Source organism: Pseudophryne corroboree, chromosome 9, assembly GCF_028390025.1.
Source record: "Pseudophryne corroboree isolate aPseCor3 chromosome 9, aPseCor3.hap2, whole genome shotgun sequence".
NCBI lineage: Eukaryota > Metazoa > Chordata > Amphibia > Anura > Myobatrachidae > Pseudophryne > Pseudophryne corroboree.
The window spans coordinates 372,112,276-372,256,454 of NC_086452.1; positions in this window are offsets into that span (position 1 = coordinate 372,112,276).

Genomic DNA, 144,179 nt, shown 5'->3' on the forward strand with positions numbered 1-144,179 from the left:
CAGAGAGAGTTAGATTTGGGTGGGTTTTGATTCTGTACAGGGTAAATACTGGCTGCTTTATTTTTACACTGCAATTTAAATTTCAGTTTGAACACACCCCACCCTAATCTAACTCTCTCTGCACGTTATACCTGCCTTCCATGCAGTGCACATGGGGGGTCATTCTGAGTTCTGACCCGATCGCACGCTGCAGTTTATCGCAGCGGTGCGATTGGGTCAGAACTGCGCCTGCGCTGGCGCCGCAGGCGTGGCCGGACCGAACGGGGGGTGGGCCGCAGTGGCTGCGTGGAGTCACACGCAGTCGATGCGGGCCGTGGAGCGATGAGTAGCTCCCGGCCAGCACGCTAAATCTGTTCTTTTTTCGGGAGCTACTCTTGAAGTGCAAAGGCATCGCCACTGTGCGATGCCTTTGCACTTCTGCGGGGGGAGGGGGCATCACTGACATGCGGGGCGGGATAGCCCTGTGCTAGGAGTCCCCCCGCATGTCAGTGTGAATGATCGTAGCTGTGCTAAATTTAGCACAGCTACGATCATCTCGGAATGACACCCCTGGTTTTGCCCAACTGCTAACAAATTTGCTGCTGCGATCAACTCTGAATTAGGCCCACTGAGTGGCTCATTTATCAACAAGTGATAAAACTCATTGCGAATGATAAATGGTACTGCAGCCAATCAGCTCCCATCTGTCATTTTTCAAACACATGACATGAGTTGTTCACATGACAACTAGTAGCTGATGATCTGGAACACCATTTATCATATGCAAATTAGTTTTATCATTCACAACGAGTTTTATCACTTGTTGATAAATGAACCCCTTATTGTTTTGGCGGTAACATTCAGGTCATTTATATAATCAATACTTACGTTGATAATACATTTATGACCCATTATACAGTGATGTACCCTAAATTATGGGGATACTGTATCTGAAGTCACTAATGAGTTACATTACACTATTATAAGTAACAACCTAACAAAAATAGTGTGCATCATTTTCCTGAACAAATATTTTCTTTGCTTATAACTGATAATTCACATTTGTCAAGGGAGCTGATTTTTTTAAAATTGGTGGAAAAACAACACTGTCTTAGGGTCATATTTATTAATGCTATTCACGTCAATAAGAAATTAAGATTTGCCAGAATGTATTTTAAATACACTCGCAGGACAGAGGCTTCCTGTAGTGTGTAACTAGGGAAGGGATTGCACTGGACATCGATGCACTACTTCTTAGGGAGCTGTGTATACTGCTGCACATGCATGGTTGGCTGTCCACGCATGTGCTAGTGGTGAGCGCCAGGGAGAAGTCATCTTCAGTGAGTGTTAGCTACCAGGGCCGAGCTCCAGAATGTGATGGTAAATTCGCATTCTGGAGCAGTGCCCATACAAACCGGTTCCGGTATGAATGGTCGACCATGTTATGGTCGACAGTCATTAGGTCGACCACTATTGGTCGACATTGACATGGTCGACATGGACACATGGTCGACACATTAAAATGGTCGCCACATGAAAGGTCGACACATGAAAAGGTCAACATGCGTTTTTTTACTTTTTTGGGTGTCGTTTTTTGCGTAAAGTGACGGGGAACCCCAATTAGTGCAACGCGTCCCCTCGCATGGCTCGCTTCACTCGCCATGCTTCGGGCAAGGTGCCTCGCTCCGCTACCGCTGTGCTCGGCACAGATTACCGTTCCAATCGTAGTCCACGTGGATCGTAAAGTATGGAAAAGTTCCACAAAAGAAAAAACGTGAAAAAATCATGTTGACCTTTTAATGTGTCGACCTTTCATGTGTCGACCATTTTCATGTGTCGAACATGTGTCCATGTCGACCATGTCAATGTCAACCAATAGTGGTCGACCTAATGACTGTCGACCATAACATGGTCGGCCATCGAACAGATACCATACAAACCTAGGGGACTGCTTTTGCAAGCAAAAAAGGGAGACTGCAGTAGATATGTCAGTATCTGCTGTGGTACCCGGCTACATACAATACATTCAGAGGATACTTTTCATTTGTGGGTACCCCATGAAAATGGGTATTTTTGGGGGGAATATCCTGCAAATAATAAATAATATTAAAAAGTACATGAAAGTGTTTAACTTGTTTGCAACTATCTTCTACTTCCACCTAGTGGTAAAAATGTATAACTACATTCTTAATGTGCAAAAATGTAGTTTATATTTCTTAGAGTACTGCTGAAGGCCTAATAGCTATTTTGGAGGTGGTGTTAAAATATTTGTGTTTACTAGAATGTAAAGGTTTATTAAAATGAAACCCATTGGTGCTGAAGGGTAAACCCCATACGGTTGTTTTTTCCAAATCAATTACTCTGTAGGTACAGTAAATGTTCATACATGGATTCTTCTAAAGAAAGAAAAACAATAATATAAATAATAATTTTCAGTAGAAAGTGAACATACTGTTACATGAAAATTGAAAATTAGATACAGTACATAAATAAAAATAATAAGAGGTATATTTATCACCATCAGCATCTGATGATCCAGATGACAGGTGATAAACTCGACCAGACTTGCACAGTGATAATTGAGTACATCGTCGCTACTACCCTGCGTCGCAACCCCCCCCCCCTTTCCCTCTCCCCCGGATTTTATACTTGCCAGTCCAAGAGCCGGTGTTTGCTGCTTCAGGAGGCTGCCGGGCAATAGGTCCTTCTTCTGCGCTGACTCCCAGTGCTGTAAAGTGCGCTACCGCTTTGCAGCATCACTTTACTACACCAGGGTCACAGCGCAGCATATTGGGGAAACGGCATCCGGCAGCGCTCACCTCAGCAACGGACACTGGCTCCCTGGACTGATAAGTATTTTTATTTCTCTGACGTCCTAGTGGATGCTGGGAACTCCGAAAGGACTAGAGATGAGCGGGTTCGGTTCCTCGGAATCCGAACCCGCCCGAACTTCATGTTTTTTTACACGGGTCCGAGCGACTCGGATCTTCCCGCCTTGCTCGGTTAACCCGAGCGCGCCCGAACGTCATCATCCCGCTGTCGGATTCTCGCGAGGCTCGGATTCTATCGCGAGACTCGGATTCTATATAAGGAGCCGCGCGTCGCCGCCATTTTCACACGTGCATTGAGATTGATAGGGAGAGGACGTGGCTGGCGTCCTCTCCGTTTATAGAGAAGAGAGTGAGACTAGAGTAGAGAGAGACACAGTATTTACTTTAGTAATTTTGGGGAGCATTAGGAGGAGTACTACTACTTGCTGAAGTGATAGTGTGACTGTATATCTGACTTGTGGGGGAGACAGTGGGGAGCAGTTAGAGTCTGAGAGCAGGAGTACATATTTTAACGTACAGTGCACACTTTTGCTGCCAGAGTGCCACACTGCCATTGTGACCACACTGACCACCAGTATATATATTGTGATTGTCTGCTTAGGAGTACTACTTGCAAGTTGCTGATAGTGTGACCAGTGACCTGACCACCAGTTTAATTAATCACCACCAGTTTAATATATATATATATATATATATATATATATATAATTGTATATAATATATATATAATTGTATACCACCTACCCGTGTTTTTTTTTTTTTTCTTTCTTCTTGATACATACTACTATAGTAGCTTACTGTAGCAGTCTGCGGTGCTGCTGAGCTGACAGTGTCCAGCAGGTCCGTCATCAGTCATTACATAATAAATATATATACCTCTCCGGCTGCAGTACTAGTGATATTATATATATATATATTAATTTCATCTCATTATCATCCAGTCTATATTAGCAGCAGACACAGTACGGTAGTCCACGGCTGTAGCTACCTCTGTGTCGGCAGTCGCTGGTCCATCCATAATTGTATACCACCTACCCGTGTTTTTTTTTTTTCTTTCTTCTTGATACATACTACTATAGTAGCTTACTGTAGCAGTCTGCGGTGCTGCTGAGCTGACAGTGTCCAGCAGGTCCGTCATCAGTCATTACATAATAAATATATATACCTGTCCGGCTGCAGTACTAGTGATATTATATATATATATATATATATTAATTTCATCTCATTAGCATCCAGTCTATATTAGCAGCAGACACAGTACGGTAGTCCACGGCTGTAGCTACCTCTGTGTCGGCAGTCGCTGGTCCATCCATAAGTATACTAGTATCCATCCATCTCCATTGTTTACCTGAGGTGCCTTTTAGTTGTGCCTATTAAAATATGGAGAACAAAAATGTTGAGGTTCCAAAATTAGGGAAAGATCAAGATCCACTTCCACCTTGTGCTGAAGCTGCTGCCACTAGTCATGGCCGAGACGATGAAATGCCAGCAACGTCGTCTGCCAAGGCCGATGCCCAATGTCATAGTACAGAGCATGTAAAATCCAAAACACCAAATATCAGTAAAAAAAGGACTCCAAAATCTAAAATAAAATTGTCGGAGGAGAAGCGTAAACTTGCCAATATGCCATTTACCACACGGAGTGGCAAGGAACGGCTGAGGCCCTGGCCTATGTTCATGGCTAGTGGTTCAGCTTCACATGAGGATGGAAGCACTCAGCCTCTCGCTAGAAAAATGAAAAGACTCAAGCTGGCAAAAGCACCGCAAAGAACTGTGCGTTCTTCGAAATCCCAAATCCACAAGGAGAGTCCAATTGTGTCGGTTGCGATGCCTGACCTTCCCAACACTGGACATGAAGAGCATGCGCCTTCCACCATTTGCACGCCCCCTGCAAGTGCTGGAAGGAGCACCCGCAGTCCAGTTCCTGATAGTCAGATTGAAGATGTCAGTGTTGAAGTACACCAGGATGAGGAGGATATGGGTGTTGCTGGCGCTGGGGAGGAAATTGACAAGGAGGATTCTGATGGTGAGGTGGTTTGTTTAAATCAGGCACCCGGGGAGACACCTGTTGTCCGTGGGAGGAATAGGGCCGTTGACATGCCTGGTCAAAATACAAAAAAAATCAGCTCTTCGGTGTGGAAGTATTTCACCAGAAATGCGGACAACATTTGTCAAGCCGTGTGTTGCCTTTGTCAAGCTGTAATAAGTAGGGGTAAGGACGTTAACCACCTCGGAACATCCTCCCTTATACGTCACCTGCAGCGCATTCATAATAAGTCAGTGACAAGTTCAAAAACTTTGGGCGACAGCGGAAGCAGTCCACTGACCAGTAAATCCCTTCCTCTTGTAACCAAGCTCACGCAAACCACCCCACCAACTCCCTCTGTGTCAATTTCCTCCTTCCCCAGGAATGCCAATAGTCCTGCAGGCCATGTCACTGGCAATTCTGACGAGTCCTCTCCTGCCTGGGATTCCTCCGATGCATCCTGGCGTGTAATGCCTACTGCTGCTGGCGCTGCTGTTGTTGCTGCTGGGAGTCGATGGTCATCCCAGAGGGGAAGTCGTAAGCCCACTTTTACTACTTCCACCAAGCAATTGACTGTCCAACAGTCCTTTGCGAGGAAGATGAAATATCACAGCAGTCATCCTGTTGCAAAGCGGATAACTGAGGCCTTGACAACTATGTTGGTGTTAGACGTGCGTCCGGTATCCGCCATTAGTTCACAGGGAACTAGACAATTTCTTGAGGTAGTGTGCCCCCGTTACCAAATACCATCTAGGTTCCACTTCTCTAGGCAGGCGATACCGAGAATGTACACGGACGTCAGAAAAAGACTCACCAGTGTCCTAAAAAATGCAGTTGTACCCAATGTCCACTTAACCACGGACATGTGGACAAGTGGAGCAGGGCAGGGTCAGGACTATATGACTGTGACAGCCCACTGGGTAGATGTATGGACTCCCGCCGCAAGAACAGCAGCGGCGGCACCAGTAGCAGCATCTCGCAAACACCAACTCTTTCCTAGGCAGGCTACGCTTTGTATCACCGGTTTCCAGAATACGCACACAGCTGAAAACCTCTTACGGCAACTGAGGAAGATCATCGCGGAATGGCTTACGCCAATTGGACTCTCCTGTGGATTTGTGGCATCGGACAACGCCAGCAATATTGTGTGTGCATTAAATATGGGCAAATTCCAGCACGTCCCATGTTTTGCACATACCTTGAATTTGGTGGTGCAGAATTTTTAAAAAAACGACAGGGGCGTGCAAGAGATGCTGTCGGTGGCCAGAAGAATTGCGGGACACTTTCAGCGTACAGGCACCACGTACAGAAGACTGGAGCACCACCAAAAATGCCTGAACCTGCCCTGCCATCATCTGAAGCAAGAAGTGGTAACGAGGTGGAATTCAACCCTATATATGCTTCAGAGGTTGGAGGAGCAGCAAAAGGCCATTCAAGCCTATACAATTGAGCACGATATAGGAGGTGGAATGTACCTGTCTCAAGCGCAGTGGAGAATGATTTCAACGTTGTGCAAGGTTCTGCAACCTTTTGAACTTGCCACACGTGAAGTCAGTTCAGACACTGCCAGCCTGAGTCAGGTCATTCCCCTCATCAGGCTTTTGCAGAAGAAGCTGGAGGCATTGAAGGAGGAGCAAAAAGGGAGCGATTCCGCTAGGCATGTGGGACTTGTGGATGGAGCCCTTAATTCGCTTAACAAGGATTCACGGGTGGTCAATCTGTTGAAATCAGAGCACTACATTTTGGCCACCGTGCTCGATCCTAGATTTAAAACCTACCTTGGATCTCTCTTTCCGGCAGACACAAGTCTGCTGGGGTTCAAAGACCTGCTGGTGACAAAATTGTCAAGTCAAGCGGAACGCGACCTGTCAACATCTCCTCCTTCACATTCTCCCGCAACTGGGGGTGCGAGGAAAAGGCTCAGAATTCCGAGCCCACCCGCTGGCGGTGATGCAGGGCAGTCTGGAGCGACTGCTGATGCTGACATCTGGTCCGGACTGAAGGACCTGACAACGATTACGGACATGTCGTCTACTGTCACTGCATATGATTCTCTCCCCATTGAAAGAATGGTGGAGGATTATATGAGTAGGCACGTCAGACAGTCCGTACTTATACTGGCAGGAAAAAGAGGCAATTTGGAGTCCCTTGCACAAACTGGCTTTATTCTACCTAAGTTGCCCTCCCACAAGTGTGTACTCCGAAAGAGTGTTTAGTGCCGCCGCTTACCTTGTCAGCAATCGGCATACGAGGTTACTTCCAGAAAATGTGGAGAAGATGATGTTCATTAAAATGAATTATAATCAATTCCTCCGTGGAGACATTGACTAGCAGCAATTGCCTCCACAAAGTACACAGGGAGCTGAGATGGTGGATTCCAGTGGGGACGAATTGATAATCTGTGAGGAGCGGGATGTACACGGTGATATATCGGAGGATGATGATGAGGTGGACATCTTGCCTCTGTAGAGCCAGTTTGTGCAAGGAGAGATTAATTGCTTCTTTTTCGGTGGGGGTCCAAACCAACCTGTCATTTCAGTCACAGTCGTGTGGCAGACCCTGTCACTGAAATGATGGGTTGGTTAAAGTGTGCATGTCCTGTTTATACAACATAAGGGTGGGTGGGAGGGCCCAAGGACAATTCCATCTTGCACCTCTTTTTTCTTTCATTTTTATTTGCGTCATGTGCTGTTTGGGGAGTGTTTTTTGGAAGGGCCATCCTGCGTGACACTGCAGTGCCACTCCTAGATGGGCCAGGTGTTTGTGTCGGCCACTAGGGTCGCTTATCTTACTCACACAGCTACCTCATTGCGCCTCTTTTTTTCTTTGCGTCATGTGCTGTTTGGGGAGTGTTTTTTGGAAGGGCCATCCTGCGTGACACTGCAGTGCCACTCCTAGATGGGCCAGGTGTTTGTGTCGGCCACTAGGGTCGCTTAGCTTACTCACACAGCTACCTCATTGCGCCTCTTTTTTTCTTCTTTGCGTCATGTGCTGTTTGGGGAGTGTTTTTTGGAAGGGCCATCCTGCGTGACACTGCAGTGCCACTCCTAGATGGGCCAGGTGTTTGTGTCGGCCACTAGGGTCGCTTATCTTACTCACACAGCTAACTCATTGCGCCTCTTTTTTTCTTTGCGTCATGTGCTGTTTGGGGAGTGTTTTTTGGAAGGGCCATCCTGCGTGACACTGCAGTGCCACTCCTAGATGGGCCAGGTGTTTGTGTCGACCACTAGGGTCGCTTAGCTTAGTCATCCAGCGACCTCGGTGCAAATTTTAGGACTAAAAATAATATTGTGAGGTGTGAGGTATTCAGAATAGACTGAAAATTAGTGGAAATTATGGTTTTTGAGGTTAATAATACTTTGGGATCAAAATGACCCCCAAATTCTATGATTTAAGCTGTTTTTTAGTGTTTTTTGAAAAAAAACACCCGAATCCAAAACACACCCGAATCCTACAAAAAAAATTCGGTGAGGTTTTGCCAAAACGCGGTCGAACCCAAAACACGGCCGCGGAACCGAACCCAAAACCAAAACACAAAACCCGAAAAATTTCAAGTTCACATCTCTAGAAAGGACCATGGGGAATAGCGGGCTCCGAAGGAGGCTGGGCACTCTAGAAAGATTTATGACTACCTGGTGTGCACTGGCTCCTCCCACTATGACCCTCCTCCAAGCCTCAGTTAGATCTTGTGCCCGGCCGAGGTTGGATGCACACTAGGGGCTCTCCTGAGCCCTTAGAAAGAAAGTATAGATTTAGGTTTTTTATTTTCAGTGAGACCTGCTGGCAACAGGCTCACTGCAGCGAGGGACTAAGGGGAGAAGAAGCGAACTCGCCTGCTTGCAGCCGGATTGGGCTTCTTAGGCTACTGGACACCATTAGCTCCAGAGGGATCGACCGCAGGCCCAGTCCTTGGTGTTCGGTCCCGGAGCCGCGCCGCCGTCCCCCTTACAGAGCCAGAAGCAAGAAGAGGTCCGGAAAATCGGCGGCAGAAGACATCAGTCTTCACCAAGGTAGCGCACAGCACTGCAGCTGTGCGCCATTGCTCCTCATACACACTTCACACTCCGGTCACTGAGGGTGCAGGGCGCTTGGGGGGGGCGCCCTGAGCAGCAATAAAAACACCTTGGCTGGCAAAAATACCACAATATATAGCCCCAGAGGCTATATATGTGGTAAATACCCCTGCCAGAATCCAGAAAAAAGCGGGAGAATAGGCAGCGGAAAAGGGGCGGAGCTATCTCCCTCAGACACACTGGCGCCATTTTCTCTTCACAGTGCAGCTGGAAGAAAGCTCCCCAGGCTCTCCCCTGTAGTTTTCAGGCTCAAAGGGTTAAAAAGAGAGGGGGGGCACTAAATTTAGGCGCAATATTGTATATACCAGCAGCTATGGAGGAAAATTCACTCAGTTATAGTGTTAATCCCCACATTATATAGCGCTCTGGTGTGTGCTGGCATACTCTCTCTCTGTCTCCCCAAAGGGCTTTGTGGGGTCCTGTCCTCAGTCAGAGCATTCCCTGTGTGTGTGCGGTGTGTCGGTACAGCTGTGTCGACATGTTTGAGGAGGAGGCTTATATAGTGACGGAGCAGATGCCAATAAATGTGATGTCGCCCCCTGTGGGGCCGACACCAGAGTGGATGGTTAGGTGAAAGGTATTAACCGACAGTGTCAACTCCTTACATAAAAGGGTGGATGACGTAACAGCTGTGGGACAGCCGGCTTCTTAGCCCGCGCCTGCCCAGGCGTCTCAAAGGCCATCAGGGGCTCAAAAACGCCCGCTCATTCAGATGGCAGACACAGATGTCGACACGGAGTCTGACTCAAGTGTCGACAAGGTTGAGACATATACACAATCCACTAGGAACATCCGTGACTTGATCCCGGCAATAAAAAATGTGTTACACATTTCTGACATTAACCTCTAAAAATGGGTTTTTATGTTTGGGGAGAAAAAGCAGGCAGTGTTTTGTTCCCCCATCAGATGAATGAATGAAGTGTGTGAAAAGCGTGGGTTCCCCCTGATAAGAAACTGGTAATTTCTAAAAAGTTACTGATGGCGTACCTTTTCCCGCCAGAGGATAAGTTACGCTGGGAGATATCCCCTAGGGTGGATAAGGCGCTCACACGGTTGTCAAAATTGGTGGCACTGCCGTTTTAGGAACGGCCACTTTGAAGGTACCTGTTGATAAAAAGCAGGAGGCTATACTGAAGTCTGTATTTACACACTCAGGTACTAGACTGAAACCTGCAGAGCGTGCTGCTGCAGCGTGGTCGGTGACCCTGTCAAACATACTAGATTGCTAACATGAGAACATATTAAAGACGTCGTCTTATATATGAGGGATGCACAGAGGGATATTTTGCCGGCTGGCATCCAAAATGAATGTAATGTCCATTCTGTCAGGAGGGTATTAGAGACCTGTCACTGGACAGGTGATGCTGACTTTAAAAGGCGCATAGAGATTCTGCCTTATAAGGGTGAGGAATTATTTGGGGATGGTCTCTGGGACCTCGTATCCGCAGCAACAGCTGGGAAGAAATATTTTTACCTCAGTTTTCCTCACAGACTAAGTAAGCACTGTATTATCAGGTACAGTCCTTTCGGCTTCAGAAAAGCAAGCGGGTCAAAGGCGCTTCCTTTCTGTACAGAGACAAGGGAAGAGGGAAAAAGCTGCACCAGTCAGCCAGTTCCCAGAATCATAATTCTTCTCTCGCTTCCTCTGAGTCCACAGCATGACGCGGGGGCTCCACAGGTGTAGCCAGGTACGGTGGGGGGCCGTCTCAAAAATTTCAGCGATCAGTGGGCTCGCTCACAGGTGGATCCCTGTTTCATTCAAGTAGTATTTCAGGGGTACAAGCTGGAATTCGAGATGTCTTCCCCCCCGCCGTTTCCTCAAATATGCCTTGCCGACAACTCCCTCAGGCAGGGAGGCTGTGCTAGAGGCAATTAATAAGCTGTATTCCCAGCAGGTAATACTTAAGGTGCCCCTACTTCAACAAGGACGGGGTTACTATTCCACACGGTTTGGGGTACCGAAACCGCATGGTTCGGTGTGACCCTTTTTTATATTTAAAATCCTTGAACACATACATAAAAAAAATTCAAGTTCAAGATGGAATCGCTCAGGGCGGTTATTGCAAGCCTGGACGAGGGGGATTACATGGTATCCCGGGACATCAAGGATGCTTACCTGCATGTCCCCATTTACTATCCTCGCCAGGAGTACCTCAGATTTGTGGTACAGGATTACCATTACCAAGTCCAGACTCTGCCGTTTGGACTGTACATGGCACCGAGGGTGTTACCAAGGTAATGGCCGGAATGATGATACTCCTTCGAAAAAGGGGAGTTTTTAATGATCCCGTACTTGGACAATCTCCTTATAAGGGCGAGGTCCAAGGAGCAGTTGCTAGTCGGGGTAGCACTATTTTGGAAAGTGCTACAACAACACGGTTGGATTCTAAACAGTCCAAAGACACAGCTGTTTCCTACGACACGTCTACTGTTCCTGGGGATGGTTCTGGACACAGACCAGAAATAAGTGTTTCTCCCGGAGGAGAAAGCCAAGGAGCTGTCATCTCTAGTCAGAGACCTCCTGAAGCCAAAACAGTTATCGGTGCATCATTGCACGTGAGTCCTGGGAAAAATGATAGCTTCCTACGAAGCAATCCCATTCAGCAGGTTCCATGCAAGAACTTTCATGGGGACCTGTTAGACAAGTGGTCCGGATCACATCTTCAGATGCATCGGCTGATAACCCTGTCTCCAAGGACCAGGGTATCTCTACTGTAGTGGCTGCAGAGTGCCCATCTTCAAGAGGGACGCAGGTTCGACATACAGGACTAGGTCCTAGTGACCATGGATGCCAGCCTTTGAGGCTGGGGGGCAGTCACACAGGGAAGAAGCTTCCAGGGACTTTGGTCAAGTCAGGTGACTTCCCTACATAAATATTCTGGAACTGAGGGCCATTTACAATGCCCTGAGTCAGGCAAGGCCTCTGCTTCAAAACCGGCCGGTCCTGATCCAATCAGACAACATCACGGCAGTCGCCCATGTAAACCAACAGGGCGGCACAAGAAGCAGGATGGCGATGGCAGAAGCCACAAGGATTCTCCGATGGGCGGAAAATCATGTGTTAGCACTGTCAGCAGTGTTCATTCCCGGAGTGGACAACTGGGAAGCAGATCTTCTCAGCAGACACGACTTCCACCCGAGAGAGTGGGGACTTCATCCAGAAGTCTTCCAAAGGATTGTACACCATTGGGAAAGGCCACAGGTGGACATGAAGGCGTCCCGCCTCAACAAAAAGCTATAAAAGATATTGCGCCAGGTCAAGGGACCTTCAGGCGATAGCTGTGGACGCTCTGGTAACACCGTGGGTGTACCAGTCGGGTTATGTGTTCCCCCCTCTGCCTCTCATACCAAAGGTACTGAGAATAATAAGAAGGCGAGGAGTAAGAACGATACTCGTGGTTCCGGATTGGCCAAGAAGAGCCTGGTACCCAGAACTTCAAGAAATTATATCAGAGGACCCATGGCCTCTGCCGCTCAGACAGGACCTGCTGCAGCAGGGGCCCTGTCTGTTCCAAGACTTACTGCGGCTACGTTTGATGGCATGGCGGTTGAACGCCGGATCCTAAAGGAAAAGGGCATTCCGGAGGAAGTCATTCCTACGCTGATTCAAGCCAGGAAAGATGCAACTGCAAAACATTATCACCGCATATGGCGGAAATATGTTGCTTGGTGTGAGGCCACAAAAGGCCCCAACAGAGGAATTTCAACTTGGTCGTTTTCTGCATTTCCTACAAGCAGGAGTGTCTATGGGCCTAAAATTAGGCTCCATTAAGATACAGATCTCGGCTCTGTCGATTTTCTTCCAGAAAGAATTAGCTTCAGTACCTGAAGTTCAGACATTGTAAAAGGAGTGCTGCATATTCAGCCCCCGGTTGTGCCTCCAGTGGCACCTTCGGATCTCAACGTGGTGTTGAGTTTCTTAAAATCACATTGGTTTGAACCACTAAAAACCGTGGATCTAAAATATCTCACGCGGAAAGTGGTCATGTTATTGGCCTTGGCTTCGGCCAGGCGTGTATCAGAATTGGCGGCTTTGTCATATAAAAGTCCTTATCTGATTTTCCATATGGATAGGGCAGAATTGAGGACTCGTCCCCAGTTTCTCCCTAAGGTGATATCAGTTTTTCACTTGAACCATCCTATTGTGGTGCCTGCGGCTACTAGGGACTTGGAGGATTCCAAGTTACTGGACGTAGTCAGGGCCTTGAAAAATTATGTTTCCAGGACGGCTAGAGTCAAGAAAATTGACTCGCTATTTATCCTGTATGCACCCAACAGGCTGGGTGCTCCTGCTTCTAAGCAGACTATCGCTCGCTGGATCTGTGACACGATTCAGCAGGCGCATTCTGCGGCTGGACTGCCGCATCCTAAATCAGTGAAAGCTTATTCCACAGGGAAGGTGGGCTCATCTTGGGCGGCTGCCCGAGGGGTCTCGGCTTTACAACTTTGCCGAGCTGTTACTTGGTCAGGGGCAAACACGTTTGCAAAATTCTACAAATTTGATACCCTGGCTGAGGAGGACCTTGAGTTCTCTCATTCGGTGCTGCAGAGTCATCCGCACTCTCCCGCCCGTTTGGGAGCTTTGGTATAATCCCCATGGTCCTTTCGGAGTTCCCAGCATCCACTAGGACGTCAGAGAAAATAAGATTTTACTCACCGGTAAATCTATTTCTCGTAGTCCGTAGTGGATGCTGGGCGCCCATCCCAAGTGCGGATTGTCTGCAATACTTGTAAATAGTTATTGCTAACTAAAGGGTTATTGTTGAGCTATCTGTTGAGAGGCTCAGTTGTTTTCATACTGTCAAACTGGATATAGTATCACGAGTTGTACGGTGTGATTGGTGTAGCTGGTATGAGTCTTACCCGGGATTCAAAATCCTTCCTTATTATGTCAGCTCGTCCGGGCACAGTGTCCTAACTGAGGCTTGGAGGAAGGTCATAGTGGGAGGAGCCAGTGCACACCAGGTAGTCATAAATCTTTCTAGAGTGCCCAGCCTCCTTCGGAGCCCGCTATTCCCCATGGTCCTTTCGGAGTTCCCAGCATCCACTACGGACTACGAGAAATAGATTTACCGGTGAGTAAAATCTTATTTTTTTTATTTTTTTTATACTGTGATCAGCTTGTGTGTCCATCAGACATACATAGCTGATCACTGGAGCCCGGTCCCCGCACAGATGGGCAAAGGATGCATATCGCAGCGCTGCCCTGTGATTTTGCCAACCTGAGCTGGCAAAATTATGGGGAATGCGATGTGGCTTACTAAAAAAATGACAAATAAAGGGTTTGGAACAGTTTTAGGCCCCTAGGACTGGTGACATTTGTGTTTCAGAAAGACTTCTTGCAGAATAAGGGAATTTACTTTCATGCAAAATGCTATTATTATTTCTATTTTATTTTTTATTCAGAGAACTGAAATAATGTTACAGAGGAAGTCCACGTGGACTAGTAACCCATTCCCAGGGACGTATCTACCTATTTGCCATGATGGCACTTGAATACCTCCGTTCTTGATTGCAGCGCGGTGCTGGATCCTAGCTCTAATTACAGCGGCTGCCGCTGCTGCATAGGGTTCACTACGGGTGGCCGGCGGTCGGGCTCCCGGCGACCAGCATCCCGGCGCCGGGAGCCCGACCGCCGGCTTACCGACAGCTTGGCGAGCGCAAATGAGCCCCTTGCGGGCTCGCTGCGCTCGCCACGCTACGGGCACGGTGGCGCGCTACGCGCGCCACACTATTTTATTCTCCCTCTATGGGGGTCGTGGACCCCCACGAGGGAAAATAATTGTCGGTATGCTGGCTGTCGGGCTCCCGGCGCCGGTATACTGAGCGCCGGGAGCCCGACCGCCGGCAAACAGAAGACCACCCGCTGCATATACTGTATATATAATAGTTATTTCACTTTTAGAGCCAGCACTTTTAGATAAATATATATGTATGAATATATATATATGCAAAAAAGGAAAAAATAGCGCCACTTGTGGTAAGTTAACCTTCACAATTATGTATAATATATGTCCAAAAATACACTCCCTTGGTACAAAGAGTATCAGCAGGCCCCTAAATAAAAACAGCAGTGGTAAGCTGCTGTAAAAAGTGTTATAGAAACCAAGAATATGGGCACAATCGACCAATGGTGTCTATAGTAAAGGAACGTAAAAAGATTTTTTATATAGAAAATAAAAGCATATTTATTTTACACGATTAAAAAACACTGATAAAATTTTAGTTTAAGAAAACATGCTTAAGCATAAGAATTCATAAAAAATGTGAACAAAAATATGGTTAAGAGAGAAGAAAAAATTGGCATTCCATGATCCTTCCCAGACCAACCTCCTGAACCTAAGATAAGCACTTTTTACACATTTACTGCAAACTGATGTGTACCTTGTACTTTTAGATTTTTTCTTCTCTCTTAACCATATTTTTGTTCACATTTTTTATGAATTCTTATGCTTAAGCCTTAAGCATGTTTTCTTAAACTAAAATGTTTTCAGTGTTTTTTAATCGTGTAAAATAAATATGCTTTTATTTTCTATATAAAAAATCTTTTTACGTTCCTTTACTATAGACACCATTGGTCGCTTGTGCCCATATTCTTGGTTCCTGAATATATATATATATATACACTGCTCAAAAAAATAAAGGGAACACTTAAACAACCCAATGTAAGTCCAAGTCAATCACACTTCTGTGAAATGAAACTGTCCACTTAGGAAGCAACACTGATTGACAATCAATTTCACATGCTGTTGTGCAAATGGAATAGACAACAGGTGGGAATTATAGGCAATTAGCAAGACACCCCCAATAAAGGAGTTGTTCTGCAGGTGGTGACCACAGACCACTTCTCAGCTCCTATGCTTTCTGGTTGATGTTTTGCTCACTTTTGAAAGCTGGCAGTGCTTTCACTCTAGTGGTAGCATGAGACGGAGTCTACAACCCACACAAGTGGCTCAGGTAGTGCAGCTCATCCAGGGTGGCACATCAATGCGAGGTGTGGCAAGAAGGTTTGCTGTGTCTGTCAGTGTAGTGTCCAGAGCATGGATGCGCTACCAGGAGACAGGCGGAGGAGGCAGTAGGAGGGCAACAACCCAGCAACAGGACCGCTACCTCCACCTTTGTGCAAGGAGGAACAGGAGGAGCACTGCCAGAGCCCTGCAAAATGACCTCCAGCAAGCCACAAATGTGCATGTGTCTACTCAAACAATCAGAAACAGACCCCATGAGGGTGGTATGAGGGCCCGACGTCCACAGGTGTGGGTTGTGCTTACAGCCCAACACAGTGCAGGACGTTTGGCATTTGCCAGAGAACACCAAGATTGGCAAATTCACCACTGGCGCCCTGTGCTCTTCACAGATGAAAGCAGGTTCTCACTGAGAACATGTGACAGACGTGACAGAGTCTGGAGACGCCAAGGAGTACGTTCTGCTGCCTACAACATCCTCCAGCAAGACCGGTTTGGCAGTAGGTCAGTAATGGTGTGGGGTGGCATTTCTTTGGGGGGCCGCACAGCCCTCCATGTGCTCGCCAGAGGTAGCCTGACTGCCATTAGGTACCGAGATGAGATCCTCAGACCCCTTGTGAGACCATATGCTGGTGCGGTTGGCCCTGGGTTCCTCCTAATGCAAGACAATGCTAGACCTCATGTGGCTGGAGTGTGTCAGCAGTTCCTGCAAGACGAAGGCATTGATGCTATGGACTGTCCCGCCCGTTCCCCAGACCTGAATCCAATTGAGCACATCTGGGACATCATGTCTCGCTCCATCCACCACAGACTGTCCAGGAGTTGGCGGTCTGGGAGGAGATCCCTCAGGAGACCATCCGCCACCTCATCAGGAGCATGCCCAGGCGTTGTAAGGAGGTCATACAGGCACGTGGAGGCCACACACACTACTGAGCCTCATTTTGACTTGTTTTAAGTGGTGTAGTATGGTATGCCGGCGGCCGGGCTTACCGGCGCCGGGTGCCCGACCGCCGGCATATCGACAGCGTGGCGAGCGCAAATGAGCCCCTTGCGGGCTCGCTGCGGGCACGGTGGCGCTCTACGCACGCCACGCTATTTTATTCTCCCTCCAGGGGGGTCGTGGACCCCCACGAGGGAGAAAAAGTGTCGGTATGCCGGCTGTTGGGATTCCGGCGCCAGTATACTGTGCGCCGGGATCCCGACAGTCGGCATACTGAAGACCACCCGTTTTAAGGACATTACATCAAAGTTGGATCAGCCTGTAGTGTGTTTTTCCACTTTCAGTTTGAGTGTGACTTCAAATCCAGACCTCCATGGGTTAATAAATGTTCCCTTTATTTTTTTGAGCAGTGTATATATATTTAGGACCGCTTGTACCTGTATGTCTCTGTAAGGATGGCACCACAGCAGTTGCAATGTACAAAAGGAGTGCCTACCATTCTATGTCTCTCTCTCTCTCTCTCTCTCTCTCTCTCTCTCTATATATATATATATATATATATATATGCGGCATTCAGAGATTCGAAAATAGTGAAATTTCCCAAGGGGGTGCTTTTATTAATTTATGTTTTGGGGATGGTCTCCCCTTCATGAGGACAGTAAAGGGAAACCATCCCCAAAACGTAGATTAATAAAACCTCCATGTTGGGATATTTTACTATTGTGGAGTACTGGGTTAGCATTTTTTGGAGATATATAGGGGTATATTTACTAACATTCGTAATTCTCCCGATTTGGTGGGAGAATAATCACGAATGACATCGAAAGTGTAAAACTGCAACTTTTTGAATTTGTTACGACGGATTTACTAAGCTGTCGTATTCGGGTTTTTCTTTTGTTCCGATGTCGATGTCATTCGTGGTTTTTTTTTAATTTTTACGGCAGTGATTAGCAAAACACTGCCGACTTTTTTACAATGAATCTCGGCCGGATCTGTGTGATCCGTGCTGGGGTTCATTTTTTTTTTTTTTTTAAATTAAACACTGTAAAATCCCCCCAAAAAATTGCGTGGGGTCCCCTCTCCTAAGCATAACCAGCCTCGGGCTCTTTGAGCCGATCCTGGTTGCAAAAATATGGGAAAAAAATTGACAGGGGTTCCCCCATATTTAAGCAACCAGCATAGGGCTCTGCGCCTGGTCCTGGTTCCAAAAATACGGGGGACAAAAAGAGTAGGGGTCCCCCGTATTTTTAAAACCAGCACCGGGCTCCACTAGCTGGACAGATAATGCCACAGCCGGGGGTCACTTTGATATAGTGCCCTGCGGCCGTGGCATCAAAAATCCAACTAGTCACCCCTGGCCGGGGTACCCTGGGGGAGTGGGGACCCCTTCAATCAAGGGGTCCCCCCCCCCAGCCAACCAAGGGCCAGGGGTGAAGCCCGAGGCTGTCCCCCCCCATCCAATGGGCTGCGGATGGGGGGGCTGATAGCCTTTTGTGATAATGAAAAGATATTGTTTTTAGTAGCAGTACTACAAGGCCCAGCAAGCCTCCCCCGCATGCTGGTACTTGGAGAACCACAAGTACCAGCATGCTGCGGAAAAACGGGCCCGCTGGTACCTGTAGTACTACTACTAAAAAAATACCCAAAAAAAGACAAGACACACACACCGTGAAAGTAAAGATTTATTACATACATGCACACAAACATACATACATACTTACCTTATGTTCACACGAGGGTCTGTCCTCTTCTCCATTAGAATCCAAGGGGTACCTGTTGAATAAATTCTACTCACCAGATCCCGGGTCCCAGGGTCCTCGGGGCAACCATTTGTAATCCAGGTACTTGCATAAAATAACAAAACGGAAAGCCGAGCCACGAACCGAAAGGGGCCCCATGTTTTCACATGGGACTCCTTTCCCCGAATGCCAGAAACTCACTCTGACTTCTGTCTAAGTGGGTTTCTTCAGCCAATCAGGGAGCGCTACGTTGTAGCACCCTCCTGATCGGCTGTGTGCTCCTGTACTGAGTGACAGGCGGCACACGGCAGTGTTACAATGTAGCGCCTATGCGCTCCATTGTAACCAATGGTGGGAACTTTCTGCTCAGCGGTGACGTCACTTTAGGTCAACCGCAGGGCAGAAAGTTCCCACCATTGGTTACAATGTAGCGCATAGGCGCTACATTGTAACACTGCCGTGTGCCGCCTGTCACTCAGTACAGGAGCACACAGCCGATCAGGAGGGTGCTACAACGTAGCGCTCCCTGATTGGCTGAAGAAACCCACTTAGACAGAAGTCAGAGTGGGTTTCTGGCATTCGGGGAAAGGAGTCCCATGTGAAAACATGGGGCCCCTTTCGGTTCGTGGCTCGGCTTTCCGTTTTGTTATTTTATGCAAGTACCTGGATTACAAATTGTTGCCCCGAGGACCCTGGGACCCGGGATCTGGTGAGTGTAATTTATTCAACAGGTACCCCTTGGATTCTACTGGAGAAGAGGACCGACCTGCGTGTGAACATAAGGTAAGTATGTATGTATGTTTGTGTGCATGTATGTAATAAATCTTTACTTTCAAGGTGTGTGTGTCTTGTGTTTATTTGGGTATTTTTTTAGTAATAGTACTACAGGTACCAGCGGGCCCGTTTTTCCGCAGCATGCTGGTACTTGTGGTTCTCCAAGTACCAGCATGTGGGGGAGGCTTGCTGGGCCTTGTAGTACTGCTACTAAAAACAATGGCCCTCATTCCGAGTTGATCGGTCGCAAGGCGAATTTAGCAGAGTTACACACGCTAAGCCGCCGCCTACTGGGAGTGAATCTTAGCTTCTTAAAATTGCGACCGATGTATTCGCAATATTGCGATTACTAACTACTTAGCAGTTTCAGAGTAGCTCCAGACTTACTCTGCCTGTGCGATCATTTCAGTGCTTGTCGTTCCTGGTTGACGTCACAAACACACCCAGCGTTCGCCCAGACACTCCCACCGTTTCCCCGGCCACTCCTGCGTTTTTTCCGGAAACGGTAGCGTTTTCAGCCACACGCCCCTGAAACGCCGTGTTTCCGCCCAGTAACACCCATTTCCTGTCAATCACATTACGATCGCCGGAGCGAAGAAAAAGCCGTGAGTAAAAATACTTTCTTCATAGTAAAGTTACTTGGCGCAGTCGCAGTGCGAACATTGCGCATGCGTACTAAGCGGATTTTCACTGCGATGCGATGAAAAATACCGAGCGAACAACTCGGAATGAGGGCCAATATCTTTTCATTATCACAAAAGGCTATCAGCCCCCCCATCCGCAGCCCATTGGATGGGGGGGGACAGCATCGGGCTTCACCCCTGGCCCTTGGGTGGCTGGGGGGGGGGGACCCCTTGATTGAAGGGGTCCCCACTCCCCCAGGGTACCCCGGCCAGGGGTGACTAGTTGGATTTTTGATGCCACGGCCGCAGGGCACTATATCAAAGTGACCCCCGGCTGTGGCATTGTCTGTCCAGCTAGTGGAGCCCGGTGCTGGTTTTAAAAATACGGGGGACCCCTACTCTTTTTGTCCCCCGTATTTTTGGAACCAGGACCAGGCGCAGAGCCCGATGCTGGTTGCTTAAATATGGGGGAACCCCTGTCAATTTTTTTCCCATATTTCTGCAACCAGGATCGGCTCAAAGAGCCCGAGGCTGGTTATGCTTAGGAGGGGGGACCCCACGCAATTTTTTTTGAAAAAATAATCACTTTCCCACCCCTTCCCACTGATATACATGCACGGATCTCATGGATCCCTGCATGCCTATACAATCACGGATTAAAAAAGCAGGTCTGTTTTTTTTTAGCACTTTTTTACGAGTTGTAATTTTTCACGGCAGTGTTTTTTTTTTTTTTGCTTTGCACTTCTTAGTAAATTACCGAGATTCATACTTAAACAGCCGCGTTTTGACCGATGGTGTATTCATTCGTATTTTTTTACAACTACTTCCAAAATATTACGAATGCCCTCATCACTGCCGTGATTATTGCTTAGTAAATTACCGAGATGACACTTTGATGAAAAAACGGCATCTCGGTCAAAATCGGGACCTTAGTAAATTTACCCCATAGAGTCTATCTATCTATCTATCTATCTATTTATATATATATTTATATATAGGTACTACTGTGTGGCATAATGTGTATAAGGAGTACTACTGTGTAGCATAACGTGAATAACGGACATTACTGTGCTGTGTAATGTTAGTAAGGCATGCTACTGTGTGGTGTAATTTGTATTTGGGTACTATTGAGTGGCCACGCCCCTTTTTTGGCACATGCGCCTTCGATATTTCAAATATTAGTGGGGTGGGTGTGTGGTGCCAGTCCTTTACTTTGCCAGGGGCGCTTGGACCTCTAGACACACCCCTGCCCATTCCCGCAATATGGATTGATGGGTGCTCCTGAAAAGCAGAAATAGTGATAGCTTTTGCAGTATGTGACTGAATGCCAAGTATAATGTCACGGCATGAACAGCCATGCTCAGTATATGAGGACACATCTTTACATCGGGATTTTCAATGGTGTAAGTTTGACCATGAGGATTCCGCACTGTAATTCAATGCAGGGATGCACCAAAAGTGCATGCTGGAGTGCTTACAGTCACCATTAATATTTCTAAAGTATGAACTTACACTCTGAATATTACACAAGCTGTATATTTTTTGTGAAAGCAACTTACTCCTATGGTAGGCTGTATTCAGGCCTACATGAGCCACATAATGACCAGGGCTAATAAATTATATAGGTATAAGCACTTATATAACAACATAAAAACACTACTAAACTTGCCTAAAGATTATAAACCCTCTTTAGTTCAGATGAAAATAAAAATAAAGTGTATATATATATATATATATATACATATACATACACTAGGTGTTTGTGACCGGAGAGACCCCCAGCCCACGTGAACAATGGGCGCTGCAGCACTGAAGGGGTTAACCCCTAGTGCCCGGCGCCATGTTGCGGACAATAGGCGCTTGGCGTCACTGTTATATGTACTTACGGCGCAGACTGTTTAAAAGTATGTTTAGTGATGTGTTTTGGCATGTCATATGTAGTGCTTTGTGCACAATTGCAGGAATGCATGTTTAACTGTATTTATATTTGAGATGTGGTCACCTGTATTTTAAAGGGACAAATGCACTTACTATAGATGTCTGAATAATCATCTCTTATCCTCTGGAAATAGGAAGTGGCATGCTAATGGCCATGTCCTAGCAGAGAGGTGTGAAGGACAATACCTTTTGATGTGTAAGTTCCTTAGAGAAATATGCTAATCACGTGGGATCTCCTTATCCCATAGATAAAGTCTATGGGTTTGGAACCTGTTTGTTTCATGTAGCTGATTTAATTGATATACGAATTCTGAATGGTAGATGCAGGAAGGAAGAATATTTGTTTGGTAAATCCAATACAAACCGTATTTAAAGCTATGTGTTAAATGTATCAATGGTGAAGTGTAACCTCCCAGGTGGTAGGAATTGGAGTTTAAATTATACAAAATTTTGTCTGTGTTTGGCAGGAAAAAGGAAATAGCTTTTTTGCACTTACTGACATACTTGTAAAATTTAATTTATTTATATTTTGTGCGATAACCTGATTGGTTGGAGAAGACAGGGAGGGCTTACCCCCCTGTGGTACTGTGTGGAACATTGACATAAAAAGGAGGCCTGCGTGCCTCCAGGTTGTAGTTGTACCATCTTTATTCTGCTGGAACATCTTGCTGTATGCTGTTGCCCCTAGCAATAGGGAAGAGTCTTTTTTAAGGCTATTATTGAGCAAATAAACATCTCATCTGCCTCAAGAAGATTGCTTCATCTTGTGACCTACAGGGTTATGCCAAACATAGCCCCGTCCTCCGGCACGTCCAGGGAAGCACCTAACGTCTCCAAGTTCTGCCTTCCGCCAGCTACCGGTAGAGGCCTAGCAAGTGGCTAGTGGGGATTCGTCAACACCACACAGGTGTGGTAAGGCAGTGCGTCGGCACATACAGGGCAGAGCCGTGGTTCCAAACGCCACGGCAGGTTAGGAGTTTGGTGGTGGCAGCACAAACCCGCCCACAACACAGTGGGTGGAGTCAGTAACAGGCGGTTACTGACGGTAAGCGGGAATCCCCTATGTGGTCAGGCCTTGTGTGACCTGACCCTCCATTCTGTGCGCAGGAGACGGGACGCGAAAGCGGCGAGTGCTTTCATACGGGACCGTCCTGTCACAGTGTTCTATTATCATTCACGCAACGCAAGCCATGAATCGGTGATGACGTCGTTATGTCAACCCCCTTTTCATTCCGTTAGGGGAGATTTATTAAAATTCTAATTATGTAGCTTTCCTATTTCCAATCTGAAGATGCTAAATTTCAGCTTCTTAACATATTGGGAAGTGAGAGAATTAGTGATAAGTCAATCAGCGACTGAGTGAATGACTGAGTGAGGTGCTTTCACATTTATATATATATATATATATATATATATATAAAACTATATTTTATATTTATATTTATATTGTATAGTATATTGACTGTGCAGTCCATGAAAATGTGGCAATTTACTGCAAATAAACTTTTTGCACATAATGAGCGGGATGTACGAAGGGGAAAATGTGATAAAACACCCATTTTCGTGGTTTTATCGCATTTTTGTATGTACTAACACCCGGCCGCCACGTTTTAGCCCATGAGGGTATCGCCATCTTTGGATGGCGATACCCTATAGAAGCCTATGGGCTTCTTATCGCCGGCCATCGCCTCCGCCGCTCCCTCACCGCTGACGCCAACCCCCCTCTCCCCTGGCATACCTTCCTCCAGGAAGCCTGGACCCAGAAGGTAAACTCCTCATCACCCTAGCAACGCAGCCGGAGGTCATTCTGGTATCAGGGAGGCGGAGGAGGCGCCGGGGGAAGCCTGCTGCTGCTTCACGGCGTGGGAGGAATGTGGTAATCCCAGTGAAGTGACAGAGACCCCCGGCACACCACCTCACAGGTATCGCGGGGGGGGGCTCCGTCATCGCAATGCGATGTTGATCGCATATGTTAGTACATCCCGCCCAATGTGTGAAAATGTGCGGATACTTGCCAATCTGTGCGTTTCTGTGTTTTGCCCTGTATTTTGCAGATGTACAAATACTGGATTCGCACGTTAATTCTTGTCTGCAAAACCAGTGAAAAGTGTAGGTGGAAATGGGGAAATCTGCCTGTACCCCTAAAAAAGTGTAGCTAATTTAGGATACAATAAAAGAAGTATATTAGTAGTCATAGTAAAAGTATTTGGGGTACTTACATATTGTCAAATGGCTGATACAGTATATGCATTTTTCAAAAAAATTATATAAAGAAATTGTTTTTGTGCAAAATAAATGCTCTACTTGTAATAGGGGTACATAAAAATGGAAATAAGCATATATTTTGGTCATTCTAAACCACCTTAAAAAAAAACTTGTCCCACTCGTAAAGCACCCAAATGTTGCAGTCCCATACCTTGTACCTCAATTTCTATAATTTTACACTATTTCATCTCAAAAATGACATGTCATTATTGGACAAATAAAAAGAATTTTAAACTTCTAAGTGCCCAATTAGTAGAAATTAGTGGGTTTGGTTCTTCGAGAATCGAACCCCCCCGAACTTCGCGTCCCGAGCCCGGATCCGAGCCCAGCTCGGGACTTCCCGCCAGACTCAGAAACCAGAACGCTGCAAAACGTCATCATTACGCTGTTGGATTCTCGCGGGTTTTGGATTCCATATAAGGAGCCGCGCGTCGCAACATTTTCACTCCAGTTCTGAGGGATAGTGTAGCGAGAGTACGTGTCTCTCTCCTCAATGTCTGTCTGTGCGGGAAAGTGGTGTGGCTACCTGCTCTGTCTTATGTGTCATTCCAGTCATGTCTTGTGCTGCATCAATCCAGTCACAGTGGTGGTGTCCTCTGCTGCCACATGGCTAGTGCTGCTGTATAAGTCCAGTTCAGTGGTGCTGTGTTGTGCTGCATCAGTACAGTGGTGGTGTCTTGGGCTGCATCAGTCCAGTCACAGTGGTGATGTCCTCTGCTGCCATATGTCCAGTGCTGCTGTATAAGTCCAGTTCAGTGGTGCTGTGTTGTGCTGCATCAGTACAGTGGTGGTGTGTTGTGCTGCATCAGTCCAGTCACAGTGGTGATGTCCTCTGCTGCCATATGTCCAGGGCTGCTGTATAAGTCCAGTCCATTGCAGTGGTGCTGTGTTGTCCTGCATCAGTCTAGTGGTGGTGTCCCTGTGCTGCCATAAGTCCAGTGGTGCTGCTGTATAAGTCCAGGGCTAATGCCGTATAAGTCCAGTTGTATCGCCGTAAAAGTCCAGTCCAGTGGTGCACGAGTAGAAGTCCAGTGGTACTGCCGTATAAGTCCAGTGGTATTGCCGTATAAGTCCAGTGGTACTTTTGTATAAGTCCAGTCCAGTGGTACTGCCATATAAGTCCAATGGTACTGCCGAATAAGTACAGTCCAGTGGTACTGCCATATAAGTCCAGTGGTACTGCAATATCAGTCCAGTCCAGTGGTACTGCTGTATAAATCCAGTGGTACTGCCATATAAGTCCAGTGGTACTGCTGTATAAGTCCAGTGGTACTGCTGTATAAGTCCAGTGATACTGCCGTATAAGTCCAGTGGTACTGCCGTATAAGTCCAGTGGTACTCCCGTATGTGCTGTGTTGTCCTGTTGTCAGTCTAGTGGTGGTGTCCCTGTGCTGCCATAAGTCCAGTGGTACTGCTGTATAAGTCCAGGGCTACTGCCGTATAAGTCCAGTGGTACTGCCGTATAAGTCCAGTACAGTGGTACTGCCATATAAGTCCAGTGGTACTGCCGAATAAGTACAGTCCAGTGGTACTGCCGTATAAGTCAAGTGGTACTGCAATATCAGTCCAGTCCAGTGGTACTGCCGTATAAGTCCAGTGGTACTGCTGTATAAGTCCAGTGGTACTGATGTATGTCCATTGGTACTGCGGTATAAGTCCAGTGGTACTACAGTATGTCCAGTGGTACTGCGGTATAAGTCCAGTCAAGTGGTACTGCCGTATAAGTCCAGTGGTACTGCCGTATAAGTCCAATGGTACTGCTGTATAAGTCCAGTCCAGTGCTATTGCCATTATAGTCCAGTGGTACTGCCGAATAAGTACAGTCCAGTGGTACTGCAATATAAGTCCAGTCCAGTGGTACGGCCGTATAAGTCCAGTGGTACTGCCGTATGAGTACAGTGGTACTCCTGTATAAGTCCAGTGGTACTGTCATATAAGTCCAGTGGTACTGCTGTATAAGTCCATTGGTACTGCTGTGTAAGTCCAGTAATACTGCCGTATAAGTCCAGTGGTACTGCCGTATAAGTCAAGCCCAGTGGTACTGCCGTATAAGTCAAGCCCAGTGGTACTGCCGTATAAGTCAAGTCCAGTGGTACTGGCATATAAGTCCAGTGATACTGTCATATAACTCCAGTGATACTGCCGTATAACTCCAGTGGTACTGCCATATATGTCCAGTGGTACTGCCGTATAAGTCCAGTGATACTGCCATATAAGTCCAGTGGTACTTCCGTATAAGTCAAGTGTAGTGGTACTGCCATTTTAGTCCAGTGATACTGCCATATAAATCCAGTGGTACTGCCGTATAAATCCAGTGGTACTACCGTATAAGTCCATTGGTACTGCCGTATAAGTCAAGTCCAGTGATACTGCCATATAAGTCCAGTGATACTGCCATATAAGACCAGTGGTACTGCCGTATAAGTCCAATGGTACTGCCATATAAGTCAAGTTCAGTGGTACTGCCATATAAGTCCAGTGGTTCTGTCCTTTGTTGTATATTATTTACTCCAAATAAAGGGGTAATTAATATTTTATCCAAATATTTTTTACAGCGTTTGCCCTGTGTGGTGTAGGGGTATGATCTCCTGTGCCGCATATTCTGTTATATAATTCCAGTGATACTGCCGTGTAATTCCAGTGGTACTGGTGTATAAGTTCAGTGATACTGCCATATAAATCCAGTCCAGTAGTACTGCCAAATAAGTCCAGTGATACTGCCGTATAATTCCAGTGATACTGCCGTATAATTCCAGTGGTACTGGCATATAACTCCAGTGACACTGCCGTGTAAATCCAGTCCAGTGGTACTGGTGTATAACTCCAGTGATACTGTCGTATAAATCCAGTCCAGTGGTACTGCCATTTAAGTCCAGTGACACTGCCGTATAATTCCAGTGGTACTGCTGTATAAATCCAGTCCAGTGGTGCTGCCATATAAATTCAGTGGTGCTGTCCTGTGCTGTATATTATTTACTCCAAATAAAGGGGTTATTAATATTTAATCCAAATAATGTTCACAAGGTTTGCCCTGTGTGGATTAGAGGTACGCTCTGCTGTACCGCATATTGGTGGTCATTCCGACCCGTTCGCTCGCTGCGTTTTCACGCAGCAGAGCGAACGGGTTCCTGCTGCGCATGCGCCGGCACCTTTGTGCGCCTGCGCATGCGGAACTGCCGATGGCTGTGGCAGGACAGCGATCGCCTCTGCCTGATTGACAGGCAGAGTCAATCGATGGGCGGGAGGGGGCAAAATGGTGGCGTTTGGCCGCTGTTTCGTAGGCACAGTCCGGCCAATGCAGGCGTGGCTGGACCAAACGGGGGGCGGGCCGCAGCAGCTGCGTGATGTCATACACAACCGCTGCGGGCCAGGGAGTGAGGAGTAGCTCCCAGCCAGCTCGTTAAAGCTGCGCTGGCCGGGAATTACTCCTGAAGTGCAAAGGCATCGCCGCTGTGCGATGCCTTTGCACTTCTGCGTGGGGGGCTGGACTGACATGCGGGGCGGACTAGCCCCATTCTGGGCGTCCCCCCGCATGTCAGGAAAGTTGATCGTAGCTGTGCCAAATTTTGCACAGCTGCGATCAACTCGGAATGACCCCCATTGTTATATAACTCCAGAAAAATAATGGAGAACAAAAAGTTGGAGGATAAAATAGTGAAAGATCAAGAACCACTTCCTCCTAGTGCTGAAGCTGCTGCCCCTAGTCATGACATAGATGATAAAATGCCATCAACATAGTCTGCAAAGGCCGATGCCCAATGTGATAGTAGAGGGCATGTAAAATCCAAAAAGCCAAAGTTCAGTAAAATGACCAAAAAAAACCCAAAAACTGAAATGGTCTGAGGAGAAACGTAAACTTGCCAATATGTCATTTACGACACAGAGTGGCAAGGAATGGTTAAGGCCCTGGCCTATGTTCATGACTAGTGGTTCAGCTTCATGTGACGATGGAAGCCCTCATCCTCCAGCAAGAAAAATGAGAAGAGTAAAGCTGGCAAAAGTACAGCAAAGAACTGTGCGTTCTAAGATTGTATCACTAATCCCCAATGAGAGTCCAAGTGTGTCAGCGGTTGCGATGCCTGACCTTCCCAACACTGGATGGGAAGAGGTGGCTCCTTCCCCTATTTGCACGCCCTCTGCAAGTGCTGGAAGGAGCACCCACAGTCCAGTTTCTGATATTCAAATTGAAGATGTCACTGTTGAAGTACATCAGGATGAGGATATGGGTGTTGCTGGCGCTGAGAAGCAAGTTGTCGAGGAGGATTGTGGTGGTTTGTTTAAATCAGGCACCGTGGGAGACACCTGTTGTCCATTGGATGAATAAGCCCATTGTGATTCCTGGGCAAAATACCAAAAAAGCCACCTCTTCGGTGTGGAATTATTTCTCCACAAATCCGGACAACAGGTGTCAAGCTGTGTGTTTCCTTTGTCAATCTGTATTAAGTAGGGGTAAGGACATTAACCACCTAGGAACATCCTCCCTTATACGTCACCTGCAGCGCATTCATCAGAAGTCGTTGTCAAGTCGTGAAACTTTGGGTAACAGCATAAGCAGTCCACTGATACCTAAATCCCTACTTCCTCTTGTACCCAAGCGCCTGCAAGCCACAACACCAGCTCCCTCAATGTCAATTTCCTCCTTAGTCAGGAACGTCAGTAGTCCTGCAGGCCATGTCACTGGCATGACTGACGCGTCCTTTCCTAACCAGGATTCCTCCAAAGGATCATTGAGTGGTACTGCTGCTGATGCCGCTGTTGTTGCTGCTGGGAGTTGATCGTCATCCCAGAGGGGAAGTCAGAAGGCCACTTATACTAATTCAACTAAGCAATTGACTGTCCAACAGTCCTTTGCGAGGAAGATGAAATGTGACAACAGTCATCCTGTTGCAAAGCGGATAACTGAGACCTTGACAGCTATGTTGGTGTTAGACTTGCAACCGGTAACGGCCATTGGTGCAGTGGGATTTAGACAATTGATGGAGGTAGTGTGTACCCGGTACCAAATCCAATCTAGCAGAGGCGTAACTAGAAATTTTTCTCCCCCAAGCCAAAAAATCCTTTGGCGCCCCCCCCCCCCCATACCCCCCGTAATTGGCACTAGCAAAGGTAGAAAAATGCGCGCGCCGCAGGCGCGCGCCGGCACAAAAGGGTGTGTGGCTTTGTCGAAATGGGCGTGGCTTTGCGTGGAGGGCGTGGCAATGCAGGAAAAGACTACCATATACCCCAGTTTTGCAACCTGCACGCCCAGACGTTGGCCACCACAGGAAAGAAAAATAATCCTGATTCATGCCCCTTACATTATTTGTCATTTTTCCTCCTTATAGTAATGCCCAGTATACATTATTCCACATGCTGCAATGGCCCTTAGACATTATTCCACACACAATAATGCACATGACACAATATGCACACACTGTAATGCCCCAGACACATTATGCCACACACCGTAATGCCTGTGACACATTATGACAGGAATCGCAATGCCCGTTATACATTATGCTACACACTGCAATGCCCCTGATACATTATAGCACATACAATGTCTGTGACACAGTATGACACACACCACAATGATCCTGAGACATTATACCACATACCACAATGCCCGTGATATAGTATACAACACACCGTAATGCCTGATACATTATGACACACACCGCAATGTCCGTGATACATTATGCCACACACCATAATGCCCATTACACATTAAGTTCTACAGTAAGGCTTCTAATTACTTTTAAATTACCTGCTCGTTGCCAGGGGTTTCATGCTCTTGGTTCCATGCACGGTGCCAGGTGTTTTCATGCTCAGGGTGTCATGCTCATTGCCAGGGGTTTCATGCACTGGGTGTCATGCTCGTTGCTAGGGGGTAGTGCTTGTTGCTAGGGCCATGCTCCCAGTGCCACATATGCCCCCAGTGCCAGATATTCCCCCACAGTGCCAGGTATATTCCCCCACAGTGCCAGGTACATGCCCCCAGTGCCACATATACCCCCCCCCCCCAGTGCCACATATGCCCCCTCAGTGCCTGCTCCCCCCAGTGCCAAATATTCCCCCACAGTGCCACATATGCCCCCTCAGTGCCTGCTCCCCCCAGTGCCAAATATTCCCCCACAGTGCCAGGTATATGCCCCCAGTGCCAGATATTCCCCCACAGTGCCAGGTATATGCCTCCAGTGCCAGATCTTCCCCCCACAGTGCCAGGTATATGCCCCCAGTGCCAGATCTGCCCCCACAGTTCCAGGTATATGCCCCCAGTGCCAGATCTGCCCCCACAGTGCCAGGTATATGCCCCCAGTGCCAGATCTTCCCCCCACAGTGCCAGGTATATGCCCCCTGTGCCAGATCTGCCCCCACAGTGCCAGGTATATGCCCCCAGTGCCAGATCTTTCCCCCCCACAGTGCCAGGTATATGCCCCCAGTGCCAGATCTTCCCCCCACAGTGCCAGGTATATGCCCCCAGTGCCAGATCTGCCCCCACAGTGCCAGGTATATGCCCCCAGTGCCAGATCTGCCCCCACAGTGCCAGGTATATGCCCCCAGTGCCAGATCTGCCCCCACAGTGCCAGGTATATGCCCCCAGTGCCAGATCTGCCCCCACAGTGCCAGGCAGGGGTGTATCTACCTATTGGCCAGGATGGCACTCGCCAGGGGCGCCAGGCAAGGAGGGGGCGCCGCCTGGCTGTGCCACCCACGGCCAAAGGATAGAAGACAGTACTGTCAGACTGTACCTGGTGAGAGTCTGTTACGGCTGGAGCGGCGCTGGTGTCCAGCAGCACCGCTCTTGTAATCAGACTCAAAATAAACTACAGCTCCCAGCAACCCTTGTTGCTGGGAACTCCTGGCAGTAAGGGCTGCTGGGAACTGTAGTTTATTGTGAGTCTGATTACAAGTGCGGAGCTTACCGGCAGTAATAGACTCTCACCAGGTACACAGCAATTGTTATATAGCACAGTGCTACAGATCTATTTGTTGTTGAAGATAATAAAATAGTGTCAGTGTTTGGGAGAAGGGATTGTAGTACCTGGAAGACTACACAATTATCATGCATGTTAGATGTAAGTAAGTAGTAAGTAAGCGAAAACTTTAACTTGTTGAGTGTAATAAAGAAAATACATATCTTACCTATTTCAAGGCCAGGTTCAAGGAAATGTATATCAGTTAATTGTATAATTGATAATTTTATCTTGGAAGTGATGGCACCCTGATGTTTTTTCTAACAGTAAGCACTTCTACCATCCAACTAATGGTGTTTGGTTAATGGCTGGGTCCATTTGAGGCTCATCTAATTAGCATTTCATTCGGGATGCAGTCGTAAAGCTGACGCCATCATCCCGAAACTGCTCGGAATGCTGATGCTGGCATCCCAACATAGATTGCGATGCAGAATGCCAAAATCCGGATCGAGTTGGTGTCAAAGTCTCCACTGGCAAGCCACGTGGGAGGGTTAGGGTTAGGCTGCAGGGAGGGAGATTAGGAAGGGTGGGATAGGGTTAGGCACCACTGAGGAGGCTTTTTTTGGGGGGGCGGGTTAAGGTCAGGCTGTGGGAAAGAAAGGTGGGTTAGGGTTAGGGGGAGAGATGGTGTATACGTGAATACGAGACACTACTGTGCAGTGTAATGTGAACGAGGGACACTACTGTGTGGCATAATTTGAATTGGAAGTACTATTGTGTCCACGCCCTTCCCCCATAAGATCATGCCCCATTTCCAATACTCACACCTTATTCCGAATGTGTGTAGGGGGGGGGGGGGGGGGGGGGGGCGCCAGCCCCTTACTTTGCCAGGGGTGCTCAGACCCCTAGATACACCCCTGGTGCCAGGTATATGCCCCCAGTGCCAGATCTGCCCCCACAGTGCCAGGTATATGCCCCCAGTGCCAGATCTGCCCCCCACAGTGCCAGGTATATGCCCCAAGTGCCTGCTCCCCCGGCCGCCCCCCCATGTGTTGGAGGGACACGGAGCGCATCGCGCGTCTCTCCTGTGTCCCTCCTGGCTCTCCCCCGCTGGTCTAATAAAGGAAGTGCCGGTTCGTGAGCCAATAAGAGCTCACGAACGGCACTTCCTTAGACCGGCCGGGGGAGAGCCAGGGAGGGACACAGGAGAGACGCGCGATGTGCGTTCCGTGTCCCTCCAACACAGCAGGGAGGGAGAGGAGACCGCAGATTGACATGCGGACGCTCGTCCGCATGTCAGTCTGTTCTAAATCAGTGGCGCCCCCGCAGCCCCTCGCCCCCAAGCCACCGCGAGGACTGCGGGGGCAGTAGTTACGCCACTGCAATCTAGGTTCCACTTCACTAGGAAAGCGATTGAAAGGCTGTACAGGGACATTAAGAAAAGTGTCCTCAGTGTCCTGAAAAATGTGTCCACTTAACCACAGACATGTGGACAAGTGGAGCAGGGCAAACTAAGGACTACATGACTGTGACAGTCCACTGGTATTGCCTCCCGCAACAACAACAGCATCGGCACCAGTAGCAGCATCTCGCAAATGCCAACTTGTTCCTAGGCAGGCTACGCTATGTATCACAACTTTCCATAAGAGGCACACAGCTGACAACCTCTTACGAAAACTGGTGGACATCATCGCACCCCAATTAGACTCTCCTGGGGATTTGTGATATCGGACAACGCCACCAATATTGTGCGTGCATTGCATCTGGGTAAATTCCAGCATGTCCCATGTTTTGCACATACAATTAATTTGATGGTGCAGAACTTTTTGAAAAATGACAGGGGCATGCAGGAAATGCTGTCGGTGGCCCGAAAAATTGCGGGCCACTTTCGGCATTCAGCCACCGCGTGCCGAAGGCTGGAGCACCAGCAAACACTCCCGAACACTCCTGAACCTGCCCTGCCATCACCTGAAGCAAGAGGTGGTAACAAAGTGGAATTCAACACTCTATATGCATTAGAGGATGGAGGCAAAAGGCCATTCAAGCCTATACATCCACCTACGATATAGGCAAAGGAGGGGGAATGCACCTGACTCAAGTGCAGTGGACAATGATTTCCGTCTATTGCAACGTTCTTCAACCCTTCGAACTTGCCACACGTGAAGTCAGTTCAGACACTGCCAGCTTGAGTCAGGTCATTCCCCTCATCAGGCTTTTGCAGAAGCAGCTGGAGAAATTGAAGGAGGAGCTAAGACGGAGCGATTCCGCTAAGTATGTGGGATTTGTGGATGGAGCCCTTCATTCTCTTTGCCAGGATACAAGGATGGTCAATCTGTTGAAATTAGAGCACTACATTTTGGCCACTGTGCTCGATCCTAGGTTTAAAGCCTATGTTGTATCTCTCTTTCCGGCAGACACAAGTCTGCAGATGTTCAAAGACCTGCTGGTGAGACAATTGTCAACTCAAGCAGTACGTGACCCGTCAACAGCTCCTCCTTAATTTTCTCCAGCAACTGGGGCTGGGAGTAAAAGGATAAATTTTCCGAGCCCACCCGCAGGCGGCGATGCAGGGCAGTCGGGAGTAAGTGCTGACATCTGGTTTGGACTGAAGGAGCTGCCAACAGTTACTGACATGTCTACTGTCACTGCATATAATGCTGTCACCATTGAAAGAATGGTGGAGAATTATATGGGTGACAGCATCCAAGTTGGCATGTCAGACAGTCTATATGTACTGTATACTAGCAGGAAATAGAGGCAATTTGGATGCCCTTGCACAAACTGCCTTTATTTTACCTAAGTTGCCCCCCCCACCCCCCAGTGTGTATTCTGAAAGAGTGTTTAGTGCAGCCGGTAACCTTGTCAGCAATCGGCGTAGGAGGTTACTTCCACAAAATGTGGAGAATATGATGTTCATCAAAATGAATTATAAATTCCTCCAGAAAGAGCTTTACCAGCAATTGCCTCCAGAAATTACACAGGGACCTGTGATGGTGGATTCCAGTGGGAACAAATTAATACTCTGTGAGGAGGAGAATGTACAAACTGAAAGGGGTGAGGATTAAGATGACATGGGGGGGAGATAAATTGCTCTTTTTTTGTGGGGGCCCAAACAAACCAATCAGTTTAGCCACAGTCGTGTGGCAGACCCTGTCGCTGAAATGATTGGTTTGTTAACGTGTGTACTGTATGTCCCGTTTATACAACATAAGGGTGGGTGGGAGGGCCCAAGGACAATTCTATCTTGCACCTCTTTTTTTCTCTGCATTATGTGCTCTTTGGGGCCTAGTTTTTAAAACTGCCATCCTGTCTGCCACTGCAGTGCCACTCCTAGATAGGCCAGGTGTTTGTGCAGCCCACTTGGGTCGCTTAGCTTAGTCATCCAGCGACCTCATTGCACCTCTTTTTCTTCTTTGCATGATATGCTATTTGTGGCCAAGTTTTTAAAACTGCCATCCTGTCTGACATTGCAGTGCTACTCCTAGATGGGCCAGGTGTTTGTGCCGCCTACTTGGTTCGCTTAGCTTAGACATCCAGCTACCTCATTGCACCTCTTTTTCTTCTTTGCATTATGTGCTCTTTGGGGCCTAGTTTTTAAAACTGCCATCCTGTCTTCCACTGCAGTGCCACTTTTAGATGGGCCAGTTGTTTGTGCACCCCACTTGTGTCACTTAGCTTAGTCATCCAGCGACCTCGGTGCAACCTTTTGGCCTAAAAGCAATATTGTAGGTGTGAGGGGTTCCGAATAGACTGGAAATGAGTGGAAATGAATATAATTGAGGTTAATAATACCGTTGGATCAAAATTGCCCCCAAATTCTGTGATTTTAGCTGTTTTTGTATTTATTTGAAAAATCATCCAGATCCAAAACAAAAACCAAAACTCGAAAGGGTGGTTTTGGCAAAACCAATCCAGATCCAAAACACGAGCGGGGATCCAGATCCAAAACAAAAACACAAAACACGAAAAGTGCCCACCGCACATCTCTACATTAGTCATTAAGGGGGTGTCCCAGGGGTTCTGATCCAATATTTTTACCTTAAAATTTTCCACAACTTTTTACCAGCTCAGAAGGTGGTGAAAAGAAATTTAGTTATCGCCAGAAATTTTTCACGGATAATTGAATTGCGGCTTTCCGCAAGTCTCTATAAAAGTCCCATTTTTTTTGCGAAAATGGGATTTCTCAGAAAATGAATCCCCCAATTTTGTATATTTATTGTTTATATTGTGTTATACTACAGATGTAGCCACGCACATCCATCCCATGATGTGTATGCATTGCGACATGGGTGGTGCGACTAGTGTGCGCGCATCTATGATGCAGGCATGCATATGTATGCGCATGCTATAGACATGTATGGAGCAAATGCCGGCTGCAACTAGTCGCAGCCTGGCGAATGCTGTACTATGCCGCTATGAGTATGACAGTGCATATCCATTGTGGCAAAGATGATTGTGGCTACATCTGTATGTTCTGTATTTGGTATTCATGTAAATGTTAGAAGTTGCAGACTAAAATAAATGGTATCCTTCATTGTTTGAATCAATCTTGTGGTAAATTATGTAATATATATTTTTTTATGTATTTTTGGTGAAAATTATGTAGCAAGGAAATGCATGAATTGATTCCTCATTGCTCATGTTCCAGTGCGAGGAGGGGGTGACACGCAGAGTTTGCACATGGGTCCCCTATGGTATCCGGGCTCTGGGTCGGCAATTAAAAGGTTGACCACTAATGGCCGACATGCATTAGGTTGACCACTAATGGCCGACATGCATTAGGTTGACCACTAATGGCCGACATGCATTAGGTTGACCACTAATGGTGACATGCATTAGGTCGACATAGACAAAAGGTCAACATGGTGAATAGGTCGACATGTAAAAGGTTGACAGTGCTTATTGTCGACATGTACAAAAGGCCAACAGGTTCAAATGGTCGATGCACATATGGTCAACATCGTTTTTTGGGGGGTTTAGCATTTTAATCAACTTTTTCATACTTTACCCTCCACGCCGACTATGATTGGGAATAGTAACCTGTGCCAAGCACAGCGGTAGCGGAGCGAGGGGATGCTGTGCACTATTGGGCTTCCATGCGCTTTGACGGCAAAAACTACACCAAAAAAGGTAAAAAATATTGTGTCAACCTTTTTAAGCTTTTGTCATGTCGACTTTCTGTCAAGTAGACCTATTGACCAATGCATGTCGACCATTAGTGGTCGTCCTAATGATTGTAGACCTTTTTTGTGTAGATCTGCTGATTCATATACCCATCCCCTACTGTTAGAAGATGCCTCTGAGAGTTGGGTAGCGCACAAAACATAAAATTACTGTCTATCACTGTATGGTGTGAGATCTCTGGTGCTGTATTACTTGTCCTGTATACTGGTATGCACAATGAGAATCAGCACAGAGCAGCCTCAATGCTCTAACATTTCAATTAGTATTCCTCCCAGACAGTAAAAGAATCATTGTTGTGTACTACAGTAAGGGGTATATTCAATTGGTGTCGAAAACTGGCGTCTGTCGAAAAGATGTCGGTTTTCGACTTTTTAATGTCGAATCGTGATTCGACCTATTCAGTCCCAGCAGTTTTTATTCAACAAGTTGTGGAATTCGACTTGTCGAATAGTACGTGAATCTGCGGTATAGCTGCTGATTTGCGTACTTTTGAGTGAAACGGGGACAAATTCGACAGGATTTGGCCCCGTTTCTGACCATCTCAGTCCAACATAAAAAAATGTCGGACTGAGATGTGGGACCCAGAGGAGGAGAGGGGGGAGAGCCGCGGGCTGACAGGGGAGATCAGCGCTACAGCACAGCGCTGCAGCAGGATGTCTCACAGCCGCGCCGCTCACGGCAGCGTCCACCCAGCTACAGCAAGTGAGGTCACGCTTGCTGGAGCTGGGTGGACACCGCCGTGAGGTCTGGCGGCTGTGTGACATCCTCCTGCAGCGCTACTGTAGCGCTGCTCTCCTCCGTCTGCCCGCGGCTGTCCCCGCCGGTCTCCCCGCGGCTCTCCCCATCTCCTCCTCTGGGTCTCTCATCTCAATTCGACTTTTTAAAAGTCGAATTGAGATGAGATTGAATAGGGGTTGTTGGATCCATTCCGACAAATGCATGTCGGAATGGATCCGACCCTAATTGAGTATATCCCTAAGTATGAAGCCCGACCCAGTGGCGTAACTACTGCCCCCGCAGTCCTCGCGGTGGCTTGGGGGCGAGGGGCTGCGGGGGCGCCACTGATTTAGAACAGATTGACATGCGGACGAGCGTCCGCATGTCAATCTGCGATCTCCTCTCCCTCCTTGCTGCGGTGCCTGCTCCCCCGGCTCTCCCCCCCCCCTATGTGTTGGAGGGACACGAGCGCATCGCGCGTCTCTCCTGTGTCCCTCCTGGCTCTCCCCCAGCTGTCTAATAAAGGAAGTGCCGTTCGTGAGCCAATCAGAGCTCACGAACGGCACTTGCTTCCTGGACACTGGACACGGAGACCTGAGAAAGAGGTTTATGGTTTAGGTGGAGACTTGGCCAATGACAGAAATGTAGATATATCATCATTAATTAAATATCTTTTACAGCATGACAGCCATGTGTGACGTAAGGAATAACCACAGTTATTCTTTGGAGCCATCCTAATAATCTCGTACCTGCTCTGCAATTATTATTACATTTTATAAGTCGCAGCGCAATGATACTATTGGTTACTAATGGCAATGTAGACACCCACTGTGTTGCTACACTTATAACCAAGTCAGATGTAAAGTATACTACCTGTAGTCTCTGATCTGCATATAGCCATTTGGTGTTGCGATGTGATGAATCAGGATCAACCAATCAGCAGGCACGTGTGGGCGTTCTACAAATAGCGGAAGTCCAGCCTTACACATCCATCTTCCTTCAAGAGTGCTAGCCCCTTAACCAAGGGTTATTTGTAGAGAAGTTTTGGGCCAGCTCAAAAAGTACTTCTCAGTAGCATGTAAATGCGCTGCCTGTGGCGCACCTAAACCCTTTGCCACAGTGTACCAGCATCCCCCTTACTAGTACCACCAATATACCACCTCCTGTAGAAACAATCTGATATCAATGAAATAAACATTTTTATATAAAAGTTGACTATTGTTTTAAAAACAAAACATATCAGTGTCTCTGTATTAGGAGGGGAATTACAGAAGCTGGAACTTGTAGTTCCACAAGAGTTGGAGAACAGGTGATGAGATAAATAGATTACTTTTTTGTCCCATACACATCTGGTCTTCATAATCCCTGACAGCTGCAGGACACCCACTCACTACCCGGCACTGGGGGCATATACCTGGCACTGGGGGGGCATATACCCGGCACTGGGGGCATATACCTGGCACTGGGGGGGGAAGCAGGCACTGGGGGGGAATATCTGGCACTGGGGGCATATACCTGGCACTGGGGGCATATAACTGGCACTGGGGGGGCATATACCTGGCACTGGGGGGGGCATATACCTGGCACTGGGGGGGAATATCTGGCACTGGGAAAATATCTGGCACTGGGGGGGCATATACCTGGCACTGGGGGCATATACCTGGCACTGGGGGGGCATATACCTGGCACTGGGGGAATATACCTGGCACTGGGGGGGGCATATACCCGGCACTGGGGGCATATACCCGTGACTGGGGGGGCATATACCTGGCACTGGGGGGGGAAGCAGGCACTGGGAGGGAATATCTGGCACTGGGGGCATATGCCTGGCACTGTGGGGGAATATCTGGCACTGGGGGCATATACCTGGCTCTGGGGGGGGGGGATATCTGGCACTGGGGGGTCATATACCTGGCACTGGGGGCATATACCTGGCACTGGAGGGGGGGATATCTGGCACTGGGGGCATATACCTGGCACTGGGGGGGAATATCTGGCACTGGGGGGGAAGCAGGCACTGTGGGGGAATATCTGGCACTGGGGGGGGGGCATATAGCTGGCACTGTGGGGGAATATCTGGCACTGGGTGCATATACCTGGCACTGTGGGGGAATATCTGGCACTGGGTGCATATACCTGGCACTGTGGGGGAATATCTGGCACTGGGAGCATATGTGGCACTGGGAGCACGGCCCTAGCAACAAGCACTACCCCCTAGCAACGAGCAGGACACCCAGTGCATGAAACCCCTGGCAACGAGCATGACACCCTGAGCATGAAAACCCCTGGCACCGTGCATGGAACCAAGAGCATGAAACCCCTGGCAACGAGGAGGTAATTTAAAAGTAATTAGAAGCCTTACTGTAGGACTTAATGTGTAATGGGCATTACGGTGTGTGGCATAATGTATCACGGACATTGCGGTGTGTGTCATAATGTATCAGGCATTACGGTGTGTTGTATACTATATCACGGGCATTGTGGTATGTGGTATAATGTCTCAGGATCATTGTGGTGTGTGTCATACTGTGTCACAGACATTGTATGTGCTATAATGTATCAGGGGCATTGCAGTGTGTAGCATAATGTATAACTGGCATTGCGATTCCTGTCATAATGTGTCACAGGCATTACAGTGTGTGGCATAATGTGTCGGGGGCATTACGGTGTGTGGCATAATGTGTCGGGGGCATTACGGTGTGTGGCATAATGTGTAGGGGGCATTACGGTGTGTGCATATTGTGTCATGTGCATTATTGTCAGTGATCGCAAAAACGCGCCATGGCGCGTATTTTACCCAGAAACAGCTGCCCGGGACTCACATTTAGAAGATGAGCGGGTCCCACAGGACGCGCTCATCTGAATATGTGTTTGCATGTGTTAAGCCTGTCAGCGGAATGCAGGAGGTGACTGGCTGTTTCCTCGGCCAATCACCTCCTGTAGTCTCCATCCAATCACAGCCTGCAGCATCTCCCGCTTTGAATCCTGCTCCCCGCCAGCACATGAATCTGTGCTGCAGGGCTGACAGACTGGCCCCGCTCATCCGGCTCCACTGCCGCTCTGCCGCCAGCACCCTCCTCTGCGACTGGGAGTACAGCTCCGGATCTGCCCGCCGCCACCCCCCTACCCGGGACCCGCTCAACGCCCCACCGAGACCCGACAACTACCTTCCAGCAGGAGCCGTCCGGGCTGCGCAGCTCCCGCTGTAGGTAAGCAGTAGACAGTGCTGCATCGCCCCGCTTCACCTGGAGTAGCTGGTGCAGATGCGGGATGTCCGGGGGCTGCAAGCTCCTTGTGTGCAATGTGAGGCCGCTCAGAGTGTCAGGGCCTCACTGACACCATTTTTCTGACAGCACAGTGCAGTGAGTGCACTGGCACAAGTAGCCAGCCGGCGCCGCAGCATGAAGGAGCTATCTGTGAAATCGCAAGCAGAGGCTGGCAAGAAGGAGCTCCTCCGATCGCTTCCCCTGACGGGCTGGCCACTGGTACATATTAGAGATGAGCGGGTTCGGTTTCTTTGAATCCGAACCCGCACGAACTTCATTTTTTTTTTCACGGGTCCGAGCGACTCGGATCTTCCCGCCTTGCTCGGTTAACCCGAGCGCGCCCGAACGTCATCATGACGCTGTCGGATTCTCGCGAGACTCGGATTCTATATAAGGAGCCGCGCGTCGCCGCCATTTTCACACGTGCATTGAGATTGATAGGGAGAGGACGTGGCTGGCGTCCTCTCCATTTAGATTAGATTTAGAAGAGAGAGAGAGAGAGAGATTGCTGTGATACTGTAGATTAGAAGAGAGTGCAGACAGAGTTTAGTGACTGACGACCACAGTGACCAGTGACCACCAGAGACAGTGCAGTTGTTTGTTTTATTTAATATATCCGTTCTCTGCCTGAAAAAAACGATACACAGTCACACAGTGACTCAGTCTGTGTGCACTGCTCAGCCCAGTGTGCTGCACATCAATGTATTGTATATAAAGCTTATAATTGTGGGGGAGACTGGGGAGCACTGCAGGTTGTTATAGCAGGAGCCAGGAGTACATGATAAATAATATTATATTAAAATTAAACAGTGCACACTTTTGCTGCAGGAGTGCCACTGCCAGTGTGACTAGTGGTGACCAGTGCCTGACCACCAGTATATTAGTAGTATTGTATACTATCTCTTTATCAACCAGTCTATATTAGCAGCAGACACAGTACAGTGCGGTAGTTCACGGCTGTGGCTACCTCTGTGTCGGCACTCGGCAGGCAGTCCGTCCATCCATAATTGTATTATAATATATACCACCTAACCGTGGTTTTTTTTTCATTCTTTATACCGTCGTCATACTAGTTGTTACGAGTATACTACTATCTCTTTATCAACCAGTGTACAGTGCGGTAGTTCACGGCTGTGGCTACCTCTGTGTCGGCACTCGGCAGGCAGTCCGTCCAACCATAATTGTATTATATACCACCTAACCGTGGTTTTTTTTTCATTCTTTATACCGTCGTCATACTAGTTGTTACGAGTATACTACTATCTCTTTATCAACCAGTGTACAGTGCGGTAGTTCACGGCTGTGGCTACCTCTGTGTCGGCACTCGGCAGGCAGTCCGTCCAACCATAATTGTATTATATACCACCTAACCGTGGTTTTTTTTTCATTCTTTATACCGTCGTCATACTAGTTGTTACGAGTATACTACTATCTCTTTATCAACCAGTGTACAGTGCGGTAGTTCACGGCTGTGGCTACCTCTGTGTCGGCACTCGGCAGGCAGTCCGTCCAACCATAATTGTATTATAATATATACCACCTAACCGTGGTTTTTTTTTCATTCTTTATACCGTCGTCATACTAGTTGTTACGAGTATACTACTATCTCTTTATCAACCAGTGTACAGTGCGGTAGTTCACGGCTGTGGCTACCTCTGTGTCGGCACTCGGCAGGCAGTCCGTCCAACCATAATTGTATTATATACCACCTAACCGTGGTTTTTTTTTCATTCTTTATACCGTCGTCATACTAGTTGTTACGAGTATACTACTATCTCTTTATCAACCAGTGTACAGTGCGGTAGTTCAGGGCTGTGGCTACCTCTGTGTCGGCACTCGGCAGGCAGTCCGTCCATCCATAATTGTATTATAATATATACCACCTAACCGTGGTTTTTTTTTCATTCTTTATACCGTCGTCATACTAGTTGTTACGAGTATACTACTATCTCTTTATCAACCAGTGTACAGTGCGGTAGTTCACGGCTGTGGCTACCTCTGTGTCGGCACTCGGCAGGCAGTCCGTCCAACCATAATTGTATTATATACCACCTAACCGTGGTTTTTTTTTCATTCTTTATACCGTCGTCATACTAGTTGTTACGAGTATACTACTATCTCTTTATCAACCAGTTTGTGCAAGGAGAGATTAATTGCTTCTTTTTTGGGGGGGGTCCAAACCAACCCGTCATATCAGTCACAGTCGTGTGGCAGACCCTGTCACTGAAATGATGGGTTGGTTAAAGTGTGCATGTCCTGTTTTGTTTATACAACATAAGGGTGGGTGGGAGGGCCCAAGGACAATTCCATCTTGCACCTCTTTTTTCTTTTCTTTTTCTTTGCATCATGTGCTGATTGGGGAGGGTTTTTTGGAAGGGACATCCTGCGTGACACTGCAGTGCCACTCCTAGATGGGCCCGGTGTTTGTGTCGGCCACTAGGGTCGCTAATCTTACTCACACAGTCAGCTACCTCATTGCGCCTCTTTTTTTCTTTGCGTCATGTGCTGTTTGGGGAGGGTTTTTTGGAAGGGACATCCTGCGTGACACTGCAGTGCCACTCCTAGATGGGCCCGGTGTTTGTGTCGGCCACTAGGGTCGCTAATCTTACTCACACAGTCAGCTACCTCATTGCGCCTCTTTTTTTCTTTGCATCATGTGCTGTTTGGGGAGGGTTTTTTGGAAGGGCAATCCTGCGTGACACTGCAGTGCCACTCCTAGATGGGCCCGGTGTTTGTGTCGGCCACTAGGGTCGCTAATCTTACTCACACAGCTACCTCATTGCGCCTCTTTTTTTCTTTGCGTCATGTGCTGTTTGGGGAGTGTTTTTTGGAAGGGCCATCCTGCGTGACACTGCAGTGCCACTCCTAGATGGGCCCGGTATTTGTGTCGGCCACTAGGGTCGCTAATCTTACTCACACAGCTACCTCATTGCGCCTCTTTTTTTCTTTGCGTCATGTGCTGTTTGGGGAGGGTTTTTTGGAAGGGACATCCTGCGTGACACTGCAGTGCCACTCCTAGATGGGCCCGGTGTTTGTGTCGGCCACTAGGGTCGCTTATCTTACTCACACAGCGACCTCGGTGCAAATTTTAGGACTAAAAATGATATTGTGAGGTGTGAGGTATTCAGAATAGACTGAAAATGAGTGTAAATTATGGTTTTTGAGGTTAATAATACTTTGGGATCAAAATGACCCCCAAATTCTATGATTTAAGCTGTTTTTTAGTGTTTTTGGAAAAAAACACCCGAATCCAAAACACACCCGAATCCGACAAAAATAATTCGGTGAGGTTTTGCCAAAACGCGTTCGAACCCAAAACACGGCCGCGGAACCGAACCCAAAACCAAAACACAAAACCCGAAAAATTTCAGGCGCTCATCTCTAGTACATATACCAGTATATCAGTACAACTGTGCAGTGACACTGACTTTCCCATTGCACCTGGGGCTCCACTACTTTGACACAGTTGGAACTGATTATCGGTATATTTAGCAGTGGCCAGCCCGTCAGGGGAAGCGATTGGACGAGCTCCTTCTTGCCAGAGAACAGCCTCTGCTTGCGATTTCACATAGAGCTCCTCCAGGCTGCGGCTACTACAGGCGCAGGCTGGCTACTTGTGCCAGTGCACTCACTGCACTGTGCTGTCAGAAAAAATGGTGAGTGTCAGTGAGTTGCTGCTGGGGGCGGAACCACTTGTGTCAAACGGCCCCTTCGTGCAACTGGAGGTGATAAGTGAGTGGTTACTGCAATGTGCCTCAGTGCTCTACCAGGCGCATTGTGTATAATAACGTGTTCTACCTGGCGCAATGTGTATAATAACGTGTTCTACCTGGCGTAATGTGTATAATAACGTGTTCTACCTGACGCAATGTGTATGATAACTTGCTCTACCTAGCGGCAATGTGTATGATAACTTGCTCTACCTAGCGGCAATGTGTATGATAACATGCTCTACCTGATGCAATGTGTATGATAACTTGCTCTACCTAGCGGCAATGTGTATGATAACATGCTCTACCTGGCGCAATGTGTATGATAACGTGCTCTACCTGGCGCAGTGTGTATAACGTGTTCTACCTGGCGCACTGTGTATGATAACGTGCTCTACCTAGCGGCAATGTGTATGATAACGTGCTCTACCTGGTGCAAAGTGTATGACGTGCTGTACCTGGTGCAAAGTGTATGACGTGCTGTACCTGGTGCAAAGTGTATGACGTGCTGTACCTGGAGCAAAGTGTATGACGTGATCTACCTGGATCAGTGTGCATAGGAGGTTCTACCTGGTGCAATGTGTATAAGCGCCACTACTGTGTGGTGTAATGTGAATTGACACTATTATGTGGCCACGCCCCTTCCCTATGAAGCCACGCCCCTAAAATTTTGCGGCGCACCTACGGCGCGCACTACCTGTTCTTTGTGGTCTAAGTGGTCTAACACCAATTCACTTTCTGCCTAAGGGCACCAAAATGTCTAGTTACAGCTCTGGTGCAGGGTGTCCTGCATGCTACACAGCCCAGCAGCATTGTCACCCCATCCCCCCCATCTTGCAACACTTTTGTAGTGTCCAAACAAGATTAAAATTAATAAGAACCTTCATTCCGATGGGACCCAGAAAAAGACCGGTAGGACCCCAATTTTTAAAAGTGAAGGGTCCCTGGGACCCACTTTTTTTTTGGCTCAGCGCGATCACTGATTGTGTGTGGAATAATGTCTAAGGGCCATTGCAGTATGTGGAATAATGTATACTGGGCATTACTATAAGGAGGAAAAATGACAAATAATGTAAGGGGCATGAATCAGGATTATTTTTCTTTCCTGTGGTGGCCAACGTCTGGGCGTGCAGGTTGCAAAACTGGGGTATAAGGTAGTCTTTTCCTGCAATGCCACGCCCTCCACGTAAAGCCACGCCCATTTCGACAAAGCCACACACCCTTTTTGCCAGCACGTGCCGCAGGCAATTACGGGGTGTATGGGGGGGGGGGGGCGCCGAAGGATTTTTTGGCTTGGGGGAGAAAAATTTCTAGTTACGCCACTGGCCCGACCTCCCTTGTTTTTGTTATTGTTGTGTTCAATAGGAAGCAGAGAGAATTAGACAGATCGCAAAGCACTCATGCATGCTAACAGCAAACCATTACCGTGTCTAAAAGTTAATCAACGGGGGGAGATGTATCAAAGCTTGGTGAGAGATAAAGTAGAGAGAGATAAAGTACCAGACAATCAGCTTGCAACTGCCATATTACCAGCTGTTTTGAAAAATGTCAGCTTGGAGCTGATTGGTTGGTACTTTATCCTCTCCATTTAGCTCTCTCCAAGGTTTGATACATTTCCCTCTCGGTCCCTTCAGCTGTATGACATCTGGTGTATTTTTACTGGTGCAGAAGTAGTTGTCATTGTCAATAGAAAACAATTAAAGTAGACATGTCAATAGGGAAAGCATGGAAATAACTGTTTAGACAGACCAAGACGTTTCCAGTATAATAGATTTTGACTTATTTGTCCTTAAGGCGACGGACGGCTTGGAGTGGATCTAAGGACAATGGCTCACCAGAATTATACGTCAGTAACAATAACTCTTCCAGTTGCCTACCTGTGTCATTCATAAACCATCTGAGCCATTGTCTTCCCTGTCCTCTTTTGACTCGTCTGATTTTTTATTTATTATCACGTTATGAAAAAATATTTTCGTTTCAGCTTGAACAGAGCTGCCTCTACCACTCTGTGTAACCAGTGTAACATAGAAAGGCCTGTTGTTATTATTAGCTTTTCTTATAAGGCACTGCAAAATGTCCACAGTTCTGTGCAAGTCTGTAAACATAAAAACATTGCAGAATGATCAGTGGCGCCAAGAAGGGGGGGTACTAATTACCTGGGCCTGGTTCAAATTGGGGGTCCCAGGTCCCATCCTCCCCTTCCTTATCTGGCAGCTCTCCTCCTCAGCCCAGCACACAGGCTAGGGAGGCACTTAAAATAATGTTCTAAAGGTGCATGGCCATGCTTCCTGTGATTAGGCCACACCCCCTAAAAAGTACCTGGGCCCAGCCAGGCTCTCTACTGCCCAGAGAATAGTAGAGCATTAAGGGGTCTATTTACTAAGCCTTGGATGGCGATAAAGTGTACGGAGATAAAGTACCAGCCAATCAGCTCCTAACTACCATGTCACAGGCTGGGTTTGAAAAATGACAGTTAGGAGCTGACTGGCTGGTACTTTATCTCTGTATACTTTATTTGCATCCAAGGCTTAGTAAATAGACCCCTAAATATAATACAAAACAGCTATCCATAACATAATAGCATTAGTACACAAACACAGCAAAATAGAGATTTGCCCGGACCCGTATTTTGGTTTTGGTTCCACTTCATCATCGTGTTTTGGTTTTGGTAAAACCATCCTCAGTGTTTTGGTTCTGGTAAAACCATCCTCAGTGTTTTGGTTCAGATTCAGTTTTCAGTTTGGTTAAAATCAATAAAAGAAAATCAATAATTATTAGAGATGAGCAGGTTCGGTTCCCTGACAACCAAACCCTACCGGACTTCACTACCCGAGCCCGGATCCAAGTCAGGCACGGGTTTTTCCGCCTGACTCAGAAACCAGAACGAGGCAAATTGTCATCATCCCGCTGTCAGATTCTCGCAGTGTTTGGAATCCATATAAGGAGCTGCGCGTCGCCATAATTTTCACTCCGGTATTAGAGAGTGTAGCAAGAGGACGCGTCTCCGTCCTCAGTGTTCTGCATCAGTACAGTGGTAGTGTCTCGTGCTGCATCAGTCCAGTCCAGTGGTGCTGTGTTGTGCTGCATCAGTCCAGTGGTGGTGTCTCGTGCTGCATCAGTCCAGTCAGAGTGGTGGTGTCCTCTGCTGCCATATGTCCAGTGCTTCTGTATAAGTCAAGTCCAGTGGTGCTGTGTTGTGCTGCATCAGTTCAGTGGTGGTGTATTGTGCTGCATCAGTCCAGTCACAGTGGTGGTGTCCTCTGCTGCTATATGTCCAGTGCTGCTCTATAAGTCCAGTCCATTTCAGTGGTGCTGTGTTGTCCTGCATCAGTTCAGTGGTGGTGTCCCTGTGTTGCTGTATATGTCCAGTGATACTGCCGTATATATGTCCAGTGATATTGCCGTATATGTCCAGCGGTACTGCCGTATAAATCCAGTGATCCTGCCGTATATGTCTATTGGTACTGCCATATAAATCCAGTGATACTGCCGTGTACTGTATGTCCAGCGGTACTGCCATATAAATCCAGTGATACTGCTGTATATGTCCAGTGGTACTGCCATATAAATCCAGTGGTACTGGCGTATAAATCCAGTGATTCTGCCGTATAATTCCAGTGATTCTGCCATATAATTCCAGTGGTACTGCCGTTTAATTCCAGTGATACTGCCGTTTAATTCCAGTGACACTGCCGTATAATTCTAGTGACGCTGCCGTATAAATCCAGTCCAGTGGTACTGCTGTATAATTCCAGTGGTACTGCTGTATAATTCCAGTGATACTGCCGTATAAGACCAGTGATACTGCCGTATAAACACAGTCCTGTGGTACTGCCTTATTAGTCCAGTGGTACAGCCGTATAATTAAAGTGATACTGCCGTATAAGTCCAGTGATACTGCTATATAATTCCAGTGATACTGTCGTATAATTCCAGTGGTAATGAATGACGTATAAATCCAGTGGTACTGCCGTATAAATACAGTCCAGTGGTACTGCCGTATAATTCCAGTGCTACTGCCGTATAATTCCAGTGATACTGCCGTATAATTCCAGTGGTACTGGCTTATAAATCCAGTGATACTGCCATATTAATCCAGTCCAGTGGTACTGCCGTATAAATCCAGTCAAGTGGTACTGCCGTATAATTTCAGTGATATTGCCATATAATTCCAGTGATACTGCCGTATAATTCCAGTGATACTGCCGTATAATTCCAGTGGTTCTGGCGTATAAGTCCAGTGATGCTGCAGCATAAATCCAGTACAGTGGTATTGGAGTATAAATCAGTGGTACTGCTGTATAATTCTAGTGATACTGCCGTATAATTGCAGTGATACTGCCATATATCGGACAATGCCACCAATATTGTGCGTGTTTACATCTGGGCAAATTCCAGCACGTCCCATGTTTTGCACATACAATTTATTTGGTGGTGCAGAATTTTTTGAAAAATTACAGGGGCACGCAGGAGATGCTGTCGGTGGCCCAAAAAATTGTGGGCCACTTTCGACATTCAGCCACCGCGAGCCGAAGACAGGAGCACCAGCAAACACTCGTACCTGCCCTGCCCTGCCATCACCCGAAGCAAGAGGTGGTAATGAGGTGGAATTCAACACTCTATATGCTTCAGAGGATGGAGGAGCAGCAAAAGGCCATTCAAACCTATACATCCACCTATGATATAGGCAAATCAGGGGGAATGCACCTGACTCAAGTGCAGTGGAGAATGATTTCCGTCTTGTGCAAGGCTCTCCAACCCTTCAAACTTGCGACACGTGAAGTAAGTTCAGATGCTGCCAGCTTGACTCAGGTCATTCCCCTCATCAGGCTTTTGCAGAATCAGCTGGAGAAATTGAAGGAAGAGCTAAGACAGAGCGATTCCGCTAAGTATGTGGGACTTGTGTGATGGATCCCTTCATTCGCTTTGCCAGGATTCAAGGGTGGTCAATCTGTTGAAATCAGAGCACTACATTTTGGCCACTGTGCTCGATCCTAGGTTTAAAGCCTATATTGTTTCTCTCTTTCTGGCAGACACAAGTCTGCAAAGGTTCAAAGCCTGCTGGTGAGAAAATAGTCAACTCAAGGGGAACGTGACCCATCAACAGCTCCTCCTTCACATTCTCCCGCAACTGGGGCTACAAGGAAAAGGATAAGATTTCCTAGCCCACCCGTTGGTGGTGATGCAGGGCAGTCAGGAGCGAATACTGACATCTGGTGCAGACTGAAGGACCTGCCAACGATTAATGACATGTCTACTGTCACTGCATATGATTCTGTCACCATTGAAAGAATGGTGGAGGATTATATGAGTGACAGCATCCAAGTAGGCATGTCAGACAGTCCGTATGTACTGTATACTGGCAGGAAAAAGAGGCAATTTGGAGGCCCTTGCACAAACTGACTTTATTTTACCTAAGTTTCCTCCCCTCCAGTGTGTAGTCCGAAAGCGTGTTTAGTGCAGCCGGTAACCTTGTCAGCGATCGGCATAGGAGGTTACTTCCACAAAATGTGGAGAAGATGATGTTCATCAAAACTAATTATAAATTCCTCCGGGAAGACCTTTACCAGCAATTGCCTCCAGAAAGTACACAGGGACCTGTGATGGTGGATTCCAGTGGAGACGATTTAATACTCTGTGAGGAGGAGGATGTACACACTGAAAGGGGTGAGGAATCGGAGGATGAGGTCGACATCTTGCCTCTGTTGAGCCATTTTGTGCAAGGAGAGATTGATTGCTTCTTTTTTGGTGGGAGCCCAAAGAAACCCGTCATTTGGCAGACCTTGTCGCTGAAATTATTGGTTTGTTAAAGAATGCATGTCCTGTTTATACAACATAAGGGTGGGAGGGACAAGGATAATTCCATCTTGCACCTCTTTTCCTTCTTTGCATCTTGTGCTGTATGGGGACTGTCTGACACTGCCATACAACTCCAGGGATACTGCCGTATAAGTCCGGTCCAGTGGTGCTGTCTTGTGCTGCATCAGTCCAGTGGTGGTGTCTTGTGCTGCCATATGTCCAGTGGTGGTGTCCTGTGCTGTATATTATTTACTCCAAATAAAAGGCCTATATGCATTAGTTATATTAATATCCAAATAATTTTGACAGGGTTTGCCCTGTGTGGTGTAGGGGTACACTCGCCTGTGCTGCATATTATTATAATAGCTCCAAATAAAAGGGTTATTATTATCCAAATTAATTTTACAGGCTTTGCCGTGTGTGTGTGTGTGTGCGTGTGTGTGTGTGTGTGTGTGTGTGTGTGTGTGTGTGTGTGTGTGTGTGTGGTTTAGGGGTATGCTCTCCTGTGCCACCAATATTGTGCATGTATTACATCTGGGCAAATTCCAGCACGTCCCACGTTGTTTGTTCCGCACACTTGTGTCGCTTAGCTTAGTCATACAGTTACCTCATTGCACCTCTTTTTCTTCTTTGCATGATGTGCTGTTTGGGGCCTAGTTTGTTTAAGTGCCATCCTGTCTGCCATTGCAGTGCCACTCCTAGATGGGCCAGGTGTTTGTGCTGCACAGTTGTGTCGCTTAGCTTAGCCATCCAGCTACCTAATTGCACCTCTTTTTCTTCTTTGCATCATGTGCTGTTTGGGGCCTAGTTTTTTTAAGTGCCATCCTGTCTGCCGATGCAGTGCCACTCCTAGATGGGCCAGGTGTTTGTGCCGCACAGTTGTGTCGCTTAGCTTAGCCATCCAGCAACCTAATTGCACCTCTTTTTCTTCTTTGCATCATGTGCTGTTTGGGGCCTAGTTTTTAAATCTGCCATCCTGTCTGCCACTGCAGTGCTACTCCTAGATGGGCCAGTTGTTTGTGCTGCACACTTGTGTTGCTTATCTTAGTCATCCAGCCACCACGGTGCAACCTTTTGGCCTAAAAACTATTTTGTGAGTTATGAGGTAGAAATGAGTGGAAATTAATGTTATTGAGGTTAATAATACTGTAGGATCAAATTTGCTCCCAAATTCTGTGATTGTAGCTGTTTTTATGTTTTTCTCAAAAATCATCCAGATCCAAAACCAAAACCAAAACCTGAAAGTGTGGTTGTGGAAAACTACCCCAGATCCAAAACATGAGCATGGAACCAGAACCAAAACCAAAACACAAAACACGAAAAGTGCCCGCCGCACATCTCTAATAATTATTAGGGGTGTGCACTTGGCCATTTTTCGGGGAAGGGGGGGGGGGGGTTCCGGCTTTGGATCTGGATCTCCTTCATGTTTTGGATCTGGATTGGTTTTGCTAAGAACCACCCTTTCGGGTTTTGGCTTTGGATCTGTATTTTTTTAGAGAAAATCATAAAACAGCTAAAATAACAGAATTTGGTGGTGTTTTTGTTCCTACGGTATTATTAACCTCAATAACATTAATTTCCACTCATTTCCAGTCTATTCTGGACACCACACAGCTCACAATATTGTTTTTAGGCCAAAAATTGCACCAAGGTCGCTAGATGACTAAGCTAAGCGACAGCAGTAGGCGGCACAAACACGTGGCACATCTAGCAGTGACACTGCAGTGGCAGACAGCATGGCAGTTTTATAAACTATGCCCAAAAATGCTCAAAATACAAAGAAAAGAGGTGAAAGATGGAATTTTCCTTGGACCCTCCCACCCACCCTTATGTTGTATATATTAAACAGGATATGCACAGTTTAACAAACCAATAATTTCAGTGACAGGGACTGTCACTTGTGGCTGAAATGGTTAGTTTGTTTGGACCCCCACAAAACAAGCTGGCAATGGGCAGTGCACAAACTGGCATTAGTACTTTAAATAGGCATGATGTCGTCATCAGCATCTGATTCGTCGCCCCTATCAGTGTATAAATCCTCTTCTTCACAGACTTTAAATTCATCCCTGCTGGACTCCACCAACACAGGTCCCTCTGTACATTTTGGAGGTAACTGCTGGTAAAGGTCTTCCTGGTGGAATTTGAAATTCACTTTCAGGAACATAATTTTTTCCACATTTTGGGGAAGTAACCTCCTACGCTGATCACTGACAAGGTTCCCGGCTGTGCTAAGAACTCTTTCTGAGTACACACTAGAGGATGGGCAACTTGAGTAAAACAAAGCCAGTTTGTGCAAGGGCCTCTAAATTGCCTCTTTTTCCTGCAAGTATTGAAACGGACTATTTCCAATTTGGATGCTATCACTGAAAAAGTCAGCATCCATTCTTTGAATGGTGACAGCATACATATGTTTCATGTGGTACAGCAACAGTGTCGCACAAATGAGTCAGAAATATATTTTTTGCTCAGAATCACAAACATAGGATATATCATATATAGAGTAGCAGTAGTGTATGGCAGCCGCAGTACTAGGAGTCACTGAGTGACTCACCAATAGAAATATATTTTTTGCTCTGGATCACACACAGAGGATATATCATATATAGCAGTGTGTGCGGCAGCTGCAGTACTAGTATTCATGGAGTGACGCACCACTAGAAATATATTTTTTGCTTTGGATCACACACAGATATATAGCAGTAGTGTACAGCAGCAGCAGTACTAGTAGTCAGAATGATGCACCAATATAACTATATTTTTTGCTTTGGATCACACACAGATATATTGAAGTAGTATACACGGCAGTACTGGTAGTCATCACTGAGTGACGCACCAATAGAAATATACCTGGATTTTTTTGCTCTGGATCACACACAGAGGATATATAGCAGTAGTGTATGGCAGCCACAGTACTAGTAGTCAGAGTGACACACCAATAGAAATATATTTTTTGCTTTGGATCACACACAGGGGATATATAGCAGTAGTGTATGGCAGTACACAGCCCCTTATAGACAGAGAACAACACCTGGACCTATACACAGCCACAGTATGCTATATGCAGTGTATTACTATGCAGAGCCCTAACACAATGACAGCACACCTACACAAGCAGCACCCCAGGTTAACTCAATTATCCTGCAAGCCCTCTGCTCTTTCCTGCCCCCCTTTGCTCTTTCTTGACTCCTTCCCTAACTACACCACAGAAGGAACATGTTCTTACTGTGCACACTCCAAGTCTGGAGTGAAGATGGAGCCGATCACTGGGACTATATATAGAATCCAAAACCCGCGAGATACGACAGCAGGATGTTGACATTTTGCCTCACTTTCAGATCCAAGTTAGGTGCGCAAAACCGAGCCTGACTCGGATCCGGGCTCAGATCTCCAAGTTCTCAGGGAACCGAACCCGCTCATCACTAATAATTATATATGAGAAACAATAAAATCATGTAATTTGAACCTGTTTACATGCAATCCAAATCTTGAGCTTGTTTTTTAAATCCGGGTTCTGAACTGACAACAGACCCGAGTTGGTACTTGTGTTCTTATTTCAGGAATCCAAACCCGCACATCTCTACTGCAGAATAGGTGAATGCAGGAGTATAAGATGACAAATGACATGCATGACAATTATAAATAGGCATATTCATACTTATAGTACCTTCTCTCAAAAAGGTTGCAGGAGACTCCTGATTTATCGGGTAGTCTCCTACACCCCCGGAAGAGTGGCTGGATCTCTGGCATCCAGCCTGCTTCCTAGGGAAGTGGACCAGATATCAAGATAATACAGCAAAACTTATGTCTGTATAGAGCGGGCATGGCTAAAAGTTGCTAATCAAGTCATTTTACCTCCACCCCTTGTCAATGGACCCACGATTCATGGTATTTTGACGTGATGGGGCCTAATGATGTGAAGATCCCGACCCCGAATTGATGGCTTTAAAAGGGTTGCTAGAGTTGCTAGATAAAAGGGTTGCTAGATAGCAATAATTCACAAATTCATTCCCATAGGCAGCAAACGCAGGAGTACCAAACTCAAACCGATGTGGCTTAATAAGAAGGTCAAGGAAGAATTGGATAATAAGAAGCGTGCTTTCAAAGCATTTAAATCTAATGGAACGGAAGAGTCATTTCAGTACTACAAGGAATGCAATAAAAGATCCAAAAAGCAATAAGAGCAGCTAAAATTGAAAACGAAAAGCAAATCGCTAAAGAGAGCAAAACCAATCCTAAAAAGTTGTTTAAATACATAAACAGTAAAAGGTTAAAAAAGGAGAACGTAGGTCCAATAAAAGATGCATTTGGCGTATTGATAAATGATGACGAAACAAAAGCGGAAACACTGAACACATTTTTTTCATCGGTGTTCACCAGAGAAGAACTGACGGTGAGAGTAGTGCATAACGATACTGACAGCAATGATTCGTGGCTAGATACTTAAGAGAAGAAATAGTCCGGGAGAGACTAAGCAAAATTAAGATTAATAAATCACCTGGCCTAGATGGACTTCACCCGAGGTTTCTTATGGAGCTTAGGTCACAACTAGCAAGACCCCTATATTTGATTTTCAATAGTTCAATTAGATCAGGTATGGTACCAATGGACTGGCGTATAGCTGAGGTAGTGCCATTATTTAAAAAGGTATCTGAAAATCATTCGGGTAACTTCAGACCAGTTAGTTTGACATCTATAGTGGGGAGATTATTGGAGGGAATTTTAAGGGATAGCATACAGGAGAATCTGCATGCCACTAAGTTTATTAGCAAGAACCAGCATGGGTTTGTGAGGGACAGATCATGTCAAACTAACTTAGCTTCTATGAGGAAGTGAGCAACAATCTTGACCACGGAAAAGCAGTGGATGTGGTATACTTAGATTTTGCAAAAACCTTCGATACAGTGCCTCACAGGAAACTGATCATCAAATTAAAGGAGCTTGGCCTAGGAAAAACTATTTGTACATGGATAAGTAATTGGCTGGATAACAGGGTACAGCGAGTAGTGGTCAATGCATGTCCTCCAGCTGGGCACCAGTAGTCAGCAGAATACCATAAGGGTCCGTACTCGGGCCACTACTGTTCAACATATTTATCAATGACCTTGAAATAGGCCTGGAAAGCACAGTGTCAATCTTTGCAATTGATACTAAACTGTGTAAGGTAATTAATTCGGAAATAGATGTGGAGTTTCTACAGAATGACTTATCTAAACTTGAAATCTGGGCGTATAAATGGAAAATGAGATTCAATATAGAAAAATGCAAAGTTATGCACTTCGGGACTAAAAACAAACTTGCAACCTACATATTAAATGGGGAAAATCTAGGGGTATCAGTATTAGAAAAAGATTTGGGGGTACTCATTGATAATAGGCTTTATAACCGTATACAATGTCAAAGTGCAGAAAAGAAGGCATGTAAGGTGCTAGCGTGCATAAAATGGGGAATTGAGACAAGGGACCAGAGTGTAATCCTGCCGCTGTACAAATTATTGGTACGTCCGCCCCTGGAATATTGTGTTCAGTTTTGGGCACCACGTTATAAAAAAGATATCTGTGAACTCGAAAGGGTTCAAAGGCGAGCTACTAAATTGATTAAAGGGATAGAGGGACTGGAGTATGAGGAAAGGCTCACTAGGTTGAATTTGTATACATTAGAAAAGAGGCACCTAAGAGGAGACATTATTAATATCTTCAAATATATGAAGGGAAATTACAAAGAGTTATCATGGGAATTGTTTATTAAAAGAACTCTGTATAAGACACAAGGTCACTCGCTGAGGCTAGAGGAGAGAAAATTCCATAGGCAACATAGGAAAGGGTTCTTCATTGTTAGGGCATTAAGGATCTGGAATTCCCTGCCAGAGAAGGTGGTAATGGCGGACTCTATATATGCATTTAAAAAAGGATTGGATAAATTTCTGACTGAAAAAGATATCCAAGGTTATAACACTTAAAATATTGACATCGTTAATCTGGGCTGAACATGATTTACAGTTGATAACTAAACATAAAACATTATTTCAATTGGGACATTATAATGATCTCGGCTTAAGACAGATTACAGGTTGAATTCGATGGGCATTTCGCCTCTTTTCAACCTCATTAACTATGTTACTATGTACTATGTTACCATGTTCTCTCTGGGCTTCTTCCTGAGAGGTGTCGCTTAAGGTAGTTAAGTATAAAATTAATGAACGTGACTTCAACTTGCAATATTTTCTTAGAGATCTGCTCATCTGCTGTATACTCTGACATAGTGCTGCAATCTACATGGCGCAATCACTGATGAGAGTGGTGACTGCACCTGTGCCTTCTTCTCTCTTAAACCACTCCTGGCTCATACTCCTGCACAGTTATTTATTTATTTATTTATTATTACCAGTTAGTTATATAGCGCACACATATTCCGCAGCACTTTACAGAGAATATTTGTCCATTCACATCAGTCCTTGCCCCAGTGGAGCTTACAATCTATGGCCCTCATTCCGAGTTGATCGGTCGCAAGGCGAATTTAGCAGAGTTACACACGCTAAGCCTACGCCTACTGGGAGTGTATCTTAGCATCTTAAAATTGCGACCGATGTATTCGCAATATTGCGATCACAAACTACTTAGCAGTTTTAGAGTAGCTCCACACTTACTCTGCCAGTGCGATCAGTTCAGTGCTTGTCGTTCCTGGTTTGACGTCACAAACACACCCAGCGTTCGCCCAACCACTCCCCCGTTTCTCCGGCCACTCCTGCGTTTTTTCCGGAAACGGTAGCGTTTTCAGCCACACGCCCATAAAACGCCGTGTTTCCGCCCAGTAACACCCATTTCCTGTCAATCACATTACGATCGCCGGAGCGAGGAAAAAGCCGTGAGTAAAAATACTATCTTCATAGCAAAGATACTTGGCGCAGTCGCAGTGCGAATATTGAGCATGCGCACTATGCGGAATTTCACTGCGATGCGATGAAAAATACCGAGCGAACGACTCGGAATGAGGGCCTATATTCCCTACCACATGTACACACATTCACACTAGGGTTATTTTGTTGGTATCCAGTTAGCCTACCAGTATATTTTTGGATTGTGGAAGGAAACTGAAGTACTCGGAGGAAACCCACTCAGTTGCTAAAGATTGTGAGAGAAGTCTGTAGAGTGGACTGTCATGCAGCTTTGAACCTGGCCATAAGAGCATGGTTTAGGGTTAGACATAGACATTTCCCTTTTTTATACAGACAAAATTATGTCTATATACTTAGATTTCTATTGCTGAATTTTGAGTTCAAGAACTTTATATCTATTGTAAATACATAAGACACAGAGCGGAAATCTAATTAGCTGGGGGGACTTTTCAGTAGCTGCAAGGAATAGTCCGTGTTAAACCGCAACCTCTGGGGTTTACATTTTACATGGAATCAATCGGTTTGTGAATATTACGGAGCAGAACAGAACTTATATTGGAAAAAAGTTGTTGCTGCTACATTGTAACATTTCATATGCAGATTCAGTGACAACTGAGTCTCTGAGTCTGTACACAAAGTGCTACTATGTAGCAGCCGCAGGTTTTTTCCAATACAATTTCTGTTTTGCTCCATATACAGACTCAGTCATGCACAATATACAATATGCCATATACAGGTATCAAATTAATCAGCACAGTCTCCTTTTGCAACCTAGTCACATTGCATTGAACCTAAGGGGGTCATTCTGACCTGATCGCACGCTGCCATTTTTTGCAGCGCAGCGATCAGGATAGAACTGCGTATGCGTGTGCACCGCAATGCACAGGCGCGTCATAGGGGGCACAAAACGGATCGTTGCTGCGCGATGGATTTAACCAAGAATACATTTGCACAGCTGATCGCAAGGAGATTGACAGGAAGAAGGCGTTTGTGGGTGGCAACTGACCGTTTTCTGGGAGTGTTTGGAAAAACGCAGGCGTGTCCAAGCGTTTGCAGGGTGGGTGTCTGATGTCATTTCCGGACACGAACAGGCTGAGTAAGTTCTGGGCAGCTCAAAAACTGCACAAAACATTTTGTACCGCTCGGCTGCACATGCATTTGCAAACTTGCAAAGCTAAAATACACTCCCCTATAGGCGGCGACTGTCTGATCGCAGCACTGCAAAAAGTAGCTAGGGAGCAATCAACTCAGAATGACCCCATAAGATTCATTTTTGAGGAAAAAGATACACATTGTTGTTAGAGTTGCACAGGACCTGGCGGCTCACTCAGCCAGGCATCTTGTGCTGCATGGCGCATAGAGGGGGTCATTCCGACCTGATCGTAGCTGTGCTAGATTTATTACAGCTACGATCACTGACACAGACATGCAAGGGGACGCCCAGCACAGGGCTATTCTGCCCCGCATGTCAGGCCCGGCCCCATTGCACAAGTACAAAAGCATCGCCCAGCAGCTATGCTTTTGTACTTGTAGAGTAACTCCTAGCCAGCGCAGCTCCTGCAGCTGGCCGGGAGTTACTTGTCGCTGCCAGGGTCACGGCGGCTGTGTGTGATGTCACGCAGCCGCTGCGGCCTGCCCCCCCCAGCACGGTCCAGCCATGCCTGCCTTGGCCAAACCGCACCCCCAGATAATGGTGGACAAATGCTGCCATGCTGCCGCCCCCTCTTGCCCAGCGAACGCCTCTGTCTGTCAATCAGGCAGAGGCGATCGCTAGGCAACGATGGCCGTCGGCCGTCTGGCATGCACCGGCACTGCAGTGCGCAGTTCTGACCCGATCGCACAGCTGCGAAAAACTGCAGCGTGCGATCGGGTCGGATTGACCCCCAGAGACTAGATGTATGAGGACACGTCTGTATCTAGTCTATGTACTAAGCCTTGGAAAGAGATAAAGTGGACAGAGATAAAGTAATAGGCCAATCAGCTCCTAACTGCCATGTTACAGGCTGTGTTTGAAAAATTACAGAAACTGGAAATCAAATTACAAAACACACACACACAAAAAAACGGTTACCAAATGTAACTGTCTAGGATTCAAACTTTTACTGGATTCTAAACAGTCTCATCAGAAGCCCAACTAGTAAACAAAAGTTTATGACTTTCTACACACAGTACAGTAACATTAAACATTTCACTTCTGTTGAGAGAATACATCCTTGAAAAGAAGTCACATGGGCACAATTTACAGTGTTAACTTTAATATAAATTTGGGAGAGAATCATTTCACCCCTACAATCGATGCCTCAACCTCAACAATCACAGTTACTAATGCCAGGATGTTGGAGAATTAGAGCTTTAGAAGGCTCTTTTCAAATGTCTGAAGGTCAACAAAGCTTCAGAAGACCATATTGCAGGATTAGCCCATTTCTTCGGTAATGCAGCAATGGGAGCGACTAAGCTAGAAAGATATGACGTATCATCTATAGTAATTAACGAAAACTACACATTTTGGAGTAGCTGGACATGTTAGGATGTTAGAGAATTAAAAAATGATCACCTGCACTGTCCGAAGTGTCCATCGCAAAACAGCATCAAGAGAAGGAAGTTGAAAATCACAGGTCTCCTGATGACATGTTTTTTTCAACAGTCGGGAGACATTACACAGCGTCACCTCTACTGTAGCTTTGGAACAGCTGCTCTCTCCCCAAGTGCTGTGGATTGGGATCAGGAGGCTCCAGGTTTCCAGAGGTCAGTGGATTGGCCCTGAAAAAGTTAAATAGTTTACAATTCTTGCCTGTGCTGGTGTTATTTAACTTCCTACTCTGATACCTGACTACTTGCTGTCTCAGTTCTGACTTTGGAATTTGCTGATTTCTCGTGCCACTAACATTGGCCTGTCTCTAGATTACTGGTTGTTTGTTGCCTGAGCTGACTCAACTTTGTTAAACTGTTACTGTCTGTCTGCTGCTAGGCCCTGAATTCTCAGCCACTTGTCCAGTCCACTGCCTGTCTTGTGCCCTTATAGATGTCCAATCTTGTATAATTTTTATAGTGTGCTGTCCATCTGACCTTGGCAATACCTTGTAATGTACTGAGTATTGGTAAGCTTGTCTAGCTAGGAAAAAGTAGCTGCAATACAGTAGGTGAAGACCTAATGAAGCAGTAATAGCATGGACATGCTATAGTGGGTGCAGAGGGTGCCATTGCTCTTGGGCCAAGAGGTTTAGAGAGTCCCAGACAAGTGCCTATAGTTGTCTACCAATTTCCCAGAAGTGCCTGCTAAGCCGTTATGTCCGGCCTGGTGTCTGGCTTGAATAGGGTGACATTACATTTTCAGTGAGTTGCGTGTGTAGTGGATGTTATAATGGGGGCTTTGTAATGTGGCATAATATAAACTGGGGGCACTACTATGTGGCATAATGGGGCTAATTTAGATGTGAATGTAGTTGCTATCACTGTTGCTACCTTGGAAACATCGGATCACTACAACACCATCACGCAAGCTGCCCGTTGTAGATCCTGGTAAGAGGCCAGGATGTCTCCATCCAACGAAAGAAATCCTGGCCTCTTCCATTTCCCTAAACGGCGGCAACAAGCCCCTATTTTCACAAATGAAGGCTGTCCCTAAGCGGCATCAGACTGTCGATCACTAACAGTCTGATGCCATCCTGCGCCCTGTGTAGCAGGATCCATTAGTGTGTGCACAGGACGGGTCCCTCACATGCGTAAAGTACCAAACATCAATTATTATTTTTTTCTAAAATGTAGCATTACATACTTAAGCATCAGAATCACTTCTTCACTGAGCATGCTACATAAGCATATTTAACCCTTTCAATACAGTATATTAGTCTCAGATATAGGAGCATATGTAACAGGGTCCGAGTTTGGCAGAGGTGCAGGATGCCGGCCGATCTCAGACTTTTTATAAAGCAGCAAGCATTTACAAAGTGAAAACTGTGCCTTGTAAATGATTGCTGTTTTTAAAAAAAACTCAGAGAATGGCCGGCATCCCGCACCTCCGCTAAACTCAGACCCTATTGCATATGCCACATAAGGCCAAATGTAATAGTGTCCAAGTTTGGTAAATGTGCGAGTTTAGCGCTAAACTTGCACATTTTCAAAACTCATCTCATAGAGTGTGAGTACATGCAAACTCGCACTACCACAACTCACACTGTTCAAACTCGCATCCAGATGTTTCCATTTTGAACATACAACTCTGCCAATGTAATAAGGTCCGAGGTTTTAAACTTGCACCTACTGTAAACATGATCAAAAGCTCTCCAAAAATAGAGATGGTTTACATAGGCGCGTTGTATGTGACTCTTTGGGAAAACAAATAAAAATACACAGTAAAAGCACATTTACAATAAATAAACATAAGTAAATATATACATTTGCAATCATTTAACTACTAAAAATAGTGTACCTACTTGTACTTCAAGTGTAAAAAAACCTATTAAACAAACCTATTTACATTAGTGTACCCCTTAGTTGTGTGCCCACGTCTACAATAAAATAACACATTAACAAAAATAAAATAACAAATAACAACTTAAACTACTTTATAAGAAAGACAGACACAAAAGCTTATTTTATAAAAGTTTACTGACGAAAAAGAAAAACAAGAACAAACAGAACAACAGAAAACAAAAAAGTTTCCGTGAAGCCTGTAGGTTTCACCCACTGCATATGGACACTTTGCCTTGGGGGAGTCACTGAAGAGTCTGGGCTGGTGGGTTGGGAGCTGCCCGTTGAGGTTGATGGGCCATCGCTCTGTGCACTTTGGACTGCCATCTCCCTCTGTAGGGCCATAAAGCCTGTGTTTGCTCCTGGATGGCCTGCTATTGCTCACGGGTGGCCTGCGGTTGCTCACGAGTGGCTTGGTTGAGCTCCTGCAAGCAAATGTTCATGTCACCACCACCAGGCCATCCAGGTGTTGGTCCCCTGTGCTACCGCTATTTTGTGGTTCAGCCTCCACAACTTCCATCCAATGGAGTCCAGCTGTTGTGTCTGCCTCTCCATAAATGTGAGCTGGTGCTCCCGGAAATCGAGGAGGGAAGATGCCAGCTCCTCAACACTTTGTATATCAGACAGTGGGGTGGGCTGTGGGTGTTTTGGCTTCTTTGACAGTGGAATGGGTGCTTCTGGCTCCACAGGAGTGAGGATGTGGGTGTGCTTATCCTTCTTCCCTGATGAATAGGCCAACAGCATTACTGGAGTCGGTGGGATCGGAAGTGACGGACTGGGGCCACTTTTCGGCCCTTGCATGTGCGTTCACGCATGACCACTGTGAGGAGGCATGGGATACTGCTTACGAGGGCGTATTGCGAGTCAGCGGTGCATGGACTCGTGGCGCGCCCACATATGTCTAAGATACAGGCACTTTGGGTGGCAGAAGGGGCAAACAGAGAGCTGCGCTGCGCGGGGCCTTCCTGGCTCTCTCTGTGACCAGACCGGCCCACCAGCCCATCAGCCCTTCTGGAATTTGCCAAAAGTGCCAGATGGGCAGTACGGCCGTGGCTGGTAGCGTGTGGAGCAGCAGCGGAAATATAATACAAGACCTGAAAAGGAAACAAAAATGCAATATACTTGCACTGCACTGCACAAAAAATACTGTTCTTACTAATTTAGGTCACCTAACAATGCACGTGTTAAAAGTATCCAGGCTTGCTGACAGGTGCATTCAGTAGGGACTTCATTAAATTAAGGAAAACACCACAATGTAAGCATATTATTATTTTATTTTTATTGGTGCCTTTATTTAAAAAAAAATACTACTTTACATATCAGTGTGTATTAAGGGGGTCATTCCGAGTTGATCGCTCGCTAGCTGTTTTTAGCAGCCATGCAAACGCTATGCCGCCTCCCACTGGGAGTGTATTTTAGCTTAGCAGAAGTGCGAACGAAAGAATCGCACAGTGGCTACAAAATAATTTTCAGAGTAGCTTCAGACCTACTCAGCACTTGCGATGACTTCAGACTAGTGATGTGCACCGGACATTTTTTTGGTTTTGTGATTTGGTTTTGGATTCGGTTCCGCGGCCGTGTTTTTGATTCGGATGCGTTTTGGCAAAACCTCCCTGAAATTTTTTTGGCGGATTCGGGTGTGTTTTAGATTCGGGTGTTTTTTTCAAAAACCCCTCAAAAACAGCTTAAATCATAGAATTTGGGGGTCATTTTGATACCATAGTATTATTAACCTCAATAACCATAATTTCCACTCATTTCTAGTCTACTCTGAACACCTCACACCTCACAATATTATTTTTAGTCCTAAAAATTGCACCGAGGTTGCTGGATGACTAAGCTAAGCGACCCAAGTGGCCGGCACAAACACCTGGCCCATCTAGGAGTGGAACTGCAGTGTCAGACAGGATGGCACTTAAAAAAAATTGGCCCCAAACATCACATGATGCAAAGATAAATTAAAGAAAAAAGAGGTGCAAGATGGAATTGTCTTTGGGCCCTCCCACCCACTCTTATGTTGTATAAACAGGACATGCACACTTTAACAAACCCATCATTTCAGCGACAGGGCCTGCCACACGACTGTGACTGAAATGACTGATTGGTTTGGGCCCCCACCAAAAAAGAAGCAATCAATCTCTCCTTGCACAAACTGGCTCTACAGAGGCAAGATGTCCACCTCCTCCTCATCGTCCTATTCCTCACCCCTTTCACTGTGTACATCCCCCTCCTCACAGATTATTAATTATTCCCCACTGGAATCCACCATCTCAGGTCCCTGTGTACTTTCTGGAGGCAATTGCTGGTAAATGTCTCCACGGAGGAATTGATTATAATTCATTTTGATGAACATCATCTTCTCAACATTTTCTGGAAGTAACCTCGTACGCCGATTGCTGACAAGGTGAGCGGTTGCACTAAACACTCTTTCGGAGTACACACTGGAGGGAGGGGGGGGCAACTTAGGTAAAATAAAGCCAGTTTGTGCAAGGGCCTCCAAATTGCCTCATTTTCCTGCCAGTACACGTACGGACTGTCTGACGTGCCTGCTTGGATGCGGTCACTCACATAATCCTCCACCATTCTTTCAATGGTGACAGAATCATATGCAGTGACAGTAGACGACATGTCAGTAATCATTGGCAGGTCCTTCAGTCCGGACCAGATGTCAGCACTCGCTCCAGACTGCCCTGCATCACCGCCAGCGGGTCGGCTCGGAATTCTTAGCCTTTTCCTCGCAGCCCCAGTTGTGGGAGAATGTGAAGGAGGAGCTGTTGACGGGTCACGTTCCGTTTGACTTGACCAGTGTTTCACTAGCAGGTCTTTGCACCTCTGCAGACTTGTGTCTGCCTAAAGAGAAATACAACGTAGGCTTTAAACCTAGGATCGAGCACGGTGGCCAAAATGTAGTGCTCTGATTTCAACAGATTGACCACCCGTGAATCCTGGTTAAGCGAATTAAGGGCTCCATCCACAAGTCCCACATACCTAGCGGAATCGCTCCGTTTTAGCTCCTCCTTCAATCTTTCCAGCTTCTTCTGCAAAAGCCTGATGAGGGGAATGACCTGACTCAGGCTGGCAGTGTCTGAACTGACTTCACGTATGGCAAGTTCAAAGGGTTGCAGAACCTTGCACAACGTTGAAATCATTCTCCACTGTGCTTGAGTCAGGTGCATTTACCCTCCTTTGCCTATATCGTAGGCAGATGTATAGGCTTGAATGGCCTTTTGCTGCTCTTCCATCCTCTGAAGCATATAGAGGCTTGAATTCCACCTCGTTACCACCTCTTGCTTCAGCTGATGGCGGGGCAGGTTCAGGAGTGTTTGCTGGTGCTCCAGTCTTCGGCACGCGGTGGCTGAATGCCGAAAGTGGCCCGCAATTCTTTGGGCCACGACAGCATCTCTTGCACGCCCCTGTCGTTTATTAAAAAATTCTGCACCACCAAATTCAATGTATGTGTAAAACATGGGACGTGCTGGAATTTGCCCACATGTAATGCACGCACAATATTGGTGGCGTTGTCCGATGTCACAAATCCCCAGGAGAGTCCAATTGGGGTAAGCCATTCATCGATGATGTTCCTCAGTTTCCGTAAGAGGTTGTCAGCTGTGTGCCTCTTATGGAAAGCGGTGATTCAAAGCGCAGCCTGCCTAGGAACGAGTTGGCATTTGTGAGATGCTGCTACTGGTACCGCCGCTGCTGTTCTTGCTGCGGGAGGCAATGCATCTACCCAGTGGGCTGTCACAGTCATAGAGTCCTGAGTCTGCCCTACTCCACTTGTCCACATGTCCGTGGTTAAGTGGACATTGGGTACAACTGCATTTTTTAGGACACTGGTGACTCTTTTTCTGAGGTCTGTGTACATTCTCGGTATCGCCTGCCTAGAGAAATGGAACCTAGATGGTATTTGGTACCGGGGACACAGTACCTCAATCGATTCTCTAATTCCCTGTGATTTTAACGGTGGATACCGGACACACGTTTAACACCACCGCAGCTGCCAAGACCTGAGTTATCCGCTTTGCAGCAGGATGATTGCTGTGATATTTAATCTTCCTCGCAAAGTACTGTTGGACAGTCAATTGCTAACTGGAAGTAGTACAAGTAGTCTTCCGACTTCCCCTCTGGGATGACGATCGACTCCCAGCAGCAACAACAGCAGCGCCAGCAGCAGTAGACGTTACACTCAAGGATGCATCGGAGGAATCCCAGGCAGGAGAGGACTCGTCAGACTTGCCAGTGACATGGCCTGCAGGACTATTGGCTTTCCTGTCTAAGGAGGAAATTGACACTGAGGGAGTTGGTGGTGTGGTTTTCAGGAGCTTGGTTACAAGAGGAAGGGATTTAGTTGTCAGTGGACTGCTTTCACTGTCACCCAAAGTTTTTGAACTTGTCAATGACTTCTGATAAATGCGCTCCAGGTGACGTATAAGGGAGAATGTTCCTAGGTGGTTAACGTCCTTATCCCTACTTATTACAGCTTGACAAAGGCAACACACAGCTTGACACCTGTTGTCCACATTTCTGTTAAAATAATTCCACACCGAAGAGGTGATTTTTTTTTGTAATTTGACCAGGCATGTCAATGGCCATATTCGTCCCACGGACAACAGGTGTCTCCCCGGGTGCCTGACTTAAACAAACCACCTCACCATCAGAATCCTCCTTGTCAATTTCCTCCTCAGCACCCAGCAACACCCATATCCTCATCCTGGTGTACTTCAACAGTGACATCTTCAATTTGAATATCAGGAACTGGACTGCGGGTGCTCCTTTCAGCACTTGCAGGGGGCGTGCAAATGGTGGAAGGCGCCACCTCTTCCCGTCCAGTGTTGGGAAGGTCAGGCATCGCAACCAACACAATTGGACTCTCCTTGGGGATTTGTGATTTAGAAGAACGTATAGTTCTTTGCTGTGCTTTCGCCAGCTTAAGTCTTTTCATTTTTCTAGCGGGAGGATGAGTGCTTCCATCCTCATGTGAAGCTGAACCACTAGCCATGAACATAGGACAGGGCCTCAGCCGTTCCTTGCCACTCCGTGTCGTAAATGGTATATTGGCAAGTTTACGCTTCTCATCAGACGCTTTTAATTTTGATTTTTGGGTCATTTTACTGAACTTTTGTTTTTTGGATTTTACATGCTCTCTACTATGACATTGGGCATCGGCCTTGGCAGACGACGTTGATGGCATTTCATCGTCTCGGCCATGACTAGTGGCAGCAGCTTCAGCATGAGGTGGAAGTGGATCTTGATCTTTCCCTATTTTACCTTCCACATTTTTGTTCTCCCTTTTTTAATGTGTGGACTTATATGCCAGTAATATATCAATAGCAATGGCCTACTGTACCGTACTGCTCTATATATATATATATATATATATATATATACTGGTGGTCAGCAAAATTCTGCTCTGCCCTCCTACTATATACTGCGAACAACTACAATGCAGCACAGATATGGATGGATAGTATACTTGACGACACAGAGGTAGAGCAATGGACTACTGTACCGTACTGCTATATATATACTGGTGGTCAGCAAAATTCTGCACTGTCCTCCTACTATATACTGCGCACAACTACAATGCAGCACAGATATGGATGGATAGTATACTTGACGACACAGAGGTAGAGCAATGGACTACTGTACCGTACTGCTATATATATACTGGTGGTCAGCAAAATTCTGCACTGTCCTCCTACTATATACTGCGCACAACTACAATGCAGCACAGATATGGTTGGATAGTATACTTGACGACACAGAGGTAGAGCAATGGACTACTGTACCGTACTGCTATATATATACTGGTGGTCAGCAAAATTCTGCACTGTCCTCCTACTATATACTGCGCACAACTACAATGCAGCACAGATATAGATGGATAGTATACTTGACGACACAAAGGTAGAGCAATGGATTACTGTACCATACTGCTATATATATACTGGTGGTCAGCAAAATTCTGCACTGTCCACCTACTATATACTGCACAAAACTACAATGCAGCACAGATATGGATGGATAGTATACTTGACGACACAGAGGTAGAGCAATGGACTACTATACCGTACTGCTATATATATATACTGGTGGTCAGCAAAATTCTGCACTGTTCTCCTACTATATACTGCGCACAACTACAATGCAGCACAGATATGGATGGATAGTATATTTGACAACACAGAGGTAGAGCAATGGACTACTGTACCATACTGCTATATATATACTGGTGGTCAGCAAAATTCTGCACTGTCCTCCTACTATATACTGCGCAAAACTACAATGCAGCACAGATATGGATGGATAGTATACTTGACGACACAGAGGTAGAGCAGTGGACTACTGTACCGTACTGCTATATATATACTGGTGGTCAGCAAAATTCTGCACTATCTTCCTACTATATACTGCGCACAACTACAATGCAGCACAGATATGGATGGATAGTATGCTTGACGACACAGAGGTAGAGCAATGGACTACTGTACCATACTACTATATATATACTGGTGGTTAGCAAAATTCTGCACTGTCCTCCTACTATATACTGCGCACATCTACAATGCAGCACAGATATGGATGGATAGTATACTTGATGACACAGAGGTAGAGCAATGGACTACTGTACCGTACTGCTATATATATACTGGTAGTCAGCAAAATTCTGCACTGTCCTCCTACTATATACTACAATGCAGCACAGATATGGAGCGTTTTCAGGCAGAGAACGTAGATATTTGCAGCACACTGAGCAGATATTTGCAGCACACTGAGCCAGATATTTGCAGCACACTGAACACAGTAACCGAGAGAACGCAGCCACGTCCTCTTGCTATCATCTCCAATGCTCGAGTGAAAATGGCGGCGATGCGCGGCTCTTTATATGCAATACGAATCTCGCGAGAATACGACAGCGGGATGACGACGTTCGGGCATGCTCGGGTTAACCGAGCAAGGCTGGAAGATCCGAGGCAGCCTCGGAACCGTGTAAAATAGGTGAAGTTCGGGGGGGTTCGGATCTCGAGGAACCGAACCCGCTCATCTCTACTTCAGACTGTTCAGTTCCTGTTTTGACGTCACGAACACACCCTACGTTCGCACAGCCACGCCTGCGTTTTTCCTGCCACGTCTGCGTTTTTCTGAACACTCCCTGAAAACGGTCAGTTGACACCCAGAAACGCCCACTTCATGTTAATCACTCTGTGGCCAGCAGTGCGACTGAAAAGCTTCGCTAGACCTTGTGTGAAACTACATCGGCCGTTGTGAAAGTACGTCGCGCGTGCGCATTGCGCCACATACGCATGTGCAGAAGTGCCTTTTTTTGCATCATCGCTGCACAGCGAACATTTTCTGCTAGCGATCAACTCGGAATGACCCCCTAAGTACGAGAATACAAAATAATCACTAATATGGTTGTCACATAATTGTATTATGTATGCCTTCCAGTTGCAGGCCTTAATATGTCCAGGGCCGAAACTAGTATTTCTGTCACCCATGGCAAGGCAGTAATTTGCCCCCCCCCCCCCCCTTTAATTCAAATTCAAATTACGCCATGCAGTAATAATGTCCTTTATGCTACACCAGACCCCATATACATGTTACACCACACAGTAGTAATGCACCTTATACACATAATCGCTGACATTTCAGCCCCAACCCATATACACAAAAACACACAGTAATGTCCCACATTAGTAGTAACCTTATAAACCGTGCCACACTTTTGGGGGTTAGTTAGTGTCTGGTAAGCTGACGTCCTACCAGAGACGGCCCTAACCAATATGATGTCCTAGGCAAGATTTTGGCTGGTGACCATAGCAAAGACACTAGTTCCACCTCTGACCCTGTACCCCTTTCCCAGCACCATCACCCCTTACCTATAGCAGTCCTCATTTTGGTGCTCCTACCCCCTATATTTTAAATAGAAACAGTGTGCACATTCGGTGCGCAGACCAAAATGGGTGTGTTCTTGCTGGGAAGGGGCATGGCCACAAAATAATACCCCCAGCTGAAATTACTCCACACAGCACTGCAACTTTATTCACATTATATAATGTAATAGTGTCTCTTATTCACGTTACATCACACACTAGTACCATGTTACTCCTCACAGTAGTGCCCCTTATTTACATTATACCACACCATATTGCTCTTTATTCACATTAGACCACACAGTAGTGCCCTTTTTTATACATTATGCCACAAAGTAGTACACCTTATACACATAATGCCACACATTAGTAATGTCTTTATACACATAAGACACATAATACCACACAGTAATGCCCATTACACATATGACACACTTTATTAATGCCCTTATACACATAATGTGCCTTACACATATGCCACACATTATTAATGCCCATATACGCAAAATGATACACATAATGCCCCTTACACATATTCCACACATTAGTAATACATTTCGAATGCAGATAGAGCCAGAGTCACACAGAATATAGGCATGCTGCATATAATTTTAATCAGCAGAAGCTGTTTGTGCCTTAAGCATATTGAATGACGTAACCCACCCCAATTATGGGGTATTTACCCTGCTTCCTTCTAATTTACGTTATAGATCTTTGTTGTGTAAGACCAGTCGGTTGAGGCACAGTTTTTTCCCTAGGGCAATTAATATGCTTAATGGTTTAGGGGGTAGATAGGAGCATAGTACCTGCTTATGTGTCTATCTGTGTTCCTACGGCTTTTATAAATATCTTAAAAATATTTTATGGTGTTTTACTGGTGTTGTACTTGTGAATTCTGTCTCACTCATTTGGAAATCTCATTGTTTGTTCATACGTGAATATTTAATGATAATAAATTCAATTCAATAGTTTGCCTATACCTAGGGCCGGCTCTAGGTCCTACTGATAGGATGCAGCAAGATAGCCACCCTGGCAGTACAGGGGAAGAACCTTTGCTCTGCAGGGAGAAAGTGCACACCCCTGTATAGTTCAGGTCAGACTGGAGATGCAGGACATGGTCAGCAGTAACTGACACAACAAATATCCCCCACATAAGAGGAAGCCCTGCTCACCCCGGGGATCCACGCTGACAGCTGGAGCTCCAGCGCTGCGCCACACGCCTCCCAGACGACACACAGCGTCGCTGAGGCAAACACATCAGGCAGTGCAGCACAGGCATAGGCACACACTGGTAGGCAGATAAGCTGCTCCCCCTGTCTCTCTTTGACAAATCCAGTCAGCTCTCCCAGATGTCTCCTGCTTTCAGCACGCAGGACTTCACAGCACTAAAGCAGCGGGGGAGGTGGTGGAGCAGACTGGCCTTGGGCACATAACAGTCCACATTGCAACTGAGGGTGTGATGCCGTGACCATCTCAGCGCCCCCTCAACTGCTGCGCCCGGGTCACGGGCCCCCTAAGCGCCCCCCCATAGTTGCAGCCATGATACAGTATGCACAATGCTAACAATATTAATGTTATATGACATTACACTTAGTTTATAGAAGCCTGCTGAATCATGGAAAAGTGTGTAATGTTGTTTGTTCGTGTGTTTTGTGTTGTGTTGTTTTTATGGCACTTACCAGCCTCCTGCATCTCCATTTCTTTGCACCACCTTTTAGGTGGAGTCATTTGATCCCATGCAGCAGCTGAGGATGAACTAGAATAGGAGGGCGTCTCCGTCCGAATGGGAGAGCATCTCTGTGCACTCCCGGCGGGGCTAGGTGGACAGATCGCCTAGTCATGCCGGGAGTGCACGTATGTGATGGAGCCGCCTCAGATGAGCGTGGATCCATCTGTAACACACATTACCAAATGATCCTTACTTACTTTGCTAGGGTGTCACACATTAGTAAAGATAACATTTACAGGATTTACAAGCACAAACTTTTAACCTCTTCAGGGATACTGCCGCAGATTTTTTAATGCATTTATGCACACTTGTAAATGCAATACTTTTTTACTTTTGAATCTCACAACATTGGTGATTTTATTAATTATTAAAATCTGTTTACAAAATTAAATGTTTAATATATAATTCGATTTGTCAAACATATTAATTTATCCCTAAACAGGTTAAAAAAGATTTGGCATTGATTTTGGCTGGTACAAAAAGGTGTCAATTTGTTTGTTTACTCAACCGGATGACTTGGGGAAGCTGCATGGTTCGTGTCCACATCGCCTTCTTCCTGTTCGCAGGGGTCTTGTGTGTCCAGGAAGAAGGTGACCTAGCAGTTGTGGGCCTCATATGATAAATGAACATTGCGCCCTGTCCTTGTCTTGCAAGGTGCAGGTGAAGCTGGCCACTCTTCCTCTCCCTCCTCTAAATCTTACTGGCTGGCTTCACTGCTCTCCTCAGTCTCACCATGGGTGAGGATCACCTACTCTTCCTACTACTGGCTATACTCCCCCCAGGTACGCAGTCTGAAAGGGGTGGTCTTCAGTATGCCGGCGGTCGGGCTCCCGGCGACCAGCATACCGGTGCCGGGAGCCCGACAGCCGGCATACCTACACTTATTCTCCCTCGTGGGGTTCCACGACCCCCCTGGAGGGAGAATAAAATAGTGTGGCGCGCGTAGCGCACCACCGTGCCCGTAGCGTGGCAAGCGCAGCGAGCCCGCAAGGGGCTCATTTGCGCTCGCCACACTGTCTGTAAGCCGGCGGTTGGGCTCCCAGCGCCGGTATGCTGGTCGCCGGGAGCCCGACCGCCGGCATATCGTAGTGAACCCGTCTGAAAGACATGCTGGCCATCCAAAAGTCTCACAAAACACAACTAGCAACTCTCACTGAACACTCCTCTCCTTCCCAATTTCCTTCTGAAACTTATCAAAGATCAAAATGGTGGAACAGGGTTTTTTTACAGGCTGTATGATGTATAATTCATGCAATTTTTCTGTGCCAGTGGGTGACTTTCTGTTAAACAGTGCAACTCACATAGTGAAACTCGAATCCCAGTTGGTCTAAAAACTCAGATGCTTCCTATTGTGTATTCTTGCGAGAAAACTCGGACCCTATTACATTGACCGAGTTGCAGGATAAACTTGCAAATTAAAATGTTCGCAGTGGTGCGAGTTTATCCTGCACACCAATCTCGGACCCTATTACATTTTCCCCAAAGTCAAGTGGGGAACTTTAGCCGTCTCTTTAGTGAAATTATGTGTGGAAAGAAACAGTGGTCCTCAGTCACCTGTTATAGTATTCCAGAACTTTTCCAACCCAAGTACCTCGCTGGGCTCTGCTTGTGTCCCAGGAGACGGTAACAACTTTTATATGAAAAACAAATTTCCCTAAGTACTTGGGAGAATTGTGAATTTAGTTATTTACACAGATATCTGGGTGGATCTCATGCTGAGTTGAACGCACATTGGTGATAGATGCTCCCGCTGTGCATGCAGAGAAATAAGGCCCTAATGTATTAAGCCTTAAAAAGTGAGACAGATAAACAGTGATAAAGCACCAACCAACCAGCTCCGGTCATTTTTCAAACACAACCTGTGACATGGCAGGTAGGAAGCTGATTGGCTGGTGCTTTATCACTCATAAGGGGAGTTGTACTAAGCCTTGAAAAGTGATATACAGTATTTCATGGTGATAAAGTACCAACCAATCAGATCCTAACTGCCATGTTACAGGCTGGGTTTGAAAAATGACAGGAGCTGCTACTTTATCACCATGAAATGTATCACTTTTCAAGGCTTAAGGATTAATACATCATGTTGTAAGCACTTTGCAGTCTGCCTGCCCTTATTGATTCTCTTAGCTTGATATTTGTCATCATCATCATCACCAGTGCACACTTGTGCCAGCCTATGTTTGGTGCACTTCTGGTCTATTTCCAGGAGTATTTATGCTTTCCTCCAACTCTGAATAAGCTGAGGTACTCCCTGAACTTTGCCTATGTGAGAACGCCCAGTTATAACCCAGACTCAGTACTGCACACTCAAGGGAAGATTTATCAACGTTTGGGGAGAGATAAAGTGGAGAGAGATAAAGTACTACCAAATTAGCTTCTGACATTTTACAGGCTATATTAGGAAAATGATAGTTAGGGGCTGATTGGTTGGAACTTTGGGGGTCATTCCGAGTTGATCGCTAGCTGTCATTGTTCGCTGCGCAGCGATCAGGCTAAAAATCGGCACTTCTGCTCATGCGTATGGCGCGCAGTGCACACGCGCGACGTACTTTCACAAAAGCCGATGCAGTTTCACACAAGGTCTAGAGACGCTTTTCAGTCACACTGCTGATCCGTGAGTGATTGAAAGGAATGGGGCGTTTCTGGGAGGTAACTGACCGTTTTCCAGGAGTGTGCAGAAAAACGCAGGCATGTCAGGTACAAACGCAGGCGTGCCTGGGGAAACGGGGGAGTGGCTGGCCGAACGCAGAGCGTGTTCGTGACGTCAAAACAGGAACTAAACAGTCTGAAGTGATCGCTAGCTAGGCGTAAGTCTCGAGCTACTCTGAAACTGCACAATCTTTTTTTGTAGCAATGCTGCGATCCTTTCGTTCACACTTCTGCTAAGATACACTCCCAGAGGGCGGCGGCCTAGCGTTTGCACTGCTGCTAAAAGCAGCTAGCGAGCGATCAACTCGGAATGACCCCCTCTATCTCTATCCAAGGCTTAATACATCTCCCCCTTAGTTCCGGAGCACGCCCAGTGCAAATACTGTACATGCAAGATACACTCTGCAAACGGCAACACATTCATATTTGCATCAGGCCCCATGTCTTTCACTTCCAGATATTATTATAGGACAGCTCTGGTGTACTACTTAACCGTGGAAACTACATCAAATACTCCTAGTTATCTATGAGAATGAGGGTCTGATTCTGAGTCGGCAGCTGTGGCCCTGACATGTTTTTTCTGCAACCATGTTTATGTCTTTATGTTAATGCCGCAACCAACGATCTCCATACTGAGAAACCCACTTCACTTTCTGTGGCACAAATCCGTAATGAGGCAATATTTACTAATATTCGTGTATGATTCGGTTTGTGTAGTGTTTAAACTCGTTTTGTATCGGGTGCATTTTCATGCAACTTTATGGTTTTCGTGTTTTCCGATGTCGATGCCAGTCATTTTTTTTTTGGCACATTTACGGCCGTCATTGTCGTTTGCGTACGTGTTTTTGTTGTATTTGCTGTTTTTTTCCCTAAGTTAAACGCCGCAGGGTTTTTTTTCCCCCGCAGCCACATTTTCACTTTCAGTTTCGTTTTTCTTCCCCGTTCGTGATTGGTTGTGTTTCAGATGGTAGGAGTGTCTGTGCGCAACCATATAAATACGCCCCAAACCGTCCGCACCTCGTGGTTTTAGTTAGTGGTGAGGAGGAGGGAGGTTGTGCTGTGGAGGTAGGTGAATTTGTGGTTTGGTGAGGAGTGTTGGTAGCAATTTCTGAGTGTGGTATTGTGTTTGAAAGTCGTCTTGTTATTCTTGTAGTCTTGTATTTTGTGGTTTTGTTTCATTTTTAGTCCAAGTTATTTTTCTTTATAGTCCCTTGTCAGTATGTGTGTGTGTGTGTGTGTGTGTGTGTGTGTGTGTGTGTGTGTGTGTGTGTGTGTGTGTGTGAGTTGTGTAGTGGTAGTGGAGGAGTGTGTTGTTTGTCTTTTTTTTCTGTGTTAACTGTTTAGACACACAATTATGTGTGACTCAGAGGTGGGTGAGGTGGAGGGTGTGAGTGAGGGGGAGGAGGTTGGTCAGGTGGAGGAGGTGAGTGTTAGTGAGGTTAGTGAGGTGGAGAAGGTGGGTGAGGTTGCTGCAGCAGCCTCAAGTGATAGTGACAGTCAGAGTGCTCCGCAGCCACGCACCACTACTAAGACTGGGCGGAATGTAAAGTTCAGTTTTGCAGAAAATGTGGCATTGGTGCGTGAGCTGATGAAGTATCAGAGGCAGCTATTTGGCCCTGAGTCCGCCAAGGTGCCAACACGGAGGAAGACGGTGTTGTGGGCGAAAGTTGTTGCCGCTGTCAATAGTGAGGGGGTGGTCAAGCGGACGGAGGACACGTGCCGCAAACGGTACTATGACATAAAGCGACGTTTCAAGTCCAAAATGGCCAAGGAGGCGAAGTCGGCTCGAAAAACCGGTGGTGGGCAGCCCTAAATTGCAAGATATCTGGAGTATGAGGAGCCCATGCGGAGTGTAATTCCTCCTGAAGTAGTCTCTGCAACCCATGTCCGGGATTCAGATAGGCACAGGAAGAATGGTGAGCATGTGTATTTGCATTTACATTCTATGACCTTATTTTTTATTTTTAAATGTGTCATGTGACGTTGCATATTACTCCCATCTTCAAGTGTGTGTCAGCAAATACATTGTTTTGGTTAATGTTTTATACAAAAGCCAATGTAACATCTTACTTTATTGTATGTCATGTGTTTTTATGAAAGATATTTTGCATGTGTAGTTTGGACTTGGTGTGTCTCTGAATTGTCCTGCAATAATGTTTTCCTTTTGGGCCTTTTTTTTTAAATAATTGTGACTATGTTTTATATTTATGTGATCCATGTGCAATGTTTAAAAAACAGTGGTTGTCATGTTAGAGGCTGGAGTAGTGGAAAGTGGTTTGGAAACCACTTACATGTGTAATGTCATTATTAGATAATGTAATATTTTTTAACAAAATACCACTATTTCTTTGATAATTTTTAGTTTGTATTTGTACCGTGACACCACACTGCAGTGTAATTTTTAAAATATTTATACAATTTGGTTTGGCTCATATAGTGGTAATGTGTGTTTGGAGTGCCACATCACAGAGCAATTTTTATATTGCATCTGTAATATTTTTCCTTTCAATACAAAATGAAGATGTGTGTGTTTTTGGTTGGTAATGTTTTTTTTTTTTACTTGTGGCCTATGTCAGTGTCCTGTACATGTTTTCCTGTGTTGATTTTTCCATAGTGCATATGTCTATTGGACAATGTTTATTGTTTTATGTATTGTTTTTTTTTCCGGTCCTTATGTTTTTTTTAAAATAAAGCAAGCATTTCTTAAAGAATAAATGTTTATAAGCATAATGGGTGGATGTATCAACAATAGCATGAATAATTTTTTTTATATACAGTGTTTGAAAAAAGCAGTACTACTCGTCGTCCAGTAACTCCTATCACATCTGATGATGATGATGCTGCGGAAGCAGGTAAAGTGTCCATTGTAGTATAGGGTATATTTGTAAAGGAATGGCCATAACAAAATTGCACTTTCATTAAAAGGTCCATCAAAAGAAGTATGGAGCAGCAGAAGTGGGACTTCTGTAAGACATCACCACAAAAAACCTGTGGCCGAAAAGAAAGCAAGGTCGTATGTCCCGGGCCAACCACAGCAGGCTACCCCGCCACGAAGATTATCGTCCGTATGTTCTGTCCCCCCACTCCAAATTTTGGACACACCTCCAAGACGTCATCCACACTCCCCTCATCTTGATTGTGAGTATCAAACTGAAATAAATGTTAAAAATTTCAGAACGTAATCCAAATTTTTCATAACCACATTAAGTCAAAACACATCAAAAACTTAGATACTTACCGCAGTAAGTAAAACCTGAAATGGAATCCAAGCTAAATGGCCTTGTCCACTTGAGCCATGCAGTATGACATTGTGTGTAAGATGCTGCAACAAAAAAGCATGTTTTTTTAATAGAAAAAAGTAAGGTTGTTTTTCCAAATTTCACATGTGTGTTTGAGGTAACATTGCAAAATACATATAAAAACATTACTATGTTTGTTTGATCAAAGCTATAAGGTAACACATTATGGATTCCAGTGTTTTTATGGTCGAGTATGTGTGAGCTACAATAAAACTAAAGTGTTTGCTTTCACAATTAAGTAACCAGACACATTTGCCACAAACAGGCATATGTATGTATTTAAGTTATGAGTGATGATGTTGCTAGGCAGAATATTTGAAAGCAACAGTGAATGACATGTGTTCCATGTGTAGTGATTTGTTAACATTTCTCAAACATATGGATAGCTAACGGAGATTTGTTTAACATTTCAGCTTCTAGTCCTGGGAACAGCATCTCTCCGCAACAACAGCAACACAGTGACATGGAGGAGACAACCATCTTAGAAATGCAGCCATTAAGCCAAGGAATGAGCCCCCCAGCACCTGTGAGTACACCACCACAGCAAAGCACACCACCACCACAACACAGCCCAACACCACCAGTAACACAAGGCCCTGTTCAGGTGTTTTGGACCATTTGGGATAGACAGCAGGCCACTAATGAAGACTGCCTGCATAGGCAGACACAAATGTTTGCAAGCCTACCATGTCACCTCAGAAGAATATCAAGAAATCTGAGTAGACAAAATGAACAAACAATCAGAATTGACAATACCATGGGACTCATGCGTACAGACATTACACAGGTCATGGGCAACTTACAGCGCATAATGGAAGAACAGCACAGACTAATGGAAGAACAGCACAGACTAATGGAAGAACAGCACAGACAACAGCAAAGTTATATGAACATTTTTCAAAACAATCAAAAGATTAATGAAAGTTTATTCCGAATTGTAGACAATCAAAATGCTGCTACACGTGAACTCAATGCCACCCTCACTAACCTGAATGAAACACTCAGATGCATGCACCAACAGCAAACAAGCAGCAGTTCTGGTACGACTACTCCAAATATCACGCCAGTCTCATCACCACCAAGACGCTCCACCAGAGCACGACAACATGAGAGTGCTAAAGGCAAAGGGCAGGACAAGCAGCCACCAAAAAAACGTGAAAAAATACAAGTTAGACATTTGTGATAAGTAACTCGAAATAGTTAGTAAGTGTATGTTTGGCAAAAAATATATAACACTTAGCTCCTTGACAATTTATACAACATCATTAATTATAAGTGGTACAAACAACAACATAAAATTTGTACGCACATTTATTCTTTACCATTTTTTTTTGTATTGGAGGAGGGAAATGTTGATGGAGCCGCACATACATGTTAGCAGGAAGTAAACAGACCACTTGATTTTTTTCTAATCATTACTCTTTCTAGATTCCAATCATTCTCATATCCTGCAGACACAATAATTGGCAGCCAGGCAGAATGTCTTTAGCAGGAAGTAAACAGACCATTTGTTTTTTTTCTAATCATTACTCTTTCTAGATTCCAATCATTCTCATATCCTGCAGACACAATAATTGGCAGCCAGGCAGAATGTCTTTAGCAGGAAGTAAACAGACCACTTGATTTTTTCCTAATCATTACTCTTTCTAGATTCCAATCATTCTCATATCCTGCAGACACAATAATTGGCAGCCAGGCAGAATGTCTTTAGCAGGAAGTAAACAGACCACTTGATTTTTTTCTAATCATTACTCTTTCTAGATTCCAATCATTCTCATATCCTGCAGACACAATAATTGGCAGCCAGGCAGAATGTCTTTAGCAGGAAGTAAACAGACCACTTGATTTTTTTCTAATCATTACTCTTTCTAGATTCCAATCATTCTCATATCCTGCAGACAATCCAAATTACAATGTTATTGATAACTATTTTACCTTTCTTCTCTATACAACATTACAAGAAGAACACAATTGAGTTGCGTAAAAAGCTTTTTATATGTTGGCATTGATTTTTTTTAAAAACATTGACAAAATGAATGTCAGTATTGTTGGGAAATGTTTGTGTGTGTTAAAAATTAGTAAGAATGTTATTACACATGATGCAGAAACCAACAAATAAGAACTTTCTAACCAAAAAACAAAGAATGTGTATAATAATGTATATATGTGGCAAACTGTGTATTTACTTACACATCAGCAAGTTTACTGCATCAAACATTAGGAAATAAATTATTTCTGATTACAGTAAGTTTGTGTCCCTTAAATATGATGGAGCATCACACATAGGGACACATGTATTCCTCAAGGCTAACATATTATATGTTGAGGAGTGTTTTTTGGGAACACAGGTTCTCAAACTCGGCCCTCAGGACCCCACACAGTGCATGTTTTGCAGGTCTACTCACAGAATCACAAGTGACATAATTAGCTCCACCTGTGAACCTTTTAACATATGTCTGTGAGTAATTCATACAACTGTGCTTCTACTGGGTTACGTGAAAAACATGCACTCTGTGTGGTCCTGAGGGCCGAGTTTGTGAACCTGTGCATTAGGACGTTACACACAATGATAAAGTAAAATACTAAATGGATTATGTGTGCTTGTAATAAATTAGCACTGCAAGTTTACGATCACTTATCCAGACTTAATGCATGCCACTCATAATCTGTTGTTTTGAGTTTTAAAATACACACTATACACATGCAACATTTGTTTTGCATAAAGCGAGGGTATGTTTGTATGTGTCAAGGAGACAGACACATTCTGAGTAATGGTTTTGCCAATAAAAATGGCAAAACATCTATTTATGATTACACAACAAATGAAATAAGCAAACCAAACTTACCTTAGAAATAGCGAGTGATTAGCTCTTGCCTAACCTGCCTCCCTACATCTGTACTCCAAGTATCACCAGATGTCTCTAATTCCTCTGCTTGCTGGCTGCTTTCTTCCTCCTCCTCCTCAACATGTGGCAGATGTTGTTGCAAACACTTGTTATGAAGAAAGCAGCAGCAGAACACAATTTGAGTCACCTTGGAGGGACTATACAACAAAAGGCCACCAGACTTATCCAGACACCGAAACCTAGATTTCAGCACACCAAAACATCTTTCTATCACATTCCGCGTGGACTTATGTGCATGATTGTAATTGTGTTCAGCAGGGGTATCAGGTCGGGACAATGGAGTAAGAAGCCAAGAGAAACAGCCATATCCTCCATCACCTAAAAGACAGATATAGTAACGTGATTCATGTTAAGATACAGCAACACATAAGTAACACACTGTGGGGCAGATGTATTAACCTGTACAAGGCATAAGGAAGTGATAAACCAGTGATATGTGCAAGGTAATAAAGGCAGCAGACAATCTGTTCCTAAATGTTCATTTACATATTGGAGCTGATTGGCTGGTGCCTTTATCACCTTGCACATATCACTGGTTTCTCACTTCCTTATGCCTTCTACAGGTTAATACATCTGCACCTGTATTTGTACAAAGTATACGCAGGCCTACACATATCAAATTACATACCCAGCAGCCATCCATCTGGCATTTGTCCGTCCTCAAACTTATCAAAGAGGGATGACTGACTGAGGATGAAGGAGTCATGGCAGCCCCCAGGGTAACCAGCAACAACACTCATTATTTTGAGATTTGCATCACAAACCACCTGCACATTTGTGGAGTGTTCGAAATGGCGATTAGTATATATGTGCTGCCTGCCCTTAGGTGGTCTCAGCTGAATGTGTGTGCAATTTATGGCTCCAAGCACATTGGGCATGCCAGCCATCTCATAGAAATCTACCCTGATGGCATGCCACTGAGACTCCTGGGTAGGGAAGCAGATTGAGGCATCGATGTGGGGCTGCAAAACAGCCAACACCTGTGTGTATATTTTAAAGAACAATAAACATGAGATTTTAGGACAGAACTGGCCACCGAGAAATTAAAACAAACAAAAAACAAAAGAGGTAGTTAGGTATACATCACCTGTGTTAAGATTCTGAAAAATGAGGGCTGTGAGATTCCTATGACATCCCCAGACACAGCCTGAAAGCTGCCAGTAGCCATAAAGTGCAACACAGCCAGGAGTTTGTGCAGGCCTGAGATAGAGCGAGAGCGTGCTGTCTCAGGGTCTAGGCCCAGTTTGACAAGGTCATACAGACGGAAAATGTTGTTACGATTTAGACGGAACATCTGTATGACCTTATCATCGGACAATGCGTTCAAGTTTAAACGCCCCCTAAAAAAACGAGGCCTGCGCAGCCTCCGCGGAACCTGTACAACCTGCTGACCATGTTCAGTTTCTTGGCCCTGGGTACTTACAGGCTGATGTCTGAGTCTGAGGAATCCCACAGCACACAAAAGATCACTGGCCCACAGTCCTGCTGCCATTTCTGAGTGTAGGTGTATTGAAATGGGACTAACATCCTTTTATAGGAATCCTAATTCAGGTGTGAGAGATTTTTGAGTTGCAACACATGTAAACACGATTGAAAAAAGCAGGTCTATTTTTTTGCCGTTTTTTTTACTGATTCGCAAAAAAATACGACCGCAATTGAGCACTCAGAAACTAACACCCAAATACGAATGAATAGTGAATTCCCGTATTGTATGAAATAACAGCCACGTTTGACCGATGGTCTATTCATTCGAATTTCAGAACTTTGCATATCAAACCATTACGAATAGTCCAAACACTGCCGAGATTGGTGCTTAGTGAATTCCCGGATTGGGACTTAGAAAAAAAAACACAAATCGGACAAACTTGAATTCTTAGTAAATATTGGCCATGGTGTGTCTTATTTATTTATTATTTATTACCACCTACTTACAGTATACAGTGCATCCAGAAAGTATTCAAAGTGCTTCACTTTTTCCACATTTTGTTATGTTACAGCCTTATTCCAAAATGGAATACATTTATTTTTTTTCCTCCAAATTCTGCACACCATACCCCATAATGACAACATGAAAAAAGTTTTTTTGAGAATTTAGCAAATTTATTAAAAATAGAAACTAAGAAATCACCTGTACATAAGTATTCACGGCCTTTGCTCAATACTTTGTTGATGCACCTTTGGCAGCAATTACAGCCTCAAGTCTATTTGAATATGATGCCACAAGCTTGGCACACCTATCTTTGGGCAGTTATGCCCATTCCACACGGGTGAGAGTCTCGGTACGAGTCTCATTCATTTGATGTGGATTCTATGTCACAGTGAATATATATATATATATGTCATGTATATGAACCCACACTCGTCGCTAATGAGATATCCAAGGAGGGTTCCCTCAATGTAGAATAGAAATACTGGATAGAATAAATTGTGGCACTCCAGTAGTGAAGAACACTGTTACATGGTTTATCTTAAAGCTTACGTTTCGGTACTCCTCAGGTACCGTTTTCAAAGCATAACCAGAGGTGTAACAAGCAAACACATAATGAAAACAAATCTCACCTAAATAGGTGAGGGCACGGCCGGTGGAAGGTCTCTATGCACCCTAGGCAAAGCTTCAAAGCTGGTGCCCCCTAACCTGCAACCCCCCTGCAGGAGGTGCATCAGGGCTATGAGGAGCGGCCGTTGGGGTGCCCCTCGGGAGCCATAGTTACATCCGCCTCCTATGTGCCTTCACATGACTTGATGTAACTCATGTCGGCACAGAGGAAGCGCTGTACAGCCTGATAGTGGTAGCTGCACCTGATTAGACCCGCAGCAGCAGCCAGCACAGTGAAAAAGGAGGAGGCCGCATACAGGGACATCCTTCAGTTTTTTGCTAGAGGAATTCAGTGGCGCCCTTCAGGAGCTGGCGCCCCTAGGCAGCCGCCTAAAGCTGCCTAATGGTAGAGGCGGCCCTGGGTGAGGGACCACCACCGAGCCGGGTCCGGTCCGCGTCTCCGGTCCGTGTCTCCAGCGACTTCCGGTCACGGGCATCACTTCCGGTGACGTCAACTATCCGGCGCCAGCTTCACTATGGCAACTGCTTTGCCTGGTAACCATTCTCAGGATGCCGATACATCTCCCCGGCTCCCCCTGGAGGCAGCGGAACATAACAAACTATAACAGACACACATTATGTACATACTGAGAGTTATATTGTAAACAGATAAACAGTGTTTTTACCCACATATAAAATGGATATATTATATCTAATAATATTTTGAAAAGCTAGAAACACAGTATGCAGGTATCATTACCAAAATGGTGTCTTTTAAAGCTAGAAGCACAGCATGTAAGTATCAGAAAAATAATTTGGAGCAAATATTCACTGGCCCTTTAAGAATCAGACAACCTTAGTTAACCTGAATCAACAGAACAGAGGCCTACACAAAACCCCTAATCACCAGAAAGATACAACTGTAAGACACAAGTGAGTGATGTCTAATTTCATAATGGCATAGCAAGTCCACTCAAAGAAATACGTTCCAATTGTGTCATTCATTTAAACCAAATGGATACACCGTGTTTAGATGATGGATCCCCTTCATTTCGCAACGCAGAAGTTTCCCATTGCGATCTCCACCACGCAATGATGGTGGGATATGATCGATAAGCATATGTTTCAATGACGATAGGGGATGTACTGCTTGAACAAAATGCTGTGCCACCGATTGGTCAGAAGTACCATTAGCGATGGCTTTGCTGATGGAAAAGCGGTGTAATGCCATACGTTCACGTGCTGCCCTGATGGTTTTTCCCACATAGTATAAGTTGCATGGACAGATAATAATATACACCACATACTGTATGAAGACAAGCAGGATAAGGTGTGGTTTAATGGAAAACACTTTGGTGGAATGTGGGTGTTTGAAAGTTGTTCCTGTGAGCATATGGGAGCATGTCATATAGCGAGGGCACCTATAACAACTCGGTGGCTTGTTAAGAAGTGAGTTGACGGACTGGATTTGTTGAATCCAGTGATGTCCGTATGGACAATCATGTCCTTAATATTTTGGCCTATTCGGTGGGGTGAGGCAGGTGAGGTAGAGCCTTTCCTCTCATACTAACGTATGACTAAATATCCTGACTATATAAAGTATTAGGAATATCTTTGTATTATTCTAATCATTTTATTGTCAAAACTCTGGAGTAAAAAGTCTATGGCAGGTGAGGCATTGGCTATCTTTTTTGCACATCTCTGATCAAAACTCACCAAATTTCCAGCAGTATATAGTGCTGCACATGTGTATACTGCCCACATGCACCCTTGGGCTCTTATATTGTGTGTAAATCTGGCTCTGATGCTAACCAGTGCCTCCTGAGACATTTACCTCAACGCACGTCCCTGATTCTATATTCCCTACCACATGTACATGCAAACACACATTCACACTAGGGTTAATTTTGTTTGGAGCCAATTAATCTCCCAGTATGTTTTTGCTTTATGGGAGGAAACCGGAGTACCCAGAGGAAACCCATGCAAGCACAGGGAGAATATATAAACTCCACACAGTTAGGGCAATGGAGGCAATCAAAACCCATGACCTCAGTGCTTTGAGGCAGTAATGCTAACCGTTACAATGTCTGTGCTTTGGATGCCACCATTGGTTGCGCCATAAAAACTTGCTTCAACACATGTGCAGACTTAACGTTTACGTGCGACATAGTCACTGCGTCTACCTCTTAATAATCCCCTGAGACACCACACATATCTGGCAACACTGAATATACAACAGCCTGCATAAAGCTAATACAATAGTATACACTTACAATATATGCTGTAAAGCGCCTTGAGTCCTGTTTGGAGAAAGGGCGCTATATAAATAAAATTATTATTATTATTATTATTATTGCTCATTGATATCTATGTATCTAAAATCAAATGTCGTATACTTTTTAACAGTTGGCATCATCACGTGGATCTGCCCTATCTTTCTCCATGCCTCCCTTCTTTGGTCCTCTCTCCATGTCCCTGATCATGTTCTAAAATATGACATCCTTTAATAAAACTGAAGGGTAATGCTAGACGCTCTGCAGGACCTGTAGGACTGCACTATTAAGACCAACCACAAGGTGTCTCCCTAACCTTTGTTAATCTTTAATAGCAACATTGTTTTTGTTTTTCAGTTTTATCCGATTATGAGGCAAAGCAGTGACTTTTGAATAATGTGATCATTTTACCAAATTGATGTGCATTTTATGTCATGTGCTGTCATCCACTTTAAGCCATAGACAGTATTTCAATATTTAGTTGTCTGTCATTAGAGCACTAAGAACATTGCATTATAAAGCGGGCCATAAAAAAAATCTAATAATAATAAATAAATACAGCTTATTCGTATAATGCTTGTTGTATGTTATTTACCTTCACTTCTGCTACATTACCTTTGTGGTGGGGAATGAAATAGTGATTACAGCAGATTATTTTGTTTGCCTCTTCTCCAGCTATGCATATCTTTGTTGCTTTAAAGAAACCAATGTGATTAAAACTAGAGATGACAGGTCTACATTAAACATGCACATTCCAATACATGGAACTTCTAATTGCCCCCTTTTCCCTCAAACAGTACATTGGTGGGTATGCCTACTATTGATATATCCCCCGTTTCTTGTAATGAGCTGGGTTTGCTGCCTCACCTTTGGCGCTGATAATACTGTATACTGTTTCTCTTTGTATAAGAGACATTCAACACAGAGGCTGTCATTTAAAGCTGGTTGTTGAGTGGAGGGGCGAGCAATTAAAAAAATGAACTCATATCAGTTTAGCTGAGACAGGAGAGTGGCATTATATTCTGGCCTGATTGGACTGGCAAAGGTGATATTGTCCTTTGTGAGAGAAATGGCTGGATATCATGGTATGTTGCTTATAGAGGTATGCAAGGCCCACCGTGATTTGATTTATGTTCTAATTCATGATCGTATAATCGTTGACAAATATCAAATAAAATTGCTAAAAACATCTTAAATCATGTAATTTTTGCAATCCAAAACCCAAAATTCAGATTTAAAATCCGAATTACGAACCGTATGAATATTCAAGCCGGGACTCGATTTGGATCTCCCCAGGGGATCTGAACCAGGTTTTGGTTTGGTTCAGATCCACAAATATTGAGTGAATTTGGATTTTTGGCCAACAGCACATCTCTGTTTGCTTAGCGCACAAAGGGTCTAATTCAGACCTGATCACAGCAGCAAAATCTTTCTCTAATGGGCAAAACCACGTGCACTGCAGGTGAGGCAGATACTGTATAACAGAGAGAGTTAGATTGGGTGGGTTATTTTGTTTCTGTGCAGAGTAAATACAGGCTGCTTTATTTTTACACTGCAATTTAGATTTCAGTTTGAACACACCCCACCCAGTGGCGTAACTACTGCCCCCGCAGTCCTCGCGGTGGCTTGGGGGCGAGGGGCTGCGGGGGCACCACTGACTTAGAACAGATTGACATGCGGACGAGCGTCCGCATGTCAATCTGCGGTCTCCTTCCCTCCGCTGCTGTGTTGGAGGGACACGGAGGGCACTGCGCGCGCCTCTCCAGTGTCCCTCCTGGCTCTCCGGCCAGTCTAATAAAGGAAGTGCCGTTCGTGAGCTCTGATTGGCTCACGAACCGGCACTTCCTTTATTAGACCCGCAGGAGAGCCAGGAAGGACACGGGAGAGGCGCGCGCTGTGCCCTCCGTGTCCCTCCAACATAAAGGAGCGTCGGGCGGGGGGGGGGATGGATAGGGGAGCAGGCACTGTGGGGGAATATCTGGCACTGGGGGCATGTACCTGGCGGCACTGTGGGGGAATATCTGGCACTGTGTGGAGGAATATCTGGCACTGGGGGCATATACCTGCACTGTGGGGCAATATCTGGCACTGGGGGGAGCAGGCACTGAGGGGGCTTATGTGACACTGTGGAGGAATATCTGGCACTGGGGGCATATACCTGGCACTGTGGGGGAATATCTGGCACTGGGGGGAGCAGGCACTGAGGGGAAATATCTGGCACTGGGGGCAAATACCTGGCACTGTGGGGGAATATCTGGCACTGGGGGGAGCAGGCACTGAGGGGGCATATGTGGCACTGTGGGGAATATCTGGCACTGGGGGCAAATACCTGGCACTGTGGGGGAATATCTGGCACTGGGGGGAGCAGGCACTGAGGGGGCATATGTGGCACTGTGGGGGAATATCTGGCACTGGGGGCATATACCTGGCACTGTGGGGGAATATGTGGCACTGGGGGCATATGTGGCACTGGGGGGGGGTATATTTGGCACTGGGGGCATGTACCTGGCACTGTGGGCATATACCTGGCACTGTGGGGGAATATCTGGCACTGGGGGCATATGTGGCACTGGGGGGGTATATTTGGCACTGGGGGCATGTACCTGGCACTGTGGGGGAATATCTGGCACTGGGGGCATATGTGGCACTGGGAGCACGGCCCTACCAACAAGCACTACCCCCTAGCAACGAGCATGACACCCAGTGCATGAAACCACTGGCAACGAGCATGACACCCTGAGCATGAAAATCCCTGGCACCGTGCATGGAACCAAGAGCATGAAACCCCTGGCAACGAGCAGGTAATTTAAAAGTAATTAGAAGCCTTACTGTAGAACTTAATGTGTAATGGGCATTACGGTGTGTGGCATAATGTATCACGGACATTGCGGTGTGTGTCATAATGTGTCAGGCATTACGGTGTGTTGTATACTATATCACGAGCATTGTGGTATGTGGTATAATGTCTCAGGGTCATTGCGGTGTGTGTCATACTGTGTCACAGACATTGTATGTGCTATAATGTATCAGGGGCATTGCAGTGTGTAGCATAATGTATAACGGGCATTGCGATTCCTGTCATAATGTGTCACAGGCATTACGGTGTGTGGCATAATGTGTCTGGGGCATTACAGTGTGTGCATATTGTGTCATGTGCATTATTGTGTGTGGCATAATGTCTAAGGGCCATTGTAGTATGTGACATAATGTATACTGGGCATTACTATAAGGAGGAAAAATGACAAATAATGTAATGGGCATGAATCAGGATTATTTTTCTTTCCTGTGGTGGCTAACGTCTGGGCGTGCAGGTTGCAAAACTGGGATATAAGGTAGTCTTTTCCTGCAATACCACGCCCCTTTATGCAAAGCCACGCCCATTTCAATGAAGCCACACCCCTTTTTGGCAACGCGCGCCTTCGGCGCGCACATATTTGTCCCTTTACTGGTGCCAATTATGGGGGGGGGGCGCCGAAGATTTTTTTGGCTTGGGGGAGAAAAATTTCTAGTTACGCCACTGACCCCACCCAAATATAAATCTCTCTGCACATGTTACATCTGCTCCAGCTGCAGTGCACATGGTTTTGCCCATTATGGAAAAAGTTTGTTGCTGCAATTAGGTCTGAATTAGGCCCAAAAGCTGCCTGTCTCTAACAAGCAAATTGGGATTATCATTAGGGATGAGCGGGTTCAGTTTTACTCGGAGTTACTCGAATCTCCTTATTGGCTATCGGACGTCACGTGTTTTTGTTAGACAATAAGAAAAATCCAGAAAATAATTCTGGCATGAAGAACCGAGTAACCCGCTCATCTCTAATTATCATATGAATTGTCTGGAAGAAGTTTCTTGCAATAATTTGTAATAAAAGCAGTTATTTATCTTGGAATAATATCTTACCTTTTGCACTGTGTAATTCTAATGGTGTGTACACACGGTGAGATTTTTTCTTTCTATTTTGACTATATAGTCAAAATCGCAAGAAAAGTTAATGCAAATCACAAGGTGTTATGCCACTTGCGATCCCGATTCGATCCTGATGCGCGGTCGCGCCAGGTCGGTATCGCAAGAAAAGATAGACTGTGCAGGCAAGTCAATCCTTGCTAGATTGGTGTTCTATCTAGTTCATCTCACATGTCAATTACATCTCACATAAGCCAATATCTCACATAAGCCAAAATAAATCGTAAGCACACATAGTCCATATCTCAAGAAAAGTTAGTCAAAATCGGTGGTGCTGGGCTTCGGGGAGTTCAGGGGAAATCGCAACGTGAAAATCGGGCATTGCAAGGATCTCACCGTGTGTATACACCATAAGTGAGGATGCACCCCTGGAATGCTTACCATATACCAACTTTTGTTCAATGTCACCACTTTAGTAGTGGATGACTTTCTGCCATTATAGGAATTTATGCTAGGAAAGGAGATGTGATATGAAAGCAAGCACCTGGTTAGGCTGGCATCGCTATCAATGCATCTAGCATGAGCAGTGTGTATGTCTTTCCCAGACCCAGCCTTAAGTACCAAGTAGACACAGTTCCCCCTGCTGTGTAATGAAGGTGTTCCAAATGTTTTCATAGTAGTTCTTGAACAAGTTTGTCAAGCCACTTCTTTACTTTTAACAACTTAGCTGCTGAGGCTTTCTCAACCTTGTGCTGAACATATTTTGGTAGATTTTGGCTGTTCATATTCCAGCGTCAGTAACAGTCATTTTTATAAGCAGTACCCAGCCACATTATACCTTGTGATTTTTAGAAAGGCTTTACATGTTCAGAAAAAAAAAATCTGGTTTACTAATTCTCCTGACATGCCAAAGAAAATCAACCCAAAATTGACCATATCCTTTGAAAGACGGAACTCTTGTTTTTCAAATGAAGGTGCCTCTGAGTATTGCTGCCAAGATGGTAAAGATTCTCCACCATCCCTGGACTTCATATTGATTTCTGTAGTAGAGGTAATTATTGTCTGGTGATCACACTGATCACCAGACATTAACACTGAGGGGGCATATTATAGTATTGTTCCTGATTCTCTAGCTGCCAGGATGGGGTATATATTTATAGCACAACCTTCGCCACTCAGTGACATAATTTTGCACCCATATCAACATTGTGTTGCCTCCTCCCTCAACTTGTGAGTGTATTTTTTCTTCACTTTGAATTACCAGCAGTGCTAAGGATGATTGATACTCATCTGTAGCACTATTGAGATATTTGTATTTGGCAAAATATATGCAATACATTCTTGAACTTTAGATAGTGAACTGATTAAATAGATTTACTAGATAAAAAATAATCAAATAACGTAACTTATGGAGGTCAAGGGGAGGTATAATTCTCAAAGAATAACTCTGAGGCCGTACATAGAAAATATGGGTATCTTAAGGTAGAAACCCATTGGGATATACAGGATTTCTAGAAGGGGTTTCCAAATGCTTTATTGTAGAGCAAGCTTGGCCAGGCCATGAAGAGGCATAATTAGCAATTAACAAGTTATAGTCTGCCTTAAGCAAAGTGCAGTGTACTGTACTGTATGTAGGGACGGATTGGGATCGAAAACCAGCCTGGGAAATTAATGGAAGCAGCCTTAATAGGGGGGGTCTGTTGAGGTGGTGGAGTCTGTGAAGTGGGCTGGATTACTGCTCAGAAGGCCTGACCACACATGACTACACGGACGCGAGGAAAGTGCGCGCCTTGGGAGCGCAGCAAAATTTTAGGGGCGTGGCTTCATGGGGAAGGTGCGTGGCCACATAATGGTGCCAGTTCACATTACACCACACAGTAGTGTCGCTTATACACATTGCACCAGGTAGAACCTCCTATACACACTGCGCCAGGTAATGCATGTTATACATATTGTGCCAGATAAAACATGTTCTACACTTTGTGCCAGGTAGAGCACGGTATACACTTTGCGCCAGAAAGAGCACATTATAGACATTGCACCAGGTAAAGCACATTATACACTTTGCGCCAGGCAGAGCACATTATACACATTGCATCAGGTAAAGCACTTTTTTACATATTGCACGAGGTATAGCACATTATACACATTGCACCAGGTAAAGCACATTATACACATTTTACCAGGTAAAACATATTATACACATATTGAGTCCATTAATACTTGAGAATATAGTCACACTTGAAACCATATTTAAATGTCTCATAGATGACATATTAGATGTTTATACTATTTTTATATTTAATAGGAAAATCTTTTTTCAAGACACTTTAGAGAAACTGTGTATAGGGGTGAAGGATACTTTCACCTTTTTACCCACCTTTTTAAAAGTATGGAGGAAAGCTGTGATTACCTTAGGGAAATTCCCCAACAGTTAAAATGATTATAAACTAAAAACATACAAAGAGCAAACTAAAACTAAATATGAAAACCTCTTTATGAGATAAATAATAATAATAATAATAATAATAATATTCAGTAATATTATATAAAGTTCCTCTGCTGATATTTTCAATTACATTAATAGATATTCATCAGTTGTTAATAATATTGTATGCAATGTATTGTCATTAATGTTTCTGCTGCCTGGGGACTTGTACACTCCACCCTATACATGCAAATAAGGATAAAACCTTGTACAGTGCAAAAATTGAATAAATTAATTTTTTCCCTCAAAATTTTACACACAATACCCTATAATAAAAACGTGAAAAAAGTTTATGAGATTTTTGCAAATATATTAAAAATAAAAAACTAAGAAATCCCATGTACATAAGTATTCACAGCCTTTGCTCAATACTTTGTTGATGCACCTTTGGCAGCAATTACAGCCTCAAGTCTTTTTGAATATGATGCCACCAGTTTGGCACACCTATCTTTGGGCAGTTTTGCCCATTCCTCTTTGCAGCACCTCTCATGCTCCATCAGGTTGGATGGGAATCATCGGTGCACAGCCATTTTCAGATCTCTCCAGAGATGTTCAATTGAATTCAAGTCTGGGCTCTGGCTGGGCCACTCGAGGACATTCACAGAGTTGTCCTGAAGCCACTACTTTGATATCTTGGCTGTGTGCTTAGGATCATTGCCCTGCTGAAAGATGAACCGTTGCCCCAGTCTGAGGTCAAAAGTGCTCTGCAGAAGGTATTCATCCAGGATGTCTCTGTACATTGCTGCATTCATCTTTCCCTCTATCCTGACAAGTCTCCCAGTTCCTGCCACTGAAAACCATCCCCACAGCATGATGCTGCCACCACCATGCTTCACTGTAGGGATGGTATTGGCCTGGTGATGAGCGGTGCCTGGTTTCCTCCAAACATGACGCCTGGCATTCAGGCCAAAGAGTTCAATCTTTTTTTTTTTTAGTGTTTAGGACTGGGGAGGAAGTCGGAGGAGGACATAAATGCAATTTTGTTGTCCAGGGCTTCCATTAACTTAATAGTGCCACTGGTGCGGCGCTATTAAGTTAATGAAAGTCCCGGACAACAAAATATCCAGCAGAGGGTTACAGGAAGAGCGTGATGCCAGGGAGCTGGTGACAGGAAGAGGGTGACAGGGAGAGGATGGCAGCAGTCTGTGCCAACTGTGTGTGACAGGAAGTGTGTGATGCCAGGGAGAGGGTGACAGCAGTGGGTGACAAGAGAGGGTGATGCCAGGAAGCTGGTGACAGGAAGAGGGTGAAAGGGAGAGGGTGGCAGCAGTCAGTGCCAACTGTGGGTGACAGGGAGAGGGTGACGCCAGGGAGAGAGGGACAGGAAGAGCATGACACCAGGGAGAGGGTGACAGGAAGAGCGTGATGCCAGAGAGAGGGTGACAGCAGTGGGTGACAGCAGAGCCGGATTAAGGGGGGGGCCCAGGGGGTAAGTACCCCGGGCCCCCCTCTTTACAAGGGCCCCCCACCACCCACCACAGATCGGACCTCCGATCTGCGGCGCTGCGCTCCCAGCGGCTCACTGTTGGTTGCCCTGGCAACCTAACAGCAGTGGCAGCGGCGCCGGCGCCTCACAGAAGTACAGGACAGCTGAGCGACGGCTCAGCTGTCCAATGGTGTGTGAAGGCGCTGTGCTTCCAGCGGCGGCCTATAGGTTGCCCTGGCAACCTAATAGCAGCAGCAGCAGCAGCGTGGAGGAGCATGGAGGATCGCACTCTCACTCTCATGGGTCACAAGCAGCCTGCCAGCGGCAGAGAAAAAAAAGTAAGCTGGCTGTATTTATTATTTTTATCATGTTGATAAATTGGAATTTTTGGCTCTATGTCATGTTGCCAACATGTGTTTGTATGTATGTATAAAGGGGGTAATTCCAAGTTGATCGCAGCAGGATTTTTGATAGCAACTGGGCAAAACCATGTGCACTGCAGGGGAGGCAGATATAACATGTGCAGAAAGAGTTAGATTTGGGTGGGTTATTTTATTTCTGCGCAGGGTAAATACTGGCTGCTTTATTTTTACACTGCAAATTAGATTGCAGATTGGACACACCACACCCAAATCTAACTCTCTCTGCACATGTTATATCTGCCTCCCCTGCAGTGCACATGGTTTTGCCCAGTTGCTATAAAAAATCCTGCTGCGATCAACTTGGAATTACCCCCAAAGTGTGTGGGTGTGTGTGTGTGTGTGTGTGTGTGTATGTATATATATATATATATATATATATATATATTTATATATACACATACATACTATATATGTGTATATATATATATACATACAATATGTATATATATATATATATATATATATATATACACATACATACTATATATATATATATATATATATATATATATATACATACAGTATATATTTATATATATATATATATATGTTGGGTAAGTGCGACCGGTCACCATACTGACACCAGGATCCCGGCTTGGAGATGGCCGGGGGGGATGGCGAGCGCAACGAAGCCCCTTGCGGCCTCGCTGAGCTCGCCACACTGCGGGCTCGGTGGTGAGCTGTGCTCACCACAGGTTCTATTCCCACTCTATGGCTGTCGTGGACACCCACGAGTGGGAATAGTCCCTGTTAGTCGGCATGCCGACTATCGGGATTGTTAGGGGGTGGGATCCCGGCGTAGGTATTGTGACCAGTGGTCTCCTGATCGCCGGTAACATAACTACATCCCATGTGTATATGTATGTATGTATGTATGTATATATACATACATACATACATACATACACCTATAGATATATAAAATTTAGGGGCCCCGCAATTTGAAGTGCCCCGGGCCCCCCATAGTCTTAATCCGGCTCTGGGTGACAGGGAGAGGGTGACGCCAGGGAGAGGGTGACAGCAGTGGGTGACAGGGAGAGGGTGATGCCAGGGAGAGGGTGACAGGTAGAGCTTGACGCCAGGGAGAGGGCGACAGGGAGAGGGTGGCAGCAGTGAGTCACAGGGAGAGGGTATCAGAAGGGAAAGGGTGACAGGAAGAACGTAACGCCAGGGAGAGGGTAACAGCAGTAGCAGAGGGTGAGGGTGTGATAGAGAGAAGGAAAGGGTGATGGGAACAGGCAGTGAATGACAATGATATTGCTTTTTACTTACCTGGTCCTAGGCCTAGGACTGCAGCGCGGCTCCTCTGCACGGACCGCACTCAGAGTGACCATAGTGTGCCAGAGACAGGCAGTGGCGGCGGTGTCAAAGGGGGAGTAAGGTAAAGGGGCAAATGCAGGATTTAGTCAGGGGGGCGGGGGGGTCCGTGTGTGTGTATGTGTATATATATATATATATATATATATATATATATATATATATATAATATACACACACGCACATGTATACCGAGAGCCCAGCACTCATCATACACATATATACTGTACATACATACAGTATATGGCACACACATTCATAAAACATGCACAAAAACCCACACATACATACCTATGAATAGATATATACATTCTGTACACTCCAACTTACATGTATTTTATGCATCTTGTACCACGGGGGCTGGGAGCAGACTGCCAGCGGGGTGAGGACGGAGGGAGCTGCCGTGGCTGAGCATGCACAGCCAGCAGCTACCTCTCGTAAATTCTGGATGCAGAGAACTGCATAGCTCTCTGTTGTGCTGGAGCAGGCAGCTCTGCGGTCGCGATTGCGATCGCGGTCACGCCTTTTGCTGAGACGGAGACACAGCTGTCTCCGTCTCAAAAATAAGGGTGGGTTCCCTGCGTGTGCCACTGATGGTGGAAGTGGGACTGGGGTCTCTGTGGCAGCACCACGAACAGGGAACTTTTCACCCTACAGTTCCCTGACCAGTGGCTCCCTCTTCTGCCTTGTGCAGGGGGGCGGGCTGCTAGATGGGCTGCTGAATGTGCTGGGGTCCAGGCTGGAGGATGGGCTGCTGGATGGGCGGGCAGGGACGGCTGCATACAGTGTAAATACAGTATTTCACGTCCTTGGTGCCATTTCCCCCTACTGCCCAATCACAGTGACAGGGGCGTCCTTTCATATGGACTGAAAGCACGCCCCTGCCAAAGAGGCACTTATACCAGTGCCGCTTATAGGCCTTTTTCTGCCTGATGCTTAGCCCCTCCCCCTCACACAGACTATGTGTCATAAGTATCTTCTCTATTTTACCTTCCCTGACTGCACTTCCCTGGTAAAAACTGAAAAGCAAATAACAGTCTACAGTAGGCTGGGGTTGTATTATATTTTACTGTAATCTACAAGTGATGATTGCATAATTAGTAGAGATGTGCACTTGAAATTTTTCGGGTTTTGTGTTTTGGTTTTGGGTTCGGTTCCGCGGCCGTGTTTTGGGTTCGACCGCGTTTTGGCAAAACCTCACCGAATTTTTTTTGTCGGATTCGGGTGTGTTTTGGATTCGGGTGTTTTTTTCAAAAAACACTAAAAAACAGCTTAAATCATAGAATTTGGGGGTCATTTTGATCCCAAAGTATTATTAACCTCAAAAACCATAATTTCCACTCATTTTCAGTATATTCTGAACACCTCACACCTCACAATATTATTTTTAGTCCTAAAATTTGCACCGAGGTCGCTGGATGACTAAGCTAAGCGACCCTAGTGGCCGACACAAACACCTGGCCCATCTAGGAGTGGCACTGCAGTGTCACGCAGGATGGCCCTTCCAAAAAACACTCCCCAAACAGCACATGATGCAAAGAAAAAAAGAGGCGCAATGAGGTAGCTGTGTGAGTAAGCTAAGCGACCCTAGTGGCCGACACAAACACCTGGCCCATCTAGGAGTGGCACTGCAGTGTCACGCAGGATGGCCCTTCCAAAAAACACTCCCCAAACAGCACATGACGCAAAGAAAAAAAGAGGCGCAATGAGGTAGCTGTGTGAGTAAGCTAAGCGACCCTAGTGGCCGACACAAACACCTGGCCCATCTAGGAGTGGCACTGCAGTGTCACGCAGGATGGCCCTTCCAAAAAACACTCCCCAAACAGCACATGACGCAAAGAAAAAAAGAGGCGCAATGAGGTAGCTGTGTGAGTAAGCTAAGCGACCCTAGTGGCCGACACAAACACCTGGCCCATCTAGGAGTGGCACTGCAGTGTCACGCAGGATGGCCCTTCCAAAAAACACTCCCCAAACAGCACATGACGCAAAGAAAAATTAAAGAAAAAAGAGGTGCAAGATGGAATTGTCCTTGGGCCCTCACACCCACCCTTATGTTGTATAAACAGGACATGCACACTTTAACCAACCCATCATTTCAGTGACAGGGTCTGCCACACGACTGTGACTGAAATGACGGGTTGGTTTGGACCCCCACCAAAAAAGAAGCAATTAATCTCTCCTTGCACAAACTGGCTCTACAGAGGCAAGATGTCCACCTCATCATCATCCTCCGATATATCACCGTGTACATCCCCCTCCTCAGAGATTATCAATTCGTCCCCACTGGAATCCACCATCTCAGCTCCCTGTGTACTTTGTGGAGGCAATTGCTGCTGGTCAATGTCTCCACGGAGGAATTGATTATAATTCATTTTAATGAACATCATCTTCTCCACATTTTCTGGAAGTAACCTCGTACGCCGATTGCTGACAAGGTGAGCGGCGGCACTAAACACTCTTTCGGAATACACACTTGTGGGAGGGCAACTTAGGTAGAATAAAGCCAGTTTGTGCAAGGGCCTCCAAATTGCCTCTTTTTCCTGCCAGTATAAGTACGGACTGTCTGACGTGCCTACTTGGATGCGGTCACTCATATAATCCTCCACCATTCTTTCAATGGGGAGAGAATCATATGCAGTGACAGTAGACGACATGTCCGTAATCGTTGTCAGGTCCTTCAGTCCGGACCAGATGTCAGCATCAGCAGTCGCTCCAGACTGCCCTGCATCACCGCCAGCGGGTGGGCTCGGAATTCTGAGCCTTTTCCTCGCACCCCCAGTTGCGGGAGAATTTGAAGGAGGAGATGTTGACAGGTCGCGTTCCGCTTGACTTGACAATTTTGTCACCAGCAGTTCTTTGAACCCCAGCAGACTTGTGTCTGCCGGAAAGAGAGATCCAAGGTAGGTTTTAAATCTAGGATCGAGCACGGTGGCCAAAATGTAGTGCTCTGATTTCAACAGATTGACCACCCGTGAATCCTTGTTAAGCGAATTAAGGGCTCCATCCACAAGTCCCACATGCCTAGCGGAATCGCTCCGTGTTAGCTCCTCCTTCAATGTCTCCAGCTTCTTCTGTAAAAGCCTGATGAGGGGAATGACCTGACTCAGGCTGGCAGTATCTGAACTGACTTCACGTGTGGCAAGTTCAAAGGGCAGCAGAACCTTGCACAACGTTGAAATCATTCTCCACTGCGCTTGAGACAGGTGCATTCCACCTCCTATATCGTGCTGAATTGTATAGGCTTGAATGGCCTTTTGCTGCTCCTCCAACCTCTGAAGCATATAGAGGGTTGAATTCCACCTCGTTACCACTTCTTGCTTCAGATGATGGCAGGGCAGGTTCAGGCGTTTTTGGTGTTGCTCCAGTCTTCTGTACGTGGTGCCTGTACGCCGAAAGTGTCCCGCAATTCTTCTGGCCACCGACAGCATCTCTTGCACGCCCCTGTCGTTTTTTAAAAAATTCTGCACCACCAAATTCAAGGTATGTGCAAAACATGGGACGTGCTGGAATTTGCCCATATTTAATGCACACACAATATTGCTGGCGTTGTCCGATGCCACAAATCCACAGGAGAGTCCAATTGGGGTAAGCCATTCCGCGATGATCTTCCTCAGTTGCCGTAAGAGGTTTTCAGCTGTGTGCGTATTCTGGAAACCGGTGATACAAAGCGTAGCCTGCCTAGGAAAGAGTTGGCGTTTGCGAGATGCTGCTACTGGTGCCGCCGCTGCTGTTCTTGCGGCGGGGGTCCATACATCTACCCAGTGGGCAGTCACAGTCATATAGTCCTGACCCTGCCCTGCTCCACTTGTCCACATGTCCGTGGTTAAGTGGACATTGGGTACAACTGCATTTTTTAGGACACTGGTGAGTCTTTTTCTGACGTCCGTGTACATTCTCGGTATCGCCTGCCTAGAGAAGTGGAACCTAGATGGTATTTGGTAACGGGGGCACACTACCTCAAGAAATTGTCTAGTTCCCTGTGAACTAACGGCGGATACCGGACGCACGTCTAACACCAACATAGTTGTCAAGGCCTCAGTTATCCGCTTTGCAACAGGATGACTGCTGTGATATTTAATCTTCCTCGCAAAGGACTGTTGGACAGTCAATTGCTTGGTGGAAGTAGTAAAAGTGGGCTTACGACTTCCCCTCTGGGATGACCATCGACTCCCAGCAGCAACAACAGCAGCGCCAGCAGCAGTAGGCGTTACACGCAAGGATGCATCGGAGGAATCCCAGGCAGGAGAGGACTCGTCAGAATTGCCAGTGACATGGCCTGCAGGACTATTGGCATTCCTGGGGAAGGAGGAAATTGACACTGAGGGAGTTGGTGGGGTGGTTTGCGTGAGCTTGGTTACAAGAGGAAGGGATTTACTGGTCAGTGGACTGCTTCCGCTGTCGCCCAAAGTTTTTGAACTTGTCACTGACTTATTATGAATGCGCTGCAGGTGACGTATAAGGGAGGATGTTCCGAGGTGGTTAACGTCCTTACCCCTACTTATTACAGCTTGACAAAGGCAACACACGGCTTGACAAATGTTGTCCGCATTTCTGGTGAAATACTTCCACACCGAAGAGCTGATTTTTTTGGTATTTTCACCAGGCATGTCAACGGCCATATTCCTCCCACGGACAACAGGTGTCTCCCCGGGTGCCTGACTTAAACAAACCACCTCACCATCAGAATCCTCCTTGTCAATTTCCTCCCCAGCGCCAGCAACACCCATATCCTCCTCATCCTGGTGTACTTCAACACTGACATCTTCAATCTGACTATCAGGAACTGGACTGCGGGTGCTCCTTCCAGCACTTGCAGGGGGCGTGCAAATGGTGGAAGGCGCATGCTCTTCACGTCCAGTGTTGGGAAGGTCAGGCATCGCAACCGACACAATTGGACTCTCCTTGTGGATTTGGGATTTCGAAGAACGCACAGTTCTTTGCGGTGCTTTTGCCAGCTTGAGTCTTTTCAGTTTTCTAGCGAGAGGCTGAGTGCTTCCATCCTCATGTGAAGCTGAACCACTAGCAATAAACATAGGCCAGGGCCTCAGCCGTTCCTTGCCACTCCGTGTGGTAAATGGCATATTGGCAAGTTTACGCTTCTCCTCCGACAATTTTATTTTAGATTTTTGAGTCCTTTTTTTACTGATATTTGGTGTTTTGGATTTTACATGCTCTGTACTAAGACATTGGGCATCAGCCTTGGCAGACGACGTTGCTGGCATTTCATCGTCTCGGCCATGACTAGTGGCAGCAGCTTCAGCACGAGGTGGAAGTCGATCTTGATCTTTCCCTAATTTTGGAACCTCAACATTTTTGTTCTCCATATTTTAATAGGCACAACTAAAAGACACCTCAGGTAAACAATGGAGATGGATGGATACTAGTATACTTATGGATGGACGAGCGACTGCCGACACAGAGGTAGCTACAGCCGTGGACTACCGTACTGTGTCTGCTGCTAATATAGACTGGATGATAATGAGATAAAATTAAAATATATATATATATCACACTAGTACTGCAGCCGGACAGGTATATATTATGTAATGACGGACCTGCTGGACACTGTCTGTCAGACTCAGCACTGCAGACTCCTAAAGTAAGCTACTAGTATCAAGAAGATAGAAAAAAAAATAAACCACGGGTAGGTGGTATACAATTATGGATGGACGAGCGACTGCCGACACAGAGGTAGCTACAGCCGTGGACTACCGTACTGTGTCTGCTGCTAATATAGACTGGATGATAATGAGATAAAATTAAAATATATATATATATCACACTAGTACTGCAGCCGGACAGGTATATATTATGTAATGACGGACCTGCTGGACACTGTCTGTCAGCACTGCAGACTCCTAAAGTAAGCTACTAGTATCAAGAAGATAGAGAAAAAAAAAACACGGGTAGGTGGTATACAATTATGGATGGACGAGCGACTGCCGACACAGAGGTAGCTACAGCCGTGGACTACCGTACTGTGTCTGCTGCTAATATAGACTGGATGATAATGAGATAAAATTAAAATATATATATATATCACACTAGTACTGCAGCCGGACAGGTATATATTATGTAATGACGGACCTGCTGGACACTGTCTGTCAGACTCAGCACTGCAGACTCCTAAAGTAAGCTACTAGTATCAAGAAGATAGAGAAAAAAAAACCACGGGTAGGTGGTATACAATTATGGATGGACGATCGAATGCCGACACAGAGGTAGCTACAGCCGTGGACTACCGTACTGTGTCTGCTGCTAATATAGACTGGATGATAATGAGATAAAATTAAAATATATATATAGATCACACTAGTACTGCAGCCGGACAGGTATATATTATGTAATGACGGACCTGCTGGACACTGTCTGTCAGCACTGCAGACTCCTAAAGTAAGCTACTAGTATCAAGAAGATAGAAAGAAAAAAAAAACCACGGGTAGGTGGTATACAATTATGGATGGACGAGCGACTGCCGACACAGAGGTAGCTACAGCCGTGGACTACCGTACTGTGTCTGCTGCTAATATAGACTGGATGATAATGAGATAAAATTTAAATATATATATATATATCACACTAGTACTGCAGCCGGACAGGTATATATTATGTAATGACGGACCTGCTGGACACTGTCTGTCAGCACTGCAGACTCCTAAAGTAAGCTACTAGTATCAAGAAGATAGAAAAAAAAAAAACCACGGGTAGGTGGTATACAATTATGGATGGACGAGCGACTGCCGACACAGAGGTAGCTACAGCCGTGGACTACCGTACTGTGTCTGCTGCTAATATAGACTGGATGATAATGAGATAAAATTAAAATATATATATATATATCACACTAGTACTGCAGCCGGACAGGTATATATTAGTAATGACGGACCTGCTGGACACTGTCTGCAGAATGCGTTTATAAAAACACCACACGACGAGTGTTTAACTTTTTCAGGCAGACAATCACAATATACTGGTGGTCAGCAGACAATCACAATACTGGTAGTCAGTGGTCACTGGTCAGTCACACTGGCAGTGGCACTCTGGCAGCAAAAGTGTGCACTGTACTTAAAATATGTACTCCTGCTATAACTGCTCCCCAGTCTCCCCCACAATTAAGCTGTGTGAGCAGTGAGCACTCAGCAGTCAGATAATGATATACAGTATATGATGCAGCACACTGGGCTGAGCACAGATATGGTATGTGTGACTGTGTCACACTGTGTATCGTTTTTTTTCAGGCAGAGAACGGATTAATTAAACTGGTGGCACTGGTCACTGGTCACACTATCAGCAGCAAGTAGTACTCCTCCTATATGCTCCCCAAAATTTGTGTCTCTCTCTAGTACTAGTCACTCTAAACGGAGAGGACGCCAGCCACGTCCTCTCCCTATCAATCTCAATGCACGTGTGAAAATGGCGGCGACGCGCGGCTCCTTATATAGAATCCGAGTCTCGCGATAGAATCCGAGCCTCGCGAGAATCCGACAGCGGGATGATGACGTTCGGGCGCGCTCGGGTTAACCGAGCAAGGCGGGAAGATCCGAGTCGCTCGGCCCCGTGTAAAAAAAACTGAAGTTCGGGCGGGTTCGGATTCCGAGGAACCGAACCCACTCATCTCTAATAATTAGCTGTGTGAGTTCCAGGTAACTACATTTAGTTTCTGACTGTAAAAGAGATATATGCTGAAACTGCAGACTTAACTGATGTGTGTTTAACTTCTGCACGTTTATTATTAGGCTTGATTGCAAGTTTCTGAATGTCTTTTTTAATCAGTGGCTGCTTCACATTCACAAAATGTTGAATATTTATTAGTATTATTGAGTCTGACTTTTTTGATACAGCGCATAAAATCTTAAAATAAGCCTCCATGAATGTTTGTAAGGGCTATGGCTGAATTTAAATGCCCATCAGTAATAACATACCAGAAACAGATTTAAATCAGATTTCATTTATTTTATTCAGGTCTATAGCAAAACGGCTCCCCTTTCACTTAGCAGCTACAGTACATAGGCATAAGCCCCAACTGCATTCAGCGCAAGAGTCCCATTTTTCTAGGATTGTTTACTACATAACCCACTGCAAGGAGAGTGCACCTACTTAGCCTAAAACTTTACTTAACAAACTACCGTTCTTTACCACAATAGCGAGGCATAGGATGATACGTCACCACCAAATAACTCTTCTAAAGTAAAATCCGTCACCCAACTGACCTTCCTCCAGACCACATTCAACCATGCCCTGGACCGAGCAGTCCGCAAGACATACCTCGAGACCATAGATAAACATACAATTCTACAGGAGGTAACATTACCGCCATCAAGAGCAAATCTCAAATGACAATGTAGCGCAGATCAAGAGCCATCTCATAGGTAGCAAACCTAAAAACCATGCATAAACAAAGACAGCCAAACCACATACAACCGACACCTAGCGAGACGGGGTGGGGAATGGGGGAACAATGTAGCAAACTGTACTTAAGGCAAAAACAGAAAACCCCAAAATAAATTACTGCACTCCATATAAGCAGAATTAGACAGCCAATTGGGCCTGTGGAAACTGAAATTCCTCACAAATTACCACATTAATTTGCCAAGTGGCTAATCCTCCAGTTGACTACATTGCAGAATGAGTAAAACAGAGAAACCTGCAAGGATATAAAAATGTGGGAAAAACACCACCGACCCAAAGATTGAATCTCCATGTCGGAATGGCCTGCGGAAGCCACAGAGATAGCAGCTTCCACATGAAATGAGTGGGTATTAAAGCCGCTCAGCATGAGACCCAATAAGACAGACAGTCTTTTAAGACATTAACAGCACTGTTATAAGATAACTGGGGATCCATCTGTGCACATCAACCATGCTCCATCTTGATCCACTCGCAGCTGCCCAAAAGCTGGCACCAATACTACTGGACACACCTTACTCACCGATCATGGTTGAAGTGAAAGCCAATGTCTCTTTCCAGCTTGGTCAGTCATGCAACACCATATATGACACAAAAAAAGGCATCTAGTTGAATCCTCAAACCTGAAAAATGCACAAAGGCGAAAAGGGGCTATTCCCACTCGTGGGTGTCCACGACACCCATAGAGTGGGAATAGAACCTGTGGTGAGCTCAGCGAGCCAACGAGCCCGCTGTGTGGCGAGCACAGCGAGTTTGCAATAAGCTCTGTTGCGCCTGCCCCACCGACATTCTGGCGGCTGGGATACCGGGGTTGATATTCTGACCTCCGGGATCCCATCTGCCGGTTATACAGACCCAACCCATTTATTATACACACATTTATAGAACACTGAAAGAAAATGGATTTGAACACAAATCCTCTTTATGCCACATTCATGCACTCAACCCGAGAGCTTGCCACCATTCAGTCACAATACTCCTCATTAAATAACACATTTCAATATACTGCCACACCCTGGACTCACACCCACAACCTGCTTCATCTCAGTCAAAGACCCCACCCACCGAACCACTTGATCCTACATAAAAACTATGAGGTTTTTTAACTACAGATGGAGCCATCTTCATCTTGGCTTTTAATAGGATTATCTGAGCCAGGGCAGTTGGACTTGATCCCCTGCTGTAATGATTTAATCCCCTGATGTATTGTTCTCTCTGTATTCTATTGCAGCTGAGAACAATAGATGAAGGGTTTATTCTAATCAACCATGGTGTGTCTAGGTGCAGCAGAAAAGCCAAGATGAGCATGGCTCCATCTGTATATGAAGCTACCTGTACCCCGTCAAAAAATAACCAGCACTATAATTGATCAGATCCATGCAGTGTGCAGCCACACATCCAATCCCTTGCAGCCACACATTACATAGATCTGCCCAGCTGCAACACTGATCACCCCTTCACAAAGTACATGGTAAGCATCAAATAGTTAAAACTCTCCAGCTTGGAATTCTCTAGCTTTCTATGCAAGGACAGGTGGTTTCATGAATAAAGTGTCCGACAGCAATGTCATATGCAAAGGGTTCGAATCACGGACATATATGCATCACAAAATGTAATAAAAGACAGTGTGACTGAACACCAAAGAGCTACCAAGTCAAGTCCATGAATGCTGTGTAGGTATTAGTGACAATAGGGGTGGGGGTAGGTGCTTAATTTTGTTGCCTGCAATATCTCTGTCTGCTATACTGTAGAATTTACAGTATTTTAGATTGTTATTATTTACTTACAACTTTTATTTTGCTTTGTGGGGCAGAGGTGGTATTGCTGTAGTATGGGGCTGCAGGGCCACCATCAAGGAGGGACAACCAGGACTGGAGTCCCAGGCCCTGACAGCTGAGGGGACCCGGCTGCTGGCAGAGTTACTGAATACACTTACACAGCACAGCCGATCTGCTAGCGTTGGCCAGAGAATTATATGAATGAATGAATCATCACGCAGCTAAGCACATTAATTGACTCTTCAACCAGCACTAGTAGCAGCATCTACACAGGGATCATGTTCTTCTGATACTGTGAATCAGAAGCACCTGCAACAGGAACAGATTATACCTCCAATCTTCCTCCATAGCTGCTCAGCCAGCAGCTTTCCTCCTCTTTTCCCCTCCTGCTCTCTTTGGCCAGATATAGTGTGCACTGTGTGGTACCCCGAAACTGTGCATGTGGGCTCCTTTAAGAGCCCTTTGCTGTAGCTCTGCAGCAGGAGAAATGTAGCTCTGCAGCAGCAGGAGAAATGCTGGTCACAGGATGAGTTAACTGAGCCCTGGGTCTGGTCACATGACCTGAAGAAAGGGAGCTGATTGGAAGGAGGCTGCTGGGAGAAGAACGGATTGCTGGGAAGAACAAGCCTAAAGCACATGGTGTGTGCTGGCTGAAAAAGGAACGCAGAGCAGAGCGGGAACTGTATGCTGGAGAGAGCCGCAGGACGCTGGGTGGTGATAGAAGCGCTGCTGGAGAGAGCTGTATGCTGTTGAGATGCTGCAGCCGGGAAACTGGACTCCACCAGGCATGTTAATAGGCGTGGACTCCGTGGCCATCTTGGAAAGAAGAGTGAGGAGAGACAATATGGTGGGAACAGCCAGCTCGAAATATCGTTCCCTGGGTCTGAGTGAGTACGGTTTGAAACTGACAACCACAGACCAGTGTACTGATAAGCCTCCACAATCTGTGTTACAAGCTAGCCAGTGACTGAGAAGGGTGCAGTCAGCAGCGTCATTTTGCACCAGCTAGACCCCATAAATGATTGGCTAAAACCAGTACTGAGCTTATTTCCAGTTCAAGGGGAAGTGTTTGTAGGATGCAATTCCTTGTGATGCAAGGAAAAGAGACATATCCATGCTAAAGGACTGAGTTTGTGCAACATAGATAGATAATCACTGCTGAAGGACTGAGCTAATTAGACAAGTGTTGATCCAACCCTGCAATTACAAGAGACTGAGTTTGTTCCATACTCAAAGCCGCCCTTATTGTGATTTAAGTGCCGCTGGTAAGAGACATTGCTATTCCTTCACTAGTTACATCCTCTTTGAGATAAAGAACTGTGCCCAATATATATTTTGACCCCGGGATTCCCCCCAGTAACTATGTGTTAATTTCTGCCTCATTGACATACTGTGGCACAGCAAGTTGTAATATGAGCCCCAATGATAACTGCTGTGAAGAAACTTGACTAGGGAAAGTTGGAAGTCAGTAGCTAAAATTACTGATTGCATTGTCTTTATTGTTTTTGTGATCACATTGTAGAATGTAATGCACATCATCTGATATAATTTTACTGATTCCAATGATTTTATGTTAATTTTTGTGATTTGAATTGCTTCTCATCTTGATTCTAATAATTCTTCTTCGTGATTCTAATAACTTGTCTTTTGCAAATTGGATTACTTTTTGTGGTGTAACTGTAGAGAGATTCGCATAATCCTGTTTTTCTTATACGAAAGTCTTCTTTTTGTAATTCATCACCCAAGTAACTCTTCTAAATCCATCATTCATCCTAAATCCAGAGTACATTGCAGATTAATAAAAGACTTCCTGTTTGAATTGCAGACTCACTTCTGATTCGTATCAATCTTTCCTACCTCTTTGAGCACGGTACTATGAGACAGGGTATGGAGAACAACACTTAAAGGTTAAAGGTCAGTCACATTGCATGTGTGATACAGATGGGTCCATGGTTATCTTGGCTAGTTTGCTGCGCCTGGGCACAACATGGTTTATTAACATAAACCTTTCATCTATTGTTCTCAGCTGCGATACAATACAGAGAACAAAACAGCAGGGGATTAAGTCCAACTGCCCAGTCTCAGTTAATCCTATTAAAGGTCAAGATAAACACGGACCCATCTGTACCTCTCAACCACCTAGACATACCCTGCCAACCCTGGGGGTTTTACACTCTGCACTGTAGATGAACTTTCTGCTGCTGTGCACATATGTACTTCTACCTCTCTCTCTTATACAGTCTGTCCCACTGTCACCTTTACTATTTCTGCCTCGTCTCTCTCCATACATCTGTTTCTACCCCCTCCCCACATCTATGTCTCTACTCTTTCCCCTCAAAAAGGGCTACTACTGTACCTACCAGGATCCACCCAACCAGCAGTAAAAGCAAGTAAAGAAAGCTACAAGAACAGGTAGGAGAAAGACCCTCTGACAACTTTCTTGCTGTCAGAAGGTCGCTGGAAATGGTGGAGGGATTCATGCTGTCAGTTTTAGCATGATTATTCTTACCCAGAGGCACAATGTCCAAAGGGTCTTCACCTGGGACCCACACAAGGAGATTTTTTTGTGATTTGCTGCAGATACTGTACCCTGCAGGTTCTTGCCATCTCTGAGAGCACCAGGTGTGACTATATTTATGATGGAAGCGATGGACCAATGAAGTAGGAGGCATAAAGGAGTGTGTGGATCTACATAGGAGGTAATGGGTTATACTGGAGGAGAGCTATGAAGGAGATGGATCTCTGCTGCACATAGTATAATACAAAATAACAGGACTGCAGTACTGAAGTTTGCGACATTTGAAGACACATGTATAGCACCAAAGATCAGTAGACACACTCTAAAACACTATAATATAAAGTACTTGGGGAGATGAGGACCTGGGATGACTACAGGACTGTTATGGAATGCCAGTCAATTGTGTAAAACCCCTAGAGCCAGTCTTCTGCCTATAAAAGCTGCCTCTTGTTCGCGTAGTGTTAGATGTACTAGCTGGTACTAAGGATACCGACAGGACTTAAACCTCAGCAGTAGGGGCTTACTCAGTTGGCTGGAGCAATATACAACAGGATACACAATACTGGAATCAGATGGGCTATCCAGCAGATACTGACTTAGATTGCAGCTGACTGAGTGTTGCACCATGAGATGGAGTGCAAGCAAATCACAGGTGGTGCAGCTGCGCGTTGGTATGCACAGCATAGTGAGGGTGGTAACTACTGTAAGCAGGATTCAGGAACAGAGGAATGTTAACCTAGCAGTTGATAGGCAGATGTGTCAGGGAACAGGCCTGACAGACAGGCTAGGTATAAACAGGCAGGGTATCCACAGGAACTAGGCAGAGTATTCTCTGGACAGGCAGAGTATCTACAGGAACTTGGGACAGAGACCAATGACTTACACACGGGGTATAAACTATAACCAGCAAGGGTCAGGTGGGCTGGCTGGTTCATAACAGGAAGAGCAACCAATAGGACCAACAGGAACAACCAGTCCAGAGCCATTAATTATAATCTGCAGCTGCATCGCCGCATGTTCTCCAGACTTCCTGCTTCACTAGGCAACAAGGGACGCTGCAGCAGTCTGGCACCCCAGTTGCCCAGCAGTCAGCAGGGACTGTCAGACCCTGCAGCCAGAAGACGCAATGGCCCGGTTGCCGGGTAACAACTGGGACCCTTCACGTAGACAAGCCACCCAGCGGCATGTAACAAGGACTCTTCTTGAGCACCAGGAACCAGAGACCACACAGGAGGATGACAGAACTCTGGAGCACCACACATGTTTAAGATATATAATATTATATAATAGGGACACCTCATCCACTTACAAAAGGTCCTTGATCATGTTTAGTCTCATGCCCATGTGTCCCTTTTGTGTCCAATTTTATTCTAAAAGAAAGAACTAATAATTAGAGATGAGCGAGTTCGGTTCTCTGAGAACCGAACCCACCCGAACTTCACCACCCGAGCCTGGATCCGAGTCAGGCTCGGGTTTTTAAGCCTGACCCGGAAACCATAACGAGGCAAAACGTCATTATCCTGCTGTTGGATTCTCGCGGGGTTTGTATTCCATATAAGGAGCCGCGCGTCGCCGCCATTTTCACTCCGGCATTGGAGAGTGTAGAGAGAGGACGTGTCTCCGTCCTCAGTGTTGTGCATCAGTTCAGTGTTAGTGTCTTGTGCTGCATCAGTCCAGTCACAGTCGTGGTGTCCTCTGCTGCCATATGTCCAGTGCTGATGTATAAGTCCAGTCCATTGCAGTGGTGCTGTGTTATCCTGCATCAGTCTAGTGGTGGTGTCCCTGTGCTGCTGTATATGTCCAGTGGTACTGCCATATATGTACAGTGATACTGCCATATATGTCCATTGATACTGCCGTATATGTCCAGCGTTACTGCCGTATAAGTCCAGTGGTACTGCCGTATAATTCGACTGATCCTGCCATATAATTCCAGTAATACTGGCGTATAAGTCCAGTGATCCTGCCGTATATAACTCCAGTGGTACTGGCGTATAAGTCCAGTGATACTACCGTATAATTCCAGTGGTACTGGCGTAAAGGTCCAGTCCAGTGATACTGCCGTATATATGTCCAGTGGTACTGCTGTATAAGTCCAGTGGTACTGCCGTATAATTCTAGTGATCCTGCAGTATAATTCCAGTGGTACTGGCGTATAATTCCAGTGGTACTGGCGTATAATTCCAGTGGTACTGGCGTATAAATCCAATCCAGTGATACTGTCGTATATGCCCAGTGGTACTGCCGTATAAATCCAGTGGTATTGCCATATAATTCCAGTGATCCTGCCATATAATTCCAGTGGTACTGGCGTATAAATCCAGTGATCCTATTGTATAATTCCAGTGGTACTAGCATATAAGTCCAGTCCAGTGATACTGCTGTATTTGTCCAGTGGTACTGCCATATAAGTCCAGTGATACTGCCATATATTTCCAGTGATCCTGCCATATAACTCCAGTGGTAATGGCATATAAATCCAGTCCAGTGATTCTGCCGCATATGTACAGTGGTACTGCCATATAATTCCAGTGGTACTGCCGTATAATTACAGTGATCCTGCCGTATAATTCCAGTGGTACTGGCGTATAAATCCAGTGATCCTGCTGTATAATTCCAGTGGTATTGGCGTATAAATCCAGTCCAGTGATTCTGCCGTATATGTCCAGTGGTACTGCCGTATAAATCCAGTGATACTGCCGCATAATTCTAGTGGTACTGGCATATAAATCCAGTGATCCTGCCGTATAATTCCATTGGTACTGGCGTAGTTATTATTATTACCAGTTATTTATAAAACTCACACATATTCCGCAGCACTTTTCAGAGACTATTTGCTCATTCACATCGGTCCCTTCCCCAGTGGAGCTTACAATCTTTATTCCCTACCACATGTACATGAGCACACATTCATACTAGGGTTAAGTTGTGTTGGGATACAATTGACCTACCAGTATATTTTTGGATTTAATTCCAGTGATCCTGACATATAATTATAGTAGTACTGGCGTATACGTCCAGTGATCCTACCATATAATTCCAGTGGCACTGGCGTATCAGTCCAGTCCAGTGATACTGCCGTATATGTCCAGTGGTACTGCCGTATAAGTCCAGTGATCCTGCTGTATAAGTCCAGTGGTACTGGCATATAAGTCCAGTCCAGTGATACTGCCGTATATGTCCAGTGGTACTGCCGTATAAATCCAGTTGTACTGCCGTATAATTCCAGTGATCCTGCCGTATAATTCCAGTGGTACTGGCGTATATGTCCAGTGATCCTGCCGTATAATTCCAGTGGTACTGGTGGATAAGTCCAGTGATACTGCAGTATAATTCCAGTGGTACTGGCGTATATGTCCAGTCCAGTGATACTGCCATATATGTCCCGTGGTACTGCCGTATAATTCCAATGGTATTGCCATATAAGTCCAGTGATCCTGCCATATGATTCCAGTGGTACTGGCGTATAAGTCCAGTCCAGTGATACTGCCATATATGTCCAGTGGTACTGTCTTATAAGTCCAGTGGTACTGCCGTATAATTCCAGTGATTCTGCCTTGTAGTTCCAGTTATACTGCCGTATAATTCCAGTGATCCTGCCGTATAATTCCAGTTGTACTGGCATATAAATCCAGTCCAGTGGTGCTGCCATATACTTTCAGTGGTGCTGTCCTGTGCTGTATATTATTTACTCCAAATAAAGGGGTTATTAATATTTAATCCAAATAATTTTCACAGGGTTGGCCCTGTGTGGTGTAGCACTCTCCTGTACCGCATATTGGGGGGTCATTCCAAGTTGATCGCTAGCTGCCGTTGTTCGCAGCGCTGTGATCAGGCTAAAAATCTGCATTTCTGCGCATGCGTATGCACCGCAATGCGCAGGCGCGTCGTACGGGTACAATGAGCATCGTGGGTTTGCACAGAGTTTAATGAACATTCCAGTCGCACGGCCGAATGCAGGAGGATTGACATGAAGTGGGCATTTCTGGGTGGCAACTGATCGTTTTAAGGGAGTGCTTAGAAAAACACAGGCATGGCAGAAAAAACGCAGGTCTCATCAATACAGATTCATCTGTACTGGTCGAGGTGAAATAGATGCAGTACTGAATGTGTCTACATCTTTTTCAAGTTATTCCATAACTACATGAGACCAGAACATTCGTTGTTTTTATAACTTATGTTTGTACTGTCCTGATCTATTGACAGTTTGGTGGACCCATTTTTTAATGTAGAAATATTAAAATTATTGTTTTATCTGTATATTAACTTTACAAAACTTCTCTAGTTGTCAAGAGTGCACCCACACAAGAGCCTTCTTTTTCTTTTCCCTAACAATATACTCATTACTGGCTCAGGGCGCACCACCAAGTGATAGTTATTTTGGAATTTATTCCCAGATAGGACTTATGCATTATTCTTGGTTAATTCTATTCTAGGATATACTAATAGACTGGTGCGGAATCACAACCTCCTGTACAAATGTATTGTTATATAACTCCAGAAAAATAATGTAGAACAAAAATGTGGAGGATAAAATAGGGAAAGATCAAGAACCACTTCCTCCTAGTGCTGAAGCTGCTGCCACTATTCATGACATAGATGATGAAATGCCATCAAGGTCGTCTGCCAAGGCCGATGCCCAATGTGATAGTAGAGGGCATGTAAAATCCAAAAAGCCAAAAATCAGTTAAAAGACCCCAAAAAATAAATTGAAATGGTCTGAGGAGTAACGTAAACTTGCCAATATGCCATTTACAACATGGAGTTGCAAGGAACGGCTAAGGCCCTGGCCTATGTTCATGACTAGTGGTTCAGCTTCACATGACGATGGAAGCCCTCATCCTCCTACTAGAAAAATGATAAGCGTTAAACTGGCAAAAGCACAGCAAAGAACAGTGCTTTCTAAGATGTTATCACAAATCCCCAAGAAGAGTCCAAGTGTGTCGGCGGTTGCGATGCCTGACCTTCCCAACACTGGACGGGAAGAGGTAACTCCTTCCACCATTTGCACGCCCTCTGCACCCACAGTCCAGTTTCTGATATTCAAATTGAAGATGTCACTGTTGAAGTACACCAGGATGAGGAAATGGGTGTTGCTGGCACTGAGGAGTAAGTTGATGATGAGGATTCTGATGGTGATGTGATTTGTTCAAATCAGGCACCAGGGGAGACACCTGTTGTCCGTGGGATGAATAAGCATATTGTGATGCATGGGCAAAATAACAAAAAAAGACACCTCTTCGGTGTGGAGCCATGTGTCAAGCCATGTGTTGCCTCTGTCAATCTGTAATAAGTAGGGGTAAGGATGTTAAAAACACCTAGGAACATCCACCCTTATAAGTCACCTGCAGCGCATTCATCAGAAGTCAGTGTCAAGTTGTGAAATTTTGGGTAAGAGCATAAGCAGTCCACTGACACCTAAATCCCTTCTTCCTCTTGTAACTAAGCTCCGGCAAGCCACACCACCAACTCCCTCAACGTCAACTTCCTCCTCAGTCAGGAATGTCAGTAGTCCTGCAGGCAATGTCACTGACAAGACTGAGGAGTCCTCTCCTAACTGGGATTCCTCCGGAGGAACCTTGAGTGGTACGCCTTTTGCTGCTGTTGCTGCCGCTGCTGTTGTTGCTGCTGGGAGTCGATAATCATACCAGAGGGGAAAACGGAAGACCATTTGCACTACTTCAACTAAGCAATTGACTGTCCAACAGTCCTTTATGAGACAGATGAAATATGACAGCAGTCATCCTTTTGCAAAGCGGATAACTGAGGCTTGACAGCTATGTTGGTGTTAGACGTGCGTCCGGTATCTGCCATTAGTTCAGTGGGACTTAGAGAATTGTTTAAGGTAGTCTGTCCCTGGTACCAAATCTCATCTAGGTTCCACTTCACTAGGCAGGCGATTCCGAGAATGTACAGAGACGTCAGAAAAAGTGTCCTCAGTGTCCTAAAAAATGCAGTTGTACCCACTGTCCACTTAACCCCGGACATGGGGACAAGTGGAACAGGGCAGACTAAGGACTATATGACTGTGACAGCCCACTGGGTAGTTGTATTGCCTCCCGCAGCAAGAACAGCAGCGGCACCAGTAGCAGCATCTTGCAAATGCCAACTCGTTCCTAGGCAGGCTACGCTATGTATCACAGCTGACAACCTCTTACGGAAACTGAGGGACATCATCGCACAATGGCTTACCCCAATTAGACTCTCCTGGGGATTTGTGATATCGGACAACGCCACCAATATTGTTCGTGCATTACATCTGGCAAATTCCAGCATGTCCCATGTTTTGCACATACAATTAATTTGGTGGTACAGAATTTTTTTTAAAATGACAGGAGATGGTGGCCACGGCGGTGAAGGAGTAGGCAGCGGATCCCGGGAGCTCCCCGTACTAATATCTCCTGTACCCATCCTGAGTCCCTCTGGAGTGTCTACCCTCCAGTGCTGGTCCCCCCTCACCTCTGGGCAGCGGCGGGCACCTTTTGTCCGCGATCTCTGAGTGCTGGCTGACCGCGGCGGATGACTTCCGGCACTGCGGCCTGTGACTCCTCCGGATCCCCGACCTCGAGTTTGGCGCTCCCGGCCGCGCGACTCACGGGGCCTCATTGACGAGCGGGCGACGCTGTCTCGCCGCAGGGAACGACACAGAGGACATTGCTAATCCTCCTGCAACCGGCTGAAGGGGCCTGGGACTGCTGGCTGGACAACAGGGAAAGGTACTCCAGGGAAGGGGAGAAGTGCCTATAGACCCGGGGGCCATTTTGGGTGCAGTTCCATATACAGCCTCACTACACAGCTCTCCCTGTCCACCCTGCAGGGGCTGCATGTACCTTGGAACTCACTGTACTGCTGAGCTGCACTAATAGCTCATAGTGTATCACACACTAATACCCTACTTTTGCCTCCTGGAATTTGCTGCAGGACATTATCCTCAATATTACCTATATTATTTCTACTTTTACACAAAACCTGTGCTTCTTGTCCATTGATATTTTGACCCAAAGATTCAACACGATTGCTTCCCGGCTCTAAAAACAGATAGCCTGCTGTCTTCTAATTATACTTTATACTACAACTCTACCCGGAGGTGTGTGTGACCGACCTTTGTCAATATGGTTAAGGGCGGCCAGAGTGCGGCCGCGGCCAAACTAGAGAGATTTGCTAGGCAATCCAACCCCAGGGGGTCATCGGTTCCACCTCAGGGTGCCTCTCCAACACACCCAAGCTCCCCTTCTGCGTCTACTGCCAACTCCTCAACGGCAGCGGAGGCGCCATCTATTCAGCAGGTGTTGGAGGCTATAGCCGGAAGCGAGCAGCGTCTCTCAGATAAGATGGAAAAGGTGCAGTGCGACCTCTCCTTACTCCGACAAGATGTTCAACGTATCCGTGAGAGAGTGGGTGAGGCGGAGACGCGTGTCTCCAACTTGGAGGATGTGTGGGGCCCCCTTAAGCAATCCATGTCCGCGGTGACCCAACAGGTCTCATCTCTTCAAACCAAGCTTCTAGACATGGAGGGTCGGCTGCGTAGGAACAATGTACGATTTGTGGGTCTGCCTGAGAGAGAGGAGGGCTCACAGCCGGAGGACTTCCTCGAATCCTGGCTCAAAGAGATATATGGCGCTGAGTCCTTTACGGCCCAATTCATGGTGGAGCGTGCACATAGGATACCATCTCGGGCGCTACCTCCTGGTGCCCCTCCTCGCACCTTCATCGCCAAATTCCTGCACTATAAAGATCGTGACTCGGTTCTCCGCCTGAGTCGTACGAAGGGCCCGTTGGTCCGTAATGGAGTCAAGGTGTCGGCCTTCCCGGATTTTGCCGCAGACGTCCAGAAGGACAGAGCCCAGTTTATGCCTATTAAACGACGTCTGCGGGATCTCAACCTCTCATACTCCATGCTGTTTCCCTCTCGGCTCCGGGTAGTGGCGGATGGGGAGACCAAGTCCTTTAATTCTCCTAGAGAGGCGGCCCAGTGGCTGGACAGATTTGCGCCGGGTGCTCGTCAGTTGGCTCGGGACTGATTCCCTGCGTTGGAGATGCTGGACCGTGACTACCGGAGGAGACGATCACAGTTCGGGGAGCCCCCCCTTTGCATTGGTGGCTCAAGACTTTTCACGTTCAAGTGCTACTAGTTAAAGAGGTTTAGGTTAAGCTGAGAATCTAGGCCTTCTTAGCATTTGGTAGTTGGGGTTGGCTGTTTGGGATATAAGTATGCCAGAGTTTGGGGTGGTGTACGGGGAGGGGAGGGATGGTTGGGAAGCTGCTGGTTGCGGCTCCTCTTGTTGTTTTTGGTTTTCTTTCTTTAGTTTGTTATTTTTCATATCTATGTTTTTTCTGAAACTAGGATGTTTGATATACTGGATGTTAGGGTTTACAACGCAGGGCCTGTATGAGCTATATGTTGCTGTGGCTAATAGTCCTGATTCTCAGATATATATTGTGAGAAGTTTATCCGTGTGGCACATGGCGTATACCTGGAGTCATGATTAACCTGAAATTTCTGGCATGAAATGTCCGAGGTTTGAATAACAAAATCAAACGCTCCTTGGTCCTAAATATGATTAAGAAATATGACCCGGATATTGCATGCCTCAGCGAGACCCACTTAGAGGAAAATCGGTTGTTATCTCTACGACGGGCCTGGGTGGGATGGGCTTACCATTCCTCTCATTCCTCCTTCTCCAGGGGTGTATCTGTTCTGATTAAAAAATCGGTGCAATTTGAGTTAATATCGGTCAAAACTGACACATATGGAAGATTTGTATTTCTAGAATGCAAACTGAGCTCCCAGCCTTATTATATCTTAGCAGTGTATGTCCCCCCTCCTTTTTCATATGCTGTATTGCAGCAAGCTGCATCTTTTATAGCCTCCTCTCCTACCACCCCAGTGATATGTCTGGGCGACTTTAATAATATACTAGATGTGTCTTTGGACCGATGGCATTCTCCGATTGATGCGGTGGTGGGTAGAGGTTCTACCAAGTTTGCTGATTTCATGAATAGTTTGCAGTGGGTAGATGTGTGGAGGCTTCGCCACCCTGCAGTCCGTCAGTTCTCCTGTTTCTCCAGCACATATGGCTCCTTTTCTAGAATAGACCTGATACTGGTGTCCCCCGCCCTTGTCCCTGTGATCACCGACGTCCGCTATGAGGCCCGAGGGGTCTCTGACCACTCCCCTTTGTTGATGACTCTTACTGTGAAAAGTCAGAGGGGGCACTCCTATTGGAAGTTGCACCCTTCCTGGCTGACTCAGTTGGGTGACTGCAGTGACCTGGAGACTCAGTGGGAGGGTTACTTTAACGACAACACTGGGTCGGCCCCGGGAACGATGGTATGGGATTCATTCAAGGCATTTATGAGGGGTTCTTATATAGGACGCATAGCAGCTCATAAAGTATCCTCTAGGGAAAGGGAAAAGGCCCTGGAGAGTGACGCCAGAGATTTGGAGTCCCAATACTTGCTGGATGGTACCCCCACGACGAAAGCGCGATGGCTGGTGGCTCAGTCGGCTTGGCTTGCCCACCTGTCTGATAAAAACTTACGGTCCCTCCTCTTTAGGGCTACTAATATTTATATGCAGGCTGATAGGACGGGTGGCCTCCTGGCCCGGCTGATACATCAGGATCGCCCTGGGACTGTGATCACTCAAATGTCCGGCGGTGATGGCTCTTTTGTTGACACCACGCCGGACATTGCGCAGTTATTCCGATCCTATTACACCAGGGTTTATAGCTCACAATTGACATGCTCTACTCTAGATCTCTCCTATTATCTGGGGGGTATTCCACTGCCCGCGCTCTCCTCTGAGGCCCGTGAGGTACTGGAGGCGCCTTTGACGCTCGCGGAGGTGACTGCGGCTATTGGTGTGTCCCCTAATGGCAAGGCCCCGGGGTGTGATGGAATTCCCTCAGAAGTATACAAAACTCACGTTGATTTTTTCGGGCCCAGGCTCCATGCCTTATACTTAGATATATTTGCCAATAATTAACTTCCCCCTTCTATGTCAGAGGCAATTATAATAGTGATTCCAAAGCCCGGTAAGGACCCTAAGTCTCCAGACTCCTATAGGCCGATATCCCTTATTCCCACCGACGCTAAGATCCTGGCAAAGATATTGGCAGTACGACTTAACACAGTGATCACCTCCCTTGTTCACCCGGACCAGACTGGCTTCATGCCAGGGAAGTCCACGTCTATTAACCTGCGTCGACTGTATACCATTTTGCAGCTCCCATGTGACTTCCCTTCTGACTCGGCTGTGGTCTCGCTGGACGCGGCCAAGGCCTTTGACAGTATCGAATGGGCTTATTTATGGGAGGTGATGTCTTGTATGGGCTTTGGGCCCAACTTTATCAGATGGACTAAATTACTGTATCAACATCCGAGTGCCAGGATCTTGGTGAATGGTTATGTTTCCCCCCCCTTTCAATTGTCCCGTGGTACTAGGCAGGGCTGCCCCCTGTCCCCCGCACTGTTTGCTCTAGCCGTTGAGCCCTTGGCCTGTTTGGTAAGATCACACCCAGATATTGTGGGAATACGTACGGGCTCACGCGAGGATAGGATAGCACTCTATGCCGACGACCTGTTGTTGTTTTTGCAAGACTACGCCAGGTCAATGCCCATTCTGCTGCGTGTGATTGAGGGCTTTGGTGCTCACTCGGGTCTTCGGATCAACTGGTCTAAATCATACATTATGCCAGTCATAGGCCCCCCTCCGACTGTTCCCAAAATCTCCCTACCATTATGTTGGACAACACAATTTAAATACCTTGGAATCCAAATAACTAATGACCCCTCTGATTTCATCCCTCTGAACCTGGACCCGACCATGCAGCAGATCATGCGCAAATCCAAAACCTGGTGTAGGCTTCCACTGACGGTGTCTGGCAGGGTTAATCTCATTAAAATGATCATACTGCCAAAACTTTTATACATTATTCTCCAGTAGGGGACTATATCTATATATCTATCCATTATTTTATAGAAAATTGAATAGTGTTCTATCCTCACTGATTTGGGCTAACAAACGACCTAGGATACAGTTAAATACCCTCACCAGGCAGCGCTCTGATGGCGGCCTAGCTATGCCTAACTTTCAGATGTATTACTACGCTGCTCAGCTGACTCACATTAGTGTTTGGGCACAGGATTCTGGCAATGATTCTTTACATTGTGAGTTCATCCGCTGCTATTTTCCTCACCTCTCTCCTATGCAGGTACTGCTGAGTGGGAGCATAGCCCGGTTTCTTCCCCCTATTATTTTTCAGGCCTTAAAGATATGGCGGGCCCTGAGAGATCTCTTAGGGTACGAGGACCTGGACCCAGACACCCCCCTTTGGTACTCTGATTGGCTTCCCGAGCTGCATGCGCTTGAGGGACGGGAGGTATGGGCCCCTAGATCTGTGGTTTCTATTTCCCAACTTTACCTAAATAATGTGTTTAAATCCTTTCAGCAACTGAAAGATGAGTTTGATTTACCCAACTCCTATTTTTTCAGATACCTTCAACTTCGACATGCCCTCCAGTCCCAGTTTGCTGAGTCCCCCCCGCGAATCCTCCCATTTCCCATCAAGACATTCGTGACTACTTTGGGTCGAGCTAAAATGGTCTCCCTTGCGTATGGATATCTTCTTACCAAACTCCATGCGGACCCTTTGACACGTCTCCGTGGAAAATGGGAGGAGGACATAGGTCTAATAACTGAGGAGGACTGGGCCCTTGCTCTGGAATATCCTGCTACAGTCACCAAGTCCCTCAGATATCAACAAATTCAATTCTTCATCCTACATAGAACATATATGACTCCAGCTAGACTGGCCTCTTTTGGGACTGGTAGATCTGGCCTCTGCCCTAAGTGCGGGGTGGATGAGGGAACATTTTGGCACCTCGTGTGGGACTGCCCGAGACTGCGGGTATTCTGGTCAGGGGTTAGGTCAATTCTGGAGAGTACGGGAGTGACTGGCGGATTGCTTACCCCACAATTCTGTATTTTGGGGATGGGATGTTCTACTTCTGAGACTGGTCCAGTGGATCTATATGCTCGCAGTGTATGCGCCTTGGCTAAGGTTTGCATTGCGAGGCTCTGGATGGCCCCTGGTGGCCCTTTAGTTTCTGCGCTCAAGACCCTAGTTAATGATACAATATTCAAGGAGAGATACATTTACATGAAACAAAACGCATCAGCCAAATTTGAAAGAGTCTGGTCTCCATGGCTGGAATCTCCCCACTCCCACCTGGTCCCTCAATTATAGTGGATACTGAAAAGCTATTGTGCCACTGAATTACTGAATTACTGTTTAATGACGTATGTTTAGATGGTTGATTGCTGAGCTCTGCGGGTTCGCCTGGTTATATACGCGACTGATAAGGTCCTGGTTTAGATGATTACTCCTTAATATGTCTCTTTCAATATTTCTTTCTTCTTGTTTCCTACTTCTTTTCTTTTTCTTTTTATGTACCCTCTGTGTTGTTGGGTTAGTTTAAGGGCGAAAATTCCCCAAAAAAAATATCATGGGGATTTATATATTAGTGGCGGATGTTGCAGGATCAAACGTGCTACTTAACTGTGTGTTTGTTTGTTTGTTTGTTTTTCTTTTTTTATGCTCATTTCCTCGTGGACACAGCCTGATACTACACTGCTGTAAATATATCTCATAAACGAGGATGCAATTTATTTGCTATATGTGATGTGCCGTTGATATGCAATGTCTGTAACTTCATTTTCATTCTATAGAATAAAAATTACTTTATTAAAAAACAAAATGACAGGAGATGCTGTCGGTGGCCTGAAAAATTGCGGTCTACTTTCGCCATTCAGCCACTGCGTGCTGAAGACTGGAGCACCATCAAACACTCCTGAACCTGCCCTGCCATAACCTGAAGCAAGAGGTGGTAACGAGGTGGAATTCAACACTCTATGGGGGTCATTCCGAGATGATCGCTAGTGAAAAATGTTCACAGCGCAGCGATTAAGTGAAAAAGCGGCACTTCTGCGCATGCGGCGCAGTGTGCATGCGCAACGTACTTTCACAATGGCCGATGTATTTTACACATGGTCTAGTGACGCTTTTCAGTCGCAATGCCAGCCGCAGAGTGATTGACATGAAGTGGGCGTTTCTGGGTGTCAACTGACCGTTTTCAAGGAGTGTTTGAAAAAATGCAGGCGTGCCAGGAAAAACGCAGGGCGTGTTTGTGACATCAAATCCGGAACTGAACAGTCTGAAGTGATCGCAAGCTAGGAGTAGGTCTGGAGCTACTCTGAAACAGCACATATTTTTTTTGTAGCCGCTCTGCGAGCCTTTCGTTTGCACTTCTGCTAAGCTAAAATACACTCCCAGAGGGCGGCGGCTTAGCGTTTGCACGGCTGCTAAAAACTGCTAGCGAGCGATCAACTCGGAATGACCCCCTATATGCTTTAGAGGATGAGGAGCATCGAAAGGCCATTTAAGCCTATACATCCACCTATGATATATGCAAAGGAGGGGGAATGCACCTGACTCAAGTGCAGTGGAGAATGATTTCCGTCTTGTGCAAGGTTCTCCAACCCTTCGAACTTGCCACACGTGAAGTCAGTATAGACAATGCCAACTTGAGTCAGGTCATTCTCCTCATCAGGCTTTTGCAGAAGCAGCTGGAAAAATTGAAGGAGCAGCTAAGATGGAGCGATTATTCAAAGTATGTGGGACTTGTGGATGGAGCCCTTCATTTGCTTTGCCAGGATTCAAGGGTGGTCAATCTGTTGAAATCAGAGCACTACAGTCTGGCCACTGTGCTCGATCCTAGGTTTAAAACCTAAGTTGTGTCTCTCTTTCCGGCAGACACAAGTCTGCAGAGGTTCAATGACCTGCTGGTGAGAAAATTGTTAACTCAAGTGGAACGTGACCCGTCAACAGCTCCTCCTACATTTTCTCCGTCAACTGGGGCTGCCAGGAAAAGGATAAGATTTCCTAGCCCACCCGCTGACGGTAATGCAGAGCAGTCAGGAGCGAGTGCTGACATCTGGTCCGGACTGAAGGATCTGCCAACGATTACTGACATGTCTACTGTCACTGCATATGATTCTGTCACCATTGAAAGAATGGTGGAGGATTATATGAGTGACAGCATCCAAGTAGGCATGTCAGACAGTCCGTATTTATACTGGCAGGAAAAAGAGGCAATTTGGATGCCCTTGCACAAAATGGCTTTGTTTTACCTAAGTTGCCCCCCCTCCAGTGTGTTCTCCGAAAAAGAGTGTTTAGTGCAGCCGGTACCCTTGTCAGCGATCGGCGTACGAGGTTACTTCCACAAAATGTGGAGAAGATGATGTTCATCAAAATGAATGATAAATTCCTCCAGTAAGACCTTTACCAGTAATTGCCTCCAGAAAGTACACAGGGTGGATTCCAGTGGGGATGAATTAATACTCTTTGAGGAGAGGGATGTACACACAGAAAGGGGTGAGGAATCAGAGGATGATGATGAGGTTGACATCTTGCCTCTGTAGAGCCAGTTTGTGCAAGGAGAGATTGATAGCTTCTTTTTTGGTGGGAGGCGAATTAATACTCTTTGAGGAGAGGGATGTACACACTGAAAGGGGTGAGGAATCAGAGGATGATGATGAGGTTGACATCTTGCCTCTGTAGAGCCAGTTTGTGCAAGGAGAGATTGATAGCTTCTTTTTTGGTGGGAGGCCTGGGCCCACACATGCCAGTCATTTCAGCCACAGTCATGTGGCAAACCCTGTCGCTGATATGATTGGTTTGTAAAAGTGTGCATATCCTGTTTATACAACATAAGGGTGGGTGGGAGGGCCCAAGGACAATTCCGTCTTGAACCTCTTTTTCTTCTTTGCATCATGTGCTGTTTGGGGACTAGTTTTTTAAAGTGCCATCCTGTCTGACACTGCCGTACAACTCCAGGGTGTTACGCTCTTGGTGCTCTGAACAAAGAAGTATTGCATAGAAAGTCCAGAGCACAAGAACGTGACGCTGAAATAATGGCAAGGTGTAATAATAGCCCCTAGCAGCCTACCTCCGTTGTTTCACCCGCGTGGTCAGTTTACGCCTGCGAGACTATGGTTTCTTGGGCCCACGGCAGCCGCGTTTGAAGGGCGGATTATGTCTGCCCAACTCCGATGCCCCCAGGTCTTAATGTGAGACAAGGCGTAAACCGAGATGGGATGATAACAGGGGGACCTCTAACTAAACCAAACAGAGAGCTAGGGGCTACAAAGAGACCTAAAACTAAACGTATATGCAGCACAGCCGCCAGGATAAACAACAACAAAGGAAATGCTGTCTACACGCCGACACAATACTGTTGTGTACCGGCGGTGACAGCATATGCAGAACCCTCTGCATAACACCAGTAACAAATATAACTAAAGAATACAGCGGCCTAGGCCAACGGACGCGGCAAAGCCGCTACTCACGAAACTAGTACAAATACTGGCAAACGGACAGGAACCCCCAATGTAGCAGACACAGGCTCTCAGAACCGGAGGACTGGCAGAATCCCAAATTACAGACCGGTGGACACCAAGAAGCCAGATACTCGATCAGGCACAGACAAAGCCACAGGACTTCTGGACAGGAACGCTTCACGGCAGGACACTGGATCAGACACTGGATCAGACACTGGATCAGACACTGGATCAGACACTGGAACAGACACTGGATCAGACACTGGAACAGACACTGGAACAGACACTGGAACAGACACTGGATCAAGGCTGGAAGCAGCTAGACAGAAGCTGCTAGACAGAAGCTCAGAAACGCAGGAACTGGACAGGAACTATCACCAGCGTCTGTGTATTGCACAGAGCCAGAATATAACAGGGAGCCCTAATTAATTATGTTGTGCAGCTGCCCTGCTACACAACTCCAAACTGACAGGTGCAATTAACAGACAGGTGAGGCCAAACACATGGAAACAGGCTGCAATTACACAGACTCACCACCGGCAGCAAACAAGAGTCTTCTAAACCAGAGCAAAGGGAAATCCTGGCCTGCAAGAGAACTATAACATAAAATTCATAAACGGAAAACAGGAATGAACCACTACCTGTGGTTCATAACAGTACCCTCTCCTTAAGGGTGGGCTCCGAACACCCCATGACACCCACGGGGAACAGAAACAGAAGTATAACATAAAATACATAACCAAAATGCAAAACAGGAATGAGCCACTGCCATGGCTCATAACACAGGGGTACTGCCGTATAAGTCCAGTCCAGTGGTGCGGTCTTGTGCTGCATCAGTCCAGTGGTGGTGTCTGGTGCTGCCATAAGTCCAGTGGTGGTGTCCTGTGCTGTATATTATTTACTCCAAATAAAAGGCTTATATACATTACTTATATTATTATCCAAATCATTTTTACTGGGTTTGCCCTGTGTGGTGTAGGGGTGCGCTCGCCTGTGCTGCATATTATTATAATAGCTCCAAATAAAAGGGTTATTATTATCCAAATTAATTTTGCCGTGTGTGTGTGTGTGTGTGGTTTAGGGGTATGCTCTCCTGTGCCACCAATATTGTGCGTGTATTACATCTGGGCAAATTCCAGCATGTCCCATGTTGTTTGTGCCGCACACTTTTGTCGCTTAGCTTAGTCATACAGCTACCTCTTTGCACCTCTTTTACTTCTTTGCATGATGTGCTGTTTGGGGCCTATTTTTTTTAAGTGCCATCCTGTCTGCCACTGCAGTGCCACTCCTAGATTTGCTAGGTGTTTGTGCCGCACACTTGTGTCGCTTAGCTTAGTCATACAGCTACCTTGGTGCAAATTTTAGGCCTAAAAACAATATTGTGAGGTGTTCAGAATAGACTGGAAATGAGTGGAAATTAATGTTATTGAGGTTAGTAATACCGTAGTATTACCGTAGGATCAAAATTACCTCCAAATTCTGTGATTTTAGCTGTTTTTATGTTTTTTCAAAAATCATCCAGATCCAAAACCAGAACCAAAACACGAAAGGGTGGTTTTTGGCAAAACCAGTCCAGATCCAAAACACGAGGATGGAACCAGAACGAAAACCAAAACACAAAGCACGAAAAGTGCCCGCCGCACATCTCTACTAATACTGGGGCAGATGTATTAACCTGGAGAAGGCATAAGGAAGTGATAAACCAGTGACATGTGCAAGGTGATAAACGCACCAGCCAATCAGATCCTAACTGTTAATTTACATATTGGAGCTGATTGGCTGGTGCCTTTATCACCTTGCACATATCACTGGTTTATCACTTCCTTATGCCTTCTCCAGGTTAATACATCTGCCCTAATGTGAGTTGTTATTGTGTAACTTATATTGTAGTAATGTTTATTTTGATAGTCAGTTGTTTTTATTGATGATACAGGTTGAGTATCCCTTATCCAAAATGCTTGGGACCAGAGGTATTTTGGATATCGGATTATTCCGTATTTTGGAATAATTGCATACCATAATGAGATATCATGGTGATGGGACCTAAATCTAAGCACAGAATGCATTTATGTTACATATACACCTTATACACACAGCCTGAAGGTCATTTTAGACAATATTTTTTTATAACTTTGTACATTAAACAAAGTGTGTGTACATCCACACAATTCATTTATGTTTCATATACACCTTATACACACAGCCTGAAGGTCATTTAATACAATATTTTTAATAACTTTGTGTATTAAACAAAGTTTGTGTACATTGAGTCATCAAAAAACAAAGGTTTCACTATCTCACTCTCACTCAAAAAAGTCTGTATTTCGGAATATTCCATATTTCGGAATATTTGGATATGGGATACTCAACCTGTATCTTGTTTTAGGGAATAAATATATAATAAAGTCATTGTTCTGACTACAGTTCCTTTTTATTTTGTTGACTGGACCAATGAAATATTTTTGGTTGGTCTTGTTGACAGCTGGAGTAATGTTTGTATTGGCATGTTTGATATAATTATTGGTAATGATCATGTCATTCATGGTATAAATATTCCTTTTCTGTAATATTCTGTCTAACAACTACTGTTTATATCTGGGTGAATTTTGGAAGCAAATTTCAAATTAAAATCTATAAGTTCAAGTTGGGTACATAAATTTTAAATCCTTGAGAGCTGCCTTTGCCAGACCATTAAGGTTCAGTAATTATAGATAATGATGTCTTTCTCTTGCATAGCTCATATTAAGAAAGCCCTGAAAATGGATCACTATGTTCACTTAGATATGTTTTTTAATATCAAAGCATTTTTTACTACCATATAAATGTATCACGCACGGCCACTGAATTCGGACCTCATTAAATCCCGGCCAATGTCTTCTGGAGGTAGAACTGTGATTAGATTATTACTGTACAGTATGTTACATTTTAATCATGTCCCTTACTTCTGATATGCTGTCCACCTATTCCACTTTCCCAACACTTCACGGGATCCACTTTGTATTGGAGATTGGAGGGGAGATGTATCAAACCTCGGAGAGGGAAAAAGTGTGTGAAGTTGCACAGCTTCTGTCATTTATCTAGCACAGTGGTTAGGACAGTTCACATTTTCCAGGTCACATAGCAGATGCACAGGAGTATTCAATACTCACTGAGGGGCAAATATACTAAGCTTTGGAAAGAGATAAAGTATGAGCTAACCAGCTCATAACTGTCAATTTTCAAACACAGCCTGTAACATGGCAGTTAGGTGCTGATTGGTTGGTACTTTATCTCTCTCCACTTTATCCCTCTGCAAAGCTTAGTACATCTCCCACTGACACATTTTAAAAGATCCACATCTGAAGCTAATTATTTCACTAGCTATTCTGTGATGAGATGGGGGAGGGGGGCTTGGACTGCACACCCTAACTACAAATATAATGAAAGGTGCTATCATGAGACTTGTAGTTCCACAAAGAAAGAGAAAATATAATGCCATTGCACACTCTATAGTACCAAGCACTGCTAAAAAAAATAATTATAATAAACTCTGCAATCTAGCTTAGAGCAAATTTGAGGTCTAGGCATAATATTTGACCAGAAAAAATTGGCCCACCAACAAGCGTCCAGGTTTCCCTAACACTAAGTTTAAATCCGGGGCGTGGGACCCCACCAAGCCAGTGAAGGCCATCTGCCCTGGGGCAACACACTATGGAGAGGGTAAGGTGTTTGTAAGTGTTAATAAGAAAGCAGCAATAGCTACTGTATATGTTAAAGAGTATTACATAGGTGAGAGGTATTAATTAAAATGCTTAAGTGTTTTGTTTGTAAAAAAATATTTGGAAGTGCTAAAAAAGCACTAAACTCAGGTTATAATTTGCCACCCCAAAGCAGCCTGGCCACACCAACTCAGGGGGCCCTGTCCCCCAAGCTCATCCCTAAAACTGACAAATTTTATACATTTATAAGACTTACCATCATTGTGCCTTTAATATACCATCTGTGAATGCTAGAGACCAATACTAGTTAAAAACACTCAGGGCAGGTGGGAAGGGTGCCAATCCAAGCTGAAGGAGCCTCGGCCTTCAAATATACTACATACTGTACACAATATAGAACAGGGGTAGCCAACCTGGTCCTTGAGAGCTACTAATAGTTCACGTTTCATCTAGCTGGTGCACAGGTGTAGTCATTACTAACTGTCACATTTTCAAGCATGTGGTGCATTAATTCCTAACGCAAACTTGGCCTTATTCAGACATGAATCAAGCTGCTGCGTGCCACATTCAGAGGGTCTATGCACGCACAGCGGCTACAGTGCACGTGCACAATGGTTCGCCATGTGATCGCATCCAGGAAAGGTGTGATTGCATGGTGATTGACAGGCGACGGGCATCCGGGAGTGGTGTTGCAGCATTGGGGGGAGGACAGCAGTAAAAAGCAGGATGTGCTGACCATTTTTGGGGTGCCCGATTATGTCGCCTGCATTTCCTGCAAGTGTAAACATAGCGCCAAACTGCCTGCATATGCAGCCATGCTTCATTGGCAGGGGTCTACCTCTGATTGATGCAATCGCAGTTGAATTGCGATCGCATCGTGGGGCAGAGTCACACATGCTGGGCGGCCCCAAGCACGCGAGTAGTATGGTCGCAGATTTTGCTGTGATAGGAAAATCTGCAAACAACCCTGAATAACCCCCACAGTCCACAGATCCACATGTGGCCTGGAAAACATGAAATATTGCTAGCTCTCAAGGACCAGAGTTGGCTAACCCAGATATACAGTGTATGGAGAGGGGGGCCATGTATTGCCCACCCTATTTACAAAAGGAATGAGGGTTGCTATCATGCTGAGACTTGTAGTTCCACAAAGAAAGATAAAATATAATGCCAATGCATACTCTATAGTACCAAGATTATGGGGAAGGTGTACTAAACTTTGGAGATTGATAAAGTGGAGAGACAAAAAGTACTAGCCAATCCGCAACTATCATTTTTCAAACACAGCCTGTATCATGACAGGAGTGGATTGGCTGGTACTTTATCTCTCTCCACTTTATCACTCTTCAATGCTTAGTACATCTCTCCCTATGTGAGAAGACCTGGAAAACATGAGCTGTTTGGGGGTTCTGAGGACCGAATTTGAGAACCTGTGATCTGGCACAGTCCTTGAAATTACAAAAGCTGAATGGCTATGGGCTACTTCTTCCTTTTTTTCTCTCTCAAAGATTTGCTACATCTCCTTGTGGGTGCGCAGTGCTTCAGGTTAGTCAGATTTTCCCAAAGTATGCCATTACAGTCCAGGTTTTAAGGATACCCATGTTTGAGTCCAGTCAGTTAAATCAAATTGAATGAGGTACTAATTAAGTCACATGTGCTTAAGCATGGATGTCCTTAAAACCTGGACTGTTATGGCAGAGTTTGGGAAACTCTGAGGTAAGTAACAGGATTTAGTGCTAATATAGTGAAATTCACCAAATACTACATTTAAAGTTAATAAGTTTCTAATATAGCATTGTACTGCTGCTTAGTTTTTGTGAGACCAATCAAACTAGTAAAAACAAGCTGGGCCACCTCTAAGATATGAAAGTATAAAACGCCCATTGTCCTCTCATTGTTTCCATCCTGACTCCCTTCATGTTTGTAATTTTCTAAACACTTTAATGTTTAGTTATTTCTAAAGAACTGTCAACGTCCTCTACCTCTGCTTGGGAACAAGTGATCAGCATGATTCATGTCCACTGAAAAAGAAGTTCGTTGTTTGAAAAAATTGGCTTAGCCATGGCAAGGACTGCGGTACATTCAGGAGAGATCTGCACGGGGCTGTGGGACTATGCCACGGCTGATCTTGTATTCCAGACACACGTGTGTATGCAAATACCAGCAAACACAGCTAGGAAACAATTACTGTAGCTGCGCAAGAATTCTCTCCCCCTTTTGAGGGACACTTGTTTTGTTACTGATCTCAATGCAGAGTTAAAAAAAAAAAAAAAAGCTGGTGGGGGAAACAATTTAATTATGTTTGTGTACGATTTCTTTACAGTGTTTCCGTATTTGATTTCTAGAAACACAACAGCAGCACCGAAGGAGTAAAGAAAAAGAAATAAAAGCCATTAAAAAAAGCTAATGGACAAACGGCTTTCAAGTTTGCAAAAAAGGCCTGATTGGCTATTTTGATAGATGAGGGGAAAGGTTGCTGTGATTTGTAGCTGGCTAATTTTTCCCCACTAAACAGAAGAATTCCCCGTTCTCTGTTTTTAGAAAGTCCTCTTGCTGGGAGGCTGAACTTTCCCACAGAAATAAAGTGCAAATTGTTTTGTTCAACATTAATCTAGGTTTTAACAGTCACAATACTGGCCGCTGCCAGTCTGCTCTACCATGCTTTCAGACACGATGCAAATGAAGCATTGCTCACAGCTGTGGTTGACAACAGGAAGTCTAAAGGAGCTTTCGGAACAAAGGAAGAAAAATGAGGCTTATTTATCCATTCACTGAGCATGCTCCACTTGCATTTTGCATCATGTGCCTGATTTGTAGCCATGGAAATGGATGTGATGCTGAGTACACACTGTTCCACTCTACATTGGGCAATGTTTTTCTTTTGCTTAATGTAGAAAAAAAGGGGTTGAATTTGCATAATCCTTAATGAAGCAAATAGGAAAAGCAAAGGAAGAGCGTTGGCTTTCAGCTACACCAATGGAAAACAACTTCTGTTTCAGGAATTCTTATTCCTAGAACACATTAAAATTGTTTATTTTCCAAAATAATGTTTTATGTTCTAGGTTTGATTATTGAAGGAAAAAAATAGCCTTGGGTATGCTCCATTTCAAGTATTGGTTCCTTCAAAAAACATAAGATAATGCTTTAAATTCTGTTTTAATTACTCACAAATGGAAAAACATAATACATGGGGTAAATCACACTTTCATAGATAATGGGAACCCATCTCAAATGACAAGGTGACCCACTGTTGATATGTAATAAATACATATTTGTAAATATGTGTGTTTATATAATCACTATACAACTTGTGTTTTAAGTCTTATTTAATGCTATGCTTTGTGTTCTAGATTAACATAGTAACATAGTATCTAAGGTTGAAAAAAGACAATTGTCCATCGGGTTCAACCTATTTGTGGTCTCCTATGCACGATTATTTTGTATAAAATTTTGACTGAAGTTGCTGACTGCCGTTCCGATTAACCCCTCTTTTTTATAATAACCATAGTGCGTGACTATGCTCCGTAACCCTGGATATCCTTATCCATTAGGAATTTATCTAACCCATTCTTTTTTTTTTTTTTTCCCAAAACATTTTTATTGGAGTTTTCAGTGGTACATGAATTTCAATAACAAGTATATATAGAAATATTCAATAAGCAGATATTCAATATGCGTGAGAACATGCGATGCAGAGATAATCAAATACAGGGTCCTGGGATGTGCATTATATTACTTAATACATTTTACTTCTGTGTGATATAAGAGTTTAGAATGAAACTTAAAATTCTAGTTTCATGGCACATCGTATCGCTAAACATCTAAAATAAAAACTATGTAAACCAGACAAGACACACACATTAGGGAAGAGGGAGGGTGGGGGTTGAGAGTTATAGAGATGTCGAGAAGAGAACATTATGACAGATGCTAAGGTGCAATATTCAAATTGGTGATGGTATTTCAGCGGGAGTTATTGTTAGAAAATGAATCCATTGTAGTGGAAGAGGGGGAGGAGAGAGAGAGTCTTGAGGATTAATATGGGTCATCATTCCTTGTTTGTTGGGTCTATCTTCCTGGGGACAAAAGGACGGATTCCAGGTGTGGGGGAGAGCAAGGAGTTATGACACTGTAAGGTAATTTACCCTAATAAATAGTACATCTTAATAAGTAGGGTGATTCTGGGGACACCAGCACACCCTAGTGATGTAGATTTGTTAGTTAGGAGTATTAAATAGAATCTGGGCCTTATTCCATTCGATATTTCCAAAGTATTTAGATAATTTATTCATGTCGTTTTCATCAAGGGAATCTATGTATGGATCCCATCTGTTGTGAAGGGTCCTGGTGTTCCCAGAATCACTGAGCACAGAAGAACGAATATCAAATTATAACATTTGTAGTAATCTAGTTTTAAGCTCAAGTATCGTAGGAGCAGATTTCTTGGTCCAATGAATCAAGATAAGTTTTTTGGCAATTGTGAGAATAACGATGACAGGAATGAATCTATATTTTGGGGAGCCTAAGTTCCAATGATCAAAATGGAGTAAAAGGCAGGCGTCAGGGGAGAGAATCAGAGAAAGGTTAAGCATAGAATTAATGTGAGCCATTGTTTTGGCCCAGAAGCGTCTAACTTTAGAGCAATCCCAAAAACAGTGGAATAATTTTGCATTTGCCATGGAGCATTTAATACATTTCCCAGTCTCACTAGTGTTCATATATTTTCTTTGTGCTGGGGATATATAAGCCCTGTGTAAGCATTTAATATGGGTTTCTTGAAGATAGGCTGATTGTAGATATTTGTTATATTTGGTGTATGTTGAGAGTATGGTGTCTTCTGAGCCTGCCAAAGAGGGAATATCTGTCTTCCAGCTGGCAAGGAATTTGTCGGAGTGGATGGAGGCGTTCACATTCATTTCCGTCAGAGAGGGGTATAGTTGTCGTAATTTGTATGGTTTGTGAGGTTTTTCCTGTAATATTTTAATGATAACATGCTGTTCTTGGATTAGGGGAAATGATATTGGTAAAGCTTGTATGTAGTGTCTGATCTGGAGATATATGTAAAAGAGGTTGTTTGGGAGTGAGAATTTCTGTTGTAAATCCTGAAAGGAGTGTAAGTGTCCTCCCGGGTCAAAGACCCTGTTCACACGAGCTATCCCTTTTTGTTTCCACATCTGGAAGGCAGGGGTGTGAAGAGATGGCTGAAATTCAGGGTTGACCCAGAGAGGGAGAAATGGGGAGAATCTAAAATTCCTTTTTCATTTTTTATTTAGGCTTAGCCAGTTTACGTAGGTATCATTAAAGATTACATGTGTGTATATATTTCTGGGTATATTTGGTGTCACAGAATGTAATAGAGCTGAAGGGGAGTAAGGTTTGAATAGTGCTAGATCCAGGTTGGCGTCGGTATATATGGAGGATTCCAGTAGCCAGTCTTTGGCGTATCTGAAGAAGACAGCAATGGAGTATGATTTAAAGTCAGGTATATTGAGTCCTCCCAAGGATTTGGGAAGCACCAATTTGGAGAGTACTATTCTAGCCCTCTTGCCCTTCCAGAGAAAGGTGGTTATAGAAGAATTTATAGTAATAATGTCTCTGTTGTTTAGAGCTATGGGTAGCGTAGAATATTTTGGGAAATATTATTGTTTTCACTGCTGCAGCTCTGCCAAGGAGAGAAAGAGGTAGAGAGTGCCATGAGGCCATTAATGTTGTGATCTTTTTTATCAAAGGGGTGAAATTAGTGGTATATAATTTGTCTATGGTTCATGTAATGAAGACTCCTAGATATTTTATGTGGGATAGATTGATTTTAAATTTATTATATATCGATGAGGAATGTAAATCAAGGAAATATGAGCCCAGAGGTAGAATTTCAGATTTGTCAAAGTTGACTTTATAACCTGATTTGTTACCAAAATTGTTAATCATATTCATTATATAAGGGATAGAAGTCAAGGGGTTGGAAACAAAGAGAAGAATGTCATCTGCGAATAGAGAAATTTTATATATTTGTAAATGTTGATCATGTCCCCTCTTAATCTCCTCTTTTCCAGTGTAAACATGCCTAGTCTTGCCAGCCTTTCCTCATATTCCAGCGTCTCCATACCCTTAATTAGTTTGGTCGCCCGCCTTTGAACCTTTTCTAGCTCCAGGATATCCTTTTTGTAGTAAGGTGCCCAGAATTGCACACAGTATTCAAGGTGTGGCCTCACAAGTGATTTATATAACGGGAGTATAATGCTCTCGTCCCTAGCATCAATTCCCCATTTTATGCATGCTAATATCTTATTAGCCTACTTTGCTGCAGTCCTACTTTGGGTACTACTGCTTAGTTTGCTATCTATGAGGACACCTAAGTCCTTTTCCAGTACAGAATCCCCTAATTTTACTCCATTTAGTAGGTAGGTGTTATTTTCTCTAACGTCCTAGAGGATGCTGGGACTCTGTAAGGACCATGGGGATAGACGGGCTCCGCAGGAGACATGGGCACTTTAAGAAAGACTTTGACTCTGAGTGTGCACTGGCTCCTCCCTCTATGCCCCTCCTCCAGACCTCAGTTTGATACTGTGCCCAGAGGAGATGGGTGTACTGCAGGGAGCTCTCCTGAGTTTCCTGCTAAGAAAGTATTTTAATTAGGTTTTTTATTTTCAGGGAAAACTGCTGGCAACAGACTCCCTGCATCGTGGGACTGAGGAGAGAGAAACAGCCCTACTTCTCTGAGTTTCAAGGTCCTGTTTCTTAGGCTATTGGACACCATTAGCTCCAGAGGGAGTCGGAACACAGTTCTCACCCTGGAGTTCGTCCCAGAGCCACACCGCCGTCCTCCTCGCAGAGCCAGAAGATAGAAGCCGGGTGAGTATGAAAAGTAAGAAGGCTTCAAAGGCGGCAGAAGACTTTGTGATCTTCACTGAGGTAACGCACAGCACTGCAGCTGTGCGCCATTGCTCCCATACACCTCACACACTCCGGTCACTGTAAGGGTGCAGGGCGCAGGGGGGGCGCCCTGGGCAGCAATATAAACCTCTATTATGGCATAAACACATATATACATGTACAGCTGGGCACTGTACATGTATATAAAGAGCCCCCGCCATGTTTTTGAATAATTTGAGTAGGACAGAAACCCGCCGTCGATGGGGCGGGGCTTCTCCCTCAGCACTCACCAGTGCCATTTTTCTCCACAGCACAGCGCTGAGAGGAAGCTCTCCGGACTCTCCCCTGCTTACTGAGGTGACAGTGGGTTTTTCAAGAGGGGGGGGGGCACATAATTGGGGAAAAACTTGTTATTTCAGCGCTACTGGGGAAACATTCTGTGTTTTGCCTGGGTTATATAGCGCTGGGGTGTGTGCTGGCATACTCTCTCTCTGTCTCTCCAAAGGGCCTGGTGGGGAACTGTCTTCAGATAAGAGCTTCCCTGTGTGTGTGGGGTGTGTCGGTACGCGTGTGTCGACATGTATGAAGTGGAAGGCTCACCTAAGGAGGAGGGGGAGTGTATGAATGTCAGATCTCCGTCGGCAGCGCCGACACCGGACTGGATGGAGATGTGGAATGTCTTGAGTGCTAGTGTAAATTTATTACACAAGAGATTAGTCAAGGCTGAGGCCAGGGAACAGTCAGGTAGTCAGACCATGCCTGTCCCTGTGTCACCGGGACCTTCTGGGTCTCAGAAGCGCACATTGTCCCAAATAATGGACACAGATACCGACACGGGCCCTCATTCCGAGTTGATCGGTCGCAAGGCGAATTTAGCAGAGTTACACACGCTAAGCCTACGCCTACTGGGAGTGTATCTTAGCATCCTAAAATTGCGACCGATGTATTCGCATTATTGCGATCACAAACTACTTAGCAGTTTTAGAGTAGCTCCACACTTACTCTGCCTGTGCGATCAGTTCAGTGCTTGTCGTTCCTGGATTGACGTCAGAAACACACCCAGCGTTCGCTCAGACACTCCCCCGTTTCTCCGGCCACTCCTGCGTTTTTTCTGGAAACGGTAGCGTTTTCATCCACATGCCCCTAAAACGCCGTGTTTCCGCCCAGTAACACCCATTTCCTGTCAATCACACTACGATCGCCGGAGCGAAGAAAATGCCGTGAGTAAAAATCCTATCTTCATAGCAAAGTTACTTGGCGCAGTCGCAGTGCGACTATTGCGCATGCGCACTAAGCGAAATTTCACTGCGATGCGATGAAAAATAACGAGCGATCAACTCGGAATGAGGGCCACGGATTCAGACTCCAGTGTCGACTATGAGGAGGCAAAATTACAGCCAAAAGTGGCTAAGGGCATTCGATATATGATTATTGCAATAAAAGATGTTTTGCATATCACAGAGGAACCCCCTGTCCCTGACAAGAGGGTACACATGTATAAAGAGAAAAAGCCTGAGGTCACTTTTCCATCCTCGTATGAGCTGAGCGAACTGTGCGAAAAGGCTTGGGAATCTCCAGACAAGAGGCTGCAGATTCCCAAAAGGATTCTTATGGCGTATCCTTTCCCGCAAACGGATAGGATACGATGGGAGTCTTCTCCTAAGGTGGACAAGGCTTTAACACGTTTATCAAAGAAGATAGCGCTGCCATCCCAAGATACGGCTACCCTCAAGGATGCTGCTGATCGCAGACAGGAGGTTACCATAAAGTCCATTTACACACATTCAGGTACAATTCTTAGACCGGCAATGGCGTCGGCCTGGGTTTGTAGCGCTGTCGCAGCATGGACAGACTCCTTATCTACGGAAATTGAGACCCTAGATAAGGATACCATTTTAATGACCCTAGGGCATATAAAAGATGCTGCATTATATACGAGGGATGCTCAAAGAGACATTTGTTTGCTAAGTTCCAGAATAAACGCTATGTCTGTTTCTGCTAGGTGAGTCTTATGGACCCGACAGTGGACGGGTGATGCCGACTCAAAGAGGCATATGGAGTCTTTGCCTTACAAAGGTGAGGAGTTATTTGGAGAAGGCCTCTCGGACCTCGTCTCCACAGCTACGGCAGGTAAATCGAATTTTTTGCCTTATGTTCCCTCACAGCCTGAGAAAGCGCCTCATTATCAAATGCAGTCCTTTCGTTCGAATAAAAGCAAAAGAGTCTGAGGATCGTCCTTTCTTGCCAGAGGTAAGGCCAGAGGAAAAAAGCTGCACACAGCTAGTTCCCAGGAACAGAAGTCCTCCCCTGCCTCTGCAAAATCCACCGCATGACGCTGGGGCTTCCCTGGGGGAGTCCGCTCAAATGGGGGCACGTCTTCGACTTTTCAGCCACATCTGGGTTCATTCACAGGTGGATCCCTGGGCAACAGAAATTGTTTCTCAGGGATACAAGCTGGAATTCGAAGAGGTGCCTCCTCGCCGGTTTTTCAAATTGGCTCTACCTGCGGCTCCCTCAGAGAGGGAGTTAGTGTTGAATGCAATACAAAAATTGTATCTTCAACAGGTAGTGGTCAAGGTTCGGTCAGACCCATTTTGAATTTAAAATTCCTGAACCTATACTTGAAAAGGTTCAAATTCAAGATAATCGCTCAGGGCGGTCATCGCCAGTCTGGAAGGGGGGGATTTTATGGTTTCCCTGGACATAAAGGATGCATACCTTCATGTTCCAATATTTCCTCCTCATCAGGCGTTCCTGAGATTTGCTGTACAAGATTGTCATTACCAATTTCAGATGTTGCCGTTTGGGCTTTCAACGGCCCTGAGGATTTTCACCAAGGTAAAGGCGGAAATGATGGTGTCCTGCGCAAGCGAGGGGTCACAAGTATCCCATACTTGGACGATCTCCTCATAAAAGCGAGATCTCGGGAGAAGTTACTGGACAGCGTGTCTCTGTCTTTGAAGGTGTTACAGCAACACGGCTGGATTCTCAATATCCCGAAGTCACAGTTGGTTCCTACGACGCGTCTGACCTTCTTGGGCTTGATTCTGGACACAGACCAGAAGAAGCGAAAAAATATATTTAGAGAATATGACTTAGCCGGCGCTGTCAGAATGTAGTTCTTGTCGTCTTCACACTCCTATTCACTTAACACTCGGTTTCACCATGGGGAAATGAAACAAAGGTAATAATAGTGAAGCTTGTTTTTAATATACAGATAAATTCAATTATACACATATGATCCAAATTGCTGCTGAAACAGGGGAACACGGGAGTCGCTGCCAGTGACCAACGTGGATACTGATTGAATCCATCTCCTTTATCCATGCTTGATTTGGAACTGTTTGGCCACGGTTCCATAGCCATCTGGTAATTACCCTGCATTCTTTTGTTATCAGGAGCTGCTTGGTGATTTTGGATCATATGTGTATAATTGAATTTATCTGTATATTAAAAACAAGCTTCACTATTATTACCTTTGTTTCATTTCCCCATGGTGAAACCGAGTGTTAAGTGAATAGGAGTGTGAAGACGACAAGAACTACATTCTGACAGCGCCGGCTAAGTCATATTCTCTAAATATATTTTTTAGCTTGTCACTTTGGTGAGGGGTGAAGGAACCTCATAAGAGTTTATGTAAGCTGGCAGCAGTCTTTTGCGCACAGAGGAATCGTTATAAATTTTTGCCTTTCACAGACCAGAAGAAGGTTTTTCTTCCAATGGAAAAAGCTCAGGAACTCATGAATCTGGTCAGGAACCTATTGAAGGCAAAACAGGTGTCAGTGCATCACTGCACTCGAGTCCTGGGGAAAATGGTGGCATCGTACGAAGCCATTCCCTTCGGCAGGTTCCATGCGAGGACCTTCCAATGGGATCTACTGGACAAGTGGTCTGGGTCACATCTACAAATGCATCAGAGGATCACCCTGTCCCCCAGAGCAAGGGTGTCTCTCCTGTGGTGGCTGCAGAGTGCTCACCTCCTAGAGGGTCGCAGGTTCGGCATTCAGGACTGGATCCTGGTGACCACAGACGCAAGTCTCCGAGGTTGGGGAGCAGTCACACAGGGAAGAAATTTCCAAGGTCTTTGGTTGGGTCTAGAGACTTGTCTCCACATCAACATCCTGGAGTTGAGGGCCATATACAATGCCCTACGTCAAGCGGAGGCATTACTTCGCGACAAACCAGTTCTGATTCAGTCGGACAATGTCACCGCAGTAGCTCATGTAAACCGCCAAGGCGGCACAAGGAGCAGGGTGGCAATGGCGGAAGCCACCAGGATTCTTCACTGGCCGGAAAATCATGTAAGCGCACTGTCAGCAGTATTCATTCTGGGAGTGGACAACTGGGAAGCAGGCTTCCTCAGCAGACACGACCTGCATCCGGGAGAGTGGGGACTTCATCAGGAAGTCTTCGCGCAGATCGCAGGTCGGTGGGAACTACCTCAGATATAGATGATGGCGTCCCGTCTCAACACAAAGTTAAAAAGGTATTGCGCCAGGTCAAGAGATCCACAGGCGATAGCTGTGGACGCCCTGGTGACACTGTGGGTGTTTCGTTGGTCTATGTGTTTCCTCCTCTTCCTCTTATACCCAAGATGTTGAGAATAATAAGACAAAGAAGAGTGAGAACAATCCTCATTGTTCCGGATTGGCCGCGAAGGACTTGGTATCCGGATCTACAAGAATTGCTCACAGAAGATCCGTGGCCTCTTCCTCTAAGGCAGGACCTGCTGCAGCAGGGGCCCTGTCTGTTCCAAGACTTACTGAGGCTGCGTTTGACGGCATGGCGGTTGATCACCGGATCCTAGCGGACAAAGGTATTCCGGATGAGGTCATTCCTACGCTAATAAAGGCTAGGAAGGACGTGACATCAAAACATTATCAACGAATATGGAGAAAATATGTTTCTTGGTGTGAGGCCAGGAATGCTCCTACAGAGGAATTCCATCTGGGTCGTCTCCTTCACTTCCTGCAAACTGGAGTGAATTTGGGCCTAAAATTAGGCTCCATAAAAGTTCAGATTTCGGCCTTATCCATTTTCTTTCAAAAGGAATTGGCCTCTCTACCGGAAGTACAGACTTTTGTAAAGGGAGTGCTACATATTCAGCCTTCTTTTGTACCTCCGGGGGCGCCTTGGGACCTTAACGTGGTGTTAAGTTTCCTTAAGTCACATTGGTTTGAACCACTCAAAACGTTGGAGTTAAAATATCTCACTTGGAAGGTCGTCATGTTGTTAGCCTTGGCTTTGGCTAGGCGAGTTTCGGAATTGGCGGCTTTATCACATAAAAGTCCCTATCTGGTTTTCCATATGGATAGAGCGGAGTTGCGGACCCGTCCTCAATTCCTACCTAAGGTGGTCTCATGCTTTCATATGAACCAACCTATTGTCGTGCCTGTGGCTACACGGGACTTGGAGGATTCAGAGTCCCTTGATGTGGTCGGGGCTTTGAAAATTTACGTGGCCAGAACGGCTAGGATCAGAAAAACAGAAGCACTGTTTGCCCTGTATGCAGCCAACAAGGTTGGCGCCCCTGCTTCAAAGCAGACTATTGCTCGCTGGATCTGTAACACAATCCAGCAAGCGCATTCTATGGCAGGATTGCCGTTACCAAAATCGGTTAAGGCCCATTCCACTAGGAAGGTGGGCTCGTCTTGGGCGGCTGCCCGAGGGGTCTCGGCACTACAGCTGTGCCGAGCTGCTACTTGGTCGGGGTCAAACACCTTTGCAAAGTTTTATAAGTTTGATACCCTGGCTGAGGAGGACCTCATGTTTGCTCAATCGGTGCTGCAGAGTCATCCGCACTCTCCCGCCCGTTTGGGAGCTTTGGTATAATCCCCATGGTCCTTATGGAGTCCCAGCATCCTCTAGGACGTTAGAGAAAATAAGATTTTAAACCTACTGGTAAATCTTTTTCTCGTAGTCCGTAGAGGATGCTGGGCGCCCGTCCCAAGTGCGGACTACTTCTGCAAGACTTGTATATAGTTATTGCTTAAATAAGGGTTATGTTATAGTTTCATCGGATTTGGACCGAAACTATGTTGTTTTTCATACTGTTAACTGGTTAGTTTAACACAAGTTATACGGTGTGATTGGTGTGGCTGGTATGAATCTTGCCCTTGGATTAACTAAAATCCTTTCCTCGTACTGTCCATCTCCTCTGGGCACAGTTTCTCTAACTAAGGTCTGGAGGAGGGGCATAGAGGGAGGAGCCAGTGCACACCCAGAGTCAAAGTCTTTCTTGAAGTGCCCATGTCTCCTGCGGAGCCCGTCTCTCCATGGTCCTTACGGAGTCCCAGCATCCTCTATGGACTACGAGAAAAAGATTTACCGGTAGGTTTAAAATCTTATTTTTGTTCTTGTTACCACAGTGCATTAATTTACACTTGTCTGTATTGAAGCGCATTCTCCATTTCGCTGCCCAAGCTTCTAATTTAACTAAGTAATTCTGAAGCGACTCAGCATCCCCCTCCGCATTTATAACTTTACACAATTTGGTATCATCTGCAAAAATTGACACCATGCTCTCTAGACCTTCTGTTAGGTCGTTAATGAAAATATTGAACAATAGCGGTCCTAATACTGAGCCTTGCGGCACACCACTTAGCACTTCAGTCCAAGTTGAAAAAGATCCATTAACCACAACACGCTGCTCCCTATTATCTAACCAGTTTTTGACCCAAGTGCATATTGTGCTTCCTAGCCCTGATTCTTGTAGCTTGTAGATAAGTCTCATGTGTGGTACAGTATCGAACGCTTTGGCAAAATCTGTAAAGATTACATCCACCTCTTTACCCTGATCTAGGTTTGCGCTTACTGTTTCATAAAAGCCAAGTAAGTTGGTTTGACAGGATCTGTCCTTCATAAACCCATGTTGATTCCTTTTAATGACCTTATTTACTTCAAGGAACTTCTGAATACTATCTCTTAGAATACCTTCCAATACTTTCCCCACTATAGATGTAAGACTAACTGGTCTATAATTACCTGGTTCAGATTTACTTCCCTTTTTGAACCATACCTGATATTACTGAATCCTTAAAGATCAAAAATAGCGGTTTTGCAAGTTCAGAATGAAGCTCCATTAGAACCCTTGGGTGAATACCATCGGGGCCTGGTGACTTATTAATCTTTAAATGTTTTAATCGGTCACAGACTACTTCCTCGCTTAAATAAGTACCTATCAGTGGGATATTCTCATTATTGAGATTATATGTTAGTCCCTAAATTGGGTCCTCTCTAGTAAATACTGTTGAAAAAAACTCATTTAGTGTGTCCGCTATGTCATTATCATTTTTGCTTAAGACTCCCAACTTGTCTTTTAAAGGGCCTATACTCTCCTTCTTTAATCTCTTGCTATTAATGTATTTAAAGAATTTTTTGGGATTCGCTTTGCATTCCTTTGCTACTAGTTTTTCAGTTTCTACTTTAGCCGCTCCACTTTCCTTTTTGCATATTTTGTTACATTCCTTATAGTGCTGAAATGACTCTGCTTCCCCGTTAGATTTGTATTTTTTAAATGGTCGCCTTTTCTTGCCCATAAGTTCCTTAATCTTTTTGTTAAGCCACATCGGTTTATGATTTTTATTCCTTTTTTTGCTGCTTGTCGGAATAAATTTGAGAGTATTTTTAGCTAGCAGGAATTTTAGTACCTCCCATTTCTCCATAGTATTTTTTCCTAAAAACAAACCTTCCCATTCAGTATCCCTAAAAAATACCCTCATCTTATCAAAATCTGCTCTGCTAAAGTTTAGAGTCCTAGTTGAGCCAGTATAGGGCTGTTTATGGAAACTGATATTGAATGTGACCATATTGTGGTCGCTGTTTCCTATGGGTTCCCCTACTATAATACCTGATACCAAATCCCCATTGTTTGTTAATAACAGGTCTAAGATTGCATTGTACCTAGTTGGTTCCTCAGTTAGTTGAACTAAGTAGTTATCATTAAGTGTGTTTAAAAACATATTGCCCCTAGCAGTATCACATGAATCGTTTTTCCAGTTTATCTCTGGATAGTTAAAATCTCCCATCCCTACTATGTCTCCTACTCCTGCTGCTCTTTCAATTTGCTTTAGTAAAAATTCCTCATCAGATGCGTTAATACCAGGCGGCCTATAGCATACACCCAATACTAACTTTTTTATTCCTTTTTCCCCGCATGCAATTTCTACCCATAATGTCTCTACAGTGTCTACAGTCCCCTCCTGAATATCTTCCCGTATATCAGGTTTTAAAAATGGCTTTACGTAAAGACACCCCCCTCCACCCTTTTTATTTAGTCTGTCTCTCCTAAACAGTGTATAGCCCTCTAGATTGACTGTCCAATCATGAGATTCATCCCACCAAGTTTCAGTAATGCCTATAATATCATACTGTTTGCTTGCTGCAAGTATTTCTAGTTCACCCTTTTTACCAGTAATGCTTCTGGCGTTTACATACATACAACTAAGATAAGTATTTTCCCTTGCGTTAGGGACATATTTCACCTTATGTAGCAATGATGACCTGTAATCGTCATTGGTTAGTGCTTTGGTAAAATCTCTTTTAGTACCCATGTTAGTAACCTTACCAAAAGAAATGTAAGTGAAGGCGCATAATGTGTTAACCGACTGCTGTTTTGTCAGAAAGACTAGAAAGAAGAAATAGGTATACAAAGAATCCAACTATCAAACATATGAGTATTGAACAAAATGAATCAGATGTGGTAAATAAGCTATTTAATAAATTGGAGACCCTGTGTATGGCAGAAACCAGACACTGGTGGGACCAATTAACTTTGCAAAAATATTTAGATGAGGGGTTTATCCCGAGAGGTCTACGGATCTTTAAATCTGCCTCTTTTAGAGATGATCAAGACTTCTTGAACAACTGGAATTCAATATTAGATAACTGCTCAATTAAATTGATGGAGGTGTTGATTGAATATAGGAAAAATAAAGTAACTCAAATACAAATTGAAATTGAACAGATACAAGAGCAGTTGAAACCCTTTGAAAAGAGTGCAGATTTTCAGGAAAGAGACCTCAAGGCAAATAAACGTATAGAAGATTTTGAGCAAAGCATTATACAGATGAAAGATAAGAAACTAGACAGAGACAGAGAGGATTATGAGACAGATACAGTAAGGACGTACAATAGGAATAGGAGGGCTATATCGGGATCTCGAAATAGGAGCTACAGTAGAGGGTTCCAATCTAGAAACAATAGTCGGTCCAGAAATGGATTTAGGAATCGAGGGGAAGAGAAAAAGGCCATTCCAGGTAAAGGGAATGGGTATAAAACTACACCTAATAGAGAATTACGAGGAATTGTACATAAAAACAGATATGAAGCCCTATCGAGGGAAGACTTCTCACCAGATACGATTGCACAGGGAGGCGCTAGACCAAAGAAAAGCAATCATTACTATGGTGAACAACCAATTGATGAACAGACTCATTTTTTTGATATAAGTCCCCAAAGGCCAAAATATGCCAACACATATGAATTACACAAAAAGGTCGAGACAAAGATACAGAGGATGTAGAGGAGGAAGGAGAAAGAAGGGAAAAGAATCAAAGAAGAATATGAACCATAGGGGAATATACAATCTGTCCACTAAAATACTCAGTACACCAGAAAAACAGTTGCTAAGTAAGGGTTTGAAGTATGCTCCCGCAAAAAAAACCAATCTGTTTACCCTTTTTGTTGACCTTAACATGTTTACTAGGAATCTAAGCCGAAAACAATGTTTTGCCATGAAAAAATTTAATAAGAAAAAGGATGGAGAAATACATACACCAATCCTACTTGACGAAACAGATAGAGGTGCATTATTAGATTTAGAGGAATTGGGGCAGGAGAATACATCAAATTCCGATAATATCACTAAAATATTCAGTATTGAGAAAAAGGATGATAGGGTTTTCAAAAGAAAATCTGAGTTCTATCCACTTCAGTTTAGAGGTCCCCTGGTGGAAAGTTTCTATAACACCACCATGGAAGACTTTAGAAAGCTGTGTGAGAGAACAGAGAAAATCCCATTTAGAGATAACTTAACCAATGATGAACGAAGAGCCCTCAAAAGTCTAATGATGGATGAGAACATCACTATTAAAAAAGCAGATAAAGGCGGTGGTCTTGTAATCCAAAATACAAGTGATTATTTAAAAGAAGCCTCCTCACAGTTAGGTAATAAACTGTTCTACCAGACCTTATCCTCTAATCCTACATTAACCTTTCAGAAGAAACTGAGGGTTCTTTTGGATGATGCCCTGGACAGGGGCGCAATCTCCAAGGACACTTGGAAATTTATTTTTACCCCTTATCCCATCACTCCAATTTATTATCATTTACCAAAAATTCACAAGACACTTATTTCACCCCCGGGTCGTCCTATTATTTATGGTATCGGGTCTATCACTTCTAATTTGTCACATTTTGTTGATGCACATTTACAAAAATATGTCACTAAACTAGAATCATATACGAGAGATACAACACAATTCTTGAATATTATCAAAGAAATCAAATGGAAAGAATCGTATCATTTTCTTACATGCGATGTGGAGTCGCTTTATTCTAATATCCCCCATGAAAAGGGATTAGAAGTGATTACCCAAGTATTAGAGAAAGACTCATCTTTAGAAGAAAAACTGAGAGAGTTTATAGTGGCATCGATAAAATATATGTTGGAACACAATTATTTCACATTTAATAAACCGTATTATTTACAGACACGGGGTACCGCCATGGGGACCAGGTTCGCCCCAAGTTACGCTAACCTCTATATGGGTGCACTTGAAGATGCGCTCATTTGGGGGGGCGACTTTGGGGCGAACCTGGTACTCTATAGGCGGTATATTGATGATTTGTTTTTTATTTGGGATGGGGATTTAATGTCAATCACTTCATTTATTAATCACCTTAATTGTAATAATTTTGGTTTAAAGTTTACTCACTCTACACACCCTCACTTTATCACTTTCTTGGATGTTGCGCTCCTGTCCAGGACAGAAAACATAGAAACTAAAACCTTCTTTAAAACAGTTGATACAAATAATTTTCTTAGATATGATAGTAGTCATCTAAGGGCATGGCGGGACAATGTCCCAAAAAGTCAATTTTATAGGATTAAAAGAAATTGTTCCAGACAGGATACTTATCAAGAACAGGTCAAAATAGTATATGAAGCTTTTGAAGATCAGGGTTATCCTCCTCATATTCTGAAAAATGCATTAGAAGACACTAATAAGAAGGATAGGTGTACGCTATTAACCAAAAACATAAATAAGAATATTGGTAGAAGTGATAATAAAGATAAAAGAGAAAGAGACAGAGAAGATTCACATAAGGATACACCAGTGTTTGTAACACAGTATAATACACACGCTACAGACATAAGAAAAAGCATTCATCAGAACTCAGCTATATTGAAAGTAGACCCCTTGCTGAATGTAGGTTCGGCTATGAACCTTAAAGTGGTATATAGAAAGTCAGACACCTTACAGACAAAACTTTCCCTAGCATGTTTGGGAAGAAGAAACCCAAACTAGAGAATGATAAGAGAGAAAAGAATATGGGGGTTATAGATTGGAGATTAGATAGACCCAAGGGCTTCTTT